Raw genomic sequence first — 121896 nt, 5'->3', positions numbered from 1 at the left:
CTGGTCAGATGGGTCTCGATTTATGTGACATTCAGGTGGTAAGATGAGAATTTGGTGCCAGCAAAACCAAAGCATGGATCCATCTTGCTTTGTATCAATGATTCAGGCTTGTGATCTTTTCTTAACACACTCTGGGTCCCTCAGTAGAAACTGTGCACCATTTATGCCACAGCCTATCTGAGTATTGTTCTTAAACACGTCCCTCCCTTTATGTCCACAACATGCTCTTTTTCTAATGGCTGCTTCGAAGCTCATCTCATCTCAAAGTGATTTCTTGACTGTGACGATAAGTTAACTGTACTCAAACGATCTACACACTCACCAGCAACTGTGTGATACTATCATGTTGATATGGACCAAAGCATCTTGTTGAATTGATGCCATGGACAATCAAAGCAGTTCTGAAGGCAGAATTGGGGTTAAACCTGGTATTAGCAAGTTGTTTGTAACAAAGTGTGTTCCCAGTAGTTCCCAGTAGATTTCAAGCTAAAACCCAAAACAATTATGTAAACACTGAACATCACACAGGATGTGTGTCAACTGGGTGTATAGAACAAACACAGGAAACTATTATAGAAATGTTCTTGATCAGATCTTAATTTAGCAGTAAGACCTACAGTCATCTCTGTGCAGATACACTCGTACAAAGCCTTGGCTCAGTTGGTTGCATCCAAAATATCTTTGGATCTTAGATTTTGATGCTCTGTTTAGACTTGGCTGCAAGGATCCACCCGCTTCCTTGATGCCTTCTCCTGTACAAAAAGTAGTGCAATACAGACACATGCACACACGCACGCACACACACACACACACACACACACACACACACACACACACACACACACACACACACAAGACACCTGCAGCGTCAATGTTAGTGAGTGGGATGACAGCTCTGCTGCTATGTTGCTGGCCAAAAGACAAGCTGAGGCGCTCAACTTCCCAGCTCTCTGTGGTGTCTTGCAGTCCTCTTCTTATTCTGGCTCCAGGAGTTGCTTGTCTGTCCCTCACCAAGCCACTCTGCTCTGGCTGCCAGAGCCCTTAATGTTTAGTGGGCTTCCTGGTAACTAGCCATGTCTCCAGGGAGAGCAGTGGGCCTAGTTTAGCAGGGAATAGTTTCATGGCCTTGTGCAGAGAGTGGATAAGGAGAGGTTTTCAAGAGTAGAGCAACAAAGTGACACAAACCAAGACCAAAGTCATTTTTAACCTGCCGAAATGAATAATACTAAAAAAAAAAACCATGTTGCTGAAATTATATTGCTCCATTGGCAAGAGGATATAAAACTGTCAAAATTCATAGACATGCCCTCAATTTGTCAGTCTTGACATTTTGAACCACAGAGGATTACTCTCTGCTCAAGATTGTTTGTGGGTCACATTACTGACATTGTATTATGAGATATGATGATTGTGTCAAACAGTTCAATCTACTTCTTCAGTGCAACTGACTCCCACATTAGATCTGTTTGTTGGAACCAGCTAAAAATATCTTGTTTAGATACCAAATCTGGGGCATCGGGACTTGTTACCGACTCCCACAAGGACTTCATTGAATTGATGTTTGAAGATTGATATCAGAGAGACAAAATATTCCTTAACGATAATGAGTTCATTAGTGTACTTCTAAAACAAGCCAAAAAATTGCTCAGCAATGTTTAAAGGCACATTTGAGAATGATGACTCATTGCTTTCGTAGCAGCAGGTGTTGGAGAGTAAACACTTTCAGGACAGAGTTCAGTCAGCCTGCATGGATCATCTAATTGAGTCGGAGTATCAGGAAGTTATTGTTTTTTGGTTTTGTGTATGAATAAATAAAAACAATAATGAAACAAAGATATTTATAATTCAATTAACTAAAATAGAGCCTTCCCTTTTTCAGACTGTTACAATTGTGGACCATGGTTTTAAATTAAACAAACAAAAGGAAAAAAAGAGTTTTCCACTTTAGATGATTTACTATTGATAAGCTGTATAACAACTTTTTAAAAATCTGAACTATTAATAGGGGCAAAAGTGTTTTAGTCTGTTTAATGCAGTGTTTCGCCACAGGGTGATTGTCAACATCATAATAAAAGGTTTTTGCAATTAGCAGGCTCTTAATTTCTGCCATTCCACCTTCTGGTCATATGCAAAATAGAAGCCACCAGCTGGATTTTTTCACATTTCCCACACATTTACATACACACACGGATCAGGCCTATCAATATGACCACCTGCCTAATATTGTGTTGGTCCTCCTTTTCCTGTCAAAACAGTCCTGACCTGATGAGGAATGGACTTCACTAGACCCCTGGAGGTCTGCTGTGGCATCCTGTAAGCAACTTACAGGATGCCATGGATTCGAGTTGTTTGTCCAGCATGTCCCATGGATGCTTAAGTAAATTGAGATCTGGGGAATTTGGAGGTCACGATAACAGCTAAAACTCATTGTTGTGCTCATCAAACAATTCCTGAAGCATTTTATCTTTGTGGCAGTGCACAAATCCTGTTGAAAGATGTCACGAGCATCAGGGAATACGGGTGTACATGGTCTGAGACAATCGTCCAGCCAATACAATTTGGCCCTTGTCAAACTCGCCAAAATCCTTATGCTTGCCCCGTGGGGAAAAAAGGTTTACTTGCTCCCTCATGCGTCCCACCAACTACCAGCTGCCATGATGAAGAGGTAATTATTGCTATTCACTTCACCTGTGTGTGGTCAGAATTTTATGACTAATCGGTTTAGTTTTTAAGAAAATCATTCATGCACACACAGACACAGCCTCGTCTCACCTCAGAGGACATTAGCTTCCATATAGTATAATCCACTTAACCTAACTCTAACCCTATCCACTATCTGATTAACTCTTAATCTAACCTTAAACTGAATGTTAACCCTAAAAATTACATATGCCATAGAACCTGATTTTACTTGTCATTAAAGTGAAGTCAGGCTATTGCAATGCGACTGCACAGATTTATTTGCCCACATCATTAGTCATACAAGCAAAAGTGCACACATTGCTCTCAGGCCCTTTAATTTCACAGTGATTCAATAAACTTGATGGCTCCCTATTGGTAGCAACGATTAATTCAAAAATGATGCTAACACTAATATGCTTTAAAGAACACCAATAATCACTTTCCTCGTGTATCTGACTGAAATGACTGCTCTCTTGCAGAATTCCGTGCTAACATGCTTGAGTTTTTTCCTAGTGAAATTTTGCAAATAATAAATAGCTGTCTATACATAAATAAAAAAAAAGCTAAAGTACACATTGAGAGATAACTAAGGTTTTCATAGAAACTCTTGGTAAATACTCATCCTCTCTGAGTCGGCTGAATTTATGCATTGAATGTCTGCCTGCTGTACTTGCAGATTTCCCATCTAAGGCCTGGCTTCATTCGGTGTGGCTGTAATGAGAGATGGAAGTGGGAGTAGTATGCTGTTTATTTCAGCCATCTGTGACTGGCCTGAAAATTTCCCTTTAATAGTTTTCTCTGCACTGCACAGGAAGAAAATAACTGTGCTGCCAGTTGATCTGTATCAAGGAAGAGGAGCGCTCACCAAGTCGCTTTCTTTTTCAAGTGAAAAATTAAAAATCTCTGTGATATAATGTCTCTCTCTGAAAAACCATAAATTATTAATGTTGCCGCTGTGCTCGCAGAGTGAATGTTTGTGTATATTTTTAATTTGTTAATGTGAAACTAAAATGATTTTAAAAACATGGAGAGCAAGGACATAATTTGGAAATTGCAACTACTGCACAAGCATGTTTTATGAAAACAAAGTAAGTTTGACATTATAACCCTAACAGAATAAATCAGAATCCTGCAAAAGATAATTTCCAAAAACTGATTTTCTGGACTTAAATGAAATAAATTATTTGAAATAATTCAAACCTATGTTGATACTGTACATTGTGACCTGAAATGCAGGCACGGTGCACAAACCATAGATGAATGTGTCTGGTGACGGTCTTGCTGTGTGTTTCGGAAGACTACACCAGTGAATCAAGTGCTCTTTGGGGACAAAGAAGGCTAAGGTGAAATTAATTTTGTCAGCACAAGCAGGTTCAACTCCTTACAGGTGGTCAATCGTCTGCTCTTTAAATAGCACCACAGTGGGGAGTGTTGTAGTGCCCACATGTATTTATGAAGACGCAGCCGACATGGCCTACTTCTGGGTGACTGCTGATGTCCCAGCTGGGCACACCTCCTCTCTTTCTACGTGTGTGTATGTGTGTCTGTTGTGCATGATTGTACTTTATAGGAATTTTTGTGCGACTTTACAGCTAAATTGATGGTAAACCTGGTGACTTAATTCTCAAGCGATAAAACCAAAAAATAAGAAAACCCAAATGGTCACTTTTTTCTCTCTAAGAATTTCATTTCCAGTAATTTTTGTGCAAAACCTGTGAGGTGTGGGTGTTGTGTTAAAGCAAAATTAAAAGTTTAAAAGTGCTTTTAAAAAACCCACATGACACCGCATCCCATAGAAAGGCATTAATAGCACTAAAAGCACTGAATGCAGGATGAGATTGTGCATTAATACCAAATGAAAGAGAATCAATTCCAGTATAAATGTTTTAGCGACTTTACTTTTTTAATTTATCTGCTGCATTTGATTGCCTCTGTGGCTATGTTGCTTTAAGCTACAGTTAAAATGGATGAAAATTAGAATTAGCCCTGAAATAGAAAAGTAATGGCATCATTTTCTCAGTGGTAGGGTGGACACAACAGTTAAGGAATATGCCTGAAAATGCAGTTTTGCTTACAGCAGGGTTGGTTAAAAGTGGACAGATGAGCTCCAAAGGAAAATAAAAGGCTGCTGAAGGCATTAGGTCGTAAATCAATCAATCAACCAATCAATAAAATACAAAAATGATTTGGACTTTCTGAGATCCAGCAGACTACATATACTTCATTCTCACCCAGACTTCTTATACACAAGTCCCTCTTTGGTTCTGCAACACTTTCACCATGCAGTAACTGAATTCTGTATAATGGTCATGTATAGTGCTGACTACTTTTGTCCCCATGACATAAAAATTTGATTGGAAAAAAAAGAAAGAAAAAAAGATCCCTCTTTGTAAAACTTCTCCAGAAACAGAAAAGTGACAATCCAAGCCTTGGAATGTCTGTCTGGAAACTTTGCAAATGCAAATGCAAAACTAGCGCACCATGCATAAATGCATTCATTTACACTAACTGTAAACCAAAAACCTTTCACCCACTAATTCCATCACCTCTCTGTGTGAGGATATGTCCATGGCACTGAAAAAGGAACTTGGGAGGGAAAACATAGGGAGGCGCTGTTGTTCATTTTACAAAGCAAATGCTGAAGGCTCACACAATTTTTCAATTCAAATGTGTTTTTTTTTTCTTTTTTCGCAAGCGTTTATCTGAATTTTGAATGTATGTATTTGGACTTTGGATTTCAATTTGTAAAACAGTTCTAAAGTGGAAACTGCAAATATGTTGCACGACAGTAACGCACTATGGTAAAAATAAACGTGTCCTGTAATGATGTATTTAAACTAAATGCCATGCAAATGGATTCAAGCTGCGGGTCAAATTACGGCATTGTGCTCTCGTTATAATAATGGCACAGCGATGGATGGAACATTTCTTCCTCTATGCACTGTAAGCGGCTGGGAAATCTTAAAAAAAAAATTAAATTTCATTGCAGCTCCTTAACCTACGACAGCACCAGTTTCCCCACATTTGCATACAGCGGTGCTAGTATTACAAATGGCATAGGTTATTATAGCAAACTTTAGTGTGCTGTATATTCAAATAGGTACAAATGATTTTTGCTCACATGCGGGGTTTACTTACACAGATGCCTGCGTTTTCATGCGGGTACATGTAGGAGAGAAGGGGCAACACTGAAGACACCACCCAACTCTGTAGGGGAAGGGAGGCGGTACAAGTGTATGCGAAGGAGAGTGAGGAGAGTGTATGTTAGTGTGTGTGTGCTGAGGGAGGGGGGAAGGGGCTGAGGGAGAGAGAGAGAGAGAGAGAAACAGAGAGATAGAGAGAGAGAGAGAGAGAGATGCTCGTTTCAGTACCGCGGACAGTTCCCGGTAATGCAGCCAACAGTGGTTCGGTCCTTTCTACTGCTTTAAAGAAAGAAAAAGAAATCCAAACGGAGGTTTTAACACCTCTTCAGGACATAAAAAAGAAAAGAAAAAGAGTCGTATATGGGTTTTATTGTGTGTGTGTTTTTTTTTAATGAATAGGAGGGTACTTTAAATCAGCGCGCACCAGGCGACATGTCTGGATGTTGTGACAAGCTACAGACAAAATGATTAGAGGACTGTGTTTGCAATCTCTGCGAGGTTTCTCGTCACTGAAAGGCTTTTTTCCTCCTCCTGTCAGTCTCTACAACCTTCAAAATCGTCTGCTCTTGAAAGGAAGTTAAAGAAAAAAAAAACAACAAAACAAAAAGAGAAAAGTGACAGCGTCGCATTTGCACCTTTTTCATTTCTGGCTAGATTCTAAAATAAGTTGTTGGACTTTTTTTCTGGTTACGTGCGTTTGTGGAAAAGGACATATTTCTATTGGATGTTACTTTCAAAAACTAAAAAGGCAAGCAAGGCAAGTGCTTTCCCCCCCTCCATCCGGTCAGATAGCCTTCTTCCAGCACTCACTGGTTTTCCATGTAGGCTAATGCTCTTTTCCCAGAGGCGAAGGGAGTCCCACAACCACTAATGCAGTCAGCTTTTTGATGCGCCAGAATACACTCATCCTCTCTTTCAACGACGATTCTTTACTCCATTCAAGTTGCTCTTTTCAGTTTTGCCAATTCGAGACTACGAAGTGACATCTCCCTCTCCATTTTCGACAACTGTTAAAGACTGGTAGGTGATAATGGCAATGCAGCCATGAAAAATGCTCATTCGGATCGCTGTGAGATGAAGTTGGAGGTCCTGCGTCAAAATAACAGGGGGCACAGCTCGGGCAACTTTTGACACGGACCCATCGCTTTTTTCTTTCTTTCTTTCTTTTTTGAGACTTGTGGTTGAAAGAGGTGTGTAGCCTGCTTGGAGCTGTTCATGACGGAAACGATGGCGCTGAGTCTAAACTGCAGGACTAATCCCAAAGAGCAGGCATCAGTTCAGAACAGTTTCCCAGATGTTGTTGAATTAAACGTCGGGGGACAGGTTTATTACACGCGTCACTCAACTTTGGTGAGCACCCCGAATTCGCTGCTCGGTAAGCTATTTTCTTCTAAAAAAGACGCATCTAACGACTTAGCAAGAGACCCCAAGGGTCGATATTTCATTGACAGAGATGGCTTTTTATTCCGGTACGTGTTGGACTACCTCCGGGATAAGCAAGTTGTCCTCCCGGACCACTTCCCGGAAAAAGGGAGGCTCAGAAAAGAGGCTGAATACTTCCAGCTGCCCGACCTGGTGAAGCTGCTGACCCCTGAGGATATCAAGCAAAGCCCGGACGACTACTTCCACAGCGACTATGAAGATGGGTCCCAGGGTAGCGACCACCGGCAGTGCCCGCCACCTTCTCTCGTTCCCGCGGACAGAAAGAGCGGGTTCATCACTGTGGGGTATCGAGGGTCGTGCACCATGGGCCGTGAGAGTCAGAGTGACGCCAAGTTCAGGAGGGTACCTCGGATACTAATATGCGGCAGGGTAGCCCTTGCCAAAGAAGTGTTTGGGGAGACGCTGAACGAGAGCAGGGACCCGGACAGGACCCCGGATCGGTACACCTCCCGGTTTTACCTCAAGTTCAAGCACCTGGAGAGAGCTTTTGATATGCTGTCGGAGTGTGGTTTCCAAATGGTGGCCTGCAACTCGTCAGTCACAGCTTCGTTCGTCAACCAGCACACAGAGGACAAGATCTGGTCCAGCTACACAGAATACGTTTTCTACCGTAAGTCACAGTGGTGCTTTAGTGAACGAAAGGTCACCGTTTGCAGGCGTGCACGCACACGCAAACTTGGAACACCGCTAGAAGGCGCACATGGGTTGTCAGCTGGCGTGAGGGGAATATCTGGCTGTGGGGATGGGTGGGCCTTCCTAGCTGTGGACTCTTTTGAGTGGTGTGAGCGTGCCAGTCACTTTATAGTGGGTGGTGAGATCCGATTGTCTGTATGGCAGTGCTCTTACACCTGACTTCTGCCAGCAGATTTGCTCGTTGACCAGCAGACTGGAAGATTTCCACGATAAACAACCATTATATATAAATTCCTTGCATGGATTCCACATTTATGTGCCCTGTAGGTAGCCTGGATCTTCCTCTTTAAATGCAAGCACAGCTGCAGAGTCAGGTTTGCATTCTCAGTTGAAGTCTGAAGTTTTGTGGAGTGAAACCCATTAGAGATCATTTCCTGTAATTGAGGTTAAGCAAAGGTTTTCCACTTCTCCCTGGAAGCAGTGAAACCTTCGCAGCTAACACATGACTGACAGGCTAGTCTGTGTTCCGATTCTGGCGTGTTCAAATCTATTACAGCATGCTGCAGCCTTCAGTGGGCTCTTATATTTCAAACGATTTAACCAGATTTTAAACATTTCACAACCATCTGAGCCAAGGCAGTTGTGAGAGCAGTGATTCATCAATGCTTGCCATTTCTTATCATGGTACAATTTGCTATTCCACCTCCTCTCTGCTTTTATCCAGCCCATCTTTTCAACTTCTTGCATTCCCTCATAGCTTTTGCTACTGCTTTCCTTCCATTTTGCCATCTTTGCTACTCAGTAGCTGCTGGCAGAGTGGCAGTAAAGAAGATGTCATCATGACTGTTATACTGGCTCTCATAAGATTTTACGAGGCAACAAAAACATCCATATTTTTTAATCTGAGAGTATATAATTGATAACAAATGTCATACTGATACTGTGGATGTGCTTAAGTTTTCAGTACCTGACTACTTAGATGACAAAGCTTTTGTCACACAACCCCTGAAATGGTAGCAGGGGGGCATTTTTAAGAAACCAAGAACAATTCTGGAAATAAAAAGGCCTCAGATTTGATTTGACATATTCTAAGATAAAACCAAGTCACTCAACTACCTCACTGCATTTGATCAGGAATTATATCATCGCATTATGAGTACATGTAAAGACTATGTGATCCTATACTGCTCATAGTTACCATCCCGTTCAGTTTCTTAATGTGGAAACAGTGTTTGGTAGGTTTTTTGGAAAATGGCACATTTTTCTCTAAATTTTGCCTCTGTACACCTAAACAGAGTGTTTTAAATAAAAAATCAGTTTGTTGGTTATTGGATGGATATTTCAAAGGATTTTATTTCAGTCAAGGAGAAATAGTCATGCAGTCATGCACTTTAGTTGTCTTCTGTGGTCTTTCTATGTACCAGATTGTTGATTTTGCCACTCTTAAAGTTTTTCCTATCTCCCTCATAGCTCTATTTGGGGTTTCCAGTTTAATGATGGCCTCCTTTATTTGCATGGACATCTCTGCGGACCTCATCTTGAGATGTCAGAGAAAAGCTGAAACTACAAATTACAAGTTCAACGCTTGGAATCAACTCAACATGTTTTATATGCATAATTTGCCATGAAATAATAAGTGAAGAGACCTCATTTGGCCATAAAACGTCTTGTCATTCAATTCAGATTACTTCTGAGCGTCTGAAAAGGACTATGTATAAAAATGGCTGCAAGTCCTAAAAAATGATTGCACTTCTTTTATGAAACTTTTTTGAGTTAAAGCTGAAAGTCTGCAGTTCAATCACATCTTGACTATTTCAATTAAAACTGTGCTGGTCTATATGTGCAACTGTCCAAAAACTAATGGACAGAACAGAATGTATCAACAGTTTTATATTAAATTTAAGTCTTGTCACATAAGCAAGGTACAGAGGACAGCATCGTGACTATAGATGCATATAAAACATTTCAAAGCTGACAGCAGTGTTGTGCCAGATATCGTCACGTGAAAAAATAAAGGAGAATATGTTTCAGTGTTGACAAAAAAGGTTACAGTTCTAAAAAATAAGAGTTGTGACCCGACTTATCTCCCAGGTAACACTCGTAATGCTGCAATCTCTCGGTTTAGTATTTTTGTGAATACGTGTTCATTTTGTCGATAATTACATTATATTCTATGCAGACTTCTGACTGGCATCCTTTTTATCCCAGCAGAAAAAGAAAACAGTGCAAATCAGCTTGTCTGTTGCAGTTTTTAGCAGCAGCCATGTTCTACATTCCTATTCCATCCTCATTCCCAAGACATTTGTAATTACATAGCAGACCGTTCTCCTACTTTAAAGAACTGCAATAAAGCATTGGACACTGTTTTATATTCATAAGATTTTGTATTTCAAAAGGTAGGCATCTAACCCAGTTTTTTAGCACCACTGGCTTTGTTGTCTCATCTCAATGCCCAATCCTCCAGATGTTTGGCAAGTGAAAAGAGTTCTGAGCTAATCTGCACAATTTTTTACATTTAACATTACATTCTAAAATGCTTATTTTTTAAAAACATATTCATACAATAAAATAAGGCCTTTATTAAATATTACAATAATCTTTTTTTGTGCATCAACAAACTTGTCATTGCCCCCAAACTTATGGACCTGACTGTTTTGCCTTTGTCCACAACTATGGAGAATTTTAAATCAAACATTCAAGGTGTGATTGAAATGCAGACTTTCATATTTAATTCAGGGGGTTTAACTAAAGTTTTGTTTTTAGTGTTTAGGGTTTATAGTAATTGGTACACATAGTCCAACATTTTCAGAGGCTCAAAAGTAACTGGACAAACTAACATCTTTCAGACATTTTTAAATGAGTGCCTGATGTTTAGAATCCAGGGACATAACAAGATACTGTGTTTTGTCCCTTGAGATGCTCTGCTTGGGCTTTACCATCAGCTGAGACTTGTTTGTGGGTCTTTGCACTCGGTTTTGTATTTACTAACTGAGAAACATGCTTTAATGGGTTGAGATCAGGTGACTGACTTGGCCATTGCGTTGAGAAACCCTTGGGTTGCTTTTACAGTATGCATTGGGTCATTATCCATTTGTACTGCAAAGTGCTGCGCTGTTAGTGTTGCAGCATTTGGCTGAATCTGAGGACAGTATAACACCGTACACTTCACAGTTCATCCTTCTATTTGTATGAGGAGTCACTTTATCAACAAACACTAATGGCAGCCTGTTTGACATGAGCTTTCTTTCCTTTTAGTTTTTTCTCCTCACATAATTCATTCTGCTATTTTTAATCTTGTCTGATCTTGTAGGTTGTTTTAGATATTCTCGACAAAGTCTAATCTGGCCTTCCTGTTATCAATTCTTTTAAAAAAATATCAAATTGTTGATTTGGCCCCCCTCTGTGAAAGGTTTATTTGGGGCTTTCTTCCTAACAAATATTGTCCTCTCTTGTGTATGTGTGTCCTCATGTCACACACATAAAACTGCTTGTCATTCAATTCTAGTATCTTCTGCGTGTTGTGTCACTTGTTGATTAATTTGGAATGGTAAGTGGACTGGTTCTTATGTAGCACTTTTCTACTTTGCCTGAGCACTCAAAACGCTTTATGTAACTTACCCCATCCATAACAGCTTCTGCTGAAGTGCTTTCTATCTAACAGTTGCAAACATTCATACTCCTATGGATGCATCAGAGAACATCTTGTGGTTAGTATCTTGCCCAGGGATATTTGGCATGCACACTGGAACAGCCAGGGATGAAACCATCAACCTTCTGATTAGTAGATGACCTGCTCTACCTCCTGAGCTACAGTCACCTCAGAATCCAGTATAGTGGTGTAGAAAATTATATATTTGAAATAAATAAATAAATAAATAAATAAAAAAGGAAAAAACAAGCAAACTGATGGACCTAACTGCATTTTCTTCCACCTCTGGGATGAGGGCCAGAGCCCCTGGTTTCAAAAAACACAGAGTCATGCATTCATCAGCGGCCTTGGGGAAAACCAATGCTAATCACATCAGTCAAATGGACATGTGGTCCCAGAGCAAACTGGAGTAATTAAAAAAACAAAACAAAAACAAAAGAAAACAAATGAACAATCAAACAGAAAAACGATTTGCAGAACTGTGTCCAGAGCTCTGCATTAAATGCCGGCATAAAGCACAATGACTCGAAGGCTCTTGGCTCTCATAACCTTCAGAAGTAGCACTAACAAGCTAAATAAAGTGGTGTTGAGGGCTGCTCAGATGAACACACACACACACACACACACACACACACACACACACACACACACACACACACACACACACACACACACACACACACATTGCTTATACAACATCCGTGGACTGCTGCTGCCTTTCCTTGCTTATTGACAAACAACAAATGCTTCCTGGCTTTGCTGACAAATGTTCAGCTTGTTAGAGCCACATGCTCAAAGGAGAGTTCACAAACAGTGGCAGATGTGCTTTGGCCTGTACTTCACTTCACAGTAGATATGCACACAGGTAAGCATGGCATTATGGAGCTTGTATAATGCTGTGGAATCACTGCAGTCACTGACAGTCCCATGCTTATCTGCCTGTCACATTTTTGGCTCGCTCATCAGCCCCCCTGTCTCCCCCGCCCCCACTACGCACACACACACACGCGCGCGCGCGCACACACACACACACACACACACACACACACACACACACACACACACACACACACACACACTCTTCCGCTCCTTCATTGTCTGTCTTCGGTCTCTTTTCTTTTCATGTCACCTCATTTTGCTCTAGTCAGTCATACCCAACTCTTCTCTCTTGTCTCGGTTCCCACTGTCCCTCTCCTCAGCTTCATTTTGCTACATGCGCCGCAGGGGTAAGGAGCGCTGTGGCGGCACCAGTTGCCTTTATATGCCTCACTGAAGCGTCACGCCTTCTGTCTTGCTTCTTATTCACATCTTTGTCTGTGTGACTCTGTAATTGTTTATTTTATCTCCAGATTTCTCATTCCTCATTTGAGGTATTCTATCAGCCTTTTTAGTGTACACTACTGTTAAGTCTGTTAAGTTATGTGTGCCTACTTTTGCTTACTTGTCATCTTAGCCTGTTTATTTTTTATTATTCTTGTTTTACCTTAGTAATGACCCCTGCACTGAGCAAGTTCCATAAAAAAAGATTTTTCCCACAGTGTTCTGGAAAACAAAAGACAAGTCTGCTGTGTATTTAGCCCTTCCTTTAACCTCACTTAACATCTTTTGGATGAATGGCATCATCAGCTGCAGGTCTTACCAATTTCACTGCCTTACTAATGCTTATGTGGCTGAATGGCCCAAATCTCTGCAGCTAGGTTCAAAATGTTGTTAAAAGTATTCCCTGAAAAGTGGAAGTTGTTACGGCATGACACGGAGGCCTGTTGTTTTGTGATGAGCTCTGCAAAAAGCGCATTTGCTGTCGGTGCAATGTTCAGTTGTTTAAAGAGCTTTGGCCATGTAGGCAATCTACCTGACACATCTATGTTACCATTACCAGCTGTGAATCATTTCCCTTAGGCCTCCCAGTGGGTGGTGTACCAAAGCACCCTACAATTAGCTAGCTAGTGTTACCAAAAACCTAATTGCTTGTTTTAGTCAAATGAGTATCTTCAGGGAAAGCAGGCTAAACAAGACAATGCTGTGTCAAGGTTTTTTCCTCCGTTTTTTCCATGGATAAATCTTTGCACAGAAACAGTCTTGATTGTCAGCTATCTTGTTATTTTATATTTAGAACACACACAGAGGATAAAAAAACACATACACACAACAGAAATGACTGATCTTTAGACACATTTGGACAAACACTTGATCATGAAATCTGGTCTTTTAATGAAGCGTTTTAATGAAGGTTTTTGTCTAAAAGCCCTGACGTCAGAAACTAATATGTTCCCCTTTAGGAAAGATATGAGATAAATTTTGCATATTTGTTCACAGACAGCAGCTCTAACTTGTAAATTTCCATCAGATAAGTAGCAAAGCTGTCCTGAGCCATAACATTTACACCACCATACTTTAGGCCAAACAGAGCATTTCAGCATCTCCTGAAAAGTTCTGTTTGACCTGCACCAAACTGTACCAAAGTCTACTGTTGCTTTGGCAAGAAAAAAATAATTGTGCTGCTAAGATAGCTCAGACAGCAGATAGATACAGTGTGACACCAAAAATTACTAAAGTTATGTGCAGATCCTGTGATGGCACATTAGGGTTCTTGGAGACGTCTTTCTGCATCCTTGTCTTCCTGAGTTGAATTTGTTGGTGCTGAATGTAATGGCAGTTGCTTGAAATCTACACCACTTGTAGTTGATTTCCCTCAAGGTAACATAATTAATTCAAAATATTTCAAGAGCTCTTTGGATCCTGGCATCATGACACCACACACTTGAATCTCAAACAGATTAATTAAGACATATTTCACCTGCCACTTCATAAACTGGTTCATATCGTTGACAGTTTAGAACTCCATCCACCCAATCATGCATCCATGCATCCAACCATTTTCTTCTTCTTATCCTGATCTAGATGTGCAGTTTCCCTGAGACCATCCCTTTGTGTATTTAAATCATGGCTATAAGTAGAAAAAGTGAATTGTATGAGTATGTCATTTGTATCAATCTGCACTATTTAAAAAATGATTGGATGTTTGTCCTGTAAAAACATGTTAAGGAAGCAAATCTATCGGCTGTACTTTTTCAGTGACTCCAAATGCTTTGCTTAGGGGCACTGCAACAGTGGATGAAAAGGTAACTTACCTTCTATTCCCAACATTGTCAGCCTTCACTCAGGGAAATTGTATTTTCTTGCCATAAGCTGAACCTCCTTTATCTCTTCCAATCCTCCGTTTGCTTGTTATCCATCACCCTGTATCCTCTTCTCATCTAATTGTACCTATCAATCTCTTTCTGTTTCAGGCTATTCAAATTCTGAATAGTCTCTGAAGCCTTACAATGCAAAGTGTATTTAGCAATTTGTTGCATGGCTGAAGTGACTGATAATCATCTCTTGTGACAGTTACTTCAGTGAATTGCTAACGTTGACCACAGCAGAACCTTCAAGCAAAACATCTACCATGTGGCAAAAAAAGAAATATTTAAAGTCTTCAGAAAAAAATGATTTTGTTGGATCAGGATGTTTTTCCATCGAGGCTTTATTTTTACCTCCGCGGAACATGCCAGTGAGTGAATTATGTGTCATCACAAATGGCCACTTTCATTCGACCATGTATGCTGGCGTGTGACACACTATGCCATTAGCTTTTTACGCACAGACGAGTAACTCCTTGTGTGGCAAATGTGATTTGGCAGGTGGCAGCAATTACGGTGTCTGTGCTTGTGTGTGTGTATGTGATAATGCGTGACCCATGTTGCACTACCTGAGGCATTTGCACACCCGTTGAGCCGCCAGCTAAAACCACCTGCACTCTACCACTCTAACATACACGGAAAGACACACTCATCGCCATGTGAAACTACATCATGCTAATTCTGCAAGCTTCTCCCAGACCAGTCAGTGATGACATTAGCAGCAGCGGCCCCCGTGCTGCAGGCCTGTAGGAAGTGATTAGCTGAGGAGCAGACAGGCCATGACAGCTCTGAGGAGAGTCTTGATAGAGACAGCTGCTACCCTGGCCTCAGCACCACAGGGGAGTCCACCACCACACACCTCAAGTTTGCGTTATTTAGAGTGAGACAGAATGGGAGAGGAAGCAGGTGGAGGGTACAGTTCAGTGCCTGAAAGAAGGGACAAATACAGATACGGACACTTTTCTTTTCTTCTTACAAGTATTTCTGCTTGTATAACTGCTGCTGATACTGCTTGCTCTCGCTCTCTCTATCTACATACATATATATTACTTCAGAAAATTGCTGGTTTGACCATTTTCACAGGAATGTTTTTATGTTTCTTAAGCTGCTTATCAGTGACCTATGAATCAAACAAAACATAAAAGACATAAAAAGGCACCAAGCTCAATGGATGAATAACAGACTTAGAAAAGAACCAGCGTTGAGCACTTTGTTACTAGCAGCTTGTTGCAAACACACAAAATTTGCTCCATTTTTTTTCCCTCTTTTGTCGAATCTACAAAAATGCCAAAGATAATACAGTTTGACAGGCATAAAATACCAACAAGCTGATTCCCAAAGTGCTATTAGCCAAGACCTTAACATATCTCAGCATGCACGGTGGGCAGAGTATCCTTAATGAGCTTCTGGAAACGGGACTATTGCAGGTCATGTCTTTAGGAAATTGTAAAATAGGGAAAAAAATCTGACATAGGACTGGGGAGATGCACCTGGTCATCTATACTGTTTGCTGAAATCTTATTGTGAAGCTGGCTTCAAGAAACCATTCTTAATATGAAGGGAAGCAGGGAGAAAAGAGTGAAGTATGCTAAATTACACAAGAATGGGACTGAAAATCAGTGGCAACAGGTCAACTGTTTAAAGTCAAATGTTCAAATTCTCATCAATATGTACAGAGCATGTCACAGGAGAGGTACAACAGTGAGTGTCAACATTCATCTGTAAAACAAGGTAGAGGCTCTAAAATGGTTTCGGGCTGTATCTCAGCCAGTGGTGTTGGGAATCTTGTCAAAACTGATGGATATGGAGTTTGATCCACCTTGCAATACCATCTGGAAAGTTAGACCTGTAAGTCTCAGTTTTTGATAATGAATTTCAACATATCTTTGCATTTTTTAATAAATTGCTCTATTTCCCATTATCTTAGCAAGATTGCTTTTCTTTTTTAAAGCTGTCTCAGTTAAAGCCTCAATAGAGCTCCAAGAGGGAGAGAAGGAAAAAAATGATAAGATAAGAAAGAAAAGAGTTACTTAAAGGTAAACTCTAAAAGTAGTCTAGGGCAAACAAAAAATGAACTAAATTTTCACTTTTGAAATAGAGTTTACTCACCTTTTGAAAGTGATAGAAAATACGTTATGGGATATGTTATAGATAGATGTCTTAAAAAGTAACCCAATCCTGAAACTGTGTATTGTTTTGCATTTATTTAGCCAGTTTCTAATCAATTTGGCACATATAAAAGCAAGACGGCAACAAGGAAACAAGGAAAGGCCAAGTAGGTCATATAGAAAGAAGTACTTGTTTGCATAGCCTCGTTTTGAACTTCTCCCTTAGATGTTTGGTGTAGCTAGAGTAACTTTCCATGATCCCCTCCCACTGGAGAATATGGGGAATTACCAAGCTCGGAGACAAAGAAAGAGGAAGAAATACACAAACAAAACAAAGTAACAGTGGAGCATCAACAACAAGCTTTCCTAAGTCCTCGGTGACTCCCTACTCTCTTAGCCGTCTATCAGTCCATTTTCTTTTCCTCTGTGACTCCTGGCACTCTATTCTCTCTGCGGCGGTGGCACAGCTGATATAATGCTGATGCTCTTTCCCCGTTGTGTTGAAATAAGTGCACTGTGGTGCGACGAGGTGTGGAGCGTTGCCATAATGACAGAAACTGCAGCTGGAGAGCCTCTTCACAAACTCAACCCACCAGCTGGCTCCTGCAATGCATCAATGCTTTAATAACCCTGCTATGTGCCATTCCAGATTGGCTGTAAATGCAATGTAAAGGGTATACAGCAAGTATAAAACAGCAAAAGTAAGAGGAAGTCCATGACGATGTTTACGTGAAGCTTAGTTTGGATCTTCTTTTGCTGCTGGTTCGGTCAATATTGTTTGGAGATTGATAAAACTAACAGCTTTAGAATCAGCGCAAAAAGGGCGTAAACACAAAGCGGACCGCCGAAACATCAGAATCAGCGAGCTGTCGGCTTTCAGCCCCGACCGTGTCCGTGCCGTCGGGTGAGAAAGGCGACATCTCACTGATTCTGATCCACGGGTCCACGCTTTGTGTTTACGTCTTTGTGCAGAAGCCGTGTACCTGCTCTCATTTACTGTTTTAAATGTTTGGTGGTTGTCAAAATTTTGTGACGTTTCACCTGAGATTCTGGAATTTTGGGCAAAATACATTTATATAAAAAAATTGATTCAGGATTTTAATGAATCGATATCACGTTATCCAAGCCAGAATCGATTTTAATCGATGAATCGATTATTAAAACCCACCCCTATTTTCTAGCTAGGCAGCAAACCATCCACTACAGCTGTTTCTGCCTCTGAAAGCAGACCAACAGTCGCGATCCTGATCTTTGAGGATGCTGACGAGCTGCCAGTTCAGTCAGTCTAGAAGTAGTCAGTGTTCTGCAAGTTCAACTAAAACAGGTGCTAAGATTGATATGAATACATCGATTGCAGCTTTATGGCTAGGAAATGTGCATCTGTTGGTGACTGTGGATAGAAGAAGTATAAGGATACAATGAGATGGATGCTAATCTCTGAAACTGCTCTTAATGGATCATGTTTGTCATAAAATGATAGTTTTATTCTTACACTTCCCTCTAATCCCCCCTTTAAGGATTCCCTTTAAGTTGTTGTTTTGAAACAGTCATGTTATTGATCTTGTCAATTTTTTGTCTTTAAGTTCCTTGAAGTTTCAAAAACTTAAAGAAGTTTCTTTATTCAGAGAAAACCTCAAGAATCAGACGATCCCATTTGAGCAAGCATTTGGCTACGGTGGGAAGGAAAAACCCCCTTTAACAGGAAGAAACCTCTAAGCAGAACGAGGCACAGAAAGGGATGTGAGAAAGGGGGCAGCCATCTGCTGTAACTAGTTGGGGGTGATGGAAGTGAGACAAAAGACACACTGTGGAAGAAAGCCAAAGATTAATGATAACTAATGATTAAAAGCAGAGTGAAGTAGAAACACTCAGTGCATCCTAGGAAGCCCATATCAGACAAGATCTATTGCAGGTAATCTGAGCCACCACTAACTATATGTTTTATTAAAAAGGAAAGTTTCTGGCCTAATCTTAAAACTAAAGAGGGTGTCTATCTCCTAAATACAGACTTGGAGCTGGTTCCTCATAGGAGGCATCTAGAAGGCTGCAGACTCTGCTTCTCATTCTACTTTTAAATATCCTTGGAACCACAAGTAAGCTATCAGTCTAAGAGCAAAGAGCTCTATTTGTGTGATATGGTACAATGAGGTCTTTAAGATGGGGCCTGATTATTATTGATTAATTATTGATGGATTTAAACAAACATTTTCCTTCATAAGTTGGAGTTAAATGAAGGGGGTTGTAATGTGGCACTTTCTGAGTCCCGTCCAAGGTGCTTCATCTTTTTAATTCATCAGTACCTGCATTCAGCTCCATCGGGAAGAAAACTTCACAAAAAAACCTCACAGTTTGATCATGTTTGGAACCATTTCTTATTCTGTTGTGCCTCATTAGAATCACACATTGTCGCTCACACAGCAGTGGTCCACATCCCGTTTGAGCATATGGTCATACCCTTGTAATTTCATTCCTCGGTGCTTTATATCTTCCTGGGGCAGAATGTCAGTGCCATTTCATTTAGAAGCAGCAATGAAGTCTTTATGTGTATTAAGATAGCTAGAGGCACTGGTGTAGTAACTCCAGAGGAAATTATCTCTGGCAGAAATTGCAAAGGTAACTTGTGATACCAGCCGAATGTGTCTTGGTCTTAGAAAAGGCTTTGTTTCAAATTTCCTTCCTTTACCACTGAGAGAAAAGATGCAAATAATTGTCAAATGTCGTTATCCTGAATGTGCTAGAGCCCAAAAGAGGAGAAATAATTAATCTCAAGCCATTACAGTTACATCTTAAACAGATACCTGAAACCATAAGTCATGGAGCTTCCAGAGAAGAGTGTCTGGGCACTTTTACAGTTGTGAATGTCTTAAAGGAGTATATACTATATTTAAGCAGTTAAACACTTTTAGCAGGCAGTACCACTGTTAAGGATTATTCCAAACTTCTACACTGTGTCTCATTAGTAATCCCTCTTTGTCATGTCAGAGTACTCAGCTGCTTGCTAGAGCATACTGTCATCGCCATTTCATTCCTAAGTATCTGTGAAGCTCCCTGTCCATTAAAACACACACACATGCTGTAAGCATATGCATGGCATGCATGCACACATGATCCCTCCTCCCCTCGCACACGCTCGAAGGTTAACTTTATATAAACAGCTCACAGATGAAAAATGGCTCTCATTAGAGAAAAGATTATAAATCAGACCGCTCACTTAAACACACTTAGTGTATCAACAGATACCGGCAATCTTTTCACTGTTGTGTAGCGTACCTACTGCCTATTCATTTCAGCCAGAATGAATTTTGTGCAATGCTTCATTACAAAGTAACACCTACCATGCACACAAATTATTAGACATACCATGCTGAACCTTAAGCCACCTCATCGCCTAACATTTCTGCTGTAATCTGTTTTCTTTGCTTTCATCTGTAGCTCCCTTTTAAGACTGAGGGGGATTTACAGGGTAAATATATCACACTGAGATCAGAGTTCATACCTGAACACAGTTGCACCTCTTTCTCTCTTCTCTAGAAAGCAGAACTTTCAGCTTGTTTACATGCACATGCCTTCATAGGCTGCAGCCTTTTTGTCTCATCTGTGTGGGACCTAACTAGAACTAACATGTATACATTCGTATATATATATATATATATATATATATATATATATATATATATATATATATATATATATATATATATATAACCCCGACTTACGAAATTAATTCGTTCCCGAGGGTCTTCCATAAGTCGAAAATCGTCGAAGTCGAAGCACCCATCGCGCCTTTTGAGTGAGGCGATGCTGAACAATAGGCTAATTGATAACTACAATAACAATACGTCATTCAAGTGGAACAGCAAAGCGCAATTACAAAAGCCAAGGGGTTGTCACATGATTCGGAAGGCATTGTGGGCTCGGCCAATCAGAGCCAGTGGATTTTGTAACATGGGCATTTTGCCGTAACACGGGCAGAAATTTTGCCGTTCAGTGCGTTCGTAACTTGAATTTTTCGTTTAACGGGGTATTCTTAAGTCGGGCTTCCACTGTATATGTGTGAATAAAAACAAAAAGACCACTGAATAATCACTTCTTGGGTTTTTGGTTAGCTTTGCCTGATCAAAGTCCAGTGAAAATGAACAGGTGTTTTTCGACTGATAGTTAGGAGGATTTTTAGACAACCAAAGCGTCCACTGTAATCCCATCTAGCCCACAGTCTTGTTTACTATTCATGCTATAATGAATTACTGAGAGCTGTTCACAGTAGACTGCCCAGTCCGTGGCAGCCCAAAACAGGTCCCTGGCTGTTTGTTTGAAAAAGTAATGGTTTGCTACTGAGAGCCCTATGTACACATACAACCTGTATAATGGTCTCCTAACCGCACAAGCCAGTATTACCTGTGTGTAGAAGATGATTTGCTGGCTGTGAACCTGTGTGATTATGGTCTGCAGACAGGAGGTCTGTTGATAAATTGGTTTTGTGGGGCAACAGCAACCGCATCAAAGTGTAAACATCCCACAGCACATATGCACAAATGCATGCAAGTACACACTCGCGCAGACTATATAGATAAGATCAGACAGCATTCTGGCCCAGAGACACATTGTTTACTACTAGATTAACCTGGCCAAAGCTTTAGAGGGATTAGTAAGCAGTGTGTGCGCCTTTACAAAAGTCAACACAACCAAGGCACCAACGCTAACAAAAGTCCAATCTGCAGACCTGTCTTTGTGTGTGCATGCAAGTGCCAGCCATACCAGGGACTGATATGATCTCAGGAGTGCAGCAGGCTCATTTGTACATGAACATGCTTGTGTGTGCTGGGATGAGAAACAAGCAAATGGAGCAAGACAATTATCTACATCCATCACTTCAGAAACTCATTTAGCCAATTAAAACTGTTACAGGCTGACATTTAGGTGCAATGATCCCATTTTAATAATTAAGACTGTCATGCACACACACACACACAAACACGCGCACACACAGAAATACACATGCACACGCACACACTAAGCTGTTAAAATGGTAGGATCAGAGCAATAATGTAGTTGTCTCATAATATAATGACATGTCCTTGTTGAAGCGCAAATCTCATTCATCCTGATTAGGAGTGTGTGTGTGTGTTATATTTTCTTGTGTGTGTGTGCGTGTGTGTGAGGTGTAACAGGGGACACTAGCCTTTTCAGAGTTCACTCCCCTGTTTTCGTGCGACACTCGAAAACAAATGTCACTCTGCCTTCTGTTATCAGACATCATTCGCCCTTTGCAGACGCTCTTCTTTGTTCTACTTCTTAACTTCACCAAGCCTCACTTCTCTTTCATGGATGAATACACGATGAATACGTGATCAGCTATGCTTTGTTTCTTTTTTTCAGCTAAAAAACATTGTGCGGCTGGAGAGATGTGCCACAATGCGCAAACCAACCAATCAAAATTAGACTCAAAAACAGACAAACGCTAAAGAAAAATATTTATATGAAATTGGCAACCATTAATCCAAAAATGAATATTTAAAATAACTATTCAATTTACTTTTGAACTTACAATCTCTTTAAAAATGTTTTTTTTTATATCGTGTGTGTGATTTTGGGTAGTATGCTAGTGTTAATACCTTCTCAAGGCCTTTGGAGGACTTTGCCTTGTTTGGATTTTTGATTTCCAGCTCCTGTTTACTGGTCAGGTGGTTTGTGTTCTCACTGTAACACTTAGGGCATCTTAATTCTGTGCTGTTAAGCACACCACATGGGCCATCTGGATATTTGTTAATAAAGTTTTCAGTGCAACAGAATATTCTATGTATATTATATAAGCAACTCTTTGGATGATTAAATTACAAAAAAATGCATTTGTAATCAGTTACAGCTACTGAGATGGGATACATCCAAAAATATTCTAATTACCTCTTATAAAAAAAATGTGTACAATATTTGTAGACTATACCAGTCATCTTGTTGCATTGCATGCTTTTGTTCTGCAGGAATACCTTCATTTATATTTGCGGACAACGCAGGTTAGCAAAGTTACTATAATGAACTTGAATGCAACACCATGAAGAGGGGGATTCATTCACATTAGCACAGTTCAATTCATTTTGTAGTAAGCACAAAATGTAGCACTGTTTTTGACAAGTTCTTTTCTATTTTCCTTTTTCAAAATTTCAACCACTTTTTGTCTGCCAGTCCAATCTTTTTGCAACCAGTGAACGAGGCCAGGCTGCCGGCACTGTCGTTCCTTGGAATTCAATAATGTTTTCCCTTTTCAAATCGCTCCGATGTGGACTGTGATGAAAATGTAGTCCACATTAAAATGCTTACTCATTACATTCAAAACTGCGTAACTAGTAATCTGTGATGTACAGCTACATGCAATGCCCTCCTTCCAAACACTGATAACTTGAACTAAATACATTTTTTAAAAAGGGGAAGCAAAACAGAAAAAGGGACAGCAGAGAAACAAACACATGATGGCTAATCAGAGCACAGCTAACTTTCCAGTAATGGTTTCAGTATATGTCTGCTGCATTACAAAGTTTTCTGTTTTTAGCAGTTTTACAGCTAACGTTATTGCAAACTATCAATGGATGCTTAGATATGGCTCAGTGGCAACACAGAAATATGCTTTGGAATGAAATCTACAAGTGGGCGTTGAGCATATAGGGCACAAGCATATTTTTCTCTGTTTTTTGTTTGTCTTCTCAGGTCTCACCTTCCTCTTCCATATTTCCTGCTGCTTTAAGGATTTGATTCTGAGCCAGCCATGCAGATCAGATAGGTTTCAGTTTTCTCCCGAACATTTGAAACATTGTGGTGTTGTGGTGAGAGCACAGCCTCCTCTCTTCCGTAAACAATCTGCAACTGCTTGTTTTACTGATTCCAAACATTAGACCTGAAGTGAACAGAGTGATATAGCTGCCAGTGTTGCAGCTGCCGACAGATGTTTTTCTTTTTTTAATTCAGGGTTGAGCTTCTGTCTCATTGTGTAGTCATTTCGCTTATTAGCCTTCGTCTCTCTATTTTCCTCCCTGCATTTCCCCCACCCACGATGGCAGTGTTTGGTAGGTGCTTGAGACCTTTGTTGTTTGCTGACTATATTCCCGTCTGTATTTGCCTCTCCTTAGCCCCCTTCATCCTGCAAGAAATGGGTTTAGCTGTGATTTCATCCTCTCTTTCTGGAAGAATTGCTGCCATTTCTTTCTATTCTCTGTCCTTATCATTATTGCTCTTTGCTTCACTTTTTCGTTCCAAGTGCCCGAGGAATAAAATCAGGGGCAGAGAAAACAACAGTCCCGTTGGTCCTTTTCATTCTGCGGTGTTTTATTTTCTGCTCCTCTCCCACTGACTCAAGCTTTTTATTTCTTTGTTTCTTCAGTAGATTCTCAAACCCTTTCTAATGCTTACTACCACCAAAGAAATATAGGTAGAGACTAACAACAACCAACAGGAATGACAATACAGTAGCCCAGTTACGTTAAGGATGAAAAGATGCACTTCTTGGTCTCTTGCGCCTCTTACATTAATCACATGTAGCATAAATACTAAAGAAAACTTTCAAAGGTCAGATCAAAAAGGGTGGGTAGGACTGAGTTGGTTGTAAGGGAGGCTGGGTCCATCTTCCTGCTCTCAATTGTGAGCAAGTGTTGCCCAGGTGTGTGAAGAGAAAGTCAAGGAAAAGGTCAAAGTTTTTAAGAAATCCATAGGCCTCTTTTGAAACTTTGTTTCAGTTGTTCCTGTTATACTATAGCTTGCATGCATACTAAGACACCGTCCACTGAAAAATTACATGAACACATGAAGTGATCTTACAATATGGTGATGTATAATGTGGTGACCAACTGTGATCTCCAGGGCTCTATTACCCACAATTAGAGCATACTTCAGGACAAAAAAAGCATTTGTCTGTTTCTTCTTGTTTCCTTCCGACAACTTCCCCCAGCTGACACTCCTACTGAAAGCAATAATACAGGGAGTGCAGAATTATTAGGCAAGTTGTATTTTTGAGGAATAATTTTATCATTGAACAACAACCATGTTCTCAATGAACCCAAAAAACTCATTAATATCAAAGCTGAATGTTTTTGGAAGTAGTTTTTAGTTTGTTTTTAGTTTTAGCTATTTTAGGGGGATATCTGTGTGTGCAGGTGACTATTACTGTGCATAATTATTAGGCAACTTAACAAAAAACAAATATATACCCATTTCAATTATCTATTTCTACCAGTGAAACCAATATAACATCGCCACATTCACAAATATACATTTCTGACATTCAAAAACAAAACAAAAACAAATCAGCGACCAATATAGCCACCTTTCTTTGCAAGGACACTCAAAAGCCTGCCATCCATGGATTCTGTCAGTGTTTTGATCTGTTCACCATCAACATTGCGTGCAGCAGCAACCACAGCCTCCCAGACACTGTTCAGAGAGGTGTACTGTTTTCCCTCCTTGTAAATCTCACATTTGATGATGGACCACAGGTTCTCAATGGGGTTCAGATCAGGTGAACAAGGAGGCCATGTCATTAGTTTTTCTTCTTTTATACCCTTTCTTGCCAGCCACGCTGTGGAGTACTTGGACGCGTGTGATGGAGCATTGTCCTGCATGAAAATCATGTTTTTCTTGAAGGATGCAGACTTCTTCCTGTACCACTGCTTGAAGAAGGTGTCTTCCAGAAACTGGCAGTAGGACTGGGAGTTGAGCTTGACTCCATCCTCAACCCGAAAAGGCCCCACAAGCTCATCTTTGATGATACCAGCCCAAACCAGTACTCCACCTCCACCTTGCTGGCGTCTGAGTCGGACTGGAGCTCTCTGCCCTTTACCAATCCAGCCACGGGCCCATCCATCTGGCCCATCAAGACTCACTCTCATTTCATCAGTCCATAAAACCTTAGAAAAATCAGTCTTGAGATATTTCTTGGCCCAGTCTTGACGTTTCAGCTTGTGTGTCTTGTTCAGTGGTGGTCGTCTTTCAGCCTTTCTTACCTTGGCCATGTCTCTGAGTATTGCACACCTTATGCTTTTGGGCACTCCAGTGATGTTGCAGCTCTGAAATATGGCCAAACTGGTGGCAAGTGGCATCTTGGCAGCTGCACGCTTGACTTTTCTCAGTTCATGGGCAGTTATTTGGCGCCTTGGTTTTTCCACACGCTTCTTGCGACCCTGTTGACTATTTTGAATGAAACGCTTGATTGTTCGATGATCATGCTTCAGAAGCTTTGCAATTTTGAGACTGCTGCATCCCTCTGCAAGATATCTCACTATTTTTGACTTTTCTGAGCCTGTCAAGTCCTTCTTTTGACCCATTTTGCCAAAGGAAAGGACGTTGCCTAATAATTATGCACACCTGATATAGGGTGTTGATGTCATTAGACCACACCCCTTCTCATTACAGAGATGCACATCACCTAATATGCTTAATTGGTAGTAGGCTTTCGAGCCTATACAGCTTGGAGTAAGACAACATGCATGAAGAAGATGATGTGGACAAAATACTCATTTGCCTAATAATTCTGCACTCCCTGTACAATCCTGAAAAAAATTGACCCCAGTCTGCCTTTTATCTTTAACTTTTCACATGGCAGAGGCAACAGTGACTTAAATCATGAATAGTGACGTTTAGATGATTTAGATCTTAAATCCACACAGAAACACACACACTGCTTACAGAACTGGTACGGGACAAGACCCATCTTGCATCTCAACAGATTCATCAGTTTAAATCAGTGCAGTTGAAGCAAACTATGCATGTAGTCCATATGCCCTTTTCCCCACCCATGTCCTTCAGGTCTTCCTGGGTAATCCTGATGTGTTTCCAGGCCAGATGGGGGTATTTAATCCCGCTATAATTTTTTAGGTCTTCTATCAGGTGGATGTGCCCAGACGCTCACAGTCCAATCATAATGTGGCTTCAGCAGTCACCTCAAGGTGACACTCACATTCACAATTTAGTGTTTCCAATTAAGTGCATGTCTTTGGACTGTTGGAGGAAGCCAGAGTACCCAGGGAGAACTCACGCAAACAGGGGGAGAACATGCAAACTCCACACAGAAAGACCCTGGCTTGATGGTGGAATTGAGTTTGATATTCATCTCTGACTGACGCTTGCATTTCGAAGCTGCATTTGCTCCTAGCGCAACGCAACTGAATCTCTGAATATCTGTCTGGACTGTTGAGTTGCACTTTTGTTGATGTAGGCATCATGTTCTGATAGTTAAAAAAACAAGAGAGTGAGAAAGAAAATAATTCCCGTTATGCTGCATTTTTTAGACGTTTCTGTTGTCACGGTCCCTAAATCCATCCCTAAACTGCTTCAGTTCAACAAACGTTTAATAATGAAAGTTTGATTACTTACAAAGCACAAACACAAACAAGGGAGATGGGGAGGAAAACAAAGAAAAGAAGACCATGAGCCAGCCACACAATAGAGTCCATCTTCTCCCCTAAACTAATATTAGTAAGATAAACTAATCAAACTAAAAAACTGCCAGTAACTCCCAACTCAGCTCCTAATTCATAAATAGAAACCGGAGAAGCAGCAGAAGGATACCAGTGCTGTTAGAGGTGACGGCGGGACTGAGGCGTCAACTGCTAACTGCATGCTCTGTCTTTTCTGGCTTTATATGTGTAGCACTGAGGCTTCTGCAGCCAATCAGAAGTACGGATAAATGAGAGAGAGCAGGATGAGAGACAAGGAAGATAGAAACACAATGGAAGGGTAATAAATGTCTGTGCACAAGTATTTTAAAGCTCGGCGATGGTAAATCATTTTTTGCATTTTGGGTTTTTTTTGTTTTATTAAGTGAAAGTAATGAGAAAAAAAGCAATATTTGATTTCTTTTTAACAATTGGAATTTAATCTCATTTTTTGGACACTTAAATCATCAGATCATTGATGGAGGCTAAAGGAAAACTGATAAATTGAATGTTGCTTCATTCAAACTATTTTATAATCATTGCTTTGGAGACACACATTACAAATTGAAGATGCAATTGACTAACCAGCAAGGATATAGACGCATCTCAGCCTTGATTATAACGTGTATTAAAAGCATCAGGTGGCCTTGGAGCAACTTGGGGTTTTTAAAATCTCCCAGTTTTGGTGTTATTTCCCTCTTTTTTTCCCCAGTTAACATTTAGCCTTCAGTTGGTTTTCTTTGTGAAGTTTGCTTTTAAATCCAAGTGGTTTTGAACTGTTTGCTTTTGCATACCCATCCCTCCCATTCTGTTTCAGTGACAGTGATGTATTTTGGTCCTCCTGCTTACACAGATAGATGTGTCTCATATTGTAACCCTCATTCTTAAGAGGAAATTGTCAGCCTGTGTAATTGCGTGTGTCTCTCTGTAACATAAAGTAAACAGCTGAAAGGAGATCGTGTCAGTCACATTTCTGGCATGTCAGTTTATATTGACTCTCCAGTTTTATGTTCAGCATGTATATTTATATGACCATATATGACATTCAGATATTGAAATGAAGTATCAACAAAATGGAGCACATTATGTTTTCTAGACACATATACTGCTGCTGAGACAGCATGTTTTCATAGCTTCAAAGGGCAATACACTGACTCGCATTCACTTCCTGCAGACTTACTAACATTACTGTAACTACAACTTGTTCAACTCTAGCATTACCTTAATCTTAACTTAACCTTAACCTTTCACTAAGCCACAATGACATTCTATTAGAAATTTACAGTAGGTCCCCACAAGATAAGTAATGCGTGCCTGTCCACCCACCTGCACACACACACACACACACACACACACACACACACACACACACACACACACACACACGCACACACACACACACACTCAAATGCTTACGGTAAGACAGGAATCCATTATCAGTATGGAGTAGCCGAGAGAGAATGTGAGTGATGTGGTATGAGTGGGTGGGGTGCTAATGTGAATGGATGCTTCTCATATATTGCGTGCAGCCACCAGTCAACTGAAGTGATGACTTTGTGCATTCACGCTGAGCGGAGGACTTCCTGTGATCAACTTGGTTATGTTGTGATGAATGCGAGTCAGAACGACTTCATTTTGGAGAGGCGAGGTACTGGAAGCCTCTGCGGCAGGATGTGATGGCTCTGTTTTTGAATTCAGCTAGGAGCAACTTTCACACTGATAGACTCACCGGAGGTTCTGGTGCAGCAATAATCAAAGTTCATGTCTGGTTTATTTTAAATTGCTGCGCGCTGCTGTTGTCCACTCTGTTGTAACGTTGTTGAGTCTGTTTCTTCCAGCTTTTAGTGAATTTGAGTCAGTCACACCCCACATTTCAGGATCTGTGTTTGTTTGAAATGGAAACGGTTGTTTTATTTCATTTTAATGCACTAACAAATAACAGCACGTCAACAATTAACCTGTATACTTAAAAATTGGTGTTTCCTTCATATTCTTGCTGCAAAGACCACTTCTTTTGCATTTTCTTTGATTGATCATTCTTTTTTTTTTTCAAGCATAAAAACAGCAATATTGAAATCGTAAAAAGCCCTTACTAATGTCTGCAGTCTTCCTTATGGGCTGTGCACACAACTGCAGCAACCCCCATCAACAATGCAGGGCAGCTTGCCCAGGAGGAAAAAAACCTTCAAAAATGGTCTGTGAATCACTCTGCTCTACTTGTAGAGCCTAAATGCTGTGAGTGCATGGTAATAACTGAAGACAACTCACAAAATTGCTGTGGTCATACAGTTTGCTGTTGTTTTAGGGAATGCATAAAAAAGAAACTGCAAAAAACTTGACATTTGAATCTAGTACCAACGTTTAAATTCTACAGAAAAAACACTTTACGAAGAAGAATTTAAAAGTCACTCTCTAAATTCTTACCAATGTGCCAGCTAAGGGAATTTCTTGTTACTGATATAAGAAATTCCATTGTAGACTCAATGGGATCTTCTTCTCCCCCTCCCCCTATCTTCTTAACATTTTTTTTTAAATTATTAGCAATTTTATTACTTGTAATCACTTTGAAATGACAGATTTTATCTAAACTATCTACCCTTGGATTTAATATTTCTTGTAAATGTTAATTTTATACTTGGGAAATGATTTAGAATAACTCTGGAACAGTGTTCTCCCAACTGTCTTTGGCTTTTGCGTCTAACAAACTCCAGTTGGGCAGTTCCCATATAAGTCTTTCTGAAAGGCCTCTCAACAGTGAATGAGCGAGTCAATCAGTCACTGCTACCCCTTAGTTTCTTCAGCTGGTGCAAACATTCGTCTAAGCCAGCCAATAATCTCTGTTTGCCCAGGAAATGTTCCTCGTGATTCCACGACGTTATATGCACCATAAATTGTAAGGTCATGTGTTATGAAAGAGGTTATCTGATCTGGTATTATTAAGTGATATTTCCACTTCATGGGCTGGCTTTCACTGCTGCTTCACGCGCTCATGGATCATCAGATAAGGCAGCGCTTTGACAGGGAAGCTATTGGCTGCCAGTGCCTTTGGAGACTCAGACACTCCACAGCTCATGCTGGCAGCAGAAATGGCCCTCATGTATGCATAAACACACAGACACAAACATACACACGCACACAGATGCTCAGAAATACAGAAATGCATGCAGAAATACAGACACACAAACAAATAACTGCAGTGGCAGGTAATAACTTTATTACACTCAACCCATTTTCTTATTGTCTGCATAATGAACATATGAGTGGGGTGGTTCTGGCCAGTGGTTGAGAAGATCACGCAGTTTATGGATTGATCTGGCACCTTCTTCCCATGTGCTGAAGTGGCCTTCATATGGATAGTGAATACCAAACGGGTACCAGTTAGTCTAGGTCAGGCAAACACCACAGCATAGCTGACCGCTGCTGGTGCCTGAGCGGCCAGTGAACTGGTGAATGAGTGGAACATTTTCCCAAATAGTGCACACATATTACACTTTCTAATTTCAAAGAAAAAAGGTCATAGCCATGAGGTAGTTGCACTTATGGTGCAAAGGTATGTGAAAATGTGTATAAGAATTGTTACCAAATAACAACAATAACAACAAAAATAATTATTAAAATTAGCTATAACCTCAAATTTAAAGATTTGGTGAGTGACAATCAAATGATTATTATTTAAGTTTTTATAAGATATTGTATAATATTTAAAAATGTGAATGGTCCAGCTTTTTCCTGATTCTGATCACTACCAATAACTTGGTTTTGGGTATCTGCCAGTGCCAGTGTTTAATTAAAAATCTGTATTCCTCAGCAGAAACTCGCTCTTTTAATGTTTTTAAGAAAACATTAAGTTCGACTTATACAGCTTCCCTAAATTGGAAAAATTCCCAAAATAAATCTGTGGAATCTTTGGTATTTATTATTTGAATAATAAATGAAAAAAAGCCCCAGGTAAAAAAAAAAGTATTGCATCTGATTTATTTTCACAAGTCTTATTTCAGATCAAAGTGAGAGTCATTAGATTACAAACCGCTGTCAAGTGTAAAAAATGTATAAGTAATTTTTAATGGCTAAACTGTACAAAGCAGCATATTTGTATTAATGATATATTCTAAAAAAATGCAACTAACTAGGGATGAACCAGTGATGTGCTCAGAAAACTGAGAACTTCCCTGAGACCAGCTTGTGAACCAATATCCTAACCAAATATTACTAGTCTGTGCAAAATACTTTTCTGTACTAGAAGAAAATTAAATAATAAAATAATCTAAAATTATACAATAATCTAAACTAATCTATAAATTATTCAACAAAATAAAACCTTTCAAAACATCTTGCTGCTGTGGTGTGTAGCCCGTTGTGTTGGCAAATGCAATCTGTCATGTAACTGGACAAATGTGACCTTTAGAGTTTTGAGATGTGATCTGAAACTCAGATTTCCTGAAGCCTCACCAAGTTTGAAAGAAAAACTAACATTCATCAACACACTGCTCTTAAGAACTTTTTGCAGATTTAGATTGTTTCTCCTCTTATTGTCAGAGGGCACATCACATGATCAAAGAACAAGTGGGACACTGTGAAAAGACGAGATGAAAGAGCAAATGAGTCTTGTTTTCACCAGTGTTCTTTTTAAAGCAGTCTAAAAGCACCCAAAAGTAACTCTCAGTGTAGAATCTCTGAGAGAGAAATGACCTTGAGGTTTGCCTAAAAAACAAAAAGATTCTTCACAGTCTCTTTCAGGGTGGGGCCTTTGAAGTCATCATTGTTCTGGCTGAAACATACTGGGTGTCTTTTGTACATTATGATACCAGTGCTGATGGCTCCAGGAAATGTCTGGTCCCAAATGGAATTCTCTGTTGAATTCAATTTATGTGTGTTCCAGCGTGCTCTGGGGACCACTAGCTTCACAGCATACTATACAGTGGAAAAGATATATAGCATGGATGTTTCATCCTGATTTCTGCAACACCCAGCCTGGGGCCCAGAGCTGAAATGAACAGGAAGAAGATTGCCTGGTGCATAAGTAAGAGTGCGGGTAGAAGGAGCTGTTGATGGAGTTCCCGCTTGTTTGTCATGTTTTTAATTCCCCTACTGTTATTTGGTATGACTTTTTCATGAGCGCACCATGATTAAAAGTATGAGCTTTGTGTTGACACAATGACAGCTTCAAAATGTGATCTGATAATATCAAAGCAGGAGCACAATCCAAGATTTCTTATTTTTAATCTTCACTTGGCAGCAATTATATAACTTTCATCGTAGTCACACCAGATCCTCCATTATTTATGTGAATAAAAAAAAGGGAAAGAGACAGATATCGGACTGTGAGTGGATATTGTACCGGACAAACGTAAAGAAATAGTGCAATATTTTATTTTGAATATGGTGTAATGCTTCATCCTGAAAGATGCTGCCGTGTTGAGTAAATTGTTAAGGGCAAAACAGAATGCAATTATGCCGTCTGACTGCATGGTTATATTTCCATTTTCAGCATGTTTCCTCACATGGAATTTGCAAGTGATTAAGTAGGCTATTTATTTCTCCGCTTGTCTCGCTTGTTTCATGAGTTAAAGAGGTTGTATGTGGGTTTTGTTCTTAGTCCCAAAGTGTCCCTAATGCGCTGTTTGCTGTAGCCTTTCGCCTTATGTTATCAAGAAAGATGCAAGCTGTATTCACCTCTGTATTTAGTGATTGTATAATATCTGAACTAAAAGATTGGTTCAATTTATGATTTCTATGGAAACTTGATTTGCATAAAAGCACAAAATTACACCAGCCGCTTCCAACAACAGACACACTAATTTGCATGTTAGTACATGATTGGGTAAGTGCTGACCATCTGCCTGACATTAGAGGAGTGACTGGATGATTGCATTTGATGACAATTAGGACACACTGTAAGTCTAGTGCCAAAAAAGACATGACCAAGATATTTTGTACAGTTACCCGAACATCTTGTCCAGAGTGCTCTCTTATGAGAGAGTCTACCATTATCAACCCTAGGTGAGGGATAGTTAACTCAAAATGAAGCTGTCTTTTGCAGTGCCATCTAACTCCACTGTCTTTCTCTCACCATGATTTAAGAAAAAGTAGTTCTGACAAATGTGCACTGTGTCAGCCTTTGCATGTATCCTGCTTCTAAATTCTCCACCCTAAAAATCTTAGAAACATGGTATTTAACCAGCGCTCCTCATCACCTTAAAACCGACACAAAGGATGAACACTCAGTAAGAAACTTAAATGTCATTAGGTCCTCTTAAATAGGAGATATTTAGAGAATGATTTCTACAATGATTTCACACCAAAAATATTTAAAGTGAAGCTCCTTTCCTTTTTAGTATTTAAATTATTACTATTAAAATTCAGATTTGTATTTAAAAGAGATTTCAAGTGGCTTTGGCTCACTGGCTTGTTTTGTAAACTGCAACTATGCTGTTTTTGTTCACTAGTAGTAAATTACAGCTGCTTTTTTCATGAACTAAGTTCTAATTAACTCTCTGTATACAGCAGCACCACCACAGTGACGGTGTTACAGAACAGCATATAATTCGAGCAGAACAGGTTGAGTTCCTCTAAGAATTAGTACCATAACCATTGACTGGAAACCTTAACACTGAAAAAAAAGATCTAAGGTCTCGGCAGACTGTTCGATGTGTACATAGGTAACAGATTCGTCATTTCTTCTTCATAAGATATATCATGATTCTGTTTGATATATCAGAATCATGATATATCTTGATTCTGATATATCATGAATACAGACATGTCTGTATATGCAATGCATAACTATTTGGCTAATGCTCAGTCATTTCCTTGAAAGAAAATATAGTGTCGCAAAGACACAGATAATAATAATAGAGAACTTTGGTTTGAAGCAACTTTACAATTGCATGCTATTAATGAATTAATTAGAGGCTGCTTTCTGTGAGAAGGAGGGAGGCACACATTGGCAGATAGAGTGAATGCGTTTGAATTTCTTTTAAGCAAAATGCCACCAATACCCTCCGTGGCTGGAGGGCGAATCCTCCCTTAATAACAGTGAAGTGTGAGTGAGGTTGTTGCCGCTTTATAATCAGCAACTTTACCTTATCCAGGAAATTAATCTTAATATTCCTCCTCAAGCATGCTCTTTATAGCAGCACAATTTATATTCATATCATCACCTCAGGGGAGTTTTCAGAACAACAACTCACTACAGAGCAGCTTCACTGAAGCAATTGGACACTGTGTCTTGTGCTCATGAACATTCTGCATGTAACCATCCACCTAACCTTTAGGTAAACCAAATTGTGTTGTAAATGCCAACTGGGCTGCTATCGATAAGGTGAAAGAAAAAGGTTAAATGGTTAAAAGAATTTATTTTAAAAAAAGATGTATGTACACAGTGAGGCAAATTAAAATTTTTATGTGAAAGTAGCTTCTGTGTTTCTCATGCTGTTAATTGACATGACAAGATTATGTCCTACTGCCCAAGACTATGCACCTTTGCTTTTATTCAGACAACAAAAAGCCTTTTCATTTCAACTTTATTTTATTAGGAACTCTGAAGTATAAAATGTCAAAGGCATGGACTTGAAAGACTGCTGGGAGCTTTGCGGTTTTAATTTGATATTTGGCATGTCATGGAATGTATTTGCTTTGTACTTAATGCATAGAAGAAACTTTTGAAGTACAATGTTTGCTAGATTAGAGTGTGGAGCTTATAGCTTGTGGCACGTATCCTTTCTTTGCAGTGCTTTCTGAGAATTGTGTGACTTCTGAGAGATGGTGACAATACATGAGTTTCTGGATATTCTATAAAACAGCGATACTCCATCAATCTACCCATACCCATCAGCCGTATGTTCTTAATCACTAACAGGGGAGCAACTGGGAATTTGAAGTACAGTACAAAGTACTGCACTTAAGATAATGCTAATGCTTTTAAAGTCAGGTGGTTAAAAGTAAAAGTATTATCAAACTGATTTAAGTATATATGGTAAAGGAAGAAGAAGAATGAGGGATGCAATGCCCCTTGTAAGGTAAGCTTTTAGATAAGGGAGTAAAAAAGACAAGAAAGGAAATTGGGTGAATAAAGAAAAAACAAATATTAGCAGTATATTAGGCTGTGCTATCTTCTGTAGTATAGTGCAAAAGTGAAAGTAAGTTAGATATCTTGCTATAATAAGACCATTAGGAGGAAGATACACAGGTCCATTATAGGCCACTGAAGGTTCTTAACTATGTCATAAATTATAGTATCATCATGTTGCCAAGAAACCACCCCAGAATAGGGTAAAACAGACTGGTTTTAGCAATTATACATCTGTTAACATGTTATAAAAAATAGTATCATTTTTGTTACAGTAAAATCAAATTTAGATACAAAAACTGTTTTATATAACTATTGAACTATATACTTGATTTATTATTGCCTGGCAACCACCTAATAGGAGCTAAAATTACTAACTTTTAGTATACAAATAACATCTACCATTCCCCCCCCCTTTCTCAGTGTGATTATTTTTGACCAGTTTACCAATGACACGAACAGTCCCAGTAATGCACATGTACTAGCAGGTTAAATGAATGAATATATCTGGAAAAAAACAAATAAAAATTAGCCCCTAAAGGCAGGGTGGATGTTAAAAAAGTCTAAAAAAAACTTTAGTAAACACAAATTTAATACCAGTGGATTTATTTATTTATTTTTATTTAGCTCAGGGTTGTTATTTATATATATCTTTTCATGTCTAGCATTAACTGTGAAACAAGAATGTGCTCGCATAGAGGATGATGAAAACATGTTATAAATGCAAATGAATTTTGATGTCATGATCTAATATGGTTTAAGGTTTTGTTGCATAATTTAGTATCTTTACAACAAGCACCTTGATGGCGTGTTTTCCTTATTGAAAGAATGAGACATATTGAGGACTGACTTTGACAAATCTGTTTTGCTCTTCATGTCACGATTACACATCCCAAGTCCTTTTGATATCAGTGGATTACAGCCTCTTTCAGGCTACAGGTAGTCACTGGAGTAAGTTGCCATGATGATTTACAAGCATGCGTTTGTAGGGCTCAGAGTACCCAGCTGATGGACAGGGATGCACATTCTGCTTCACATTTATCAGTGACACTTCAGTGCCCTCTAATGCCACCTCATAGCAGATGTCCACTAAGGTAAACGGGACAGGATGATGACATACTAAGCTGACCTAAACCGGTGTGCACAGTGCACTCACACAGTGCACCCAGAGGGACAAACACCTCAGTGTGTTCTTTGTGGAGCTTGACGATTTAAAGAATCTAGACATATATGACCTGGACAAACACAAAAAACACCAGAACGAGTTACTGACTTTCTTTCTTTACTCCTTTGATTTCGAATGATTAAATTTTCAACAAAACAAACAGAGGAGACTGAAAATGGTCTGTAAATCAAAAACAAAAGGTGATTAAAAGGGAGCACGAAGAAGCAGTGGTTTATCCAGTCCTGACCTTTAGTTTGCCTACAAAATGGTAACAATACACATGCACCCACAGACAAATACTCTCTCATATCTCCAACATAATGATATTCCCATTTTATACAATAGCACAGATAAAAACAAACAAAAACACCCCAACAAAACAGACAAAACAAATTATACATCAATTATGTATTGCTCATATTTGTTCTTAAATTGTGCAATATTGTTACTTTGTTTAATTCATAACGTTTTTTTAATCCAACCAAAATTTAAGTTTATTATTTACTTTTTTGTCAACATCAAAGAGCTGTTTTAAGTGTTCCCCAGAACAAAAAACGTTTGTATCATGTACAAAAACAACAAACCATACTATGTTTGTCACTGTACAGATGTCACTTATATACATAGTAAACAGTATGGGACCCAATACTGGACCTTGTGGGATACCACAAGTAATATTCAAGCACACAGATTTTGATTGACCAATTTGTACAAACTGCCGGTCTATTATCAAGATAACTTTTTTTTTGTTTTATACCTCTCTCATACCATTAATTTCCATTTTTTTGGAACAATATGTTATGGTCACTTGTATCAAAGGCTTTTCTCAGGTCAATAAATAAATATCCCCACTGCAAAGTTGTTGTTTTTTTTAAATTATTTATGCAAAATGCAAAACTAACAAAGAAAAAACTGTCAGAAAAGTTAAGGAAATAAAATATCAGTGGCCTCCAATTCTAAAATCATTCCTGTTTTGGAGGTTGTCTCATTGTTGGCCCTCTAGTGCACCTGCTGTTAACTTCATTGAGACCAAAACAGCTGAAACTGATTAAAAACCCTCTCTGCATTTTAACAGTCCAGATCAAGTTTTTAATGAAGTGGCTAACCTTAAACGTAAAAGCTAAGGGATAACTAAGGCGAGTTAGCGCCACAAAATTCTAATCAAAGCAAGCTAGCGTTAAAAAACTCTAATCAGGCTAAGTTCAAGCATGCACCAAGGTTAACACACAAAGTTCCGCACTATGAACAAGTCCAACAAACAAAGTTCGAAGAGGGAGGCACAAAGGGCAAACTGTATGTTCACAGCTAAGCAGCAGCCACTGAGTGAAGGACCTCCAGCCTTTTGTAGCCGCAGGTGAGCATGATCAGCCACTGATTGCCTCTTGGAGTATCACAGGATCCCCGGGCAGCCAGTCGTCTGCGTAGACTGTCACACTGCAATCTGCATAGAAGAGGACTGGCACAAGTCTCCAAGTAACCAATCATCCACGAGTCCTAGCACACTTGGATTTGCATGAACAACAACAAAAAAAGGCAGTCTCACTCCCTCCAAGGCCCAGGGCCATAACAATTAAATATGGCACTACCTTTGGTGAAGTAAGTTTCATGTTTATTCCTCTATCACACTTCTTTGGATCTGAAAATGCCATTCATTTGAGTCTTCTGGGAAGTGGGTTGTGTTCAGCGGTATCGAACATAACCATATGAAATTGCTCTGGAATTGGGGCATAGCTCATTTATCTCGCTCTGTTTTTCTACACAGTGTTTAATATTCAGTCTCTTGCGGTGGTGGGAGACATTCAAATGCAGTTTCCTCTTATAAACCTGCTGCAACTTTCTGTGTCTGAGCCTGTAGTGGTGATGGCCATATGTGGACATATGCTCCTGTTGTATATTATGAGGCATTTGCAGTCACATTCTGAACGTCTGTTATAAAAACTTATAGCTCAGATGAACAATGTAATTACGTTGTTGGTTTAATTTCCTTTATATTACAGGATAAAAATCATTTAGCTTTTACGTATAGCCAGGATCTGTGCTTTCCACCCACCCACACACCATTAGGCAAGTTTGCCTTCTCTCTTCAAACGTTTCTTTCCCTGTTTGGGGCTTTTGGAAGGAGCTGAAGACTTTTTTTTTTCTCTCAAAATCTCGCACACATCAAAGTAGTCAGGTTACAAACAGATAAAAGAAGTTATGGAGGAGAGAGAGAGACCACAGAGAAAGAGATGATGGGAAATATACAGAGAAAGAGAGGAGAGAGGCGGGAGGGAGGCAGAATGTACTGTATCTCATCAGTTGGATGTATTTTTGTTTCCACATTCACTCACATGCTGCGGAATGGCACGCCACCTCTTCATTCCACACCCACCCACCACCCACACCACCCACACACACACACACACACACACACACACACACACACACACACACACACACACACCTATGCACACAAGCACAATAACATAGAAGAATGTCACTTTATCAGCAGCAGTGTGGAAAGAAAGTAGAATAGCTGAGAGGCAGCATCTCCAAAAGTCCTCAGTGATTCAGGACTAAACAGTTGAGCCTGCTAATAAGAATCAACAAAGCTGAAAAATCACTTGTGGCTATTCAGCATTTGTTTTCACACCTCTATTAACTTTTCCTATTATCTCCTCTTTTTTTGTTTTGCTTCTCATCTCTCCATCTGCCTCTCCTCTCCACTGCCACTCTTAGTCTTTGGCTATCTTTCACACTCTTTTCTTTTTTGGATGTCCTTAAGCACCCCCAGTTGAAAAAAAAACAACCTTTGTTTGGCTTTCTATTATCCCCTCATCCTCTCTGCTTAACTTTCTTCGCCTTTTTACTCTGTGTTGCTTTCCTCATTATACCCCTTCTCCTTCTCCATCGACCACGATGCTCAAGTAGTTCAGACCACTGCACCAATTTGGCCTGACAGCGAATTATGTTGTAAAAAAATCCCGCTTTGCTAAGCGGCCTGTCCTGGACTGAAGTTCAGACAGATAGGACATGATGGGAAGGGCTGTCAGCCTAGAAATTGTGTGGCTATTGGAAAACAAAGAGCCAGAAGAGAACCCAACAAAATACAGCCAGTTTACTTTCTTTGTAATTTTTAATATCGAGTGTTCCAAGTGCCACATCAGTTAAATGGCAACATATTATCACAATTATTGCTTTCTTTTATTCCTTTTTGCAATTTTAATACCACTGAGTTAGAGATAGATTGAATTCCATGTTAGTTCTTTCTGCACATTTAAAAACATTGCTCTGAACAACAAAAAAAGCCCCAAAAAGAGCTTGCATGTCTATTTCACCACAACCAATATAAATGTGCTAAACTCATTCACACAGTTCACTAATCTACTGAACTGCAGTCTCATCTTACAAGAGACAGAAAGAAATACAAAACCTATTGGCATGCAGGCAAGCATAGACACACACGCACCATCAAGACACAGAGTCAAATGGCAATCCCAGCCCCAAAAATCACATACTACACACACACACACACACACACGGCTGGTTTCTTGGGCATTCTTTGCCACTTTGTTGTCCGGTTGACAACAGCCCAACTGTACTTGGTGTTGGAGTCTAAGTGTGTCTGGTCATATCCAAGACAGCTTTGGGGCAAAGTCTAATTCCTGCACATTCAATAGCAATCTGATTAGAGCTCTAAATTGCTTTTCCGCCCAGCCTCTTAGTGCTTTAACAGTTTCTGTCTTCCCCAAACACCATATCTCAGACCTTTTCACTATCTTTCTTCTTCTCTGTCTGCCTCACTCGTTTTCTTTATAATTACTGTCCAGCTTTCTATCTCTTTCCCTTTTTGTACTTATCGCTCACTTCCTTATGACTACTATACTGTCTCTAATACTGCTGCACATCTCACTTTCTTTTTACCTTCTTAATCTTTTGATTACTTCACTTGATCTGGTTCCCACTGTTTTCCCACTGTTTTTTTCTCCTTCCAGTTCTATGTTTTCTTTCTTTTTCTTCTTCCATTTTGTAATCACCACTTACGTTTCTAGGGGTTTTCCTTTAACTGCAGCAGTCAGAGTGGAGACTGTTTTCCAATCTTTTCCACACTCACCCATTAGCCCATTAGAGGCACGATGTGCATTATTTTGGTCTCAGTGGACAGCCTATCTCTTTCAGCGCAGTCGGAGAGTCCCATTGAATGTTATGTAGCCAATCCAAGGGGGTCCAGCACGCCTTGTTAGATGTGTCTCAAGCTTGAACGATTAGCAATTACACTGTCTGGCTAAACTTCTTGAGACTTGATGGAGTCAGCACTCTTGTCCAATCAGCTGTCTGAATGAAGCTATTTTCTGCTAAGAGTGGCTAAGTTCTGTTGATGGCAGGTGTTACTGTGTTTGAAAGTGAAGGTGCATCAACAGAATAATTTGGCCTGGTCATCCTTAATACTGATATAAAATCATAATATGCACAATATCTTAACACAAAGTATAAAAATTCATCAACTAACAAATGCCACATCTATATTTTACTGCTACATGTTCTCATCTTTTTGTGTTTGGTAAACATACAGAAATCCTATGCAAGAACCCAGTTTCTTCCTCATGGTCCAAACAAAATGAATGTGAATGGGACATAGCATTATCTTCTACCATGTTTCTGGCCTATGATTGACTGGTGACATGCCCATGGTTTAACTTCCAGTTAGGGTTGGCTCCAGCTCCCATCTTAACCCTTTGAAAAGATAACTGGAGTTAATACACTGAAGGCATTCATACATTATTAAAGGGTTTCAAAGGAGGTGGTAAAAAGGTGTAAATTGAATGAGTCATATTCTTTAATGAAGACATTGTGGAACCTTGATGATCACAAGGCTATAAGGAAGCTCAGCGGCATCCCCCAGCAAGGTCATCACTCTATTATCAAAGAATCTCTCGAGATGCAGCTTGTAGTGTGTTGTTAGTCCACATGTATAAAATATATATCTCTGTTGACCAGTCATGGCCACTATAATTATAAAGAATTAATGGGAGTTTAATGCTAGGCTCAATAAGACCCAAACAGACCTGAAAACCCACTGCAAAAATGCATTACAATGACTTGTGTAATTGCTTTTCTATGGCAAATTCAGTATAATAAAAAGTGTTAGAAACTATTGAAAACTATTTTTATTTTAGTTAAAAAGACCCCAAAACCCAAACTGTACTATTATTAACCCTCTAACATCTTCCACTTTTGAATGAGTTGAATAGCGTCTCATAACATATATAGCGACTCATAATATATTTTCATAACCATGTTCGTAAAAAAACCCCCAAAAAACAAACAAGAAAAACCACCCAAAACAACTTTTGGGAAAATATTGCAGACTGATGAGAAAAAACTTTAACTTTTTGGAAGGCTTGAGTTCTGTTAGATCTGGTGTAAAACTAATACATCGTTCCAACTGTCAAACACGGTGGTGGTAGTGTCATGGTCTGGGGGCGCTGAAGTGATTTGGGACCAGGACAATTTGCTGTCATTGATGGAATCATGAATTCTCTAATAGAAATTCCTGAAGGAAAATGTCTGTAATGTCTGTCTGTGTGTAGTGCAATTGGGTTGTGCAGCAGGAGAATGATCCAGTGACACACACCAGCAGGTTCACCTCTGAATGGCTAAAAACCCCCAAAATGAAGGGTTTGGAGCAGCCTAGTCAAAGTGTGGGTTTAAATCTTACTAAGATGCCTTAGCATGAACTTGAACATGCTTGAAAAGCCTACAGTTTCGAGTGGGAGAAATTCCTCCATAGTGATATGAAAGACTGTTACCACAAATGCCTGATTGCAGTTCTAGTAGGTTTAGAAGGGCTATAAATGTTTTGCATAGGGCCATGTAGGTATGGTTAGCTTTTTCCCCTTACTAAATAAAATCATTATTTAAAAACTCCGATTTGTATTTATTCTGATTATCTCTGTCCAATGTTGAATTTTTTTTTAGATGATCTGAAACATAAGTGTGACACATATGCAAAAAATAACAAATCAACAAGTGGGCAAAGGAATTCTGGGCTACAAGTGAATATAATGGGATTACTCTGATGAAGTAGTGTCAAAAACATAGCTTCTTTGTGCAAGTAAAGGCTGTGAATTATTCAGCATGATCCACCCTGTTTTGACCTTTAAAAGTTTGCTTTCCTTGAGCTGAGAAGCAACTGATTCAGCTGCATTTTTCTGGAAGATGTGCAGAGAATCCTAATTGTAAGTGAATGTAGGCAGTTTACAGTTGTTTCGATATCTGTTACAGTGATCAATCTAAAACTGCTGTGGATTACTAAACTGTAGTTGTTGTACAGTATATAGTAATTGGAGCACTTAGGGCAGTGACCCCTAAACTGGGCGAGTGATTCCAGGAACAGTCCCAGATATATAAATATTATACTTTTAACATCCTAAGCAGAAAATAATGCAATATTCTTATCCTACTTCTACCACTACCGTCACTGACCTGTTGGCTCAGCTTTGCTTATTATCGCATCACAACACAATGCACACAAACCTTTCATTTCCATCCATCCCTCTGTCTGCCTGTATAACCCAAGGCTCTCCTACACCCCTTTAGTCAGTTCTGTGGCCTGTTGCCTGGACAGCAAAGTGATGGATTTGTTTTCATCAGACCTTGTGACCCCCCCCTCTGGCCATACACAGTGCCCAGACTGAGAATGCCATTTAGCCCTCAGCCCCCGTTCTCTGCAAAGACTGTATATGACCTTTAAACTCCATCTTGCCAACAGCATATTTACTGTGCTGATGCAACATATATAGAAAAGCAGAGGGAAAAGAGGGTAAAAATGAAGAGAAGGAAGGGTGACGAAGGTTTATAAGCTAGGGCAATTTCATGTTGTACTCATTGATCACTGTCAGCATTTTGCTGAGATCATAGAGTCAGACATTTAAGCATTAGCTAAACAAGCTGACTAAGCAATGCTGATGAAAAAATATGAATCCATGAATTATTCTGATGACCATGTACATGATTAAACCAACACTTTGTATATATTTTCTTTGATTTAACTGATTTTACTTTAAAGCTCCTCATTGCAACTAATGTGTCCTAATATGACCTAAAAAAGAATAGTAAAATTGTAACCAAAAACCATTGCTAAGTATTTGTTGTTCTGTCTTAATGAATGATTTGAACACTGACAGAGATGCAGATACATCATTACAGTTACTAAAACAGCAGTACTGTTTTTCTTCAATGTAGAAGATAAAATAACTAAAAAGGGATTGTAAAATTATAATCGGTGTACTTTTATAAGTAGACTGATCGGACTTGTTGTCTAAAAATAAAGTGTATGTTCCCAGTTCATGTTAGTCTGTCGAAAGATTTGAACAGAGATGAACTAAAAAAAAAAAATTGAGGTTAGAACTCTGCTTAAATCATTAGATTGCAAATTTTGTTGGCTCTCACTATGTGCTGCTGTAACATGCTTTATATACAAGTATAGCAAAGAAAAAAAAAAAGCTTTAAACACTTAAATTCAAATAAACTTGGATTTTGAGCTAGTGTTTTCAGGTGACCTGATCCCTTGTTATGAATAGACAGCTTCTCTTTTTCCTTATTTAATTCTCTTCATCTCTCCATCACCCATTATTTCTTCTAGCTATTCATTTTGCTGCTGCAAGTGCAGGGAGAAATGGATTTGTGCGGATCTTCAGCATAAGCACACTTGAAAACTGCAACAGGAGTGAAAAGGACGCATTGTTGAAGCCCAAACTCTTATGTCACTAATTGCTTTTTTAAAGTAATTACTTGCAGGACATAGGTGTCATAGGTGTTTAATACAACAACAAAAGTCAGGGTCATCAAAAAACAAAAAGACATATTCTTAAAAGTATGGAGGCGTGAGTAACTGTAGTATTCTCCAAAATGAAGTCACTGACATTCTCCGGCGTCCAAACTATTTCTCTGATTTTTCCCACACACCATTCCAGTGGCAGACATGCAAATTTTATAGCCCTCTTACTGCCCCCTGCAGCGACACAAGATGTGTTCTTCATCGTGACAAGCCCTTAGCCCTTGAAATTGTCCTTCCATCACTTGCCTTGTCTCTTTATGTTATTCCATCTCTCTGTTTCTCTCTCACTCTCCTACATGCTCTGTGTTGCTGAGCCACTCTATGACAAGTCCTCACCCCCTGCATGTTTTATTGGTTCAAGCAAGTCGTTGCAAAGATGCCCCAAACAAATTTTGAGGATAGATATGTGGCTGCATGGAGGAAAACAAGGGGGAGGGGGATGGCAGGGTGAGTGGGTGGGTGTGCTTCTTCAATTCCACTCCCTCTAGGCCTCATACAGCAAAATACCAGCGCTAGAAATGTCAGACACGCTCACTGCTCTTTCTTTCGCTCTGTGTTTGTCTGGCTCACTCTGCAGAGGCACATTCCCCATTCCTTTTTCTTGCAGCTCCCGCTGTCTGTGATTTTGACGTGCACCAAGCTTGTTTAGGCCATTGATAAGAAGGCTTGTCATTGATGTGTGGTCAAAGTGTTTCTCTGTGGAAGTTAGAGGTGGCTGTTTTGACAGCAGATAAGGGGGAAGGTGGGAGTCTGAATGCTAATGCATGACAAGGAGTCAGAAGCACCTTTCATCTATGGAGAACAGGGATGAAGCACAAGAGATGAGGGGAGACACCAGATACAGCACAGGGCAAGAACTTCAGCTACTGTTGTTTATTTTCTCATATTTCAACTGTTCTTTCACCCCATTAATGTCTGCCTGAATGCCTTACTCTAAAGTTCTCAAACACTTTTATGATTCTATGCTACAGACGCTTATGACTGCTTATTTTAAAGGTTTAAGTGCACATACGTCCTTCAATAAAAAATATAATTTGAGAAAGCAGCTTATTATAACACATGGTTATGTTTTATTGTCAAGTGGCATCTAGAGGTTATGGATATAAAATCAAATCAAGTCAGCCTACCATGTTTAATCACAAAAAACACTGACCAAAATGTCAATGCTAAAAAGGGTTTAATCAGTAAGAACCAATTAAGTTGATTAGGCAAGATCATCTATAGGGGTCATTAATACAGTTGCCAATAATTTTCTTTTTCAAATTTGGCCTAATGTGTAAATAACAATTGGAAGAGCTATGATTATAGTAGAGTTATGAGCACTGTTAGTGAGGCAGATGACAGGTTCTAGAAGTGGAAGCAGTTCTACAGTTTCAGCTTTAACTGAGAAAGACCAGTCAGCCTTAATTGCAAGTCTGGATCCAAGGACAAAAAAAAAATGTTGCTTGTCAACTGGCCAAATAAATGATCTGGGGCATGAAGGTCTAACAAGTCTGACAGATAACCTGGGACTAGTTCATTCCACTACTTGTAATTCAGGAAACAAAATGTAATAGTTAATTCTAAAATGAACAAATACCCAGGCTAGGTGAGATATACCAATGTTCAAGTATGAAATTCATCCATCCTAGGCTACTTCTCTCACCCCAAGAAAACTGCCAACAAAAGTCTACAGACAACCTACAAAATACAATGAGCAAAAATAATGAACCAAAAAACAAAGATGGGTAGAAAAACACAGCGGACAAGCCCCCACTTTATGTTATGTCCTGGTCTAGGGGTATAGGAGTGCATCATAAGGGTTAAAAAGGGTGTCCCTGCCCTGGCCCACAAATCCAGACCCAACAGCCAATCAGCTGTTAAAGTTGAGGTTTATTGCTACCAATAACACCAAAACTGAAAGCATAAACTCTATTGTGAACAAAGGCCAAAATAATAAACAAGACAAGCTATTCGAAAGAAGTTTACTTAACCACTTAGTACTTAAGCTTAAATTTCAAAACTTACATTTAACTACTGATTTTATCTACTGTTCTGATTTTATCTGTTTTGATTTTATATACTGTTGTTTGTTTGTTTGTTAATTAGTTAGTTAGTTTATTTGCTTGTTTTAATCAATTTTAAATCATGCTTTTTATTTGTTCTTGTTTCTAATGTCTCTGTAAAGCACTTTGAATCACCTTGTTGTTGAATTGTGCTATACAAATAAACTTGCCTTGCCTTGCCTTAAAACCTACATGAAACAAAACCGAACAAAAGACAAGCACTATCTCTAACTCCCTAATTTAATAATAAAGAGAAAACCTACAAAAATTAAATAGGCGGTTTACCCAGTCTGCTTCAGTGCTATTTACAGTCTATTTACAATACTATATACAAATCCTGCTGCTGCTGCCAGAGGAACAACTCCTGGAGACAAGGTTTTTGAAACATCCAGTTGATATTGGGGGCCAGTCAGCAGCTGCCAGGTCAAAGTCAGCCCAAAACAGTTCCTCCAATCAGAAAGAGGACCTGCAGAGACTCTTAAAGGCACAAAATACACATACACATGATTGAACTTAGCTGCATAAAATTGGGGCAAAGATCCTCAAACATAACCCAACTATTAATGTGTTTAACAAACCTTTACTATTACACTGTTATATACTAAATAAAATTTCTAAACACTGATTTTTTGTTTTATTATTTGTGCCATCTGTCCTGCCACCAGCATACTAGGTTATAGGAAAGGTACACTCAGATTTCCTGTACACTCACTGATGGTGGAGGATTTTTAAAACCAGTGGTGTGTGGTAACTTTTATAGAAAGGCAAGCAAAAATGATTGTATTCTCTTTAATCTCCAGCATCATCTCCAGATACAACACAACCGAGCTGGATAAAACCTCATTCTCTTCTGATGGCTGAATCCAACAATAATAGATCTACTTCACTGAGAAGTTCACTAATACTGACTAACGGCAGCAAAAACAGCCACACATACTGACAAGTTAAGGACATCCTCAACAACTCACCTCAGTATCACCGTCATCAATCAGAAAAGAGCTTCACCAACTCATCGATCTGTATTGGACTACTTTCACAAAATTTTACAGTTTCCTCCTAGTAAATAAATATGGACACATTTACAGTTGACATAAACAGTGGACTGACTTTTTACACACTTATTCATTTTAAGTGGGACAAGTAAGAAAACAGACTTTATTTCATTGCAATCTGTAGTCTACTGACATCTAGTGGTAACATTTTACATACTGTAAGAATATATAAATTGCATTCTATCAAGCAAGTGATTTTTTTTAATTGTTAATTATAAAGTGCTGTTGGAACCTGCACCTGTTTAACTTGGCTGTTTTATTCAACTGGATATAACAAGTGTTGATGTCTGCTCTCCATCACCAAGGCTTTCCTTGCTAACCTGCCAAAGGAATTATTAAAGGTTTCTTAAATGAGACTTGATAGCCAAGGTAGTTAAAAAGAGAAAATAGATTTTTTAAGATTGTGAAAACCAGAAGCTTGTTAACTTTTGTTTCTCAAATCTGCAGAAATTTACTGTTCTCAGATCAGCGACAGCAAAGCCAGTAGCAGCTTGTCTAGCATGCTGGTCTCCCATCTTCCTTTAACTGATTGGAGGTCATGCATATGCGAGCAACCAGAAAAAGCTGCTGGCTGCTCTCAGCAAGTTTAAGCCACTGTTAATAGGTCATGGGCACACTCAAGATATCCTACAGATTTGAGTAGAATTGAAGTAAGCAGAGATGATCTTGCTTCCAGAGCCAGTAGCCAACCACAGCTTGCTGGCTTGCCTGCTCTGATGAAACACATCTACTTAAAACATGTAAGCTTGTGTAGAGTTGGTCAGTCCTCTTTTTTTTTTTTATTAATTAGGATAACTCTACCCCAGATGAAAATAACTGCCAAATATCTAATCTGGTTCCTGGCATTAACAATTTGGCCCTCAAAATTAGTAATGTGGTGGCCTTGGATGGAATCAAATTCCCAGCCTGTTATTTTCTCAGTCTGCTCCTGCCTGTCAGCTTCTGTTTGTGAGCTTGTGTGCATTACATAGAAAGATAATTACTGTATGAACAGTACAATTACTTTCCCTTTGTATGTTAGTCACTTTTCCAATTTCCCTATAATGTTGTGAGAAAAGCAACCCAATTACAAAGGAGCACTGTACCAATTACATAAACATTGATGTCTACTGTAGTTTGGCAGTGGCAGCTGGTTGAATGGTGTTCTTATTATGCTTAGCTGTTGTTTCATTTCTCTCCTTCTTAATTGCATTTCCAGAAAACAAAAAATTAAATGGGTCAAGTGCCTTCTAAAATAACCCTTAAGAAAGCCTTCTATTGATAGGTAATTAGCAATGACTAATACATGTAGATCAGGGCCAAAAGAATAAGAATAAATAAAAAGGTAAAAAAAAAAAACAAGCAAGAAAAAGATACCCGAGGAGGAAAAAAAGAAACTGAAAAAAAGACAGTGCTAGACAGTGAACCTAAACCGAGTAAAGAGTCTAAGAAAAATAAAAAGCAGAAGGAGGCACAAAGCGACTTCAAAACCTGCATGCCTCAGTGAATTGCCCCCTAGCAAACCTGCAGCTGTGACATCTGTACACTTACCATTATCGGTGCAACCTAGCTTCCCACAGATCCACTGATAGCTTCTTGAGGGCAGTATATTGGGGTCAAGGAGGATACTTTCCCAGCAGCACAGCCTGCATTTAAAGCCACACCCCAGGTGTGGTGGGATAGAGATGAGCCTAGGGTCTAGCTATTGGCAGGGCAGTGGAGAGGTAACCAAGAAGACAACTCTGAGGACACAAGTCCACAGTGGCAGGTTACTTGGTCTTATGCCCTGTGAGTGGGGGGTTCTGACTCTCTCATTTGCTCTCTCTTGCTCTAAATTTCTCTCTCTCTCTCTCTCTCTCTCTCACCTCACACACACACACACACACACACACACACACACACACACACACACACACACACAAACATTCCGTTTTACTGCAATAAAAAAATAAAAGTATAACCAGTTGCACGTGTCTCACAAGAATCAATTTTCACATTGAAGCATTCAATTTTGTCAATGTTTTCATCATAGAGCTGGGTCTTGGACACATCTGATGAATGTCCTAGGCCTGCAAGGTATGCACACACACACACACACACACACACACACACACACACACACACACACACACACACACACACACACACGCAAATTTCACTTAAAGTAAATCTATCCAGAGTTAAACAGGATGAATTCTAGTGGAAAATTAGAATTACAGTCTGCCCTGCTTTTATTGAAGTCAAAAATGGTCTTAAAGTTGTGTGTTTTACATATTACATATTACCTCAGCTCTCAAATTGAGAAAGACTCGCTCAGTGAAAAAAAAAAGGTTATGTGTGGTTTTTTTTTAATTAATGGAGAAGTAAAGTAGAGATAATGAAAATAATTAGAACATTTGGAATGTGCAGCAATATATTAAATTCTATTAGATGCCAAGATGAAATGATGCTAGGAGTTGTCACTGTGGTCAGAAAGTACTGTGGGGCAATGTACTGCACTGCTGAAATGACAGCAAACAAAATTAAGATTGTTCAAATGCTGTTTACTTGGCTTTTTCATTGAACATTAGTGAGTTAAGCACACAGTAAATGAAAGGAAGAAAGCAGTGTGAAAAGAAGATTATAATGGCAATTCCCTTTCTGCATGAAACTGCATTAATTCTGACAATTAGAATGGTTCATCCAATTTACAGAATATAAAGACCCACTGTGCCCTCACCTGTGAAAGTAAACGACATGAAATTCTAATTAAGGTGCCAATAAACCAGTGTGTTGTTAAAAATGTGATATGTGAATACTTAGCCAAGCATCTGTTTGAAGAATAGCTTTCATCTTTTCACTGCCCTCTCTTATCAGCAGCTGGTTCTTATCTACATGTATCGTCCTCAAATATCATCTCCATAAGTGATGGGCCTCGTTTTTGAAGAAAGGAAACAATAGCATTGCTTTTAGGTTGAAGGCAGAATTCATTTAGCAGATCAAACAGACCCAACGAAGCACATATACTAAACTTTATAATAAAGGATTAAAAAAAATGCTTAGACATCTGTTAGAATCCAGGATGCAGTAAAACAGGTGCAGATTTTCAGCGATGAAACTGAATTCAGTGGTTCATAGTTCATTCATAACTTTGAGAACATGTATGACTCAGCAACTTCCAACTACGGATGTAGATGACTGTACTGTGAATACATGTTGCCATTTTGCACAGCATGATGTCAAATTTTATTTTAGTTAGCTTGTTAAAAGCTGTCTGCAGTTATAATCTTATAATCTTGATACCAACAGGATTGACAAGAGATGTATAGTTTTTGGCCAAATCAGAACTCAGCTGGTGAGGGGGTATGGAAAATAGCTGGATATATCTTGTATAATATGCTACAACTAAGAATTTGGTAAATTATCTTTTAAAAAGTTGCATGACACATTTTACAGTGTTACACACATGCTTTAGATTTCTTACCCAAGAGGTAAAAAAATCCCAATGAATTTCTGTAGTCAACCTTTTATTATGTTACAGCATTACCTTAGGAAGGAATATGAAATAGTGTAACCATACTCTGGGCAATTGAACCACCTCTACTGGCTCCTTTTGATGTGGAGGAGTAGGCACTTTATGCTGAGCCCCTTCTTAATGTCCCTCACCCAATCTCTGAATAAACACCCAGATTTTTTACAAAGGATGCTCATTTCCAGCACTTCTACCTGTGATCTCATTCTTTCGGTGACTACCCACACTTCGTTACCATAGATGAGGACTGGAACATAGACCTGTAAATGAACATCCATGTTATTCTAGATTGGGAGTGGGCAACTGATTTTCCAAAGGGGCCACATTAGAAACTGGAACTGCTGTGAAGGGCTGCACCAATAAGCTGAACTTAATTCTGCTAAATATTCACTTTAAATTAGTCACTTTATAAGCTTATTGATGCGGCTCTCCATAACTAGTGTCTCATCAGTCACTTGGAAAAATGAATTTCCCATCCCTGCTCTAGATGATCCACCATTCTGTGTCATTTACTCACTTGTGAACAAAACCCTGGAGTACTGGATGTCCTCCATTTCAAACAGCAACTCTTTCCCAACGTGGAGTAGGCACTTCACCCTTTTCTGACTGTGGACCATTGGCTTCAGACTTGAAGGTGCTAATGCTCATCCCTGCCGCTTCACACTTGGCCGTGATGAGAATAAACAAAACATCAAAACTCACATGGCACTGAAGAATTTGTGTTGTACTGAAAAGTGAACTGTATAAAATTTACAGGTTTTTTGGCACTACTCATGAAAAGTGTGTCACCGTTATATGCAAAAACTATATGCAAAGACTTAATAAACTTGCTACAGTAAATTTAATGGGAGGTTCATTTGTGCTAGATCTATAATTGATGGCTTGAAGATAAATGCTCATGGCAGATTTGTTTAAATGCAAATGTTTTTCAGATTGAAACACTTTGATAACATGTCTGGAGGCCCATATTTTCTGGATTCTTATCATTTAAAGATCTGCAGATGTTATAGGAGAGCCAAACACTCACATTATTTATCTGAAGCTTCAGTCCAGTTCTATTTCTAGTTCTATTTTCTATTTCTATATCTAAAATGTGGAAAGCAGCCTGTGTTTACCCGTTACTTAAAGCTGGCAATCCATTAATGTATTACCCAAATCTCCAAACTTTCAACCCTGGCTAAGATCCTCAAATCTCTTTGCATTTAAAAAAGTTTTACGTGATGATGATGTCTCAGGCGATTTTCAGTCTGCCTTCAAAATTGGGCACAGACTGTGGCACAACTGTTGCCACACCTGTTATAAATTACCTCATTGCTGCCTTGGACAGGAGACAACACTATTCTGACTTTTTTGTGGATATTTCTAAGGCATTTGATTCAGTGGATGATCAACTGTTGCTGAAAAAAAAAGTTAATGATTAATCTTAATGCTGGTTTTAACCCTAAAGCTGTTAAGCATGGCTTTGCATGGCTGCTACCTTGGCCATGACTCATTCAAAGAATTTTAAATGATTAGTTGCATTTATTATTAAGCTGTAGAATGTTTTGGCATATGTGTGCAATGCTTTATTTCATAGTTTATTTAGTGTCCTTCTTCTTCTTTTGTGTAAACATTTCATGCTAGCATGGATTCTTTTTAACTTCTTTAGACAATCGTTGCAGACATACAGGAAACTTGAAAGGTTTCACAAAGGTTTTATTTGTATCTGTACACTGGTAGCATTGTATCTTACAAACCTAATACCTATGCTTTGTCTTCAAACCACTACCGTTATTTTTGCTGGACTCCTTTTTCCAGTGCCACTCTACCAGTGGCTCAGGTGGTAAAGTGGGGTTTTCACTAATTGCAAAGTTAATGATTCAAGCCCTGTCCTCTAATGCTTTTTATGGTAGCATTATTAACATTGTTTTGTGTGTGTGTGTGTGTGTGTGTGTGCTCTCTACTGCTGCTCTGTGTACCTTATAAAGTGAACCTAACATCATTTGCATTCTTAATAACTGGTGTTTAAAAGTCACTCTGCTGCACAGCGAAGGCTGATGTCATGGAAAATACAATATAAACAAAAACATGCATAACCTGCTCTTTTTAGTCATCTGTGACCAGTTAATAAAACACTAGGAGGAATTAGTAACTCTGATATTAATAACTTCATTTCAATAATTTTTAATTAGTGCATTCAATATAATGTCAGTCCATCTGTGCGCCTAAATTGGAGCCTAAAACCCCTCATTTGTGTCAGCACATAGCAAGCTGCAGTGACTTGAAGAATGACATGATGGGCTTACAAGATGCAAGATTAAAAATGTTCCAACTGTCCTGGGGGAAACCCATAGCAAAGAAAAGAGGGTGAGTCATATGCAACAGTTGACAAAAACCAAAATGATAGGAAAACAGCATTCAGTTTGGAAAAAAAAACCCCATCTGTATAGATTTCATAGAAAAGACTTATTAGGTGAAAACTTGTCATATCTCAGAATGGAGTACTGTGTGTCCATTAACAAAACAAGGACAAAGACAGACAAAGAAGTGTCTGAAAGTCATGTCCTTAAGAAACAGGAAAAAATCCAGCAAAGAGTGGCTGTCAAGAAGCCATTCTTAAGGAAGGAAAACAGGAGAAGGCTGATGTATGCCAAACTACACAAGAACAGGACTGAAAATCAGTGAAAACTTACAGAGTGATGAATACAAATAGGAAATTTCTGGGTGAAATCGTTGTCAGCACATACATACGAGGTCAGGAGATAGATACAACACTGTCTACAGCCATCTGTAAAACATGGTGGAGGCTCTGTGATGGTTTGGGGCTGCATTTCATTCAGTTATGAATGCAGAATGTACCATAAGACTTTGATCCATGTTGCAATATCACCAGGTCTAATTTCATGCTTGTTAGAATTGTACAAGTAATGTTTCTGCCTTATTCTGAGATGTTAGTGAGGCAACTCTTCCATCCTAGAATTCCTCTTTGGACTATTAAAGTTGCTTTTACCAATGTTCTCTGTCAGTTTGATGGCCCAAAGGCTTGGTGTTCTGAGTAGCTCTCATCTCTCTTATGAGGCAGGCAGTTATTTCAGCAAAAAAATTGTAACCCCCCACTTTCCAATCACCCAGTGCCAAACAACCAAAATACAAAAATTAATAATTGGTGAAATGGGAGCTAAAAGTGTCAAAGATGTCTGTACAACTCTCTCTGTCTGTCTGTCTGTCTGTCTGTCTCTCTCTCTCTCCTATATATATATATATATATATATTAGGGGTGCAACAAAATTCACGGTTCGGTTCGGTTCGATACTTTGGTGTCACGGTTCGATATTTTTTCGATACAAAAAAATGTTCATGCATTTTTAATTTGTCATTTATTAAAATTATAAATATATATTTTAACTCAAAAGTACAGTTTTTAAATTTAACCCTAACCCTTGTGCGTGTTTTTTATTTTGACAGCGAATGCGCACCTGCGGACCACTTATGTGCAGCCCTGGTTATTTAGCTCATCATATTGCAGCCACAGAAATTCTTTTGTCCATGAAACCATAAAGCTGCACTTTCTTTTTGCCTTATAGTCTGATTTGTCATAACTTCTCCGTTTTGTGGTAAGCTTTTCTTTGGCTGTCACTTCTTCCCCCTGACCTGTCTTATTTGGCTCAGCAGAACTGAAATGCTTTTACACGCTCACTCACATAAGCTCAGCGATTCTCTGCGCGATCAACCTCTCACATGTTTAAGCTTGCTGCGGGAGATTTCACTTGTCATGTTTGCATAGTAAGCTAACGATTAATAAGACGATGTCAGAGGAATTGGTGCACAAATTATCATCACTCACAGATCAGTGCTGTCGCTCTCTATACACAGTTCGCACGATTGCAAAGTGAAAGCAAAAAAACAAGCGCAAATTCAAACGCGACTTCAATATGTCACATATTGACAGTGGCTCACCGATGCCAATGACATAATTACCCAGCTACATTTCTGAAAGAATGCAAAAGCATTGACATATATTTTTCCTACAATAGCCCGACGGGCAGGGAAGAGATAGATTTTGGTAGCCCGACTGAAAAAATCGCTAGCTCCGGCACGTCGGGCTAGCGATATTGCAAGCCCTGTATCTGATTGAGGAATCACTCATCTTTGGAAAAGAGAGTTTATTACAGAGAAATGGCTCTTTCCAAAATAAAAGCTATACTATCCGCTTCTTCTGGGCTATATTCTCAGCAGCATAAGGAGAATCATGTGCTAACAGCTGTCTAAATGACTCGGCTAAAGTTAGTAGCATGCTTGCTTTTTTTTGTCTGCTTCCACTTGTCTTTGCACTAGGATGATGTCGGCGTAAATGTGCAGTCATATTCGTTGTGTTCCCACTAGTGCTTTCAGGTTAATCTCGTTGAAATGACCTTAACGCCACAACACGGCAAATCTCCGTTAACGAGCTACCGCCGATCGCTCCGTGCATGGGGCTAGACGGCAAACACGTTAACGAGCTAACTGCGCTAACACACTAGTTCACACCAATGTAATTGAGCATTGCATGGCACATCCAACATACTGTTTTACTTTAGTCCATGACTCGCTTACCTTCAGGGTCATATGTCACATGAAAACCAAAATAATTCCAAACGCCAGATCTGAATGTTGCAAGTAGAGCTTAACTTCTGTCTCGCTAGCTTGCCCTGCGCTCTTCCTTCTGACTATGCTGTCTGTGTTGAGCGCTCAGTGGATCTGCGCTCGACAGTGCAGCCTAGGCGGAGTAGTCGAACACAGATTCACTGAGCGCTCAACACAGACAGCATCGTCAGAAGGAAAATTGATAAAATAAATTACAAATGTTGTATCGTTCGATACATACGCGTACCGAACCGAAAGCACTGTATCGAACGGTTCAATATCGATACGAATATCGTTGCACCCCTAATATATATATATATATATATATATATATATATATATATATATATATACAATCATGTCACTTAATGTATTAACAGATTAGAACTTTATTAAAAATCCTTTTAAAAAGGCCTTTTAAGTGGCTCATTTTGAGGTTACCTGTGATGTTACCCTTACCATTATAGCAAATTTTAAGCTTCAATCATTTGTGGGTATGACAGTAGAAATTCTGCATGGGTGAGGCTTTACTAGAAAATACACAGCCATCAAACATATGGATGGTACTGGTATATCAGAGATTTCCACATTTTATCTTATTGTATACGCAAATTACTTTTTCACTCCATTTGTCACTTGTCAGAGCGCACCAAAGCAGCAAGTGAAGGGTATCTTGACCTCCTGTACCTGTAATAAATCAAAATCATATAAGCATATCATAGAGTGTGCCAAATCAAGCCTTTTTGAATAACAAAATATCTGTCCCCGTAGAACATTTCTCTTTACTGTTTTCTAACTTTTATAAAGGAGCAATATGCTAGTGAGAAAGAAAGGGAAATGTCCTGCTGCAGTTTGCCTATTTCTATCACCATGCATAATTTAAAACACTGGGCTATTTTAGGGGCATTGTGCAGGCTGGCAAGAGTGAGGCCAGAGTGTGAGCCAAGTGAATCTGAGTACAAGACTAATGATGGTAATGGCTGCAATTATATATATGGCCATGTTCTCATTTGGCTCGCAAAGTCACTCTCTTTTCCATCTCTCTCACTGCCTGTGTCCTTTTATCATTAACTCTCTTTGAAAGACAGCCACCTTATCGCTGCTTCTACCCAATTTTCCCATTTCTCACTTTCTCTACTTTGCTGTTTCTCTTAGAGTCTGTTTTAGCATCCCTGTCTGCGCAGACAGGTGATGAGAGAGGGAGCTCTTCGTTATCTCGCATCTGCTAACCTATCTATAGCCACACTGACACTGCCGCTGCACTGACAAAAATCTCAAGGTGCGTGACACCAATCAGATGGAGCTGCTCTGTCATCAACCATCACCTGGCTCAGCGTTTGACATCTTTAGTGTGCTTGTTCCAAAAGTTTAAAGAAGCACTCACCGGGAGACGTAAATATTTTCAAATTGTCACAGCCCTTTTTGAGAAAAGTTATATTTTGTTGCTTAAGAGTTTGTCTTTGAAACTGCATTTGGTGTGAATGGTATAAAAAACTAACAAAAGTTTTATTGCCATTTAACATATTTCTGCATTGTTTATACTCAGAATAACAAGCACAGTGTTTTTCTTTTTTTTCATGTTTCCCATGTTTTTGCCAAATTACCATGTGTAGATCAGTTCAGCTGGGTGATAAGTTATTAGTCTTTACTGTCAACCACATGTACACTCACTCACGTTCTCGTTTACATCGGTTTCAGAAGAAAGACTGTGTGAATGATTTAACCTGATTAGTTTCGAGCTAAATTCAAGTGTCAAAAAGATACGAGGGAAATGAATCCAATACCTAGTGAGTAATAGCTTTTGTGTAATTTTACTGCGTAAAAAGTCAGCCTTAAATCTTCAATTAGAAGGTTTTAAATTAAAATAAATTTAAAAAAGCATGCATGTAACAATGTAGCCAATGTGAGAAACCTTAACATGTTGTGTTCTGTGTGATGTTGCAACTTGTTTTTATATACTTGCATCTTTTATCAATATCAAAATTCCTGCTTTTCTATTATTCTGGCCTCATCTCCAACCTTTTACAGCATCTGCTTTATCATCGTAATCATGCACATTTTGTTTGCATATCTAAAATATATATGTTATAAACATTTAAATACAGCTCTGCATTAAAACACTGTACGTCCTCTTTAAAGTTTCATCAGTATTCAGTACAGACAGCACAACTTGCATGTTTGGCCTTCTTCTTTTCAGCATTCAGGGTTTTCTCTGAAAGAAAGCTAACAGCACTTGTGTCACAATATTCTTGAGGGAGCAAATTTTCTCACATGCACTCATTTCTCTCTCCCCTTCAGTAGGCATCACATGCTGGTCAGGATGACATGATTTATAGAGTTCTCTCTGAATAAATAATCTATTGCAGTACTTGGGAATCAGGTGTAGGTGATGCATAGGCTTACTAGAGTGATGGAGAGGAGTAGAAATGGGACAGTATGGAAGATAAATGAAGAAATTGAGTAGAGGGAACGATGAAGGTTAAAATAAGGAGAGAAGAGGGAGGCTCCATCTGAAGTTCTGTGACTGGCTATAAAAAACAAAAGTTGTGCCTGATATAAATTTGGCCACAATCCCAGCTAAAGTAGTCACCTTGTACCACTCTCAGAGCCCTCCCTGGAAGTGCTGTACTGTAAACACCTTAAGCACCATCTGCAACTAAATTGCCTCCTTTGTGTCAAAATGACAACCCTTAGGAGCGAATTACCTTTTGGGAAAAAGGATAAATTTGCAGGGAACAAATTTTTTCAAACACTATGGGTGGGGAGACGTTACAAGACGTTACAGTATAAACTGGTGTTCACAGCATGACCCTGAGCAAGTAATTCATGGTGCACAAGCCTGTAACAGAGAGGATAATAAAGAACGTGCTGTTGGTCATGCTTATGACTTGACGTGCCTTTAGAAACTACCACACAGCAAAAGCTTCGGTGAGGTCTTTGCATCAGTGGAGCCAGTGATGATCCTTGACATGAACATTGCATGAACCTAGGTCTAAACTTGCCACAATATACAACATTTTATTTTACCACAAGCAAGATGTGAAACAGTGAGAAATCTGCTCATACAACATTTAGAATCATCGCATCACAGCTGTGTGAAATTGAAGATGTGGCAGCTTGTATTCATATCCAGACTTGACCTTTTCCTTTTTGAATATGAAATGTCATCACTTCATCATTTTACTGAGTTAGACGTGTGTGTGGAATTTCATCATAATTAGTGTGAATTCTTGAGTTACAGCCAAAGGCATGTTTTGTGACATCGCAGTTACATTTGATCTTTGAGCATCGAAGTCTAATCACTTTGTCCTTGAGCCGAAGTGGACATTTGCCTGCAATTTGAAAAAAGTATATTTCATATATTTACACCATACTTGAAATGTCGGTGATGCTTAGTGTAGTGTTTGCTTTCATTACAATAGTTGTTTGGGCTTTTCACATCTATTTTGTGTGTAAATTGATCGTTTGCTGTACTTTTTGTTGATTGGTGCAACTCCCATCATAGCAAAAGCATTCATGCAAATACCCACAACATCTAGCATAGTTCAAAAGTTACTTAGGTGAATGTGATGACAGCAGACACGACAACAGTGAACATGACATAACATGTGAGAGAGACAGAGGCCAGTGGAGATCATCTACTGAAAGGTAGTGATTGTGAGGGGGAAAGAAAGTAGAGCGATGTCTCATGCAGCTTCGTCTGTCTCTAAAATGAGCATGCTGGACATGTCTTTGATGCCAGATTGATCCCTTGAACTTCACAGCAATTTGCATATCAAACAAACCCAGCATAATGCTACATGGATTATGCCTTTTGCTCGCAAAATGGCAACCCCGCATCCCAAACAGATTTTTTTGAGTAATTTAACTGAAATGATAATTCATGAACCACAGTTGATGTGTGGAAATGAAAGCTATAAAACATATAAAAATAATTTTCATGCAGAAAGAATATTTTATGGTGAAATTTAGAGGGCTCGATGCAACATTTTGTTTTTGTTCATTTTAAATGTAAGCTCCAAACCACGATAGAGACTTTACCATATTTTATGATTTGAACCACAATTTGGATTCATCCATAAGACCTGTTTCCACTGATTTTTTTATTTAATTTGGCTTACATCAGCCTTTTCTCCCTTTTTTCTTTTCCATTTTCGATGACGCTTCAGTGAATAGTAGTTGGATCAACTGATCAGATGTATCTCTCAGATGCTGTGTCAGGCCTCGCTAAACTTTTTCCTTTTTCTCAAGAAAACTACTTTCAGATTCTTTTCACCCGCTGTAGGTTTTACACCTACACCTCCTTCTTTCATCCTTTACTTGTACTGTTTCCTCAGAGATTGCAGTCCATGCTGAAATATGGCAAGCTAAAGAAATAATGGCAGCAAAATGACATGTTTTTGTGAAAGATGGCAAAGTTCCTAAAAATAGGTATACGTATGTGTAGACACAACACTAATTGATCCCTTTAATTAGGTACTATTGTTTAGCCCTTGAATGATTCAAAGATCAAGTGTTAAGCGGCTAAACAAAAAAAAAAAAAGCTCTGAAAATGGTAAGGTATAAGGCCTTCACTTAAAAATGAGTGTCAAAGCCGCCAATGTCCAACACAAAAACTCGGAAAACTATTGCTCAAGCCCAGTGTAAAAAATTCCAAGAAGTCAAGCTCCTTGGGGATGACTCAGGACTTTTTTTTACAGTACTATATGGAAAATTATTTCTGCTGTTTTAAACAGTTATTATCAAAAAGTAACTTGTTGTACCACTAAGTTAAGTTTTTGGTGAACATATTGAATAAGAAAAAAGAAAACAAGCCCCCCCCCCACAAAAAGCATAACAAAAAGGATGCAGTGACTTCTTTTAAATCATCTCCGTGTTGTCATCATCTATACTTGCGTTCCAAAGTTGCCTCAGTGTTCTTTAGCAATCCAACATCTATATGTTTATATGTGGTCACCCTGGGAAATCTATGTCCCCGTTGATCCAGATGTTTGATTTGAAAGCCCAATCCCTTGCCTCATCAGTAACTGTATGTACCTTTCTCAAAGGATTTGGAGAAATAATGTTGTGGCTTGTTGTTTAATGTGAAGGGACCTCCGTCAAAGCCTCTGCTGGGGCCTTAAAAATCTCTGTCAGCAAAAGAAAATTGTTCAATGTGTGCCGCCAGTTCTTAAGGGAGCCCGAAAAGAGTGTTTGGGATGTCTTATAGTCTCTCATTACAGTGATGGAAGACTGGATCAATCTCTCTGTCTCTGAGATCATTATTCAGTCATTCTGATTCTGGGGCTGCTCCCAGACAGAGTATTTCCACCAGACATGTGCAACATATCTCACCTCCAAAACTCGGGTTACATCATTATGTTTCGACAAAGTCATTTGGTCAGATCAGTTCATTTCCAACAAGTTACTTGATTTATTTTCGCCTGGCTTCGCTGATACCCAATGAGAGCCTTTGATGAAAGTGTTGTGTAATATCCACATTAATATGCAGTCCTATTAACTGGACTTTGGCAACAGTTGTTGCTGTGATGTGAGGAAGGATATGACTTATGAAATTTGTACTCTGCAAGCATTCTAAACTGCACATCAGTTATTCATTAATTCTAGTCGCCCTTTAAAAAAACAAAGACACACACTCTTTAGATGATTACATCTCACAATCATAGCTCAATGATACTGGATGTGCTTTCAATTCCCAAACAATTTACCTGACCTGGGTTTCACTTTTGAGCTGTTATTGGAGGGGGGCAATAATGCACTACTGAGAACTAAAGATTTGTCAACAGAGAGCACTGGAGCAAGCTAACGTCAAACCAAAACCACCCACACTCACCAACAAACCACAACATAAGTCAGGGAAAGAAACTGTGGTCCAATAGGGATTTGTGTGTTCTTGTTGTTCTTTTATCTCCCCTCCAGGACAATTCAGTGTTCTTTTTGATATTCGTCCTACACGTTCTCCAGATGAGTACAAGAGTGAAGTAGAGTGTGCTTCAGAGTCCTTGTCTGTTCTGCTTTGTCTGACCCGCAATCTACACATGGACCCCTCTCCTTTCTCTCTCTCTCTAACTATTGCTCTCGATTGATTGCTTTAATCAAACACTGGGCTGTAGTCAGGTTGGATGAGAGTGCCGTGCTATTTTCCACTTCTCCAAACCATGCAGTGTGAAAACTCCCATTTTCTGCACAACCAGGCCAGAGAGCAAATGAGGTCACAGGTAAAATGAAAAACAAAAGCAAAACACAAAAATATCAACACGAAGAAGAGGTAATTCCCTTTAGAAATGTGGCAAAGGAATACCTCAGGCTGTGGTTTAATTAGATATGTATTTGTAATGACGGTAAAATGGCACAATGTGGAACTGTGAAAGTGATTAGGCCTTCCTGTGTATTTATTTATCCCAAGACATAATGCAGTGTTGTATTTTATTGAAAGATAGAAGTTATTCCTTCTTGTCATGAGGAGTGCCAGTAAGTACACACAACATGTTAGGAAAAACACGTAAAACAATAAGTGAACCCAAGTTAAACCTCTGTAATATTAGATGCGGTCAGTGGACACATTAAGTTATTACTAAAACTGAAGAGCATCTGGAGGCTGCACTCAGCGTTGAGGTCAACAGATCTCACCTGGAGCCAAAATTGTATTTAATGGATGCTTTGCTTCGTCTGCTTCAGATTTCTAGCAGATTTCTTTAAATGTTGGATGGTATTTTTGTGTAATCTTACTGACTCACAAAGCTTAGCTTAAATTACTAAATGATAATAAACTTATTAGTGTAGTTATTATGTTTTGGAGAACTTGGACATTCTTGGATAGTTTGGACATGTATGACTCACAGCACTATGTCACACTGTGACTGAGCTTTCTTATCACAATGATGTAAGAAATACTGGAGCCAATTAGTGTCAGCGGTTCTCCTGCTGCCTCCAAAACTTACTACATCTATATCTTTAATAGCATCCAGTTAGTAACTACAGCAGGGATGGCAGAGTTCGCAGAAGTGCACAGTCTCATTTAAATTTCCTGAGAATGATGAGTTGAAGAAGTGGCGAATTGATTTTGTGAAGTACCCACTGATGGAGAGCTATAAGGATCACTACCAATACAACCCACTTCAGTTATGATCAGCTCATGGATTATTCACAGTTACTGGCTTTTTTTTGTTCCTTCATGATTTTGAAACCTCAAGTGGAGGAGCTTAAGCATCTCAGGATCTTAGTTTCCAGTGATGGGAGAAACAGGTGACTGATGCTGTACCGATCTGTTGTGGTGAAGAGAGACGAGTGTAAATGCAAAGCTGTCGATGTACTGGACAATCTACATTCCAATCCTCACCTATAACCACAAGCTGTGTGACAGAAAGAATGAGATTTAGAATGGAAGTGTTTGGAGAGACAGTGGACTCTTCCTTATGCATGCGGTCATCTGAGATGAGCTGCTACTTCTCCACACTGCTAAAGAAGTGGAGGTGATTTGGGCATCTGTCCAGGATGCCTCCCGAGGTGAGGTGTTCCAGGCATGTCCTACTGGGAGGAACCCCTGGGGAAGACCCAGGACATTATGTCTCTCAGCTGGCCTAGGAATGCCTCATTATCCCCTTCAGATGAGCTGGAGGAGGTGGCCCGGGAAAGGAAGGAAGGAAGGAAGGAAGGAAGGAAGGAAGGAAGGAAGGAAGGAAGGATGGATGGATGGATGGATGGATAGATAGATAGATAGATAGATAGATCCACATCATATGCTACTAAATTATTCACTCTATTATAAAATATATTTATGTTGTTTTTATACACTTTTTAATCGACGCATGTAGTATGTGCTTGTGTCAATACTTTGGGGAGTTGTAGTTTGGTGGCAGATGTCTTTCAGCCGTGTCCTTCATGCAAAGTAGTGGCTGTTTGATGTCGTGGAATGATTACAGGAATCTGCATGTCGGTGTGTGCACACAAGGACAGAGGCAGCAGCAGGAACAGAGCCAAATAAAGGGGTAGAGCAAGCGATCGAGGTGCAGAGCAGTCAGAAAACAATGGAATAAGATAAGATGAGAGCCCATAAGGGCATGATGAGACAAGGAATGGGCAAGTGAGAGATAATAAAGGAAGAAAAGAGAAACGGGAGAGAGCCCGAGCCAAAAAGTATGAGTCAGGGCAGAAGTGAGAAAAGCAAAAAGAAAAAGTTAGAAAGACAAATGAGAGGGACACAGAGAAATGTGTATGTGAGTGTGTGTGAGTGGAGGAAAGATTAGGGAGGCAATATCAGACTGTCCATCAATGTCACAGAGCTTGTGTCCTCTGTAAGCCATTTCATCCATCAGCCCGGAAGGCCTGATTGTGTGTAGTCGGCAGTCTCGGCCTGTTTACCTATTCTACATTGTGACACTCAAATCCCTTTCTATAATGCCTGGTCTAGATTAGGGCTCTCTGGAAACAACCTACAGATGTTATTAGAGATAGAGCATTGAAAGCAGTCCACAAATCCAAAAGTAAAGCATATTTTTTATTTGCATCCACTCTATGGAGTGGGACAAGTGGATCAAATATGACTTTAACTCTTAAAGTTTAATGTAGCACCTATTTGACACCATCTATTTTTGCTGGCCATAAAATGCAGAAAAAAAGGTTGTGACAATACACTCATAACAACACAACATTTATAAGCTTTGACAAGGTGATTAGAGCTCAATTAAAACAAGCTTTAATGACCGAACGTGACACTGTCAGACTGAAAAATATCTGAAGTGCTTCTGCTACAAAATTCCCCTGCATGCCGCTGTTTAAAAGTGGCATTGCTTTGAAAATGGAGAAAGGGCTGTTGTAGGTTACAACTGCTACAGGGTGATTCTGAGCTGATCCAGCTGAAGTGATTAACCCATCATCCACAATCTTTACCACAGAAGTACTGGCTCAGTGTTCGTATAATGAATGTTTCCAAGATGTAAATATCCTCTTCTTTTAGCTTTTGAGAGAAAGCCTGACGAGCACAAGACGAGACTACCTAAGGGGTCTTTCAAGGTTGTTTTGTATTTCATATTTTAATTGGTCTAGATAACAGTAAGAGCTTTTCAGGAATATTCACAGATTATTAGGCTCAGAAAATGTCCTAATTAGAGGCTGCACACAAGGAGGAATTTTAGCAGCCTGTTTGAAATAAAAAGCTGCTATTCTTAGCTCGCAGAGATTTTAGACATGCTATTGTAATTTGGGAAGCAAGAAAAGGAAACTACTCATAATGGGTGAGCACAGTCATTTTAGCTTATATGTTCTAGCAAGAGGACGCTATTCAGGATGCTGATTTTAAAGTGGGGAACCATTTCACCTCTGGATGTTTGTTTTTATAACACACACACAAAGACAAAATGTGTGTTTTTATTTCACAGCTCAGAAGTTCCAGCTTGTCCATGTCACATTTCATATTATTTATGACATCTATTCATCTATATATTTTGAAACTGGAGCCTATCCCAGTTGACAGAAGTGACGTTGCCAGTCCATCACAGGACTGACCACAGATCAAAGAGAGGCAGGCCATAATTAATGCTAATATGCACACTTACCATCAGTTTTGAGTTGCATGAAAATCCAAAGAGAAAGGTTTTTGAGTACTTCAGTTCAACCAATTAGACTTGCGTTTGTTTGTTTTTTTAGTTTTTGAAGACATTTCATCTCTGATCGAGAAAGCTTCTTCAGTTCTAAAAACAATTCAGGATTCTCGGGTATTTAACCCTTTGTGGGGTTTTCACTTTGGAAATAGTCCCTATGGTTGTTGGCCTGCTCTGTGACCATGTTATGGTAAATTTATGATTTACGTGTCGATTTGTGTAGGTATTTCACTTTGCAGAGCTTAAGCTGATGGATTTTTAACCTATGCAAATGTGCTTGAGTGCAGTCCTCTAAAAAACAACAGTGAGTAGCTTGGAATGGATAATGCTGTGTATAATAAGTTCACCAAAAACTAGAGAATTTTGAAAAAGAAAATTTTAATGAAAGATAAAACAAAAATATAGAATGAGAAGCACAGACGACACTTTTCATTAGCTATTTCAATTGCTGGCAAGAAACAACAACAGCACGAGCAAGAGTTGCCCACAGACTGGTTATTTGTGGCACTGCTGCCTGGTGATAGCAAACAGCTACAGCATGTAGAGGGCTGTCTGTAGGCTGTGTAGGATCAATGCAGAACCTTGTTTCCCCCATGAGTCATTAACCTGCATTCGTTTGAGTCATTACCGTCACCAGGGTTAAGGTGTGAGTGGGGAATGGGATCTCAAGGACGGGTTAGTGTTGGCTAAATATTAGTGTTGCAGGCCACCACCTCTGTTCTGTGATGGTCAAGACATCCACACAGAAAGACTCTGGCCAGCAATCAAGTATGGATTGAATCAAAAGAAACGGCAAACAGAACAAAAAAAAAATCATGGGTTAGACATTACAAGTTACGGAAGGCGATTTGGTCTGTCATAGACAGATTACCCCAACAGATATTGATCATAAGATAAAAACATTTTATAAACCAAATTTCGCTTTCTTTATTATCCTCTTTTTCTTTACATGAACTTGTGCGGGTTTTTCATTTTGTGCCGTGAGAGAGAACATCCATCATCTGTTTTTTTCTTTGTTTACTGGTATTTGGTCAACCATGACAGAGCTTTATGAAGTTCTGCCCTGCGCTAGAAATCACTGATTGTTACCATTTTCAGGCTCCGCTTAGGAAAATAATCTGGTGGGACCGTTCACTGCTGGCTTCAAATAAGATTTTCAAACCTACATGTTTCACCCAGGGGAATTTATTCATTTTCCGCTCTGTACGCATGCACATATTTGAGAAGCTCAGACATTACAGTGGTCCAAGAAGTGCATTGTATTCACACAGCTTGGAATAGAGGTCCCTTTATTCAAATGGTGCATGAAAAGTGCCGTGTAGCAAAGACATAAATGTGTATCCATAGTACGGTGCTGCTCCAGGAGTCTGTTAGATTCTGTCTGTTAGACTGTTAGATGATGAGAGTCAAGTTGTTAATAACAATTATGGTGTTAATTTGCTTATTACACAGTAAAAAGAAGGATAGGGTAGGAGTAGAACTGATAAGCAACTCTTCTACAAACACAGTCACAGTTGTCTTTCTTTTTTCTGTAACTTTGCCTCTCTCCACCTCTGGTGTCAAAAAAAAAATATTAATAGATGTATCCTTGTTTTGCTAAATAGTGTACAGTTTGACCCCTTTCTCTCATCCAATCTCTTCTCGAGCACGATGCTCCATCCATTTACATCGGTCATCAAAGTCCATTAAAGGACTGTTCATCAAACAGGCCACACTATGTCATTCAGTGAATAATGCATCATTTGAGAGCGGCGGGGACTTGGAGGAGGGGGTGGTGGTGTGAGGGAATTAGTGGCATTGATTGAGAACCAGGTTTCAATTGATTACCTCTAAGCTGATGGAGCATGGAAAGACATTTTGCAAACCCTGCTCACTATTCCATTTCAAGTACGTGCGAAATATGGGGAAAGAGATGAAGAAAAGAACAACGGGGCAGTAATAAAGACAAATTAAAGGAGTGTTTATTTCGCCGCAGCGTTGAGATTGAATGGCTGTTGCCTTGGATACTGTGAATTTAAACAGAGAGGATAACAGCAAAACGGGCAGAGAGTGAGAAATAGAGAACGAGAGAAACAGCAGGACAAGTCGTTTAGCATTGTGCTCCTTATCGATTCCACCCTGTCATTGCTCAGGCAATGGCCAATACTACCTACCAATTAGGAGATTAGGCATGTGGTGTATCTCAGGAGGACAGCTGGATGGATGGAGAGTGGCGGGACGGGAGGAGAGCTGTGTAAGAGTCCTTAAAATCCAATTGTACATGAAAAGTGACATATGGTCACCAGAGCATAGCTGGGAAAGAGACATAAGAGTGAGCACAGAAAGATGTTGTTCCCTGTGTTGTCTTGCTGAGTCAGAAGTATTGCCTAAGGGATCTGACACACGAAATTCTTCAAGCACAAATGCAAAAAAGGAAAAAAAACAAAAACGAAATCCACCAGGACTCGCTTCTTACAATTAAGACCCATGCTGCAATTGTTGATACGCTTTTGGTGTTAGCCTCCGAAACTCTGTAGGTACGTCCATTTGGAAAATTATCCTGGTGAGTTTTTTAATCTTGAAACCATCCAGTGTCTGTCGTGGAGTGTATTTTTGTGTGTTACTCTCAGTTTGTAGGAAATTACACAAACAGAAGAAGCAGAGTGTGCATTAACTTATGGTGTGAAACAGCCTTGTAGTTAATGCGATGGTTAAATGTGTAATAATCGTAAGAAAAGAGAGTCCAACTCAGTAGGGGATAATGGTTGAAGCGTAATTTTGAAATGCCACTGCATGTACTGGCTTTACTTCAGGCTGGGTTTGGTTGCGTATTAAACATGTGTTTGATCCTTCAAGGAGGAATTAAAAGGACATCTATTGGTTTAGATATTTATGACCAAACCTTTTTCTCTTTTTTTAATCTGACCACTTTCTTCCAGCTGCCACATTGCCCCAGGTCTCTGTTTTCTGATGCACTTTTGCCATTGTGGTTTACATGAAAGCCACCAAAACTGGCAACATCGTTTATAATCATCATATGACTGTTCAGAATTATTTCGTCATAATTCTTTGGCCCATTTACTGCCAATAATCCAGTGAATAAAACCTGAAGAGCCATATGACGTTGTAACGTTACCACGTAAGTCTGGACTGAAAAGCAAGACTGATAGAACAAGCAGGTAGAAATGAAAAAAGGTTTTACAAAGTTTCTTTGACTGTGGGTAGAAGAAAAGGTCAACGAAAAAGCAACAATAACAGACTAAGCCAGCATTAGTACAAAGGGTGTTAAATGATAAGTGAAATAGAGCCTATTATCAGAGGTTAAAGTGGGATTCGGCAGGTTGGGAAACCCTAACGAGTGGAGCGTGGGGAGAAGAATTCAATCAATTGGAAATGAGTCACAATAATTTGTATTGTGAATTCTAGCAGATTTTTCTTTAAGTACAGTCTGCAGCTCAGCTGACCTGTGCTGCTGCTTTAGTCATCTAAGTGCCAACGTATGAACAGATGTTTTGATAGCCTATTATGGCTGATTTCCAAGCCCAAGACAAAATAAAGCTGTCATAAAAGGTCAAACTTGTAAGTGAATCTAATCAGCATCATCATTTTAAATGATTAAACTGCTGCTCTTAGTGCCTTATATTTTGGATGCTTTGAAAAAACAGATTTTGCATATATTACAACATGTTTCACAGTTTGAAAAAGAACTTTACTTCCTCCACAGATCATGTATAGATCCATGATCTGGTTTTAAAATTTCTGAAATAAATTGAGGCATTTAAGCTTTAAATTTCCACTCGCTGAGCAGTCCTTAACTTTAAAAATAATTCCCCATCCTTCTCTCATTTCCTCTCTTTCTTTCATCATTCTCCATCTCTGAGAGTGTCACACATCAGCCTAACGTTCTTTTTTTTTTTTCCAACTCTCTCTGGGAAACACATGAACTGTACACTAACTACATCGCTACTGAGATACAATGTCACAGAAACAAAGTTTTTGTCTGCTGGTATTAGTTGCATTTCATATTACCAGCCACTTGAAATAACATTGCTCTGTTTGTGACAAACTCCCCTTTAGTAGCTCCAGCTAGATGTGGAAGTATCGCCAACACAACTTTGACATCTGCACCATGAACACATCACAGGGACACATGGAAAAAAAGAATGTGTTGAGGTTGTAAGGGGTGACATTTTCAAGCATCCCCATATACATAGTCAACTGGAAGCAACACCAGGCTGCAGAACACATGTATGAATCTGCCAATCAGATTTAATTACTTATTAATTTGAGGTGCTAGAACGCCATTCTGGATCATTCCGGTCCACTTTTGCCTTTCATACTATTACAAATTAATACACATTTCCATTAGCACACATTTAATGTGCAAATATTAGAAGTTGGGTGAACTGCCATGAATAAACAGTTAATTTGTCATGTGTAGCAGCTTGATCAGGACTCCTTGATTCCATGTTTTTAGGCACTCTTTACTTTTTTTCTTTTTTCTTTTCAAAGCGTAAACCAGTCTTCAAAATTTGAGATAGATAACAAGAGACCACAGACAATTTTTTCTGTGTTTTTATTGTTATTGTCATCATGGTTCATTGTTTAGTTTCAGTGCTTAAACAGTGACTGAAAATGAAACTTAAAAACCCTACATGGTTCACAAACTCCCATCTCTTCAGATGACACTCCTGTGATCCTTGTGACTGACATCTCTGTTGCTTCCTTTGTGGACATTTTTTATTTGATTTTTTTGTACTTCCTCACCTACAAAGATGTTATTTTGGAGCACTATGCTATAGTATAAAAATTAGGCCAATAGTGTGTCTTGTGTGTCAAAATGACCCGAATAAGTATCCCCATGTTACAAGCTGGGAGTGTGAATGCGTTGAAACAATAGCTTTAATTTCCCTGCCTAATCCAATCAAAAGGCATTCAGAAGAAAAGGACACGACGAAATGAGATAATTCAATAAGCACCTGTCAAAAATGGTAGCCACAGTCTGAAAGCTAAAATATCTATAATGACTATGTTATATGTTAAAACTTACATTTTTATATTCAGCACAGAAAGCGTTGCTTTAAATGCCGAGCTTCCTAAGAGTACGCTACCTCTGCCAAAATGTGAGAGCTAGTATGATATACTGTAAATGCTTTTACTTGTGGTTTGGAGGAAAGGAATGCAAACGGTCCTATTTGGCCATCTGGACTTGTTACTAGACAATTTATGGTATTGAACAGGTGGAGTTAACCAAGGATTCGATGGAAAACAAGCGCTACTGTGTGTCAGAAATAACTGGTGGCACACAGTATATATGCATTAGAATGCATTTGCATAAACAATGCCTCTGTGTCTGTTGTTATGCTGCAGCTCTAAATGGATGCCAGATGACTGAGTAGCTCAAAGGCGTAAAAAACCTCTATGCTGCTGGTGTCTCAGCTGCATGTGCTGAGCAGTCCCAGCTGCATGTCGAGCACAGGCAGACAGATCAATTAGACTAAAACCGATAAAGTTCTAAAATTCATATTATAAATGAACTTGCTTTTATCATTAACTTAAAAATCTGCAACATCATCATAATAAATGTATTGTAATTGTTCAGTATCTCTTTCTCTACCATATCATATTCTATGTGGTTTACTGAAAATAAAAGGCTTGCTCATGTATTGAAAATCACGTACATGCCTCATTCAGCAGTTTTGACTAAATGTCTACTTTCAGAGAGACGTGCGTGACTGCAAAGTGTGACTGCTTTGGGTCCTGTTTGTGTGTATGTATGGTGGGCTACCTATTAAAAAAGCATAAATCACACAATGTGATGGGTGTATGAGGTAGAAACTGAAAGACACCATATGGAGCTCTGCCAGTGAGCTGTAGAAGAGCTAAATGTAGGATGACGGAACACAGCCTGCTTCCACTATATTCACACACCCACACACACCCACCCACCCCCCCCCCACACACACACACACTTACACACACACTGCAGCTCACAAACATGCTCACTCTCAGTCACACATTGAGATATACACATTCAGGCTCACCCCAGCTGTGTGAAAAGACGAGTGGCTTAATGACACTTAACATGAGATCAACTCTGGAGATGCTCTAAAAGTCACAATAAGCCAAAGCTGTTGCAGCTAATGATCCACCACACACTCAAAGACACTTAAATGTATACACATAATACAAACTCATGAAGGAAACAAAAAACTAAGCACTTGAAATTATTAAACTAAACTGAGAAAAAAAAAATCAGAGGACTGCAAACACTCACTTCAGTTCGCTCATCTTTCTGTCAAGAAGTGTCAATCACACAGTTTGTTTATCTTTTCATCTGTCTAAATTTGTTTCTGCGATTTGCCTGACACTTTCTGCACACAGAAGACCTGACATATCATTTTACTGCCAATTACTTCTGTGCTCTGTCAGGCTCTCTCCCGGCACCTGCTGTGTGCCTGAACGTACTTGTATGAATGTGTGTGGGTAAAAAGAGAAACATACATGTGTGATTTTGTGATGTCTGTGCTTTCGGTAGCTGTGCCCTACTTACTCCAACTACCCATCATACATAGTCCCTAATGAGGCCCCTGGGAAGCTGTCCAGGGCTTTCGGTTCTCCAAAAAATGCTCCAGTTCCAACTCTATTTCAAAGCTGTTGCCTTGAAGGCTGTACAGCCTTTGAACTGGCATGGTTGGTAAACAGCAGTCCAGCTTTGTCACTATCCTACTGATAATAACATCATCAGATCTGGCCTGTACACCTAAATATTTCAAATAATGATGTATACCCATTTGTTTACACACATTTGCACAAGCGGATAAAAAGTGCCCTTTCAGACAAGCCAATACGTGCATAAACTGGTTACAGCCACTTTTGTGAACTGGTTTTTGCTTGCCCAGGCTGTTCCACTTCCATTTTTCTCTAATTTCTCTTTATGAGTGGTGCTACAGTAGAAACTGTGTTTACTTTTTTTCTTAAAGAGTGGCCTCACACAGGGAACACTGATGCCTCCTGCTTTGATAAAATGCCAGCACATTCTCAACATAATGAATGACTGACAGAGAAGCAAGAAGGAAACAGAATGATAAGATAAAAGCTACGTGCAGTGAGAACATCAACATGCTGAGATTTACAGTAGGTTACGCTAAAGACTGTCACGTCCCTACGAGGGAAAAATTCCTTTTGGTCCACCAAACACTCGTTTTCTTGCACACCCTATCCTGCGCTGTTTTCTTTAAATCATCCCTGCCGGGAATACTCCAGGTGAAATGGGACAACAGCGATGAGCCGTTCACAGATGGTGCTCCAGACGGAGGCTCTTAATGTGAAATGGATGCTTGAAGTGGTGTGTAAAGGGGGAAAAGCAATTCTCGAGTAGTGTTTTGTTTTCAGAGAGTTCGTGGGGATAAGATGGTAAACTCTCGAAAGCTTGCCGTCTCACAGCCACCTGCAAGGAGCGAAAGCACAAAAGAGAGATATTCACAATATGAAGTGATGTAGTGCTAACACCCTGCCTAAATGCCTCAGTTGAAAATTATCCTGGCTGGCCTCATACCAAATCTCTCCAGAGCTCATCGCATCTGTTTCCTATCTCAGCTTTTCCTCCCAGTAAAGAAAGACAATCGTGCGGCATGTGGCAACCCGCTTAGAAAGAGTAAAACAGATCGAGTAAAAAGAAATGATGATGGAATGAGAGATAAAGAGGCCAAATACAGAGAACCCTGCCAGGATGCGAGAGGATTAAACACCACGGCTATATTGATCAGTCTGTATACCTTTCAGAGCCAACAGTCTTTCTTAAATCTTTTGATGTTTCTACTTTTGAGTCAGCCCTTTCATCACTCCAACCGTCCGCCACGGACATCTACATTGATTCTGTCTGAATCCAGAATTGCTCATGTTTGTTTTAAACTCTTGTCTGATCTTTGAATTATTTGTAATTCAGAGATGGGGCAGAGGTGTTGCTGCGATTCATTTTCTGAACTGATTTTGAAAAAATCTATTTCAGATTTGACCGTCCATCATTTCGCGTATTTGTTTTATTCATCTACTGTTCACACATGCAACACATTCATTGCCCAAAGACTTCAAATGGCCGTCTGCAGACCGCACAGGGGAAATTAGTGCCAGTCATGTGAACTGCTAAACTCATTTTACAACTATGTAGGTTAATTGGCAACAGGTCAGTAACATGATTGGATATAAAAAGAGCTTCTTAGAGAGGCAGAGTTTTTCAGAAGTCAAGCTGGGCAAAGGTTCACTAATCAGTAAAAAACCCCAAAAACATCTATATATTGTGAAATTGTTTCAGAATAATCTTCCTCAGTTTGAGTTTGAATATGTTATCATCTACAGTACAGAACATCATCAAAAGGTTCGGAGAATCTGGAGAAATCTCTGTGCGCCAGGATCAAGGTCAAAAGTCAATATTGGATGCCAAAGCTTCTCTGGGCCAAAGCTCTTTCAGAAAGGACTGAAGTGAAAAACTGTTCTGTCGTCAGACGGAAATTGCAATGTGAAATTATTTTTGGAAAACATGGACACTAGTTCCTCTGGACTAAAGAGGACAGGGTCTATCCAGCTTGTTGTTAATGCCCAGCGCAAATCTGATTGGGATGTGTTAGTGTATGGAATTGACAGCTTGCACATCAATGCTGAAAAGTGTATAGAGGATTTAGAGCAACATCTGCTCCTGTCCAGATGACGACTGCCTGCAGTCCAGATCTTGAACTCTATAGATTCCTATGTCAGACAAGAACGGTACAACATTTCTTTTCCATAAGTCCAGCAGCTGGTCACCTCAGTTCCCAGACATATACAGACTACTGTTTAAAAGAGGGGATGCTACACAGTGGTAATCATGGCCCTGTCTTAACTATTTTGAAATATGTTGGTGCCATCAAGCTCTAAATGACTTTTATTTGTTAAAACATTGTATATTGTTTTTATGTTCTATTATGATATAAAATACATTTAATGATCATTTAATTCTTTTTTATTTACATTTTACAGAGAATCATACAGCATTTTTGGAACTGGGTTTGGAGAAATAAAAAACGCAATTCACCAGTTTAACTGCTGGGAACCTTCATGACTTTCATGACTTAAAAATAAAAAAAAAACCCAAGATGGTAGTTTAATTTACAATACTTTTTATTATTATTGCTGCTCAAAAAGAGCCAGTCTCCTGGGATGTTACTGCTGTGCACTGTCTTTAGCCTCCTGAGCAGTCTTGTTGATGAAAACATAAAGAGAAATGTCAGAAATGGAAGCCATGATTCTTGCTAAACTTTTTATGATTTTAAGCTTTTAAAAAAATCTTCGTGGCCTGCCAGCAAAAACTGAGCCTTATAGCAGGTGTAGCTGATAAATAGGCCTCTCAGAAGGGTGAAATTACTGTAATTTTATAAGTTGAGGTGAACTAGCATGTGGCTATTGTCTTGCATCACATGTACAGACAGTGTAGAAAACTTTGTCATTGATCTTAAGGCCTAGGCCAAGGTTAATGCTCTTTATTATGGACCCCCAAAAGTGCTGTCAGACTACAGGATCCAGCATCAAAGTAAAAATGCTACTAAAACATTACCATCACTTAAAAATGGAAATTTACTCTGGCCATCAACAAAAAGAAGTAAAATGAAAAGAGGGAAGAAAAAATAGTGACAGCACATAGAAAAAAAACAGAGGACGAAGTATGCACAGACATTTGATTTTGTTGGCAGAAAGGCATGAGAGGGGTTAGATGACAGATTTGCGAGACAAAGGAGGAAACTGATTGAAGATGGATGAAGCAAGTGGATGATAGCTGAACAAGACTGATGACTTATGTGAGAAAAGGAAAAGAAGAGAAAATGAAATAGTTGATGTTGGTAATGATGGAAAAATAATAGTCATCTTTAGAAAGATGAAAAATGAATGTCCACCTGTGCAAATGATGTTGCTAATAGAGGAGTTAAAATTAAACGAAGTGCCATTTAACCTCGAGTTTGCAGTCATCCAGATGCAACTGAAACAATGTCAGTATTACAACAGAAACATTGGGCAATCTATAAGCAATTACATTTTAAAAGCCTTGTCTGTGTCATAGATTGATAATGAGACTGTGTACGACAGAGGGACAGATATAGTGGACTGCGGGTCTCCTCCTGGGAGGCGATAAAGCCAAAACAATTGTTTGCAGATTACAGCTAGTTTGTTGGTACAGATATCATCTGCACAGATCTGCACTGTGCCACGGCATTTTGGTTCACTGGCTGCACTATCCCGTGTACACTTATTGCCACAAACGTTTGCCTGTAGCTGTGTATTCAGAGTAAACAATTGCCAGCAGTGTACTTTATCTAAATATTTAATAAACATCCAACATTTGCTAATTCTGTGACTTTTTAGCCGTAGAAAAATCATCTTTTCCAAAGAACATCAAGGGCCAGACTTTTGCATTGTCAGCATCATTGTTTTGCACCCCTTTGTCTGTCAAACATTTGTACTTTACCTTCCTCTCAGATGATTAGTTTGACTTATTGTTAATGCCATGTGTCATCATCTGCATGTGCTGCATTTCCCCTTAATGCCTACTGCATGCTTGCAACATTTTCCGCTGCTTCATGCTGCTCTGCTTGGATGGATTCAGATTAAAAACCACTCTATTTTTTCATAGGCTCCCATTAGTCACCTGTGACTTTATTTCCACATTCATGTGGATGTTTGCAGTCACTGGGAATTAGCTTAGCTTTTTTCAAATCATATAAATAAGATCCTGATTTGCATAAACTGCTGCGGTCATTACTGCCACCGTTTTTTGTCTTACAAGCCATTTTCTAACTCCGAGAGACATTTTTACCCTTTGTGTCAAAGTTGTGTTTTAAGTTGTTATTTTTAAAAGCATGGCAGTACATGAATGAAGGCTAGATTTGTGGAAAATCAGCAAATGGGTCAAAAGTATTTAATAATAATTGTGTATTTATTTACTCCTTTAACTGTATCTGCACATAAGTAACCAAAATAATTCATTATGTATGAGAAATGCAATACATATTTTAAAAACACTGATTCATTCAAGCTGCCAGCTGCCACGAGCTGGTGCTATGGGTGGATCCACTGGTCGGCATCAATGTTTCGGTGGAAGTTATGTGTCAAATAATATGTCAGTACTAGGAATGCAGTGATCTGTGATTTGAATGGGGTATTGATCTGATACTGACCTAAAAAGTAGGATTGGATATCAGTGACAGTTTATCACCTGATCCATTCAGTTCAACATTATGTTGTTTGAGTTTACTATATCCTACCAGCAACAAGCAGCAGAGCTAACATACAATAGAAGAAGCAAGCAGCAGAGGGACAGTAGTTTGGTGGAAGGCTATTTCAGAAAGATTCTACTTATATGTTGGCAAATGTTTTTACTTCACTACAAACTGTGATCAAAGTGAACTAACATAGAACAACAATGCTTTCTGTCTCTTCATGTCTCATAGTGTTTGGGCTGTCCTGATATAAAAGCTAGAAGAGCGTTCTTTCAGTTTGATGCTCATTTGTAGGCTTTTATTATGCTTATGCTAAGAAAGCACACTGTTGTCAGTGTGATTAAATATCTCACTTCAGCTGTATCCTATTAGCTGCACACCTGTGTGTGAGGAAGAAAAAGGAGAAACTACTGTGTAAATGACAGCAGTTTGCTGCTTAATGAATCTCACCTTGATCCAAAATAAGATCAGTAGAAATAAATCGGATGAATGACACCGACACATTAATTTTTTTCACCATGTTTATTCTGGGTATGCTTTCATTACTTATTTCATTAATGAATACCAAAAAATGCAGTGAATTTATATTGTTGGATTTATTTACTTATTCCATTTTGTGCTACAAAGATACTAACGCCTTTAAGTCCAGCCTAGTGAATAGCTTCCTCAGAGTGAGAAACAAAGATTATTAATTAAGGCTGGTACTGCACTCCATATCCACAGATACCTACAGCCAGGGTATTGGTATCAGATCTGAACCAGAAAAAAATGGATTAGGAGATTAGGTTTCCCAGCAGACAACTGTGTTGTTACTGGACAATGTTATTCAGCTGTCAGTGCTTTAAAGTTTTAATTGTTTTGTTTTTTTTGACTTGTGACATGCATGCAAAAGCCTGTTATGTCAGCGAAAGTCTGAGTGCCTAACACTACGTACATTACTTTGATATGTGAGCTGTATGTAGCCATAATTGGAAGGCAAGGTAGAATGTAACGTAGAATTAGTAGAAGCTACTGACTTACAGTCTGTGCTTTGAGTTTGTCCTTTTTCATATTTATTAATGTAGGCAGGCTAATTAAAGTTGTAAATATAAACAGTAAGTGTATGAGCACTGATGGCCTGGCATCCAGCATGAGCTGGGAGACACAGAGTCTCAGAGAGGGATCATTAGTTTGCATCATGATGAAAGTTTAAGAGGGCAGTCTGGATGTGGCGGTTATTAATGAATGCTAGCATAGGCTGGTGTCTGTTTAAAAAAAGAAATCTCTCAAATTGAACCTTTTTGAACATTTGGAGAGGAGGAGGAGGAGGAGGAGGCTTGATTAGTAATCAGTAGGACTGGTCTTCAAGAGGAAAGTTTCACTGTGCCTGCGTCAGCACAGCTACTCTGAAGTATTTCAAATTACTCAAGTGCCCATTGCTACAATTAGTTCTAGAGCATGTTAGTACAGGGCACCACTAGTTTATGTCAGATTTCAATTTCTCATTCTCCTTCATTCTGCAAATACTCCAATTTTTCTACATTTGAGATGAAACTGAAAGGAGAAAAAGTAAGTGCAACAAGAAGTTTAATCAATTTGCAGAAATACCTTTTGTAATCTAGAAGAATCCTGTAAGTTTTTTTTCTCATCTGTAGAATGCTCTGGCTTTGTGTTATATATGCACTTTTCGATGACTGCAGTCTAACAATAGACACACTGTATTTTATAATATGGAATTTACAGACACTCTAAGAGAAAGAGAGCGAGGAAATAAGCGGGAAGAATGAGGGACACAAAAACCCTTCAGGGGGTGCTGCAAGAAATGGAAACTCCTGTCAGCATGTAGTGTCACTCTCAGAAGCCAAATGTAACACCTGCTCGGTAAGACGAGCGTTTCCACCCGGCAGACACACAAAACAAACACGAGTGCAGAAACGCACTCACAAAGAGACAGAGTCTTAAAATGAAGGGGTGAGAAAATGCTGGCATTAAAGAAGAGGCCTGTTTAAGAGGATAGTCAAATGCATCAGCTCACACTGCTTTGCAAGGGACTAATAATGCTGCATTATAAGAAAGACGGGGATGGAGGAGAAACGCTTCATTCCAATTATCTACTGTGCTAACCTTGCAAATATTCTTTGAACAAACAGCACAGTTAAGGAAAAATGCCTCTTTAATTCAGAATATGCTGAATTTTCATTTGACAGCTGACATCTTTACCAAGAGCTCATTCCTGGGGCCAGGAAGAGTTTAATCAATATCTGACCAACCAAGCTTCTTCCCACAGCTAATAGCCAGACAGAGATGTAAAGCAGGCTGCTGCAGGTCCGGACTCCTGACTTGACCAGCATCTATCACGCTGAACTGTCCTTGAGCAAGATGCTGAATCACTGCCAACTGTAATTGTTGTTCTATTGACCTCCGCATGGAGCCAAGAAAAAAAAAAATCTTGTGCACATATTTTTAAAACATCTAACCAGACAGAAACTCTTCATTTAAATATGTGCTTCTTGTAAAACTTATAAATTAAGTTAGATGTAATAGTAAAACACGTTGACAGCAATTACCCAGCAAAAAAAATAAACACTGTAAAAAATCAGTATTGTAAATATTTTGGCCAGGGATTATGTTTGTCACCTAAAGGTGATTGGGAAAACAATTACTTACTTAGTTTCTAAGGGACTGAACTTTCTTAGGAAGCCATGAGAGCACCAGAAGCTTCTCTACTAACAATGAAAAGCCGACTGACTTGTGGATCCAAAAACGCATTTGTCTGAGCTTTTGAGCTAAAATAACATACACTATATAACAGTGATACCAACTCTGAACCAGAAAATAGACTCACATCCCCAGAAAATCGCAAAGAGTGCAGCCAGAGTCTCATTTTCCCTCTTTTCTGATTGATTCTCTATGGTGCCTCAGATCGGTTTGATGCTCAAAGGAAGAGCAAACTCTTACTTTCTCTTAGCTTTGTTTTTGCTTGGATCGCCTCAGTTATATAATCTCTACTTTCCCAGAGATTGCAGTAATACTGGGTTGAGAAACATTAGTAATTCAGTTTTAAACTATATAATAAATTATCAGCAGTTCAAACCACTTGTCTCCTGATTGCTGATGTTCTTGGGAGCGTGGCAGTGTAGGCCTTCTGATACAGACACTTGTAATTTATCCTTGTGACATTGTGCACTAAAATATATGATCCATTTTCATCGGGTGGACCAATGGCACAAACAAAAAAAAGAAAAAGAAAAAAAAGAGAGAACGATATGCAGCATCCTAAGCCTGCAGTCCGAATTGCAGTCTTGAAACTTTGTGCCAAAATAATCTGTCTTGCATGAATACCGCACGGTTATGCACAGTATCATATATTTGCATTTAGTGTTTAGTTAAGACCCCAAATACAGGATGCTGGAGGTGCAACAAAAAGTGATCCATAATAGCTAAATCAAAACGTAAATCCAAAAGGAAACGGAGAGCAGAGTACTTAAGCCAAGTGAAGAGATGCAGCCAGAACGAAACACAAATAGCAAACACAAAGTGGGAACTGAAGCTGAATGAAAGAGCCAAGGATAAAAACTAACACAAGAAAAGCAAATCTTCTTAACAGGAATTCAATCTCCACGAACACTGGACACAAAAACATAAATACAACTTTAGCTCAAGATACTTTAATGATAACGAAATCAAAATAGTCATCGGAAAAGCAGTAATTCAAATACTTACAACATTAGAACAACAGAGACACCAAACAGAAAACATTTAACATTAATCAGTGCAAAAAACCTAAAGTTAAAACCCGGAGAGCAAAATCAGTGACCATGACAGACTGAAATTCCAACCAATTCAATTGTAGAGAAACATGAACTCGAGGGCTAGCTGAAAGGAAAAGGCATTTATTTTAAAAACTCAGCGTGCCTGGTGAAGCTCGTGTTAAGCCAAACTTTCCCAGTAGAGCTTTAGAAAAGAAAACATCTAATACAAGTGTCTGCATACTACTCATAAGTAAACATTTGGTATTTAACATTTTTATTCCGAATGGTACATTTAGCTTATAGGTTGTATTTATTTTACATTTCTGAAAAGACATGTAAATGGTTAGAAATCAAAACACGCAAAAACAAAGTATCAGCATGGATTGAAGGTGACACTTCACCGGTTATTGTCACTACGTTGCAAGTTTTAAAGCACTTACAGCAGTTTAAGCTTTATTTGCCTTTAAGTTAGGCTGCTGACACGTCAATATCTTCAGCTGTGAGCTGCTCCCACTGTTATGGTGTGTTGTCTGTGAAGGTTCTCGGTCATCCAGGTCATCGTAGTCAAAGGAGCTTGCAAAGAAAAGCGTCTGGACTTCTTTAAGTTGCTTAAAGACGTTTCACCTCTCATCCGAGAAGCTTCTTCAGTTCTAAGGTCAAATGGTGGAGAGTCCCAGATTTAAACCTAGTGGGAGTATCCCTCCACAGAGGGACAAAAGGACCCCCTGATGATCCTCTAATCGCCTGAGCCAAGGTGTGAAACTGGGTGTGGATCCCAATCAGCCAGGGTGTGTTGTCTTGATGCATGATCAATAATTTATTTGGCTCAGTGTATTTGGTTCATGTACCCAGTGTTTTTCATAGGAAAGGAATGGGACACATATTTACAAAAAACAACATCTTGGTGGCCTCAAAATCCCAAAACACAATATGCCAAAAATGGATCAACACCAAGGATCAAGATCCCTGGCACAAACAGAGCAATATAGCGTACGCAGTTAAATGCCAAGAGGATTGCTGTAAATTATACACCTGGGAAAACAACCAATGCTAATGGGTGGTACAACATATAAGAGCCACCTTGTCCAGCTAAAGATCCACAGTCTACTTACACGCCAGTAGCCACTTTTTCACTGATGAGAACCTGCACAACCTGGACGGGGAGTCACGGAGATCTTTTTTTTTTTTTTTTTTTTTTTTTGTGTGTCCCGTTTGGATCTATAGCCATCAGAATTAGTTGTCTTAGGCCCAGAAAAGATGCCCAAGCGGATTATGTTACCAAGTGAGCGTCATGGCCTTTGCCATATTGGATCATTTGATTGAACCGTATTAGAATTATGATTTATTTTTTTCCAGGTTGCTACAAACGGGACAGACAGGGACGGAGGATAGGAAAGGGAGGAAGAATGAAGAAAGGGGGAGAGAAAAGAAAACCAATGGGAGAAGAGAGCGGTGAGAAGGGGGGGAAGAAAGAAAAAAAAAAAAAAAAAAAAAAAAAAAAAGAACAAAACACCTGGGTCACCTGTATGGAGAAAAAAAACAGAAGAGAAAGCAAACAACAAAGAGCAACATAATAATAAAAAAAAAAAAAACGGCACCATCACAATAAACTAGCTAGCAGTAGATATCAGTAGATACTAAATAATAAACGATATTGTGCAGCACGCAAGATAGACAGCGCACAATGTGCTTTGAGGCAGCAGCCAAGAAAGCTGTAGTCCGCGTCTGTGAATACCCGTGTGTACACCTGTGTGCATACCTGTGTGGATCAGCATGCTTGCATTCCAAAGGTTTCTCCATTTAACGATCTGCTAGGGAGTGTGGGGAGCCACAGCCCCGTCCTCCAGGGCATGAAGCAGGTATGGAGGAGATCAAAACTCCAGACATCCAGAGGCCCCCAGAACACAAGAGACCAAGGAAGACCAACAGAGGGGCAGCCGCGCCACTGTCCCAGTAAGAGCTGAGGAGAGTCCCAGATGAGGGCTCACTCAGCAGCCGCGGAGCAGAAGCCAGGGGAGTTGCAGTGACGCGCCCGTGAGCTCCGCCGGCAGCCAGCTGTGCCTGAGTGACCGAGCCCCAGGCCGAGAGGCCGGGGGCACCCCACCTCCGAAGTGGCCCGAGCGAGCCCCAGGCTCCAGGCCCCGATAAGCGGCCGCCAAGGAGTGAGCCGGTGTGTACCCGGACGCCCACCCCCAGACACAAAGAACCACCAACGCACCGACACCTGAGGGAGTCCGCCACTGGCAGGGGAAGTGGTGGTGGGTGGAGATAGGCCTCCAAACCTTGGAGGGCCTGAGATGTCCCCAGAGAGGTGGCGTCTGATACCCAACCTGACATATAGACACAGACATACAGGCACACACAGACACAAACATCCATTCCCACCCTCATGCTCTCATATGCACTTACTCCACACTCAACCAACATGGAGACAGACATAAAGAGACGCTGTACACACAATCACACTCCCCAAGCGTACTCTACGAACCGGGTCTAGGTACCCTTGCCCCTGGAGGGGGGAACTGCACCCAGACCCAGGTGGTGTTACCCTTTTCCCTGCGGTGGGGAGAGGCAGACCGCCCCGACTCCGCAGCAGCAGGGAGGCCCCACACTCCAGACCGCAGTCGGACGGCCAACTCCTCCTCCTAGCCCCCCCGCTCCAGCAGGCCGCAGAGAACGGGGGTGAGAGAAGACTCCAAACCTCCCTCCACCCGCTCATTGTAGTGTTGATGCATGTGTGTTCTAAGGTGCAATTAAAACCCAGGAGGGCATGGAGCTACCTACCAGAGAGCAGCAGGTAAGCGCATAGTCCCTCCTGCTAGCCCTCAATGTCTACATGTATTCAAAATTGAGAGGTGGGCAACGACGCCAGGGGTGGGGTGTACACCCTGATGGTAATTTGGACTCCGTGTATCGTGCCCACCCCCAAGATCCTATATGTATGCGTAATGAGAGTGTGAGTAATGTGAATGTCTAAGTTGTGGGATAAAATTGAGGCAGAGGCAGCCAGAAGGGGACAGGGGGGGGGGTAGCCTCCTCTGCACCCTGGTGACATACCCCTACTCCAAGGCCCTACATGTGTGGGTGGTTGTGGTGGAGCGGGAAGAGGGAGGCAGCTGGAGATGGGGAGGGAAGGAAGGGAGGGGCAGGTGACCCCTCCCTGGGGCCAGCTCCCCCGCTGACCCCAGTAGGCACTCCCATACTCCGCGACCCGCCAGGGAAAGGGGGCCCAGGCCCATCCAGACCGGGGCCCAGCGCAGCAGCGCCCCCCGGCCCCACAGAGCCCGGGACAGTCCACCCAACCCCACCACAGAGAAAACTGCACCCACCCCACCATCCATTCATCTTCCAGACTACATGAGACAATAGACGCCCAGGCTGAGATCTTCCTCCACCTCTCCTGTGTCTCCCCCTCCTGCAGAGAGTTCCTGAGGAGAGGAAAGCTCCTGCAAGGTGCACGGAGATCATGCATGGAAGAAGGGAACAACTTATCTGAACTGAGGAAGAGATTCACCATTGTACCGTGCTGCCATTAGAGCACTCTCTGTGAATAGCACTCATGGCCACTGATCAGTAGTCATAATAATTTGCATATTAATAATCACGAAACTGATCTTGTGACTCATTGTTAGGCAATGGTGCTAGTTTCGTTATGCAGTCGATATGCAGTCTGGGGAAACCGGCAGTCAGCTGAGACTGAATAAGTGACTTGGATGAGTGATGGAACATTTCTCTCATGGAAAACGCTGCATCCAGATGAACTGAATCAACTTTGTGGGATTATTTCAGCTTATTTGAGTGCTCTTGTGAGGAAATTATCTGACACTGAGTGAAAGTAAACGGCTGAGTTTGTGATCGAATTACATGGATGAATCCATGCATCATATTAAAAAAACACACATACACAATAAGTGTGTGTAATATAGCACATTACAGTGCTATATTACACACAGTTCATTATTGCATTACTCCTACTTGCTATTTGGCATAATGTTCTTCATGCTCTAGACACCAAAAACTGCCTCGGCTGACTATATTTTGGTCTCAGTTAAAGTAAAAAAAGTTTAGTTTGCAAAATTAAAATGATCTCAGAGACGATTAGAGCACAGGGCCGTTCCAAACGACTCGCAAGCCGTCACTGTCAGTCTTTGACGTCGCTTCCATTTTGTACCAGTGCTCAACTTTCATACAGAGGAACATCCATCACAAAAGATTAATGGGTGTGACCATGATGCATTCTGACTCCCATTTCTCAAGAGAATTCAACTAGAAGCATTCAGGCATTTCTGAAAACTTTAACCAAACAGAATTAGAAGAGATGTAAGAGGAGGAGTGGAGGTGGGTACACCAAAAGAACTTGTTGGGGCAGTTCCTTGTTAAAATACCCCTTAAAGACATAATGTGTAAAATTACAATCTCAGTCAAAATGACTGTGATTAATGTGTTTCAACTCGAATGAGTGAGTTTTCATTTTGAGCTGCTCATGTATTTTCTGCTGTTATAATTCCATAAAGATTTAATCATTTGTTTGTTGTTTGTTAAGTAACTTGGCTGTAACACTTCACTGAAGCGCTCCATTAGAAAACTTGAGGAACCATACAGGTATCTGACAGAAAACCTTTTGTCAAGGGGCAGCTGACATGCCAAGATGTGGTGCGAAGCACTATAATTAGAGAGAATAAACAAAATACTACAACAACTTATGGAAATAGCAGAAGCCTTATTCTGAGACAGAAAGACTGATAGAAGAAGGCGGGGGAACTAATAAAGCAAAGGGAGGACAGAGAGAGAGAGAGACCCAGGTACGGAGCATGACACAGAAACAGAGTGATGCAGACAGCAGAGGGGAGGTGGGAGGCAGAAAAAACTGACAGAGTGAGGGAGTGATAGATAGAAGAGGTTTATTTGCTTTTGTTGTGCCAACATCATTTATCTCCAGTGAACAGCCTCCCAGTGCTGAGAGGCTATATGACAGAAATCAATCAGAGGGCAATCGTCCATACACTTCCACTGATGCGCCAACCCATCGATACAGGCTTTAGGAGAGAGAGTAAAGGAGGGAGGAATGGCAAGAGAAGGAGAGAAGGGAAGGAAGTGCAGAGAAAAATGGAAATACAACAAGAAAACGAATTAAAAGAGAAGGCTTATTGGCTCCAAAGGCTCCAAAATGAATGTGCAGCATGTCTCTATCTGCTCATTCAAGAGTCATTAAAAAGTCCTTTCATGTTTTTATGACCACCAAATACTCCAGCAGCCTCTGCCTTGTGTGCTTGGAGCTCTGTTTAAGAAGAGCAGATTTGTATTTTGCATTTTCTCAAACCAGCATATTTGGGTAAATATCCGAGGCTGTTTGAACATGTCACGCATATTTGGAAACAATGGCACTGAATGCTGCTGCATGGGCTGTTAGAGACATTTTAAAGTATGTTTATGTGTTTTTGGACTGCTCTTCTCTTCATCAGGGTGATGAAGCACCACCTGTCACTGAGTGCGGTGTGCAAAATGCCAACTAAGATTTTCTCAGTAAAGACAAATTACATGAAAAATGATTAGGCATATATGGTAATGTTCTATTTTAGAATATCTCAGCTTATACTGCAGTAGTGTGCCAAAGTCTTGAGTCACCCCTTATTTCCTCATATTTTGCTTCCAAGGAGCCAGAGTTTTTTGTAATTTTTTTAAGTGGTCTTCAGAAGTAGTTTTCCAGGCTTTATAAAGGGCTTCCAATGTGTTTCTTAGGAAATCGACTACATCTTTAGTTTAGTCCTTGTACTTTGTACCATTTTCAGAATTTTTTTTCTTTTTCTTTTTCTTTTAGTGATAATCCAGGAAAGACCTGACAGAGAAACTGAGAGATGTTGTGGTTTGTAGCTGTATTTCAGCCGGTGATATTGGGGATCTTGTCAAAATTGATGGAATTATTAACACAGAAAAGTACTGTCAGATTTTGATCCACCATGCAATACTATCTGTAGAGCATTTGATTGGCACCAGCTTCATTTCTCAGCATGACAATGATCCTGAACAGACTGCCTTTGCAGTTAAAGCATACCTGGGTAGAAAAACACACATTGGAATACTATCAGTCATGGACTTTTCTCTACAAAGCTCCAGATATCAACATTAAGCAGTATGAGGTCATCTTGCACAGTACTGTATGCTTGCATGACCACCCTAACTGTTAAAACATAATTACTGGACCCTTCGACAAAACCACATTAGAAAACATGTTGTAATTCTGCTTGACAAAGAAAATGAGCAAGCCTTTTTAAATAATAGCTGTTGGAAATAAATTATAGATAATGTATGGATTAGTAATAAGTACATTAATTTCATTTTATATGTGCTGGTTGTGCTGTGACAAGCTCAGTCTTTTTACTGGCCAGAGCTAACACAAGTTGTGGAGGGCCCTGCTGAGATTAATACATCAGGCACCTGTCAGGAAGCACTGTGTGTTTGTGTGTGCATGTAATACCATGTGACAGTCATTAGACTTTGGTCCGACCTCCTGCCCACCTGCCCAGAAAAGAAACAACACGAGATCACATAAATCATCTGCTTCACATAGAATACGTCTCCTGCAGACACACACCCGAAGCAGTGTGTGTTCTGAGTGACTCTGGCCAGAGGCATAGCTGACAGCCTGACACCTCTGATGACTTGAATGGGAGCCCGCCCTGACACCAGAATCCCCTTTTCTGCCCAACAGTGTACAGATATTAGTTCCAAGGCCAATATCGCTTACACACTGAGGGATGACCAAAGGCGGGCATGTGAACTGTTGATGTATACCTCTCTCCCTCAGACACACACACACACACACACACACACACACACACACACACACACACACACACACACACACACACAGTCAGTATATCATATATTGCATGTTACTTATTAGCATTAACACACAAAGTACGGAATTCTATCTGCACTAACAGAAGCACACACCATCATGCACTCAGCCCTGAAGCAATGTATGAATGAGGCTTACATTAGTTCACACAATGCCATACATATACTGCACAGGATAATATAGATAGCATTTACATACATATTTACTTGTCTCATGGATTACACATGCTTCAACTGACTGAAGGAGTGCATGGTTTAAAGATAATATTTTGTGACTTATATCTGAGTCGGCGTTACTGAAAACAAATTTCTTTTTAACCCAAGGTACCTTTGAGGAAATAACAGAAATTTCTCTGCTTTCGATTTATTAGTTTAACACAATCAGAAGAGGCTCAATAACACAACAGTTTTACTGTCTGTCACTGGAGCTGTTTGGCGATCAAGGCCCTTTTCTCGAGGCACTTCTAATTCACGAACTCAACCCAGGATATGAGTTTATACTGGGTAACATGGCCACCTCTATGACCTGTTTTTAATTTAATTAAATTAATTTTTTTTTGTTTTTTGATCTAACTGTGCAGCTGGACTCTAATACTACACATTGTATTGCATATTCTATTTCTGTGTCTATCTTCTGTGAAAACCACAGCTACATGAATTAATTGAGTGTAAAGAGTGGATTTTATAAATCAGCCTTAAGATGTGCCCAGCACCACGACTCTGACACCACTTCAAATATTTTACGGTGAGAGAAGTGTTGAAAATGCACATGATAATTTGTATTATTTTGGTACAAATAAAGTTAGTAGTTTTCTTTCTGTCCTGTTAGTGAGTCTAATTTATAGGCCTAACCTATTTTATTATTTCCTCAACAAAGTTAAAAGTATAATTTTCTGCTTTTATTTTCATGTGGATTGAAAAAAAAAACTGAATGGAAGATGTTTTCTGTTCTTCTCTCTTTTGGTGGCATGTGGGTAGCACTGTCACCTCCAGGTCTATAGCACAAATCCACCAGCTGGCCTTTCTGTGTGGACTTGACAACTTTTGTCTAGTTTCCTCTCACAATCTAAAGATATGAATGTTGGGTCAGCTGACCCTGAAATAGACTGGTCTGTCCTGTAACAGCTGGGATAGGTGGGAATACATGAATCTCTGGTTAGGTTTTGACAGCGAGGCTCATTTAGAAGAGTTTCATGTAACCATGGAGAGAACGTCTCACTAACTTAACTCATCTAAGGTGACAATAATCGTACCTGGCCTTTTTGTATGATGAAATTAGGTTAGAGTTGAATACAACTCATGCAAGGTCACCCGTTATACAGCACAGGTGTCATCACATTACAATAGGTCACACCATTGGCTTAAAGACTCACTCTACATGGTCATTGCTCATTAGGTAGATGATGCAAGGATATTTATCTCAGCTCGTACGGTTCAGACAACCTCAGGCAAAAAAGAACAAGCAAACTTTTAATTACAAATTTTAACCTGAGTGATGGATGCAAGCATCCTTTGGGACACTCAGCAACAAGATGAATCACTCCTACCCAGTATAATTAAAATCAGTTTGTGTAGCAGCTCTAGCCTTTCAAACACTAAAACCTTGACCTTTAATTATAACGCTTCCATCAGTGTAAATTTTGAAGCTTTAAAACACACTGTCAAAATGCATCTATGGTGATGCAAAATTGGACTGAGGGCATCTGAGATATCACACTTAAGGTAAATGAGATTGCTCTTATTTGCAGATCAGAGAAAACATGGAAATCAGTGCAATACTCATTGAAAAAAAAAAAACATAAATGATGGTGGTATTAACAGAGAATTAACAGAAATATTAACCCAGTTCTATATGAATGAAGTCTGACCTCACAGGGTTGTGACAATGGGCTTGGATCAGTTACACTGGCAAGTTTTTATAGTGTGATGCAAAGATGTAGTTTACATATGTAATACAAATCAATGGCTAGGAGCAAGTGCAAAAAAGGAGAAAGTAATGTAATTACATGTAATTACAGTGCTCACGTGACGATAAGAGACATACCGTGAATTTATTTCCTTAATTTCGATGACCAGGGTTTGGATTGTTCTTGTAAGTTCTTATAAGCAGTGTCTTCAATTAGATTTTTTGGCCAACCAATTTCTCTCTGAAGTAAAAGCTTTGACAGGAAATGCAGCTAGTCAAAGTGATAAATCAGATTCCTCCTTGTAGTCTTTAATGTTTGCGAGGCTAATAGCTACTCACAATACCTGTGAATTAAAGCAGCATGTCAATGTCAAGACTTACAGGATAAAAAGCTAAATAGACCTGGATATAATTACCAAATGCCAAAGATTAAACAGAATGTCATATATCAAATGCACAGACGCAAAGCCACAGGGACACACACAAACACACACACGACACGCTGTTTTACTGATTTGTTGTAACAGTGGTACCCATTGTGTTAAATTTATGTGGACAGGCAGATTGGCTACTAGCAGATTTGACAATTCTCCAGGGTATAAGACCATTTTTCATGTCACCAATTACAAGCCTGCATCTCATTGATTGGGGGGAGCCTTTCACTCAGAGTGACATAAATTAACTCATGTGTCCAGTAAAAAAGCTGGGACGAGATGGCTATCATGGGGTTAAATCCTATACGTTGCAGCCAAGAGTGCATCTTTTTTATTTCTTCTGATCTCATTCTAATTGTGTTTATACCTGTAAAACTGCAAGTTGAAATGAAATATCACATGTTCTATCTTTTCTGTGAATGTGTGCATGGAAGTTTAAATCTCTAAATGCCAGTGGTAATTAAAGAGATTCACTGCTGGTAGAGTGTTGTGTTCCATTTCTGTCAAGGACTTTGAAAGGTGAATTTTGTTTAATATACAGCAGGCAGCAGTGTATTTGGGTGTGCGCTTTGGATTCAGTGTCAAAGCTGTTTACAACATACACAGCAAAATATAACTTCTACTATAAATTTCTATTCTAACTATACTCACAAAAATGTAGTTATGATGAGTTGTGACTATTTATGAGGAACAATAGAAGGAACAAATCTTGGATGGATCAATTGTTTTCCATTCTGCTGTCTAGAAACGAGCCAAGTATGCTGCTGAGTATAAAGGGAATTAAAAGCAGGGGGGCATTTATTTTAAGCAGAGTTATTTATAGTCTTCTACAATCTTGTTTGAAGTGAAATGCTCAGCAGCATGAAAAGAAACAATGGTATTATTGAATGTGATGAGCAGAAGATGCGTGGAAAGCTGAGTCCTGTCAGAGCTTGTGTGTGGAGCTGAGGGGAGGTGAGGGGTGGGGCTCAAAATCAGAAAGGGAGGTGGGGGCATGTGTGTGTTAGCCTCGGGGGTTTTGATCTCTCCCTTCGCTAAACAGAGAGAAGTCCATCAGCAACAGATACCCGTTCAATTATTCAGGAGGTTAGCATGAAAAATAAATGGCTGCTTCCTGCAGGGAGAGGTGTGGCACTGCTCTGGTTCCTGAGTGTTTCAGGTTATTGTACGCTCTCGCAGAGGTTAGATTGAGCAACTGCTTCCATTCTGGAGTCGATCAATTATGTGAGACCGCTCGCTTAACCCCATTAACACTAATAAACTCCACAATTTTCTTAATACGTGTTTCAAACAACATCAGCTTAAAATAGAGTAAATCAAAACAAAGCAGGAAAATACAATAACCCACATCCAGTCAATATTCATTGTTAAATTATCTTAAAGTTTCTACAGTTTCTGATAGCTCTTTAGCTTTGCAGCATTCTTCACAGGAATCCATCAAAGCTAAAGGTAATGTTAGCCATATGCAAAGTGGCTAGCATCGCTAACTAACAATTTTCCAACAAATAATAATAATAAAAGTCAACTTGGATTTTAGTTCATGAAGTGCATGAAGATTTGTCTTTGTACAACAGAAACAATGACAGAAAGTGAGAAGTTACACGTTTTGGACCCGTAACTTTGTGGAGCTTTCAAATGCACAAAAAGGCGAAAGAGGAAATACTAAATATGGGGTCTTTCATGCTACAGTCACACCAGGGAAAAAAGTGGATGTATACCACACCACAACAAAAATTATTATGACCGAGTACAATAAACTTGCAATTTTGTTGCCATGATTGACAATGAGACATGGCTTGGTGGTTGTCAGTCAGGGTTGACATGGTTACTTCAAAGATAAGGACCAGGTCTGAGAGCACTCACTGTCAGTTCCTGGCTTCAAAGTGTCTATGTGCATTAAGACAATTATAAAATGGCAATAAAACGGTGTCAGACTGTCTGCAGTTTGCCATTACATGCAGTCCGCTGGAGATAATGGAACAAACAAGTATTATAAATCACCAAAAATCTGTTGTCTGCTGCCATCTATATACACAGAAATTCACCTTCAAAATCACTGCTTGCATTCAAAGTCAGGCCAAAACTTTGACTTAAAGTAGAATTTTCTTTATAGATTCTTAGAACCTATTTTTTTAACCTCCTAGGACCTGGCGTCCACATTAGTGGACATTACATTTTGGGTTATTTACACCAAAATACTAAATCTTGCTCTCCAGCTGGGTCTAGACTGGGTCTAGAGAGTATTTTAAATTCAGGGAATTTAAAATAGAAAGTAGCTCGTCCACAGAAGGACTGGTAGCTCCCCTTACGATAAGGGTTCAGATCGCGCGAACAGGTGTGAAATGTGTGTGTTTAGTTAGTTTGTTTGCTTGTTTTAATCAATTTTAAATCATGCTTTTTATCTGTTTTTGTTTCTAATGTCTCTGTAAAGCACTTTGAATCACCTTGTTGTTGAATTGTGCTATACAAATAAATTTGCCTTGCCTTGCCTTGCCTTGCCTTGCCTTACAAGGGCCTGATATCCACTTACGAGAAAATTATACTGCAACTGTTCTATTGAAATTTTAAATGAATATCCTCATATGTGGCTCTCATTTTTCTTAGAAACAAAAAGTAGGAAAAAAAAATCTGGTAATACTTTGTTTTTACATTCATCAGGTCCCAATCAACCCAAATATCAAAGAGAAATTAAAAAACGCATGCCATGGAAGAGTTTGGGTCTTAGGAGGTTAATGTTATTTTTTGGTCACTATTGGATAGTGACAGTAAAGAAGACGTGCAGTAAAGGGCCACAGGTCAGACTCAAACCCAGGCTGCTGGTCTCTGGCCACACAGCAGATGGGCACCTGCTAACCCGCTGAGCTAAACTGGTGTTGTAAAATCTCCTTTTTATATAGGAATATAACCAGAATACAATGTGTCTACATATAAGTTGCACTTTATTGATGTAGATTGGTTCACATTGATTCCAATGTGCTACATAAATTTGGTTTAATTGTGGTTTTCACTGTTTAAACTAACCACAACTGTGCATTGTCCCTTGGTTTCATTGTTAAAGAGATTAATACAGTATGATGGCAAATAAGACTACACATTTCAGGGGAATCAAACTTGTGCAATCTGCTATTTGTTTGTCTTAAAACTGACCATTGCTCACATTGTTTTTTTTTCTTCCTCGGTTACACACATATTTGCAGTGTAGATGATTGTTTATTGTCCTGGCTCTTCTTCCTACTCTTTTAGTATGAATACATGTAGGCTACCACGTGTAAATCTGGACCTTCATTGTCTGTTTTCAAAAGGCTTTAGCTCCTCCACTTGTTTCATATGACAGTGTGAATCTATGAGGGTAGTTCTCTGAACAATACAAGCTTGTCACATAGTCAGCCAACTCACTTCTATGACTGGAGGCCAGCCAGCTGTCCCCGATGTCATGTCACTTTGTCCTAATGTGATTGCCATTTGGCATTAGCTGACTTTTCGTCTTTGTCTGTCTGTAGCGCTTGTTACTTTTCCTTTCTTCTCCTGTCTCTGTAATTTGTGCCACTCTTTGTGCCACTGTCTCATTTTTCTCTTCACAATGATTGGTCTTAAAAGAAAAGAAAAGGTGGAAAAAGTAGCATCTAATATTAGCTCCCGCTCTGCTTCCCTCTCTCTCCAGGTGGTCCATCACGTTGGTCGTCCCCTCCATGTGACTGCTGCTGCAAGAACCACAAAGGTGACGGCGAGGGCGAGAGCGGCACCTCCTTTAATGAGCTCTCCACCTCTAGCTCTGAGAGCCAGTCAGAGGCCAGCTCTCCCCAGGGAACAGTCATCTGTGGCCCAGTAAGTCGCCAGTCGCATCCCCGTGCCAATGTCCAAACCCTGGACAGGCCGCTGAAAAAGGGCCCTGTCACCATGGTCCAGCAGTCTGAACAACGACGCAAGAGTGACTTGCTGCGCACTCTTACAGCCAGCTCCCGTGACACCAGCAGCTGCAAGAAAAGGCCCACAAAAGAGAAGCTCACAGTTGAGGAAGAGTTGGAAAAGTGCATTCAAGACTTCCGCAAGATTAAGATCCCAGAGAGGTTCCCTGAGAGGAAGTACATGTGGCAGGCTGACCTGCTGAGAAAATATCGTCTCTGAGGCAGGAAACACAGCTGAAGGAGCAAACACATGAGGCCAAGAATCAGTTCAAGTGTTTTTTGATCATAAATTTTGCAACAAAGGGGAGAGAACACTAAACTTATTTAAATCAAGTTTCTGGAAGAAACCTTACTTTTATGCCAGTGCGCTGAGAGTCTAAACAGAAGCTAGAAGGAATGATAAAGAAAAAAGAGACTGTTCTATTATTGACGTATGTATGGTAGTAGGCTCTGTATGTGTGTTTATGTAGATTAGGCCTACTGTATGTACTGTAGGTGTGCTGTAACTTACTGAATGCCTTCAGAACTTTGAATAATTTATCCCAGAGGACCAATACAAGTGGATAAAGACAATGTCCATGAAATGATCAACCACCAGAAGGCTTGCTGATGGCTACACTTGGGGCTATTGATGGCTGCTGGACTGCACATGCTGTAATCGGTCATCATTCACTGAAAAACCATTGCAAGAGCCACGGTTTTAGTCAAAGCAGATAAGCACTGGTCTTGTATGTGATTGTATGTGTTTATGTCTGTGAAGGTTCTCAGTCATCCAGGTCATGGTAATCTAAGGAGGTTGAAAGAAAAGCGAGAAGTGTCAAACTGAAGAAGCTTCTTGGATGAGAGGTGAAAGGTTTTCTTTCCAAGCTCCTTAGATGTGTGTGTTTATGTGAGTGTGCGTGTTTTGTGTCTGTTTGCACCCGGGTGGCCTAGAGGTCACACATAAGTCCACATGGGACCCAAAAACACTTCATACTGTTCAAACAGTGCTCTCACTATAAATGCACGCAAAAATGTCTAATGACAGGATGGCATGAAAAGCTGGGTTAATTACTTTTAAACAACTTCTGGAGACTTCCGAGCTGGTGTAGGCACAGTTTTATCAGCAAGTAACTTTTGCATAGATCTTCACAATGTTGGTTAGATGTAGAGCAATACCCACATTACTGTGTGAAGGGGAAGCAGAAGAGTGAAGGTACCAGAGGTTCAGTGAAGTTCAATAAAAATATAGCACACACATACACATTTTTTCCCATGTACTGAAAATCATATTCACTGCAGCATAATTACATTCCAAAATGAACAAAGCAGTCAAACTTTTATTCACATACTGACACACAGAGCAATCAAGCACGGTGTCATTTAAACTACGCTTAATATGGCACAATAAATATGGAAAGGATGAAAGGGGACTGCTGTATTTGCTTACCCAGTGAACACAGACAGATGCCTTCTACACTGACTGTTGACAAGCTAATCAATAGTTATTGATGATAGAGTCTGTTGATGGAGCTGATAGATGTAACTCTTGTTTACAATTACTAATGAAGCTCTTGGGTTACTGACAAAGACAAGCTGCTCTTCTATTCAGTCAAAATTAGTCATTATTCATGTATTCATTTACCTACTACTTGGCTCTGTCAGGGTCTGCGGGATGTATTGCAGTGTAGACAGTCAACTGCTATATTAAAGCAACACAATTTAAAAACATGAGTTAATATCCCTTGGAAGATGATTGTTATTCCTTCAAAGTCCTTGCTGAATAAAAAGTTACTGCCAATGGCAAAAGCACAGAAACGTTCACTGATGGTGCAATTATAAGGCATTTGTCTTTAGACTTCATATTGTTATTGGTCACTTAAAGCTGCCGTTTACTTTTTCATTGCCAGGTTAGTTCATTATTATTACAATACTAACTGCAAATGTAAAAGAAGAGTTGATAACTATATATCACTGTTTTTGTAGATATGTATTAAAAATGGTGGGATAGGGATTCACATCGATGAGAAGGCTTCTGATTATGAGACAGAATTATTCCGTTTTTGTCATGAAGGTATTTTCCTTCATGAGGAAGTAGCTGATAAATTGGTACATGTGTTGGTCAAGGCATTCAATAAAATCACAGTTTTTCTGAATAGTTGGGTAGCTGTGATAAAAGATGTTAGCATTAGGAAGCTATACATCTAAATGAGTTTCTTTATATTGTTAAAATTTCAGATTGACCTTTTGATTAAAAAAATAAATAAATAAATATATATATATATACATATATATTAAAACAGAGGTGAAAATGAAAATAATTATATTACACAAACTTGGGTGGACTTGCATTTATCATTGAGGGTTATAAAAGTGCAGAGGAGTGCGATCTATAAACAATCACAGCTTTTTGAAAAGCAAGAAAAAAAAGCACACACAACTAAGAGTAAAATATGCATAATGTATACTTGTCAAAGATCAGTTAATTTAAAACAATCCCTGATATGTTAATAAGAAGGATGATTTAAAATGTTTTATTACACTTATTTTTCTATCAAATGCCCTTTAATTTAATACACCGTCGAGCACTTATTCTGCCCATATAATGTATTTCCTGTGAGAGAAGTTAAATGGCAGTAAGAGTGCCAGGGATAGTCATAACCATATGTCTGCTAAAGCTCATTATAGTATAGAGTAAGTGGTTGCAATAGGTGCTAGATATAAACCAATCATTCTCCTCATGTCAATACAAGTAATATAATTTATTTTTCTACATTACTGGAATATTACATTTTCATTTTGAAGTCATTGATCTTTTTCGTTGAAGTTGAAATATGTTAATCCAGGCTACATATCATATGTAAATAAACACCATAAATCATACCTAACCAGAAAAATGTATTATGCTCTCTGTATATAACATGCAAATCCATGAGGCATTGCTGCTACTCTGTTCTTAATGTGCAGTAGACTGACACTAATGTAATACAGCCATTATTGTTTTTATTGTTTTGTCATTTAGCGTTGGGCTATCAGGGATTAGGGAAATATAAGATATATCTATAACAGATCTCATATTTATATTGGTTTTTTTTCCAAACAACAGTGTCATAAATGGACTTCTCTAGAACACTCATCTGTGTCACAATCACTGACGACTATGATGCTGATTTTCAACCAGAATACAATGGAGTGTTAGAATAGTCATATGTTTTTGCTGTTTTGGCTCTGAACTTGATTTGAAATGAAACAGTGACTATAAAAGTACTTTGAGGGTGTTTACATCCAATTTTCCATTTCAGAAGAACAGTGTATAAAACCCCTTTAGCAGATGCAGGAAAATGCAGCAGGACAGTAGTTCTAAACCCACACAACAACAACAAAAAACTTTTCATCAAAGAATTTCATGTTCTTGACTTATCATTTGTCTCAAGCAAAACTGAGGATTTTTTCCCCAAGAATATACAGTCCGAAGATCACAAGAAACTGCTCCAGTAGGTCTTGGGTCATGGTAGTCTCAGGTCCCACTCACACGGCCTAGAAACGTGTGACTGTTTGACTGGGACCTGGGGCAGTGACCATCTGGTAACTACTGGGTCTATATGTGGTAAAAATTCGGACTGGCAAATGGTTGTTGGAGGGTGATGGCAGTCGCTGTGAAATTAGTTGCTAAAGCCCAAGTCATGCAGACCTACAGTTAATAACACCCTAGCAAGCAGGTTATTAGGGAAAAATGTGTAATACCAGACTGGTGGGTAGTCCAGATGATAGAGGTTGGTAGGTGAAACTGGTTGGAAAGAGGTATATGATATGCCACTGAAAACGTCCTTGCAATTGCTTTGGTTGCGAGCAGATGAACGCACGGAGGACGCTGACTTGTTTACAAATGCCTGCCAAATAATCTCCGAGTGCTGAAAGAAACTGTGAAAAGTGCAACACAAAGTAAAAATGGAGATGGTTGCCTTCAAATTAAAAGTTGTGCCTTTTGAAACATGTTAGCTGCAGCAGTGAGGCATAACTTAAAGGTTATTTGTACGTTCTCTGTTTCCCATTTGCACTCGGCTAGTAGTTAGTGAGTGTTTGCAGAAAAGTAGGCATCACTACTGCAGCAATATATGAGATACCAAAGCAACTACAAGGAGATTTTAGGTGCAACATCATCGTTGCGACAGATTTACCTGGCAACCTTTAAGAACCACTTACTAATAATTGTAATTTGAGGACTTGAGTTGATAGTGTGGCTTCTTTTCGGGTAAATTTTAGGATAAAACCTATCAAGCCGCTATGTCTAATGCATTAAAAGCCTGACAAAAAGGGTGACACTGATTAAAAATTATACATTCAAACATACGATCCCACAACTCCTTAGCACAACCTTGCCATTCTCAAACCATCCCCTATTTAAATTTGGCTGAGCTTATAGATCATCGTTTGGGCAGCACTGCGGAACTTGTTAAAACTCAATGCTGTCTAACCCCGGTGGACAAAGTACAAAACCTAACCAATGTTAAAAAATGGTGAGCATAGTTCTGAGCATACCTAAGACGTCAACACTGTGTGTTTGATTAATGACATTGATTTGATGTTGGCACATTGTGAACTCACAGCAGGATACATTGCAAGTGGTCAGATAGGAGAGTCAAAGGAGTGATCTAAAACCAGTACTGGAACTAAGGAGATGACCTTAAAGGTGGAAAAATGTCAAATTTAAATCAGGTATTTTAGCATTTGAGTTGTACGGGGGGAGCTGGGAAAGTTTATGATCGTACCTTAAATTTCTGATACTGTTCTTTTCATGTGGACGTAAACACCCAGAAGATAAAGCTGAAGATCACGACTTCTTGTCATAGTCTGGCTAATCAATGCAAGGCGGTCCAAGATTAGCTGAGTACAAAGCCAGTTCACGGCGTACATAGGTGAGAGAATTTATGTATAAATCTTTGTATATGTTTGCTTGGTGTGAACCAAACGTACATGCATACATATAGACAGAAAAACAGTTTTGTCTCTGGCTGATTTAAAATTTTTAGAGTAGGTAGCATACTTAAGACTGATTCACATTTAACCCATAAATTGTGTGTTTTTAATTGCCGGTACAATTATCATCGAACTAAAACACAAGAGCAAACATAGTTTATGTGTAATGTGAGGGTCTAGCTTTTAGCATATTGTTTGTAATTTTTTAATATGTTTAATATATTTTAATATGTGCAATAGTTTGGGTTTTGCTGTCCATATTCAGCTATGCTGAAGTGACTTTATGGATTCTGTTTGTTTGACTCTACCCATCAGTTTAAAAACATCGTTTTTTTCTTACTTAGAGATGATTCAACAACAAGGTCAACTGTCATGAAAACCTAAGAGCATTTTCAAGCACAGATTTTCATAAGCTGTGATTCGAAACGTTGCTGAACGGACAAAGAGGGAGACATATACCAAGACACCTGGTGGCCTTCTAGAGTAGACTAAAGACGTTGTTGCACAATTTACAAAAAAATATAATGTAATACAGAAACACACGCAAGAAAGTATTTTAAATGAAAGAAAGTTAATTAACTTACACGTAGATCACAGTCACAAATAAGGTGTCTGTCATTATTCAAGCATTTGTTGTTTTTGTAGATTTGTCTGGTCAGTTTTCATCTTCGAAGCACAAGAGGTGATTTTCAGTTCACTAGAAATGTAAATTTTTTGATAAAGAATGACTGCAATCTTGTTTTCAGACAGACGTATGTAAAGGATGGGAGAATGAATTGATTATATGTTTGTTGACTGAGATCATTTTGGATTGCACCTATTACAGTTTGTGATTTTCTTGCCTGTGTGAAGTGAAGCCTGTGTACATGACTGCAGTTCTTTTTATTTTCCTCCTGCCTTTATAAACCTGCTAATCGCAAAGAATATCATAATATTCTAATACAACATGGCAGACCCGGCAGATACTGTATGAAACAAAAAGGGGCGTCGGTTTTGATGTATGTTGATCTGACACACACACACACACACACACACACACACACACACACACACACAGAAAAACAACAAATGAAAATAAAAAAAGAAAAAATGGTTCAGAAGCATTGTGAGCATGTTGGTATACAAAACTTATAACAGATTTGACTTAGTCTGTTCTTGTGAAAAAGATTATGTTAAAAACTGATATTTGACAGAAAAAAAACAAAAACCGAAAAAAGATAAGCACAACTGTGTTGATAGTGTCTGTTGTTCCTCCACCGGTGTATAACATTATCAAATAAAAACTAAACTGCAGTTTGACTGAGCTCTGGCAAAACAAAGCAACTCTCATCAGGAGCACATAGCTCATGGAATAAAACTTCACCAGCAAATTCTCCTGAAAGGTTAAATCCTGCTTTAGTAACCGTGGCATTATGAAAGTCTTTATTATATAAATTATAGATTTACTTTTCAGAGTTCATCAGATTGAATTGTCAAACAATCACTGCTGGTGAGAGTTGCTCTGTATTCAAGGCGTTACTTATGTCTGCCTTTAGAGACAGTACAGTTCATCTGAGAGTCTTTAGATACGAAGCATATAGTAATTTTAAAAATGTATGAGTACAACCAATAAACCAGACATTCTGTACAGTGTTCTATGAGTTTCATTTATTCTCAAAATCTTACAGAGTTCAACATTTTCAGCACTTTTCACTTGTTTGGGTTCTCATAAGCTTTTGTGGCATTATTAAAAGCAGCAGTGATATATTCAAATCTTCAGTATTCATTTGATATTAAAGCTTCATGGATGAGCACTTGAGTGGCCAGCAGCTCCTTATGTGCATTTCAGTGGCATCGCACTAAAAGTATTTTTTAGCATCATTCCGATTTGCTGTACATTTCTGCAGGGCGTTTGGATGCTAGCTCTGAAAATGAGCTATGAATGGAGGCCTAGCAGGTGACGCTTTCTTTCTACCTAGTGATAGTTGAACTACTGACAGTGGCACACGAGTTCAAGGTGAGAATTTTGCATGCAACATTTGTTATTCCTGCTTCATTTGTTTTTTCCTTTTCACTTTTTGTCACTCTAAGCTAAAGAGAAGTCTATTTAGTGAGATTTAGGCATCAGAACAAACCTCCATTTGCCAGCTTCCTGTAGTATTTACCACCTGAGATTGTCACTCATATAATTTGTCTTGCTTTCTCACTCATTATAACCAGGAGTTAAAGTGGGATTTAGCAGCTTGGGGTATCATAAAATCTGGTGCACTGGTGCAATGTGGGAAAAAGTGATTAGAAAGTCACATAATATCTTGCTTTGTGAGCTCCGGTAGGCTTTACTTTGTGTACAGGCTGTGATAATTTGACTTAGGCTGCTAGTCACTGTTCTTTGTGGGTTTAGCTAGCTGAATTCAACAAGATATAAGCAGATGCTTCACAAGCTTTTGTGGCTTTTATACTAAAGCTAGTATAAAAGGTAGAATTTAATGAGTGAATTTATTTGGACTCATCACCTTTAATATAATCTGATTTTGGCTACCCTTGATGTAAACTAACACTGACCATGAACACCACAGCTGCTCTCGACCAGCCCTGTATAACATATTACTATAAACTTCACCAAAGTACTGTGAACTAATCAATTTAACCTGCACTCATACTGCTAATATTAACATTACAACATCTTGATATAACCTTTAAATAACAGAAAATTTGTATAGTCTAGTTAGTTTTGCAGGACTTCTCACAAAGACATAATTGAGCAACACTTCGCATATAGATCCAGTATCTGATTTTAAAATCCGACGCCACTGATGCTTGTTCCTTTTCTCTACAGAAAGTAACTTTTTTTTATATCTGCTCCATGAAACATTCACAGGGAGGAGAAGAAAAGGGCGATGAGGGTGTATGTGGACTGTGGGATGGGGTTATTTTCATATTACCGAACAAGAATCTCCATACTGTCACTGAAGCAAGGCTAGACTGCAGCACATGAAAAATTAACTCATTCCGCAGTAATATGCATTAACCTGCCTATCAGATTTAATTGGTCATTAACTGAAGGTGCCAGAATGTCTTTGAAATGTTCCAGCCCACTTTAACCCCTGATTACAACAGACGATAATGATGCTCAATGATTCCGCTACAAGATATAGAAAGATGCCTCTGGTCATGTATATGGGATTAATAAAGGCTGATAACAACCCAGTCTGGAGTTCTGTAACACTGTTTTTTCCACAGTGTGATAACTAAAATAACTCGTGGAACTACTTCTCTCTAGAGTTACTCTATAATTTAATTTGGAGGCAAATGGCAAAGAGTAAAATTAATATTAATACGCACTATTTCTAAAGACCCACAATGGATTGAAAAAAAAAATCCATTGCTTGTGTGCATTGCATTCTTTTTTCTACTTGACACCAAACAGCACAAATCTACATATTGTATCGTACCATAGTCCCGAGAAAATTTCAATTAACTCCACTCCATTTGTTAAACACTATTTACTGACTAGTATATAAAGTTGTTTTTGTCCCAAAGCTGCAGAAAAGATTTACATATAGCCCAAAAGGATGATTTTTTTTTATGATTTTGATAAATTACATTACTTATCCTGGTGTTGTCAAGAAAAAATTATCAGCTTAACCACCAATACGAATGGACTGGTAATTATGTAGCACATTTTTACTCAGTTTGAGTGCCCATAGTCCTAGTTATCCAATCACACACATATGGTTATATTTATATCTTAGCACTTTTAGCTGACACACACACACTCCGATGGCAAGTCAGGGTTCACTATGATACTTCGAAACATGGTTTGTAGGAACCAGGGATAAATTCAATTACTTTGCGACTGGTAGATGGTTTGCTTTACCACCTGAACCATAGCTGCTCTGTTAATTGAGCTGTTTTTACACCTGACATTTTGATATGTCAAAGTAGAAAAATTACTGGTGAAAGCAAATGGTTCTTGATGGTTTTGTTCCTTCATGTATACCAGGAAAACCATGACAGTGGGCTCACTGCATACCATACCTAAAGTTCTTCAGATTCAACTAGAATACAGTCATATTTAATGCTCTCACCTGTGCTCTTATGACTATGACAAGCAAAAATGCTGTAAAGAAAACAAAAAACCCATAACCCTAGGTACACATCCCACTACACAACATGTGCTATGAGGCTAATGAGGACATCTGAAGGAGCTGAACAAGCATGCCAGTGATCAGCAAGAAACCTGACAATGCTTGCTGTTGGGCAAGTCAGGACTTTAAATGACAGGTGAGTAACAACACACACACACACGCACACAATGTTTAGCACAACAATGTTTTATCACAGTGTTTTAGCACAACTATGTTTACATTTTACATTATTATCATTATTGTAGGGTCTTTACCTTATAATATAAAGCATCGTGAGGCAACTGCTGTTGTGATTTGGTACCATATAAATGAAATGGAACTGAAAAATTGGATGGTGTTTTCCGTTATCATATAGAAGCAATTTGTGTGCTTCATCATGTAAAGGTCTCTGTCCTCAGTAATATTCCCAATCTTTATAAAGTAACCAATTGCACTATGGGGACTTTCATGCAGCCGATGTCTATTATAGTGATGATTTAGTTCTTAGAGTGCCGACTGGGGTTTGATCAGAGACTAATCAGTTATAGGAAATGAGAATTATGGTGACCTTTATGTACTCAGTGAAGGATGTAGATATGCAATGTTAAAAAAAATCATTAAAAAAACTCGAAAAACTTCTCTTCTACCTACTTCAGGTCCTCTGACAAAACTTCAAGACAATTAAATCATCTATTTCCAAAAGGCATATGGAGACAAATCTGCTATTTCTGCCAGACTAGCTCATCCCCCGGACAATACAGTTAATTATACTGATTTCAAAGTCACAGTCAGAAGGAAAATGTCTGGCTGGGAGGGAAGAATGCATGTTTCATGTCTCTCTTTGTGGCTGCCAGTTCTCCATGGAAAGGAAGAGGGTGGAGAATATGCATGACAGGTCCTAAAATAGCATCAGTGGGATCAGCTATCTTCTCAAGATCAGGGAATGGGGTCTGCATGTGACTCTTTGAGCTGGACAAAGTCTGCGATAAAGAGACAGATAAAATAAGAAATGGGTTGATGGGGTGTGAATAGAAGTGTAAGGGAGAGGTGATAAACAGTGTTGAGAGAGGGAAAGGTATTGAATTAGGATGAAAGGTGAGAAAGGGAGCAGGATGAGGTCGAGGCAATGAGCGGAAAGAGTGGGAGAGGTTAGAGGATGGAAAAAATGAGTAGTCTGGATGTCTGCATAGAGGGAAGGAATAAAGACAGAAAGGAGAAGAGGAAATAAGGAAACAAAATAACTAAATACTAGCTGTTACTGATAGGAAAAGGCACTTTACAGGTAGAGAAGGCATGCTAACACATGAAGCAGGTGTAGAGACAGGTGGAAGAGAAACGTAATGAGGAAGAGAACAGCAGCAATGAGCAAGAGGTGCATAAGAGAAAATAGAGATTAGGGGAGAAAGCAGGAATAAGCACACAAAGCCTGTGTTGGCTGTCAGCATCCATCTTTAAGATAAGAGCTGCAGCTACATGATCTGTTTTCCAGCATTACAGATGAAAGCGAGCGCTCCTGCGCGGCAATCAGATCAGCCGTGTGTATCGCCATTGTTGCCACTAGCCGGGATGATTTTCTCAGCAACACAGCTGAATGATGCACACTGCCAAGCATTGTGGAGCAAACAATGGTACAAGTCTTTGTGCACAAAAGGCTGATCTAGCTTCAGCTGTGTCATGGTTCTGCAATCACACTGACAAGATTAGTAAATAGACATATAATACTATATCTCTGTTAACTGAAGTAAGCCAAAGATTTTTTGAGGTCTTGTCATTCCAGGAAAGTCACAAAGCAAACTCACGGAATGTCAACTGGTAACAGTAACTATAACACATAACATTTTAGAGCTGTTAAGTTAATGCTGACCGTGTAAATCGACTGAAACAACGACAACATAGCATGCTGTTCTCTAGCTACAATTTATATGCGTGTCTTAAAAAAAAATAGAAAATTGGGAAAATTTTTCACAATTAAATTCAAAAGGTTAAACTTTAAATAATCTATGTTCATTGTAAATAAGTGAAATATATCAAAGGTTTCTTTTGTTTGTTTTGTTTTTTCCACATTAATTTAGATGACTGTGTCTTATAGCTCATCCCAGAAAGTTGATTCTGTTCATCTGGATGAACAGAATCGGTGGGAGGAACGTTTCATTTCTCATCCAAGAGGAAGACTAAGGAAGTCATTTGAATAAGTAACAAAATAAGAATAATATTTCTGAGATTTTCCTACCTTCTTACGGTAGGCTATTAGAATATTTTCTAAGATCAGTCAAGTATTTTCAATACAGCAATGTCCAACTTCTGAAAAGCATGTTCATTTACACACTCAGTACTTGGTTGGAGTTCTTTTACCATGAATTGCATCAGTTGTATCAATGTAGGATGGCATGGAGTGAGCAGGCTGAAGCTGCTGAAGAGAGTGAAACCCAAATACAGGTCGTCTGTGTTTTTCCATTGGGTGATTTTTTTTTTTTAATATAAAAATTCCTCTTGACAGTACTCCATACAGTCTCTGTGGGTTACATGTGAGGTGAATTAGCTGGCCAATTAAGCACAGTAATTACATGGTCAGCAAACCATTTCATTGTACTTTTAGGACCATGGGTAGGTGCTAATTCCTGGTGGGGAAAAAAAATAGGCATTTCCGTAAAGGTTGTCAGCAGATAGAAGTGCTCTAAAATATATTCACCTTAAATCACCACAGACTAGGACCATGAGTTCCCAAAAAGAGGCAATTTTCTTTTCATCTGAAAAGAGAACTTCATCTGCTGAGCAGCAGTTCAGTCTTTCAGTGCTAAAGTCTAAAGTCCCCAAGCAGGACACAATCACCAGATGGCGCACCCAACTGTGCCCCACCTAGTGACTCCAAGAAGATGGTGGACAGTTCTTTTTATAAGTTGCAGTGGATATTTGATGCATAAAGGGTGTAACTAGCCTGATGATGTTCACGCCCCTGCAAGTCCACTCGAACTACATTTTGACTCAACTACTGTTTCAGTTATGAGTGCTCAGTAGCATAAAAGAATAATCATGTTTTCATTCACACAGCACCAATGCTGCAGATATGTTTAACACTTGAGCACTTCACCCTATAATTTACACATCAATCTGAGCAACTGCAGGCTAATGGACTGGGGTTGGGATTTGGTAATGGAAATGACATTTCCTTCATTTGCAACAACCCAGCGTACATTTATGAGAACCATTAAAAGTGTTTATCACTAAATTATTCAAATCAATGCACTTGATTAGCAATATCAGGAAGTTAGATGTCAGCATTGATCTGTTAAAATCAGTAAATTTTAAGTTGGTGCTTTTAGAACTGTTTTTGTAATTGTTACATGTCAGTGCTATGTGTCTTAGTGGTATACATTTGGTAGTAATAGATGAGAGAGATAATGCATAAAATGAAAGAAATGATATAAAAACATTGAATTAGCTAGGCTTTGGGGAAGGGACTCAAGAGAGAGTGCCTGGCAGCCAGGTCTTAGCCCATGGAGCCCAGTTGGGCGCAGCCTAAAGAGGCAACATGAGATTGACAGATAGTCAATCAATGTCTGCAGTGATGCAGATGCTGTATGAGTCTATTGTAATGAAGAGTGAGCTAAGTGTGATGGATGGATAAAAGACATTGCCTCATCTAAACTTTACTAGTGGTACAAAGTTAGCTGGAATTGTCCTTTATTCCAGTGAAACATAGTATCAAATGATTTAATAACTAGTGAACAGTAAAATAAACTTTAAAAAATTATAGTATTTTTGGTCATCTGGTTTCCTCAGGACAGGGGGCTACAGCAGTGAGTTTAAAACCCTCAAGTTCTTTTGGTTTATCTGTACATCATTCTGTGATACTTGCAGTCCATTAACTGATTGACTCTATAACATAGTTTCTTGTAGCTTTCTAGCTTTGTAATCCATTCCAGACTGATAGATGTCAATGACTCAGCTATTCCTCAGTTTCTTTAGATCATGGCGTTGTGTGTTAACCTTTAGAATACTTCACTTAGTTAGACAGGTTTCATTTAAGCGATTTCTTGATTCAGTAGGTTTAACAGTGATCAGATATGTGTGTGGTTAATGAGCTTGAACACAGCTTTTCAACAAATGTGGTAAATCACAGTTAATTCATTGCTTAAAGAGGAAGGAAAGTGATTTTTTTTATATAGGGCCAGAAAGGTTTGGGTAGCATTTTCCTTTTAATTGATGAATTTGAAAACCACATATTTGTTTTGGTCATTATCTTAATATAAACATTTATTTGATGATCTTAAACATGTAAGTGTGCTAAGTCCACAAAAAAACTAAAATGCTGACAATCTGGCACTGAACAAGTGAGAAATAGGATTGCTTCTAATACTGTGCAATCTTTTTTGCAACCACAAGAGTTATCCCCTGCTGTCAATTACAAAGAAAGCAGTTTTTAAGCATTCACATTCATTTTTCATACACTGAATGTGAATATAACCATTCAACTCGCACCGTGCATCCCCTTTCAAACACTGAACTCAATAGGCCTTTTGCAGTCACAGCATGGATTGTCAGAAAAAGCAAAAGGTCAAGCGCACATCATTGTGAGTGGAAGTTCCTCATTTCTAAGTCATAGCTGCAGCATTCATGAGTATATTAGCATTTAGCAACCCAGTACTGACCTCTCGGTTGCATAGGTGAGTTTGATTTTTATCACTTAGTGAGCTCTTGCATGAGTTGATCATTTGTGAGGCATAAAAACATAATGATGCAATTTTTAAACTTACTGCATGGTTGTGCATTTTGAGTGCTGTTCAAAAACTGCTATCATGAGTTCCTGCTCATTCTGACAGTCAACAAATGACAGTCAAGCATGATGAGCACTGAGCATCACTTGAGGTAAGATGAGCTCAGAGCTCCACTCGCCATATTTCTACATGGATTTTTAAAAATTGTGTCCCGCAGCACTTGACACATAACTTTTTCTCTGGTGCAGTTTCTGATTGACTTTCTTTCCATTCTTCTGTGGCTTAATGTGAAAATTAAACTGCAGCTTAGCTCCAGTTTAGAGCTTAAGATAAAAAAAAAAAAATCCAAAATGAAAGTGATATAAAAGCATTTCGCTGAGGTTGTGTTGTGGTTCCCCCTCACCTTCAGAGTTGTATTCTATAAAGGAAGTTCAACACAGCTAAGCTTTCTTTGCTTAGCTAGCTCGGCAAATCCTGTAGTCCCAGTCAAAAAAACAGTGGTTTTCAATTTTCTCTGTGAAGTCGGCTTTGTGTGTACGCTCCACAAAATTAGTGCCGCCTCCAAGTCATAGACATTAACAGATGATGATGATAAAATGGTGATTAAAAATGTATGAAGATAAAACAGTAAAATGCAACACTTTTGCAAACAAGACAAGAGATTAATGCTGCAGAAAACTAATCTAGTGATTTAGTGCAGTGAGTGGTAAAACTAACATTTTAATTCAAGTTATTTCAAGTTGCACTTTCTGAAACTGGATACATTTAAACATTAAAGGTTACTGTCCCATTGCCTTACAGAGAAGCTGGGGGCATAGCTTTGACTGACAGGAACATGAACAGGTACACTTGGGGTGAGTTCTGTGTTGTAGTACCTGTAACTCCAGTAAAATAACAGACTTATGATTATGATCAAGTATAATAGCATTTATGTATTTTCTGCATCACAAAATTAATACACAATTTGCATGCATAATACATCATTTGCACATCCTTGTCAATACAACACACAGTGTGCATTTCATTCAAAGGTTTTAGCAAGGCACACTTTGACAACTCAAAAAACATGCATCTCTAGCACAGAATCTATCACCCTATTTTATATTATATATCTATATCATACTTAAAATGTGCTATAAATAAAAGAGTCAGTGAATACAAAGTGTTTCTAGCTGGTTTTAAATTTTAAAAACCTGGAGCATAACCTGCTTCCAAACAGATTATGTGTTCAGCACCAGTTACCACGGTGATTAAGCCAGATAAAAAGAGATCCACTTTCATGACACAGAAAACTCTCACTTTAAGGTTGACATAGCTCACTAAGCCATTCATCTTGATTCATAGTACACCCCTCAGGTGCAACCCCACCATCTCCCCATCTCCCTCCAACCTACTGCGTCTTTTCTCCCTGTATTGTGTGTGTGGGTGTGTGCTTACCTGGCTACCTAGGCTTTAGGTGATGCACCTGCTGCTCATTATACATGAGAATTTTTTTTTTGTCTTACATAAGCTGTTTGTCCTCCTCTGTCACATACCCCTCCCCAGTGTGTCAACCTGTCCCACTCAAAACTTACCAGTGATTATGTCTGTGGAATCCAGGAAAGCCTCAGCTGTGTTGAAGTCTGAGCAAGCTGGACTCAAAACTAGAAAAGACGACAGAAGATTGATTTTCCAAAACTTGAAGTAGAATTCTAAGTTGCTATACTTACTTGTGTTAACAATTAAAAATCCTGTTGAACTTTTCCTGTTGCATCCATCAGTGGGTGGCATGGCATCAGATTTTTTTTTTTTTGCATGGTAAATGTAAATAAAATATTGCAAAATAGTACTGCTAGATTTAATGGATTAAATTTCCTTTTTAAACTAAATTACATGGATTAATTACAGTAGTTAAATAAATTTATCTGATTTCATTTCACGTATCAACACTTTCGAATTGAGCACAAGTTCATGTGTAGTTCTGTGAGGCACAAGTGGAAAGCTGTTTGTAAACAGTACAAGCCTAAGGGTGAATAAAGAATTTCATAACACTTTGTGAATAATAAGGACCATCAGGATTTTATTTTCACTTTAAAGTCTCTCTAGAATTTAGGAAGTTTAGAAAATGTAAGCCAATAAATAAGTACATCAGTGTATTGGGAAAACTGAAAAAGAGCCCCTGTGAAAGTATGCTGTCATCTTTTTCCAGTTACATTCCAAACCAGAATCTATTTTTGTCTCTGTTGACCTGATATATATTTAGATATATTGACTCATATTTGGCTGCTTCTGCTGTCAACAGCTTGTGCATCTTTGCTGCTGATACAAGAGCAATAAAGCCAGTCAACTCATGACAACTCAATCAGAAAAATGTGTCATCAGTGCCGTTTGAAGGTCTTGGATAGTAGACTGTATTGTTATTCCACAGAATCAGTTCCAGAAGCATCTATTTTTCAATCCCAAGTCAGGATGCCAAATTTTAAGTGCCAAAACAAAATGGAAAAAACAACAACAACCCCAAAACAAACAAAAATCATTCGTCTTTTCTGCGGTGCTTTTGGCAGTTGGCTGCAACTGAAAGAGACATGCTTCCAACACTTCATTAGTACGAACTATGAAATTAATCCTCAAACGCATTCCACATACACAAACGCATGAAAGCATATTTTATGCACATAAACACAAACATGTAAGCAAACATACATGCATGTTATGTAGTGTTTTTGTATACACTAGGAAAAGAAAATGGGACTGCACCATGTCTGAGACATTAATATTGCACCATCTTGTAATATTTAATGTTAATTAAAGTGCCCTGTGGGAATAGAGTCTTAAACATGCTTCATCAAGCTAGTGCAAAATCACCATCTTTTAACACAGCAAGGTCTGTTCACGCACACAGCTACATGTGTATAATAATCATTGTGTATGTGCTTTATTGTGTGATCAATTTTGTGTTGGTTTTACACACACTGCGATCAGACCCCGTTAGCCACGCTACAATGCTGTGACTATTTATGTAGCCCCCTGTTGTATTAATATAGGATGCTTATTAATACAAGCAGTGAAATTAATTGTTCTATGCATGGCATCTTTGGAAAACAAATACAGGATGACACAGCTAAGCAATGTCATATGTTGCTCAATGAATTATGTATGTATAATAGATAATCCACATTTTTAATTTTACCTCAATATTTTTTAAATATAACCTTTATTATTTGTTACTATAATCTAAAAATATTGCCTATCAATCATATAACTAAACAATACATACACATAATGCAAAATGTTGAGAAACAACAGTTAGCTTAAAGACACAAAAAAGGCTCAAAATTGCAGGTCTTGGTTTATTTTTTTAATTATTTAGATGAATTTGATCGTCCATAGACCTGTTTAACTGACTGACATTAGTCTTGAATTCAGCAGTTTGGCACTGATTTCCAAATGACATTAGCTATGCTACTTACCAAACTTTGTAACCGACTTTGAGGGATCACTCGAGGCCTGGAGTAAAGCTTACATGGGGGGAATAAATTGCACAGACTTAAGTTAATTCTGTTCCCATGAAAGTCAATAGCAGTTCTGTCACTTTAGTTTATGCCCAGTTTTGTTTCAGTTGAGTGCACAGAGCAGGCTGCTCCTGTGTAATCTAAAAGAACAGAGATGGCAATTGCCCTTAACACCTACTGGTTTCCAGACATTTTAATAATTTCCAGATATTATTTCCTATCAAAGTGCAATCAAAAAGTTCCATGAATTTAACCATAGACATAAAAAAAAATACTGGCATCGGCCTGTAGTATAAATTTGAAAGTCTTAGGTTTTTTTCAGAAAACTCTTGAAAGCTCCTTAGTATCTGTACTTGTGGGATGAATTTGAAAATCCTACATTGCTCCTTTCTCGAGTTAGTAATATGTGACCTTGACCTTGAGGTCGAGGTTACTGCGATTCAAACTTGTCTGAAATTCTTATTAGATGCACCTATGGTATCAATATCAAAATCCTAGGTGATTTACATCTTGGGTTTTGCAGTCACAAGATTTTCAATAAACTTTACATATTAACTTTGACCTTGGGGTCGAGCTCACAAATTCATATGAGATTTTTAGAAGTTGTAGCTATGGGATGAAGTTGAAAATCCTGCTTCACCTGGTTATTGAGTTATCGCATTTGCAAACTTGGGTGTGCATGCCACCCATCTGAAAGGGTGACAAGAATACCCCATCAGCCTTTTACTGTTGAGGGGTAAAAACCATAAGATTTTCGGTTTGTTTTGCCTTCAAGGCCATGTCCTTGTGGAACACTGTTAGCATGACAGCTACCTTTAGAGTACTCCTCAAATGATCCATAATTATGATTCATTATGTTTGCCTACTATCTCCAACTTTCATGGTGAGGATTCCTAGTCATACATTTTTTCCAGTTATGGACCAGAAATCAGACAGGAGTTTTCAGAACAGTCTGCAGTGGCAACCTTCAAGGAAGGTGCATCATGAATGCAACCAGAACCGTGACTTCTTATGTTCCACTTCAGCACCCTGAGGAATCTGAGGAAGAACGAGCTGAACTATGGTGAGTACCAGTGGGTTCACACGGTATTATAAAGTTACAGGACTTTTTTTTTTGGCCACAAACGATACTAACTCACTTCATTCTCTGTCACAACAAAATCCAATTGCGGGGTTTGCTTTTATGACACTTTTTGTGCCTTTATGCAGAAGATGCAAAGTGCAAGTGGTCAGAAAGAAATTTCCACATAGCTATCAAAAGATCTAAGAAGATAATCTCCAGTGAAAGCCACAACTGAGGAAACCTATCAGGAACACATAGGATAATTTTAAACCAAATATGGTTATCATATTATTACTGGCAGATTTGTGAAACTTTGTGATTACACGTCATTCAAAAAGGGTCTGATCATATACACTGACACCAGATTTGATAGATTTTGAGCGTGTTAGGTTGCTTTCATACTGCTGTGATTCTCACAGAGCAAGTAAGAGCTGTGATAACTCTTACTAACGTCTATTCCATATACAACAGTTCAACCACTTAATTATTAAAGTTGTTTTTCTTTTTCTTTTTTTTAAATCGCTGAATTTAGATTTCAGTTCAAGACTTTATGATCATTGAGGATGTTCCACTTTACAAAAATCAGTGCAGCTGATCCATTTGGCACCCTTCTACAGCTCCTAGCTGTAAATAATCCAAAATAGTTGCTGCAAAGTCTGAAATAAGCTATGTTGTCAATAATGGGAACAGTGAGAGCAACATCAAATTGAATTCTAGCTAATAATGATGAATAGCCACCACACAGAAAATAGAGAGAGCCTGACAAGAGAAATCTGGAAACAGTCTGTTCTCTTTGTGCAGACCTGTTAACTGCTGCCAAGAAGGCCACCAGTGATTTTAAGGATGGAGAACACTGGAGCCTGCCAACATGGCAGCCCAGTTATTACCGTGTATGAAACCTGAAAGCTTAGTGTGGCTCTGTGGAGAGCGTAAGGGGTCGTTGTTAGGTTGGCAAGGTGAGTGCTGTTGAGAATAAGATACACTCAACTCCCCAAGCATCAAATCAGGGTCAGCAGCTCAGGGCAGACAGCTTCAAGCAGACAAATGTGTTACTTTTTCATGCGTAGAGCTCATTAGTTCTTTAACCTGTTGTATAGTGGTAAGAAATACAAAATTAATGTCAACTCAAATCCTTACAAATTGTAATCACAGCAGAAGTTCTTTTTTTCTCTCCATTATGGTGAAAGGCTTTATAATGAGCAGAAAGAGGCAGGGCTGGACTGGGACAAAAAAAAATCGGCCCGGGCATTTTGACTAGAGACCGGCCCACCAAAAATGTGACGTCATTCAGGGGTAAAACCGCAAAGGATTCTGGGAACTTGTGGCAAGAGGTATTAGCGCATGCAGGCTTTCAATTGAACTCAGTTACACAGCGATAAAAAGAAACACAAAAAATGGCAAGAAGCTGTTGTATTATTAACTGCAATAGCCGGTGTTGTGCCAAAAAGTGATTGTCTGCCAAAAAGTGATTTCCGGTATTTGTCAAAAACTGATTGCTCGTATTTAAATTGCTATAAGTAACTTGTTGGGCTATAATATGTGAAACATATGTCAAATGCATCCCTCATGGATGACATAAAGTCATCTCTCCATCTCTCTCTGCTGCTTTTCTGTCTCCTCTGTCACAGACTTCTCCACTTTTGATGATAAATCAGCCTGGTACAACATGTAAGGATTGGCACAATTTGTTAAGATTTTGAGGAGTTTGAGAAACTAACCTTAAGCATAAAATAAAATTTACTATCAGTAACTTCATAGCACCCACCCAGCAGCATATAAACCCCGTCATGCTAGCTAGTACGCAGTACCAGTTATTCTAAGCGACTGTAAAAAGTCAGCACAACGAAAACAAACTACAACTAAACTGCCACTATGACCGGCGGCCGCCTCGGGTCTCTCCTCCTCTTGCCTCCCCTTTCCCTTATCCACCTGCTGGCCTCTACCACTTGCTGATGTTGCTAAATCTGTGGAAGCGGCCGCCGGTCATAGTGGCAGAGGAACTGAACTTCAGGTAAGAAGTTATGACCTGCTGTCTATCTGTGTCAGATATAAACCAAGTTTAGTTGTAGTTTGTTTTCGTTGTGCTGACTTCAATTGAAAGCCTGCATGCGCTAGTACCTCTTGCCACAAGTTCCCAGAATCCTTTGCGGTTTTACCCCTGAATGACATCACATTTTTGGTGGGCTGGTCTCTAGTCAAAATGCCCGGGCCGACTTTTGGTCCCAGTCCAGCCCTGCTGACAGCCCTTTGTGCCAGTCAGCCATGTAACAGAAATTGACTTTGCTAAAAACATGTAAAATGATGATGGACAGAAGCAGCCGAATTAATTCTGGGGTGTTCAGAGACATACTATCTGCTCAAATGCAGTTAAATGTAGTCAAATTGATTGGGCGCATTTCATTATACAAATGGACAATGACCCAACACATACAGCAAAGAAGTGTAATATTCCTGAATGGCCAAGTCAGTCACTGATCCTGACCCAGCTGAGCACGCATTTTACTTATTGAAGACTACACTTCGGACAGAAATGCCCACAAACAAAGAGCAACTGAAAGCCGCTGCGGCCTGGAAGAGCATTAAAAAAAGAGGAAACCCAGCATCTGGTGATATCCATGAGTTCAAGACTTCAGGTTGTCATTTCCAGCAAATGGTTTTCAATCAAGTATTAGAAAAGACCATTTTAGTTTCAGTTACTTAATTTGTCCAATTACTTTTGACCCCCGAAATGAAGAGATTGTGTTAAAAATGCTTTAGTTCCTCACATTTTTATGCAATCTTTTTGTTTAATCCACTGAATTAAAGCTGAACGTCTTCACTTCAACTGCATCTGAGTTGTTTCATTTAAAATTCATTGTGGTAATGTACAGAACCAAAATCTGAAAAAAGTTGTCATTGTCCAAATATTTATGGACTTAACTATAGAGTGGAGAGAATAATAATTTGATTCCCTGCTGAATTTGTAAGTTTGCTCACACAGACATAAACAGTCAAATTTTTATGGTAATTTTATTTTAATGGAGAGAGATAGGATATCAACCAAAGATAAAAACAAAAAAACATTATACATTACATAAAAGTTATAAACTGATTTGCATGTCATTGAGTAAAACTGTTGTAAGTATATAAGCAGTGTTGGGTGTAACGTGTTTCTGCAATCTGTGCTGTTCTCTAGAAACACTAGTTCCCAATAGTTTAATTCTTCTGGATTGTTAGTCTGCTTGCCTATCAATTCTGCTTATAGGTTCCACTTGTGAATCAGCTGTGCTGAAAGAGGAACATAGCTGCCTAGTCTACAGCGTGGATATTAACATTACTTTTATTTTTATTGTACATCAGGAGGAAGCCGCAATGGTAAAGTGCAAACTGCATTCGGGACAGAAAGAATGGGATTTTGCTGCTAACACAACTTCAGGTATTTGCAAGTATCTGCATGCTAATGCTAAGCTAGCCAAAGACCCATTGTGATGTTAGCCGAGTGCATACCGAGCCCAGCCCAGCAGCTAAAACCCTGAACTTTAATGAGCAACAAAAGTTTTGGTGAGCAGTCAGAGTGAATCCTCTGTTTCTACACTGATTTTAAAAAAATTGTTCTGTGCAATATTGGTAATACATTGTCTTTGTCATGTCTTTAATATGCTGCCTAGTGATGATGGTGACTCTCAAAGTAGAGCCAATGAGAACTCAATGAAAACCCAATAAGAATTGACAAGAGAATTGATAAGGAATTGATTTGATTAGTGATATTGATCATGAAATCGAAATCTTATCAATTCCCAACCCTAATTACCACATAACACTGAAGCATTAGCAAAGAGGCATTTTCCACACATTAACCACATTTGGCTTGGTTAAGTTTACAAGTACAAAACAAAACCTGCTTTTTTTGACATTCACCAATTCTAGGTTGTTTCGGTATTAACAATGAACAATGTGTTTTCATTTAAAAATAGACAAGACTGGACAGCTACAGTGCCACACCATTAAACCCTTGGAAATACCAATTAGGTTTATTCCATTCAGTGGTTTCACTGCCCTCAGTGTAATGCTGATAAAAATGAAGCTTTTTAATGGCAAACCAACCCCAGGCAACCCCCTTTCTTGCTACCACTGAGTGACAAATCGGACATAACAGTGCAAACTATTACGATAGCATGGCTGAGCTCTCATTTTCATCCATCCGTTTAAATTGGCTTAGTCAGGAATGAGATCTACAAGAAGTTAGATTTATCTGCACAAATTCAGCCAATCACATTTAATGTATTCAGTGATTAGGTCTGTACCCTAAAGAGATATGAATGAATGGAACAGACATTTCTGTTGACAAGGCTTCAGTGTTGTGGGAGAAATATTATAACAAGGCTTAACCCCATGATCTCCCCAATCCAGATGCCTGGGTTGTTGAAATGATATTATTTTCATGGTTCTGATTCCATTTCAAGCTATCTTTCCCAATGTTTCTGCCAACTACCGTAGGACACCAATGCACTATGCCAAACAGTAATAGCCCCGTGTAACACAGCCATTTATAAAAAGATTTATCATTATTCAATGCACAATTTCCGAGCTTTTAGATATGTATCAGATAGATGACAATCCTTTCTTAGATGCCAGAGCATTTTTAAATAACTGTGGTTTATTACTTAATGGTCCTTATTTTCACAGTTTTGTGTTTTTGTTTTGTTTGATGTTTTAATTACCAACGTAATTGGTAGTCTATGAAAAATCAAGGAAAACTCAAGTGAAAGTTTATTTCAATAAAGCGTCTGAAACGACCTCAGATGACCAAAGTGCTTTGCAAGTTATGTCAAATACACAGTGTTGGGTAAGTTACTTTAAAATAGTAACTTAGTTACATTACTAGTTACTTCTCTCAAAAGTAACTCAGTTACTTCAAGTTACTCGTTACTTTCAAAGTAACTAGTTACTAGGGAAAGTAACTTTGGTTTTACTCAGAATTCTCTTGTTAATGTGTTGCTTCCATAACTTTGCCAGTCTTCTAGCTTGCTTACTTGCCACAAGTGCACTGTGCCACCTACCAATAGAAAGGAAAAGATAATGTGCATATTTCCACGAGAGAAATCCCACGCCTGGACCGTCATTGACTGCTGCCATGATTCTAGCCTACGTCACAGCGTCATGTGCGCCTTTTACATCCAACACAAAAACTGCAGTCGTGGTGCTTTCGATTGTACTCAGAACTCGGAAATTCTGCCTTCTGAATAGGAAGATGTAGGCAACACCAGACTGCAGATGAGCTGCATACAGGGCTGGACTGGGACAGAAAATTGGCCCGGGCATTTTGACTAGAGACTGGCCCACCATTATAGGAAAAATCATAAAGCCTTTGAATGAAAATAAACACTGTTGTGACAGTGATGTACACTGTTTTGATGGAATATATGCATCAATCTATCAATCGTTTGTTGTAAGATTCAGATAATTATTTTTTTAAAAGCGAGACATTTTAAATGAGAATAAGAAAGAAAAGTATTTCTTTGTGCCCCCCATTCCCTGTTAATGCCCTACATGCCCCCCTGGCAACACTTTGCTAGATCCGCACCTGCACAGTTACCAGCTGTCAGCTACCTAAAAAAGGATCCTGGGGTTATTTGTCTCTCAGAAACAGTTCATAACTTCCCTTCAACTCATTCATGTCACCTAAAAGGTAAACCTGTTTCTCCATCACCTGTTTAGCTCTGATGATCCAGTAAGGACATCTCCTGGTTTCATCTTCATGTTTCCCTCTCACCAGATAACCAAACCGATATCATGACCAGCAGCTTTTTTGCAGCTGTGGCTCCAGCAAACATCAGCTGATACTAGAAATTAATATTAAATAAATTCTAACAACAGCTGATCAAGCTTAAACGTGCTGCTGTTGTTTAGCGCGACATCCGCTGGTTTCCTCTTTCGGCGCAAAGTGAGCGATAAACAAACAAGAGAGAAAAGCCGATCAGCTGATCATTGATCAGTTTTCATGATTGAAGTAGAAACGGGAGAGGGAGGGGGAGAATGAAAGAAGAAGAGGCAGCTGTGCAGCATAAAGACACAGAATAACTCCAGCTTTGTGCCTTTTTCATTGTAGCTGAATTACGGGACAAACTGTTCCTTTTCACCTCAATAAGAAACGCGTAATATTTTCTCTGAATACCAGGCGGGACGGTTGGCAACTCTAATAACTTATGAACAAAATAAAGTTCAACATCATTAACTTCATAGTACCCACCCAGCTGTATAGAAACTCCGTCATGCTAGCTAGCACGCAGTACGGAAAAAGTCAGAATAACGAAAATAAACTCCACCTAAACTTGGTTCATATCTGACCCAGAGAGACTGCAGGTCATAACTTCTTACCTGAAGTTCAGTTCACACTTGGACCGGCGGCCGCCTCGGGTCTCTTTTCCTTCTGCGTCCCTTTTCCCTCATCTACCTGCTGGCTTCCACCACTTGCTAATGTTATTGAATCTGTGGAAGCTCCACGATAGCCACCACACGAAGTAACGAGTAACGACCCTATCTAAATCCCAGTAACGAGTAACGCGTTCCTGATTTTGGCATAATAACTAGTTACCGTGCTCGTTACCACAATAATAACATAGTTACTGTAACGCGTTACTTAATAACGCGTTAGTCCCAACACTGCAAATACACATATAATTAATAATCACTAAAACTCCAATAAGTACACCAAAATATGCAATAAAGCTTAATAAATCATCATCTGATAAACAATAGTAGAAATAAAGAAGACTGTTTGCACGACAAAAGTCAGAATACCCTACTGAACTAGATGTGAAATCAAGCAACAAGTACATTTTTAACAGTGGTTTAACCCTTACAAAAATAAACAGGTCAAATTTGCCCTGTTTACAGATTTTACAAAAATAACCTAAATTTAATTCATTTTGCCTGAAATGTTATGACTTTTCCTCAAGTGAACCAAAATGCACAAGCCTGAAAATTTTAGTATATTTTAGTATATTTTGCCTTGATGCATCCTCAGTCATCCAGATAAGTAAATCCCAAAAGGTTGATTCTGTTTATCTGGACGTAGCGTTTTGAGTGGGAGAAACGTTTCGTCACTCATCGAAGTGACTTCTTCAGTCTCAAAGAGACTGAGACTATGATTTGCTATTTGTCAGGTCACATTGCTGCACTCACTATCCCGGGTTTGTTTGTGTAAGTGTTCTGATGCCGGCAAATCAAACATTCTGTAAATTAAGGCAAACACTCAGTTACATGTTTCTTTATATTTTATTATATTACAGATTAAGTCATTTGTTCATACTTACTTTGTTCTTTCTTTTCAGTCTTCATGTGGGTCAGGTGTGGGGAAACGCCTGCCTAGCATTTCCTCATTTTAAGTTCTGATGATGTCACACATGACATCAGCAGGTCGAACCAAGTGTAGGGGTTTCTTTTTCCATAGAAATGCTTCCATTTGTTTGTTTCAAGGTCTGAAGGGATTTGTTGGATCTTTTTATTTTCGTTAATACAGCCATTTAGTTGTGTAAATGTGCTAATTAGAAGTGTGAGGATTGTGTCTTTTTTTAATCATCTGTGTAGAGTTTTAGATCCCTCAGTTCAAGTGAGTGGTACTTCCTGGGCTAATTGAAGGGAAATTGATGGCCCTGTTTAAAGCCAGATTCAGCTAAGAGAGGAGAGGTAAGCTGTGTTACCAGATTCATGTACTGTTGAGTTTTGTTAACTGAGTTACTTTGGGGGGAAGTTTTGTTAAGTTACACATTAAACTGAGTTCACTGTAAATAAATTGCTCACCTCTGGAAATCCGAAATGTCTGCATAGTCTGCTTCCCTACCACCTTCCTTGACGTTCAAGTCCGACTACCTCACAGTACAGGTTCAGTTAAGGTGGCACCAAATTAACGAGTCTATAAAGATCAAGTAATACAATTTTAAACTGGATCCTGAAATGGACTGGAAGCCAGTGCAGGGAGACCAGTACATGTGTGATGTGATCTCATTGATTCTTTATTCTAATTTGTACAACCTACAGGCACTGATCAAGATTGATCAAGGCCAACATTGAAGCAACTTAAAGACTTAACTGAAAAAAAGCTTGTCTATATCATCTGTTTATCAAGTTCTAAAAGCACAGTTAAAATCAAGTAAATTCAGCTCAGTTCAGTTTTATTTATATGGTAGCAGCTCACAACAGCAACATTAAGGAGCTTGATCACACCAAGGTTCCTTGCAACTGAGTGACAATGAGAAGCTAAAAAACTGAATGCACCATTTTACCGATGTAAGAGGGTTCTCCAAATAACATACATTTTTAATTGTTCAGGTTAACAAAGTTTATTTCCATCCACAATTTTACATGGCTAAGATAGTTTACCATGGAAGCCTGGTAAATAGATGAGCTCGATGGTGATTTGCTGATTATAATGCTACTGCTACTCCTAGCTAGCTAGGTGGGCCCGGGTTTGTTCAGATTTAAATGTGTCGGGGTATACTTTGGTGTTTATGCATGTGAGAGTGTAACTTTTATTCTAGAAGAACTTAGTATTATGCATGCAGTCAAAGCCTATTCACACAATACAGCTGCTAGCTTAACAACTGACTGGTACAAAAATGACTTGCTGCATTCAATCTAAAATAAGGCATTTTTAAAAAATTCACAAATTCCACAGTAAGTATGTTATCTATATAACGAAATACATGGAAGTTCAGATAATCACAGAATTTCAGACATAAAATAGAGCGATACACTGTCCCGTTTTCTTTCTAAAGCTTAACTGCTAGCATTCTATCCTCAACCTTATTCTTTAATGTCTATTTTTAGTTACAGCAGTTTGTTTCCATATCTGTGTTGCGGTAGGTGCATTGTCCTAGATTTCTCTGAATCTCATGTAACGATAAAAGTTTAATATGTTTTCATTTACATTCATGAATGAAAGACTAAGCCACTTGTTCCTGTGGGCAATGGCTTGTAGTTTTACCAAATATTTCCCCACATAATCTTTTACCTGCCATGGGAAAGTAGGACATGTTTTTACTTTGTTGTACAGAAAATGGAACGCAAAAAGATGAACAGTGCAGTGTATTGCATTTGGCATTTGGTGACAAATACGTTATTGCTTTGCGCACAGCAGCAAACAATCCAAGTGCTGCTTTGGAGAGTGAGCTGTCACAGTCCCCGCACCCAGACAGCATCACACCATAAATATCAATAAAAGAGAGAAAAAGAGTTGTCCTCAGGGAGAAGCAACGAAGGTACATGAATTAAAAATGTCACCGATAACTTTTGGAAAAGGGGAGCAGGTCTGCGGCATGTCTCTCTATTCATTCATGCACAAAACAGATTTTGCCTTCAGGGAGTTAAAATTGTTGAATGCGAACACCTGTCACCTATAATGGGAACAACTGGATAACCATCAATCAAGAGCTGATTTTTTTTAACTAAATAAATTTAATGAACAAGTTGTCACAATAATAAACCACTCAGCTAAGCAGGTTATTATAAAAAAAAAAAAAAGAACACATATTGCATTGAGAAAAACTCATCATGTAGCCATTTTCACATGTATTTTTCTCTATTGGTTTTAGCTCTGCAATAAAAACTTCATGTGGACATGAAAATAGAATTGTTTTGTCAAACGAGAACATGCCCAAAGCACGATAAACAACTGAAATTAAATTTTACATCATATTTTATTTTATCTACAAATACTGTGACTAATGGCTAAGCTCCTAGTGGAGTGTTATATTAAACTCCAATTGAGATGCCGTAAAATAATGATGATTAACGATTGTCAGTTTGTGTATCTGGAAGCTTATTAATCAAAGTGTAACTCCACTTGCTGTAATGTATCATCTTTAAAGTCACAGACACAGGCTTTAATTAATAGCATGCTTGCAGTGCTTGCCCCTTCTCCAAAGGGTTAAATGCAAAAGCCCATCAAGATAGGAGAACAGCTTGAACCCAAAGACCTTATCAATTAGCCGTGTTATTTCCCTCTGAGGCTCAAAATAAAATGGCATTAAGAGTCACATCTGGTAAGACAGATGTGTTGGTGACAGCTATCTGGCAGCCTTTTGTCTTCCTCTGGTGACTTCACCTCTGAGACACACTCATAACTGAGACAGAGCAGCAGGTCGACTGGTTATTTATCAAATGCTCTGTAACTGAGAGGCTGGGAAACTAAACCTTAACCTGTTCTGCTATTGGACTAAAGAATTACATGTCTTTTTCCTCTCAAGGTAACTGGCACACTTCGATATTACTGAAATGAACTGGGGTTAAAAATCACAGCTTTTAAACTGGCTGGTCGAAATGGGTTTTCTGCAGATTAGTAAGAATTTCATTTATCTATTTAGAAAATCAAAAAATTTCTTCCCTTATGATTTTGCATTGGCCAGGTTAGCCAGAATGCAAAAGGACTATG

At 39.1% G+C, this 121896-nt stretch overlaps 1 protein-coding gene and 1 long non-coding RNA gene across 2 annotated transcripts; both read left to right on the top strand.

Annotated features, from left to right (window-relative positions):
• The first annotated feature begins 5978 nt into the window (after window positions 1–5978).
• Window positions 5979–99150, top strand: kctd16b (potassium channel tetramerization domain containing 16b). Its single transcript, XM_040032161.1, has 2 exons — window positions 5979–7878; window positions 92911–99150. Exons 1-2 carry the CDS (start codon window positions 7041–7043, stop codon window positions 93372–93374), a joined length of 1302 nt encoding a protein of 433 aa, XP_039888095.1. The 5' UTR covers window positions 5979–7040; the 3' UTR covers window positions 93375–99150.
• Window positions 16027–18891, top strand: LOC120733766. The gene is made up of 3 exons (XR_005695901.1): window positions 16027–16164; window positions 17021–17026; window positions 18881–18891. It is a non-coding gene; the product is annotated as an uncharacterized LOC120733766 (long non-coding RNA).
• Window positions 99151–121896: the final 22746 nt, after the last annotated feature.

Source organism: Simochromis diagramma, unplaced genomic scaffold (genome assembly GCF_900408965.1).
Source record: "Simochromis diagramma unplaced genomic scaffold, fSimDia1.1 OVJJ01000216.1, whole genome shotgun sequence".
Classification (NCBI taxonomy): Eukaryota; Metazoa; Chordata; class Actinopteri; order Cichliformes; family Cichlidae; genus Simochromis; species Simochromis diagramma.
This window is presented reverse-complemented; position numbering and strand designations above follow the sequence as displayed.

Excerpts from the sequence above, each read along its gene's own strand:
- kctd16b (XM_040032161.1), top strand. The coding sequence starts at position 7,041 with ATGACGGAAACGATGGCGCTGAGTCTAAACTGCAGGACTAATCCCAAA. Across the intron at positions 7,879-92,910 it reads CACAGAATACGTTTTCTACC|GTGGTCCATCACGTTGGTCG; the intron begins GTAAGTCACAGT and ends CTCTCTCTCCAG.